The sequence below is a fragment of the Aquarana catesbeiana genome, linkage group LG04 (assembly GCF_042186555.1).
Source record: "Aquarana catesbeiana isolate 2022-GZ linkage group LG04, ASM4218655v1, whole genome shotgun sequence".
In the NCBI taxonomy this organism is placed as follows: Eukaryota; Metazoa; Chordata; class Amphibia; order Anura; family Ranidae; genus Aquarana; species Aquarana catesbeiana.
The window spans coordinates 375,711,571-375,855,749 of record NC_133327.1 but is presented as its reverse complement, the minus strand read 5'-3'; positions in this window follow the sequence as shown (position 1 = coordinate 375,855,749).

Sequence of the window (144,179 nt, the reverse complement as noted above, 5' to 3'; positions counted from 1 at the left end):
GGGCACTGATGAGGCAGATGTGCCTCTTCCACTTGGGGACCGATGTCCCTCACATCCGATCCGGTGATCGGCTTTCTTTTCTACTCGCGCTGGCAGCGTGAGTAAAAAAAAAAAAACGATTACCGATCTTTTGTTTACATCATGTGATCAGCTGTCATTGGCTGACAGCTGATCACATGGTAAGGGGCCGGGACCGGCCCCTTACACAGATCGGTGATCAGCCGAGTCTCAGTGACTCGGTGATCACAACGCGCCCGGCGCGCGCCCTGCAGGGCGCGCGCAGGGAGCGTGCACAGGGGAGGACATCATATGATGGCCTCCCGGGAATGTAGGTCCGCGCTGTAGCCGTCATTCGGCTATAGCGCGGATGCCAGGTAGTTAAGGTGAGTGGGGGTGGATCATGCCATTGTTTCTCACTTTTGCTCCATGGCTAAGGTTCCAGACACCAAAATCCTCATAGCCTCCTACAACGTTCAGGGCCTTAACTCCCCGATTAAGAGGAGAAAGGTACTAAATTACTATAAATCACTAAAACTAGACATACTTATGTTACAAGAAACACATTTCCCTGCCCGATATAGCCCCAAGTTCCTTCACTCACATTACCCGCAATTCTATCTAGCCAGCGCAGATAACAAAACTAAGGGTGTAGTGATCTTATTCTCGAAATCCTGTCACTTTGTGAAATTATCGGACTTGTTGACCTGGAAGGGAGATTTATCCTAGTGAAAGGCATGCTTGGGGACCAACTTATCTCCCTAGTATCATATTACACACCCAACAGAGGACAATCCAAATTTTTCAGCACCCTTTTGTCCACTCCCACACCGAAACTGGAGGGAACAATCATATTCGGGGGAGACTCGAATGTGGCCTTCGATCAAGGTCTAGACAAATCCAAGCCTCCTAAATCCCAACTGATTCACCCTTCAAAAGAGAGCCTCAAAATAGCAAAAACTCTATATGCATACGATCTGACTGATACATGGAGAGAACTAAACCCCTCCAAGAGGGATTACACCCATTACTCCCACCCCCACAATACTTACGCACAGATAGACCATATCCTTACGCCTTCCACCCTTCTCCCAGCTGTACTCACAGCCCGTATTAAGGACACAGCACTATCCGACCACTCATTAGTGATTATTTCTATCCTGGCAGGGATCCCAGGAGGGTCAAACAGACAATGGAGACTGAATGAGTCCTTGCTCTCTGACCCTGTCAGAGTAATAGAATTGAGAAAAGCCCTTAAAGAGTATTTTATACTAAACAGCATTGAAGGTACCTCAGCAGAAATGCTCTGGGCAGCACACAAAGCCTTCATCAGGGCAAGGTCATTCAGATCTCTACCCGAGTCAAAAAAGAAATGAGGGCTGATATAGCACGACTAGAGCAGGATTTTGCTGTATTAAAAGCACTACACAAAAAGGACCCATCCAAGGTGCCCATAAACCAATTAGATAAAGCTAGATTAGACCTAAACCTCGCCCTCACAGCAAAAGCAGACAAATCGATCAGACAGAACGGACATAAATTCTACGCCCAGGCAAACAAAACGGGCCTACTATTGGCTACAAAACTCTCCCCTCGGCTTAGAATCCACAATATGCCCAAAATCAGGATAGGGGGTCAACCCCCCACGTCCAATCCAGTCAAAATTCTTGAAGCCTTCCGAGGATTCTACATGAAATTATACAGTCCAGACTCGCAGACCCACGCAGATTCAATCTCATGGTACCTAGCGGGTATATCCATCCCCTCCCTAATAGATGTCCACAAAGACATGATGGACTCTCCCATCACAGAGGAGGAGGTTAGGGAGGTAATCGAGAACCTCAAAATGGGGACAGCCCCAGGCCCAGATGGCCTATCCACACCCTACTACAAAACTTTCAATGACACCCTAACGCCACACCTGACCAAATTCTTTAACTCTAAAAGCCAAGGTGACCCCTAGATATTCACCTTAATATGGCTTATATCACAGTCATCCACAAACCAGAAAAAAACCATGAAGACATCAGCAATTATCACCCAATATCCCTCATTAATAATGACCTTAAAATTCTCACCAAAATATTAGTAAACAGATTGGCTTCTTTCATAAGCCAGTACATACATAAAGACCAGGCTTCATTCCTGGTAGACAAGGCCCCGACCAAATCAGACGTGCAATAGACCTGATATCAATCCTGCAATCGAACTGGGAGGGGGGACCAAACAACAGGGATTCATTCTGTCATTGGACCTACAGAAGGCCTTTGACACTGTATCCTGGCCCTACATCTTTTTCCTATTAGAGCGCTGGGGCTTTGGGGCCAGATTTATGGGTATCCTACAGGCCCTCTATTCACAACCAAAGGCTCTCATTAGGTTACAAGGACACTACTCCAAACCTATAGACATCGCCAGAGGGCCGAGACAGGGGTGCCCTCTATCCCCACTAATTTTTGCAATAGCGATTGAAACCCTAGCGATTGTGATACGTCAGAACCCTGACATTAAAAGAGTCATCTGTGGAGATCAGACGCACAAATGTGGTCTTTTTGCCGACGACATCCTATTGTTCTTGACTTCCCCCCTCACCTCTCTCCCCAACCTCTATCACTCATTAGAAAACTTTGCTAGAGTCAATTACTCTAAATCACAAGCCCTTAACATCTCTCTTACTCCACAGACGGTATCTCAACTGAAACAATCTTTTAAACTTGATTGGCACGACTGTACGATTCGTTACTTAGGAATTTCGCTGACGGCTAAAATAGAAACCTTATACACATACAACTACCCCCCACTATACAAGAAATTAGAGGCAGATCTCAAACTTTGGTCCAAACACGGACTTTCTTGGTTAGGTAGGATCAGTTCAATTAAAATGACTTTACTCCCAAGAATCCTCTACTTCTTCCGATCCCTCCCCATCCCCATCAAAAGAGAACATCTGCGCTCACTGCAAAGTAAAATATTGAAATTCACATGGGGAAACTCGGGGTATCGCGTTCCCCAGAGCACCCTCTTTATACATAAACACAGGGGCGGGCTGGGCCTTCCCGACTTATACAAATACTTTATTGCTGCCAGACTGACCCAACTTTCCATACTTTACTCCAGGTATGAAAAACCAGATTGGGTAAAAATCGAAAGACAGGCTGCCCCAGGCTACACATTAGATTATCTCCTTTGGTGCCCTCAGAACACCAGACCACCCATATTATCTCCAGTCCTCTCACACTCTTACACCCTCTGGGACAGTATTAGGAAAAACCCTTCATTGGTCTCCTCTGGACGCCCCCTCACACACCTTTTCCACAACCCTGATTTCCCGCCTGGATTAGACATCACAGACTTTAGATGGTGATTGGACAAGGGGCTATATCGGATAGGTCATTACTTTACCTCTAGAGGCCCCATTACCCTAAGTTATTGTGTTAACAACTTAGAGCTTCCAGAATCAGAACAGTTTTGCTTCAGACTAATTTACGGTTTACAGTATACGATTTTCAAATTATAGTTGGAAAGGGTCTGTCCAACGGATGATGGGCTTACCGTTATGGCCCAGTCATCACTACCCAGCTGTCTTGACATAACGGAAGCGGGCGCCTGGTGAGGGTGGGGGGAATCAATCCCGTGCACAGCTTGATCCCGACAGGGGTGCTGGGGGTGGGTGGATCCCCACTAGTCTAGGGGCCCAGCCATTATCTTGTTGTTGTGTCGACATTTTCAAGAGAGACATAAAGATGAGCCACCCATACTTTTTATTTCAGTTGTTTATTCTTTCATTTACTATCTTATATTGTTTGTATGTTTTTATATCACTTCGGAGGACTTCCCCCCGGAGAAGTTTAATATGCCACAACTGTACCTTGTATACATTTGTTAAAATCAATAAACATCTATTGAAAGAAAAAAGATATTGATTTTGATTACCTATAATAATGAGTGGTACTCCCAGTAACTAGTTTTAAACCACAATACATCTATGTCTTGATTGTCAGCTTTATCCATGGACTGGGACGTCCAACGAGTTTCACATTTCTCAACTTCTTTAGAGATACAGTACCACTGCAAGTACAAATGGCTTTAGAAACTTATCTACAGTTGATACATCTTTATCATACTGCATTTTCAGATCAATGCATACGTATTCAAAAAAGTAATCCTCAACATTACACTTACAGCAAACATCATAGGACCAGGTGTCTTTTGATATATAAAAACAGGCAGACAGTTATCCCCAGGGATGGAACCACTGACACACAAGGACCTCCTTGACCACTATCTCTCACTGCCACCATATAGAAAAAAGAAAAATAAGCAATAAAAATTATAATAAAACCAAAAAAAAAGTGGTCTATAATAACGTAGATAAATTAGAGTGGAGCTTCATCCAATCCAACTCATTGGAAACCACAATCGAACATACAGTGGGGACGGAAAGTATTCAGACCCCCTTAAATTTTTCCCTCTTTGTTATATTGCAGCCATTTGCTAAAATCATTTAAGTTCCTTTTTTTCCCTCATTAATGTACAGTATACCTATAAATTCATATAGGGGTGGTTACCACTTTTTGTACAGTTGGTTGAATTTGATGTAGTGATGCACCGAATGCCTTCAGCTGCCATTGTGCTCTTGCTGGGTGTCCTGTGCATCCCTGTGCCTTTAAGAGGCAGTGACCTGCTTTCAGGCAAATCTGCCCTTAATCTATACACTGCTATATGTACTCCAATTTGGGAGACTCCAAAAATTTTAGATTTAGGATCGCATTACACAGAGGAGCCTTGACGTAGGCATTGCGGCTTGTGCATATATTTGCAAATGTGTGTAAATGTGTTTTTTTTTTTTTGCTTTGCTTTGTTTTGTTTTGTTTTTTTTTTGGGGGGGGGGGGGGGCGGGGTTTGCAGGCTCATGTCCTTATCAATAAAAAACAGTCATTAAAAATGTTGCATCAATATTATTGTTATAACTCATATTTGTGACAACTTGAAAATGTCCTCTAAAATAAAATATTCTATGTAGCTCCCTTTTAAAGTGGTTGTAATGGCAGAGGGTTTTCTATCTTAATGCATTCTATGCATTAAGATAAAAACCTTCTGTATGTAGCAGCCCCCTAATACTTACCTGAACCCCATCTCTATCCAGTGATGTACACAATTGCCTCTGTCGTCTGGGATTCTCCCTCCTGATTGGCTGAGACACAGCAGTGGCGCAATGGCTACAGCTGCTGTCAATCAAAGTCAGTTAGCCAATCAAGAGAGAAAGGGCAGGGCTGAACCGCAGATTCGTGTCTGAATGGACACAGGGTGCTGTGGATCGGCTCGGGTGCCCCCATAGCAAGCTGCTTGCTGTGGGGGCACTCAACAGGAGGGAGGGGTCAGAAGCACTGAAGAGGAACCCGAGAAGAGGAGGATCGGGGCTGCTCTGTGAAAAACCAACTGCACAGAGCAGGTAAGTATAACATGTTTGTTATTTTTAAAGAAAAAAGCAAGACTTTAGTATCACTTTAACATTTTCAGTATTATACATCCTTTCACAATTTATATTTCCATCAAAACAATATTAATACTATTAACATACATAAATATGGAAGTGATTTATCACATGTTTTTAGTGGCACTGGTATTGTTGTCGATGTTTTAGGAATGTGCTGACTGATGAACTGTTTATCATTTTTTAAAAAGTTAATTAATGTTAAATGTAACAGTGAGTTATTAGTGTTTCACAATAAACTAAATAATGAGATGCACATTATTGGCAGTAAATTGGTAGGCTACACAAAAAAGCAACTATAAAATAATATGTGTTGTTAATGGGAGGGTGTTATAGTACTGGAGTAGGGTAAACTGTATCATTTTGAAACAGAGATGGTTGTGCTTGAAATCTGCAGAAAATAATTTGCACTATATATCACAACTAACAGTACAGTATTCTCTACTAAATCAGTAGTCTCCTTTCATTGGAAATTTCATTTCTGGCAGACCAATTCTTAACAAGAGGCAAGACCAAAATCTTGTAATGGTTACACAAGGTCTTTTCTCTTGACCCTCAGCTGTTCCCGCTACTGTAGAGAGACTGAATCGTAGCACTTTGTTTACAGTGATGATTACAATATGGAGGGACCAGAATTTAAAGAAAAATTCCAGCTTTAATATTACTTTAAATACATTAGTTCATTTGGGCCAAACTGGCCCAAACAAGCTATTTCCGTTACATAATGATTAGGCTGCTGTGTGTGCTGGAATATACAGTAGTAGCATTAGTTACTGTACATACGGTAAGAGGTGATGTGCTTTGCCAGCAGTAGAGGTGACTTTCCACTAAGTGCTTCTTTGTCATTCAGAAGAAGCCTTGTATTTTATCAAGATATACAAGGCTTCCCTTGATTGGCTGAGGTAGAAATTGTGATGACATCTGCATGCCTCTCCACCTCAGCCAATCAAGGGAAGCTTTGTATTTATTGTTTAACATACAATGGAGGAGATACACTTAGCCTAACTCTCTTTAATTCCAAGAACAGGTGGGAAGTTGCCCCTTCTGCTGCTGGAACACAGCACAGCTTACTGTGTGTAGCCAATGTGTCACATACCTGTTAGTTAAACGGGAGATGACGAAGGTGGCCTTTTGCACAATTCCCATCCAAGCATCTCTTGAGGTGGAGACAGGAACTGTGAGGGCAGTGGAAGGGTGTAGGTGCCAGGAAGTTGGTGCAGCGAACTTTGACTTGAGATGCTGCGGTGGGATGGGCTGGCTGGCTGAGTTCAGTAACAGCCAGGCAGATCACAATCAGAATCCAGGTCAGAGACACGCAGGGGTCAACAATTTGCTGGCAGCGAGGTACAAAATCAGCAGGCAGAATCTTAGTCAAAAGTCCAGTCCAGGATTGATAACATGAATCAGTAGCAGACATGAGCAGCCAAGAAGAATGTAAAAAAAGAGTCAGGTGGAGCCTGGTTAGTAACATGATCAAGCAGGCTTTCAGGAATGCAGGTCACAAGGTAAAGCTGAAGATCAGGCCTCTAGTTTACATAAGCCACTGTCACCTCAATGATATATATATATTACTGTGCAAAAGTTTTAGGCAGGTGTGAAAAAAATGCTGTAAATTAAGATTTTTTTCAGAAATAGAAGTGTTGATAGTTTATTTTAATCAGTTAACAAAATGGAAAGTAAATGAATGGAGGAGAAATCCAAATTAAGTCAATATTTGGTCTCACCACCCTTTGCCATGAAAACAGTATCAATTCTTCTAGGTACACTTGCACACGCTTTTTGAAGGGACATGACAGGTATGTTTTTCCAAACATCTTGGAGAACTAACCACAGATCTGCTTTGGATGTAGGCTGCCTTAAATCCTTCTGTCTCTTCATGTAATCCCAGATAGACTCGATGGAGTTGAAATCAGGGCTCTGTAGGGGCCAAACCATCACTTCAAAGACTCCTTGTTCTTCTTCAGACTAAAGTTAGTTCTTAATGGCTATGTGTTTGGGGTCATTGACTTGTGGCAGAATAAATTTGGGGCCAATCACATGCTTTCCTGATGGAATGGCATGATGGATAAGTATCTGCCTATATATATTGCCTCATCAGTCCAGAGCACCTGCTACAATTTGTCTGCACCCCAGTTCCTATGTTTTCATATATAATTGAGTCGCTTAGCCTAGGACAGTATATGGGTATTCCTGGGTCCCACTGGTTTACACCAATTCTGTGCTGATGGCACTACTGGACATCTTTTTTTTAATTCCATATTTTTATTAGATTTTGCAAGTAAATACATTGTACAATTAGAACTGTACGTCGTGCAACGACGTCAAAGTGTTTTAACAGGATGTATCTATACTTTAACAGGTTGAGAGTATCTGTTCGCGGTAAACATATGCAACAGTTTATGAATAAGTTTTAAATTTCCTGAAAAGGTAAAAGAGACATTTCTTACATTATTACTGTTAACAGCCCCCTGCCCTGGCGTGGCACCCCAATTGGGATCCTTAGTGCCACTCCAGCGCAGAGCGCCGGTGTACAACTTTTATAAACCTAAAATGTCTAAAGGATATTAAGCAGAACCTTTGTGAGAGAACGTAGGGAGGGGATACAGTATTGCTCGGTCAAGAAAAAGTATTGATTCATCATGTGATCATGTGGGGGATGCAGTGTCAGTCCAGTCTTTCCAGGGTTGCCAGTAGGTGCGCGTTTTTGTTGCGTGGCCCTTGTGGGCTACTAATGTGATCTCGTAGCTGAAGTGTAGGGCAACTATGTCCATTACTTGGGTTAGTGTCGGGTGACCATCCGACTTCCATTGTCTAGTTAGGTTGAGTCTCGCTGCCAGGAGAATGTGTGTAGTGACATGCCTGAAGGGAAATGGAATAACCTCAATAGTCAGGTTTAGGATTGCTAGTGCAGGTGAGGGTGTGATCTCAATGTGGGTTATTGTTGATATTAATCGGAAGACCTTTTCCCAATAGGTACGGAGGGAGGGGCATGACCAGAAAACATGGAACATGTCACCTATGGATGATTTACATCTCCAACAAGTATTGGGGTTTTTGGGGTTAAAGGATGACAGTCTGGCAGGGGTTAGGTACCAACGTAAGGAAATTTTTTGCATGAGCTCCCAGAGGGCCGCACATTTAGTGGCTTTATAGACTGTTTTAAGTGCTTGCTGCCATTGGGATTCTGTGTATATGCAGGCTAAATCTTTTTCCCATTTATGATGTTCAGTTGTTTTGGAGAAGGTCTGTTTTTGGTGTAATGTATTGTAAAAATATGAGATGCCCTTGGTTTTTGTGTCAGTATTAGTGAGGTATTCCCAGGTCTTTGGGTGGATGGTATAGTTGGGGAGGATGATGGTACTTAGGCGATGACGTATGCATAGATAAGTAAAGTAGTCGGTTGTGGCGAGGTTGAATTCAGATTGTAATTGGGGAAATGGTTTAATGCTGTTGTCATGAAGTATATCTTGCAGTGATTGTATACCCTTCTTAGTCCAAGATGTTAGTGAGAGGTCTAGTATTAAATGATGAAGAACATTCAAGGGTATGTGGGATTGTGGGGTGACAGACGTATATGTGTGGGAGGCTTTTAGTTTCGACCATGCTTGTGCCGAGGCCTTCATGGTAGGGGATAAATATGTCGGTACTACGGAGCCCAACGGGATACTAAGTAACCAAGTTTTTAGGTTAGGGCGGATGAGCGATGTTTCTTCTATTTGTCCCCATAGAGTTGTTGGATTGGGATGGAACCACCCTGGTAATTGGGCTAGAATAGCTGCCAAGTGGTAATCTTCTAAATCTATGGAGCCCATACCCCCGGCTAGTTTGTGTTTAGTTAGTTTGGAGTGGGCACACCTGGGTCGCTTGCCATTCCACAGGAATCTGTTAAACAGTGTTTGTAGGGATCTGAAGAATCTAGTTGGTAATGGGATTGGGATAGTTCTGAAGTAGTAAAGCAGTTGGGGAAGGCAGATCATCTTGAAGGCCGCTAGTCTGCCTGTCCAAGACAATTCATGTTTTGCTATTTGTTGGTTGGCCGCTTGGATAGTCTGGAGAAGAGGTGGGAAGTTGCATGAGTAAAGGTTTTTAGTTGTTCTTGGTAAGTGAATTCCCAAGTATGTTATATCTGTAGTTGCCCAAGCAAATGGATATTGCGTTTGTAATAAGTTTTTCAAAGTGGCATCTATATTGACATCTAGTATAAAAGATTTGGAGGTGTTAACCTTGTAGTACGATACCGAGCTAAACCAGTTCAATAATTTTTGCACCTCAGCCAGGGAGCCAGACGGGTTGGTAAGGATAAGAATAACGTCATCAGCGAATAGGCTGATTTTGTGATGTACATTGCCGGTTATTAGGCCGGATATGCTAGGGTGGGAACGGATGTGTTCCGCCAGGGGTTCCATGAGTAAGTTGAATATGATCGGTGATAATGGGCAGCCCTGGCGTGTACCGTTGGTGATGGGAAATGAGCGAGACAGCATGCCTTCCGTATACACTTGGGCTTCTGGATTTGAATATAGTGCCATAATGGCGTTCAAGATGGTGCCCTGAAATCCAAATTTCCTGAGGACCGTGTGTAGGTAAGTCCAATGGACTCTATCGAACGCCTTCTCTGCGTCCAGGGATAGGAGCAGAGAAGGCGTTCCTGTGGTTTCAGCTTGGTGTATGATATTGATCATTCTCCTGGTGGCGTCAGAAGATTGTCTGCCCTTAGTGAATCCTGACTGGTCAGGGTGGATTAACATTGGCATGATTTTGATTAGTCTTGTTGCAATCGTTTTAGCATATATTTTGAGGTCGAGATTGAGTAGGGATATCGGGCGGAAATTTTGGGGGACATTTGATGCTTTCCCTGGCTTCGGTAATGTTATAACCAATGCTGATAGATATTCTTTTGAAAAGGAGGAAGAGGAGGCAGCGTGGTTGAATAGTTCGGTAAGGTGGGGTATCAGTTGAGGGGCGTATTGCTTATAATATTCCCCTGTCATACCATCGGGTCCCGGTGCTTTACCGTTAGGTAGTGATTCTATGGTGGTTTTAATCTCCTGGGATGTAAAGGGGGCATTTAAGTCCGTTAGTTGGTCGCCAGTCAGAGTGGGAAGTTTGAGGTTGTTTAGGAAATTGTCTATGTCAGTTTGCGAAGGTTGCAGGGTGTGGGGGTCCCTGTGTAAGTTGTAGAGGTCCCCGTAGTAGGCACTAAAAGCGTCAGCTATGTCTTGGGGGTTACTTAGTGGGATTGATGTGTGTGGGTGGATTAGAAGGGGTATTTTAGTTTTCACTCGTCTGCCCTTAAGTCGTTGTGCAAGTTTTTTCCCCGCTTTGTTGGAAGTGGAATAGGTAGTCGCTTTGAATTTCCTTTGAAGGAATTCGTATGAGTGGAGCAATAGAACCTTTAGTTCCTGTCTTAGGGAGAGTAATTGGTTTGTCGTTGGGTTATGTGGGGCAGTTTTATGTTTTAGTTCTAGGGTCTCTATTTGGGCCATGAGTTCATCCACACGCTGCGTCCTCTTTCTTTTGTGGTAAGCACCCATTTTAAGTAACATACCTCTCATGTACGTCTTGTGCGCACTCCACACCACGGCAGGGTCGGAGACCGATCCTTTGTTTAACATGAAGAAGTCGTTAATGTGATCTTTTATTTCTGTGGTGTATTTGTCGTTTTGAATAATGGAGTTGTTGGCTCTCCATATAAATGCGTTTTGTCCTAGGTTAGAATCTTGTATGGTTATTGATATAGGGGCATGGTCCGACCATACCGTGGTGTGGATCACAGAATTTGATATTTTTTGGAGAATGTATTTGTCGGTTAGGAACAAATCTATTCTCGAATACGAGCTGTGTCTTGAGGAGAAAAAAGTGAAGTCTCGTTCTGAACCGTGATGGCAGCGCCATACGTCATAAAGATCTTGGGAAGAGATGAATTTTTTCAGGGGTGAGTCTCTCCTTTTGGTTGGTGATGTGGAATCCATGTGTATGTCCGGTACGAGATTGAAGTCTCCGCATATTATTACGTGACCCTTTTGAATGGGTTTGGCGGAACGCATGACTCTGCGTATGAATTTCAATTGATGGGAATTTGGTGCGTATAGGTTTATTATAGAATATGTCACTCTATTGATGTTGCAAATTAAGATAATAAAGCGACCTTCGGGGTCTGATGTGGCATTTAGTAACTGGAAGTCCACTGAATTCTTGACCGCTATCATGACTCCTCTAGCTTTGGTGGAGTGCGTTGCGTGGAAGATATGAGGAAAGTGGTGGTTTTTGCAAAGGGAAGAGTTTGATGCTAGCAAATGGGTTTCCTGGACACACAGAATGTCACTTTGGAGAGCCGAGGCGGTTTTCCATAGTGAGTGCCGTTTGGCGGGGTGGTTGAGTCCGTTGGCGTTTATCGAAAGTATGTTGATCGGCATCTTGTGAATGTGTTGTTGGTGAGTGGAGTGTATAACACTTACAGTTCGTCGGTGGGTTCGGTGTCTCAAGATACCTGACAGCTGTGTTCAAAGGCAGGAAGACGGAAGGTCACTATCTGGAAGTGAAGTGCCCAAAAGACTGCAAATAGAGCAATACGTTAGATATAACAAACAATAAAAAGAAATAAAAAGATAAGATCAAAGGTCACTGCTCAGTGTGTAAGGTTAGGAAGTTCGTTAACTGCTTGGACAGTAGTAGAGACGCTTATCCTATAAGAGCAACAAAAAAAAAAAAAAAAAAAAAAATGCAAAGGATATAGAGGAGGTGCGTAGCACCTTGAAAGCCTCTGTAGTGGGGTTCAAAAAGTTAGTAACTCGGGAGAGTGAGAACAGGGGTTCGCATGGTGTCAGAGCTCAGGGGAGCTGTATTATCGTTGTTCGGCCTTTAAACTGGTAGTCGTGTGCCGTTCAGGTGTAGTTGCGGTTTGTGTCACCTTGAGGTGATTTGGGTCCTCTGCCGGGTGGAGCTGTGGGAGGAGGTTCTGGAATTGTGCCCCATGATTGCAGGAGCTTGAGGCCTCTGTCGAGGTTCACAATCGAATGAGATTGACCATTCCTCACAACAATGATAGTGGCTGGGTAGCGCCATTTGTAGGGCACCTTGTGGTTCTGGAGGCTCTTGGTGACCGGGTTCATCTGGCGTCTCAGTTGGAGGGTAAACTTGGAGAGATCTGGGAAAAATTGAATTCCTGTGTATGGAGCAGGAAGAGGTGATTTAGCCTTGACTCCCATGAGGAGTTTTTCTTTAATGTGATAGAAATGTACCCTCATGAGGACATCTCTTGGGACAGAGGCTGCCAAATGGGATGGTTTAGCAATTCTATGAATTCTGTCTATTATAATGTCCCTCGGAGATGCTTCAGGTATAATGGTGTGCATCAGCTCTTTTGCGTACCTTGGAAGGTCCGCAGGTGGTATGGACTCAGGGATGCCTCTTAGCTTAATATTGTTCCTGCGTGATCTGTCTTCCAAATCGGCCAGCTTGGCACGCACCCATACTTGTTCCTCTTTCACCGCTTCATATGAGTCAATGACTGCATTTATTGTGGTGGTACATTCAGTGAGGCCTCTTTCAGTATTGTGCACTCTGTCATCTAGTGAGTGTAATTCAGAGGTGACTTTCTGAAACATAGAGGATAGGTCAGTCATCAGCGAGGACTGTAAGGATATTAGCATGTCCTTTAGGGTGGTATCTATGATCGGCTGGCCTGAGGTGGGGAAAGAGGCCATGGATGAGTGTAAGGCCTGGTGCATAGTGAGGGGATTTGGAGCCTGGGCCTCAATTAGCTGACGCTGCGGCCGCAGCGGCGGCGCATCCAGCCTCATTTTAGCTTTTGCTGGGCTACCTGGCAGGGGGTCACCTCCTGGGAAGCAAGGGGTCTCAGCTTGGGTACCTGTGTCTTGGTGGTGTTCCGGAATCTCGTCCGGCAGGTCCGTGTATGAGTCCCGCGGTCCGTCCGGGCCGGCGCCATCTTGCTGCTCACTGAACGCCGGTTTGTAGGCAAATCAGTCAGTTTTTGATGCTGATAGTCCGTGAATCTCTTCCTGGAGGTCTGCATTATGTTCTCCTGTGTCGCAGGAGTAAGGATGGCTGTGGATGGGATCTCTGGTGCGGCCTGTGTCGGTTATCTTTTCCCCTGGCTGACGAGCTATGTGATTAGGCGTCCATCACAGTCTCCGGCCGGCCACGCCCCCCCACTGGACATCTTTTGATGTCAAAGGGAAGTAAGTACGATGTGTCTTTCATCTACTGCATTAAGTTTCTTTGGCCAACCACTGCAACTATGGTGCTTAGTGTTGACTGTTTCTTTGTGCTCTTTCAAAAGAGCTTGAACTGCACATCTTGAAACCCTGTCTGCTTTGAAATCTTTGCCTGGGAGAGACCTTGCTGATGCAGTTTAACTTGTATGCTTAGTCTTGCATGATGTAAAACTTGTGACATGAAGCTGTCTTCCACAACCTCACCTTAATAGCAGAGTTTGATTGTTCCTCACTCAGTTTTAAGCCTCCCACATGGCTTTTTCTGTTTCAGTTTCAGTTAATGACTGTGTTTCAACCTTTATATGGAATTGATGATCATTGACACCTGCTTGGTATAATTGGTTAATCATACACCTGACTCGAATCCTTCAAAATCCATGAAGAACTAATGCTGGTTTGAAGCCAAAGGATAGTCACACCAAATATTAATTTGATTTAGATTTTTCTTTTGTTCGCTCACTTTGTATTTTGTAAATTGATAAAAATAAACAATTCAAATATATATTTTTTCTTTGAAGTATTCTTACTTTACTGCATTTCTTCACACCTGCCTAAAACTTACATTACTACATTATATAACAGTATATTAAGATTTATCCTCGAAGTGAGAGATTTCAAGGATCTCAGTTCATTCTCAGGCCCATGCCCATTTTTATTTGTCAACAGATGTACCCTTACACAAGGTTTGCCCTTGCAGGGGTTCTCAGCATCACAGAAATACAAATTAAGTATTCAGCCTCCTAGCTTTTTGATCTGCTTTGATCCTTAGCCTGATTCAGCACAGTCCGAACCATCCCCTCATGCACTGACCTGACCAAAATGTCTGTCTGTAAGGCCAGACAGGCCTCAACACTTGCTCCTTGTGTGTTCGTCTACACACACTCTGATCCTGCAGCAGCCTGCCTCTTTGGGAGAAAGTCCTGATTAAGTGAAGCTTACACAATTTTCTGAGTAACATCCAATTGTCTCCAATGAGCCTCATACTTGATCTGATACTTTTTCACTGCTTAAACAGAAATTGCATCTTTTGATAGTGACAGACTGTCCATATGTCCCTACAGCCATTATTGCAATACAAACACAACTGTGTCCTGTCCCGAATGAGCTTAAAGTAAACAAACAAGTATTTATATATTCTTACAAGCAGTAAAAGCACCTGAAACAATCCTTCATTTACCTCTTAAGTTATAGGCATTTTGGAGAAATTAATCTTAAAACTTTATAACATAGGCACCGAAATCAAATCTTTATATTCTATGGAAGCTGAATCTTGGCAGCCTGCTAGTTATCTAATGTAAAGAAAAAAAAGGATGTTTCTAAGGTGCTAGAAACCAATTGAAACTGATTTTAGAGTGTTTTTTGTGATCTTTAATAGATTTTAAGGATGAATTACTTCAAAGGGCATGCAGCTACAGAGGTCAATGATGGCTTGTTTTAAAGCCCTTTTACTGCTTTTAAAAATATGTAAAAGCTTCAGTCTCTATAAAATGGACACAAGTGCACTTTAAGTTAGGCCAGATAAAGAAAATATATAACAAAAGGAAGGTCCCAGATTCAGACAACAGAATCCCATTCAATAAGGTTAGATTAAACATTTTGCTCCTGACTTTTTGTTTATAGTATTTGATTAATGAGTTTGTAAAATATAGCCATGTACTAAAAGGAGACTGAAATCAACACATATAGAAAACATTTTAGGAACAGCTGTATCACCAGATTATGCACAATCCTTGCCAACATGGTGTAAAAACTGAAGGAATTTAATGAATTATACCACAAACATTTGGCTCATTTGATTTTAAATAGTCACATATGAGTCCTTTGAGGTTGTAGTTAATAATCTGTTACTTGGAAACCTAATCCAGTTATCTCTGTTATATACTGTAAATTAGCAGCCACTTAAGCAAGTGGGAAATTATGTTGAGTTTTGCTTTTGTCCCATCTGCATCTCATTATGGAATGGGAGGCTTTGAAGCTGCTTCCTGCCATCAAACGCACCAACCATATACTTGTGCTATTGCACAACAGAGTAGCTTCCATTAAAGTACATTTCAACACTTATTTGTTGGATCATATAAACAAATAACAGCATTTATTTTAATGTTGTGAAGCAAATGGGCATAGCAAGTGTTATTAAATGTATACAATAGATATCTAAATGCTATTTAAACATAAACAGTGTGCAAAAAAATTGCTGTACTGAACTTAATAATATATGAATAATGTGCATAAGGGCTACTATCCAGTTACTTTGCAGTTTCAGGCACTGACTACAGCTCAAGTAGATCACAGAAAGCAAATTTCATTGATGCAAATGAACACTTTCTCCCTCAAAGAGACAATTTGGTTAGCATGGCATGACCTAGCTCCTTGTGAAGTCACTCTGAAAATTACTTATAATTATATTTCCTAAGATGTGTTTCAAGACCAAAGACTTTGATCTGGATTCAAATAGTATTCTTTCATTCTTTTACAAGCTTGCTGATAAGCGCTAGATTTAACCAAAATCAATCTAGCTCCTATATATTAAGGGAGGAACTAAAAAAGTTGTGTAATTGCAGAATTAATCCCATATTTAGTGATTACTTATTTTTCCGTGGCTCTTCCCATCTTAATTGTATCTATTACTCCTGTAGGAGGTTCCTTTTCTGCCTAGAATGTCCTAAGTTTGGAAGTTTGGAGATAATTTACTTTTTTTCAATTATAAAATAAACTGGATACATTTATTTTATAAGCTGATCCAGTATTCAGACAATTCATTTCCTAAAAGTTAGCAGCCTTACTTGCTCTTCTAAGACCTGTTTTATATCTATGTAGCACTGATCTCTACTCTAGTAAGCAGACAGGCCATGTTCTCTTGATTGACTATGTCACATCATGGTGCAGTATAGTTGTCTTTTCACCACCCCAGGCCTTTTGTCCCTAAACACTCCATCCCAGAGTTTTTTCTTTTTTTTTTTCAGTGAACCCTTGATTTTAGGGTCAGGTACAACTTTTACTGCCTTGTTTTTTGGAAATAAATATTAACCTCTTCACGATCACGCTATAGCCTAATGACCTCTATAGCACGGTCACACATTGCTGAGAAGGCGTCATATAATGTATATATATATATCATTGCCTCCTTTCAGTTCCCATCAGTGCTGCATATCAGTGCAGCCTCATCAGTGCCTCCTCATCAGTGCCCATCGGTGCCACCTCACCAGTGCTCATCAGTGCCACCTTATCAGTGTCCATCAGTGCAGCCTATCAGTGCCCATCAGTGTAGCATATCAATGTCCTTCAGCACACATGAGTGAAGAAGAAAAATTACTAATTTCTAAAATTTTATAACAGAAACTAAGAAAAACTTTTTACATTTGTTAAGCAAAAAATAAAAAACCCAGTGGCGACTAAATATCACCAAAAAAAGCTCCATCTGTCTAAAAAAAATTATAAAAATTGTGTTTTAGTGCAGTGTTGCATGACTGCGCAATTGTAATTCAAAGTGCGACAGCACTGAAAGCTGAATATTGACCTGGGCAGGAAGGGGGTGAGAGTGCCCAGAAGGCAAGTGGTTAAACAATTTAGAGAAAAATGCATTTTCCTTTAATTTTACCAACACAACTTTTACATCATTTTCACACCCCTATATATTTATTCCAAATTATAATTAACAAAGTTGCCTAATTAAAAATGATATCACATTGCTACCTTTTATGTAACAAAGGAAAATGGTAAAGCTCAAACTGGGTTTATGGATTTTACTTTAAAAACCTTTTTTTCCCTTTCACGGCAACATTATGATGTATAGGACACAGATTAGCATGTTGATAAGTTGTTCACAGGTTTGCAATTGCTAAAAATTCAAATGACATTGTGTTCACGGATGGGAGCATTTGATGTTTCTGCAGTGAATGCAAATGTCATCCAGGTCATCCAACATTATTGTTGGGACCTAGCAATTCTTTTTGTAAATGAATATTTTTATTTTTAGGATGAAAATTTTTGTCAGAGCTGCAACAGATCTGTATGAGCCTCTGTGCTGACAAGGAGCATAATGCTTACATTTGTTTCCACGGCATGTTCCTATGGAGTGATCTGCACCAGAAGCCCAGGAGCTCATCATTTCAGTTCCAAGCTTAGTGCTGGATGTCTGAGACAACTGGAAGTTCCAGCCTAAATTCCAGCAGGTAGACCTGCAGGTGCTGCCAACTGCTGGTGCCTTTTAAAAATTGTTCTGGGACAAATAGCAGCTATCATGCACTGTTTTAAAATGGTAGCTGGGAAATGTAGACTGCACAAATAAAATTTTTGTTTACTGATAAAGCTTGACCTCTCAGTTGAGTATGGATTTTTGGTTATGCCATTCTTGTTACCAAGCCAAGTTACCAGTCTATGTGGCTTGGCTCCAGTCCAGGCTTTTTTCTCCGTTGCCACCTCTCTATTCTCCTCTCTTTCCTCTGTCACCATGTTTACCATGTTTCTTCACAACCTTTCTTAAATGAGAGCACCAGTATTACTCAGCTCAGACATCGTGTTTTGATACACCCATAATAAGTCATATAGCTGGTGTTTGCAAATAATTACCTATATGTATTCTACAATTCTGTTGCTGAGATGGAACTCTTACCCATTTGTTTACTTCCTTTTTTCCTGTTGACCACCTATTGTATGGATGTCTAAAAATTGACAATAGAAATACAGTATCTCACAAAAGTGAGTACACTCCTGACATTTTTTGTAAATATTTTATTATATCTTTTCATGTGACAAAACTGAAGAAATGACACTTAAATGTAAATGAAATGAAATGAATGAAATGTAAAGTAGTGAGTGTACAGCTTGTATAACAGTGTAAATTTGCTGTCCCCTCAAAATAACTCAACACACAGCCATTAATGTTCCCTTCTAGATTGTAAGCTCTAACGAGCAGGGCCCTCTGATCCCTCCTGCATTGATTTGTATTGTAAGTGTACTGTCTGCCCTCATGTTGTTAAGCACTGTGCAAACTGTTGGCGCTATATAAATCCTGTATAATTATAATAATAATAATTCATGTCTAAACCGCTGGCAACAAAAGTGAGTACACCCCTAAGTGAAAATGTCCAAATTGAGCCCAAAGTGTTAATATTTTGTGTGGCCACCATTATTTTCCAGCACTGCCTTAACCCTCTTGGGCATGGAGTTCACCAGAGCGTCGCAGGTTGCCACTAGGGATGAGCTGAACGCTCCCTGGTTCGGTTAGCACCTGGTGACATTAACGGGTGACCCCGTCCCTTCTGATGTCACGTGACTCCACGTAACACCAGAGGGGGCGGGGTCACCCATTTACCTCACAGGGTGGCCCCACCCTCAGCTATATAACAGCTGTGATTGGAAAAAGCCTGCAGTCAGCGGGAGCCTCCCATCGAGGCAGAGTTTATCCGGTTTATTTTTTTTTTCCTCAGGTCGTCGGACACTGTGATTGAAGATGGAGTTACATCGCGTGGCACTTTTTTTTTTTAATAAAGGACTTGTCCCATACTGTCTCCTGTCATTTTTACCATTTTGACACTTTTTTGGGTGAATGTGTAGGGGTACAATGTACCCGATACCCATTCACATGGGGGGGCTGGGATCTGGGGGTACCATTGTTAAAGGGGGCTTCTAGATTCTGATAAGCCCCCCGCCCGCAGACCCCCACAACCACCGGGCAAGGGATGTGGGGATGAGACCCTTGTCCCCATCAACATGGGGACTAGGTGCTTTGGGGGGACCCCGAAGCACCCTCCTCATGTTGAGGGCAAGTGGCCTGGTACGGTTCAGGAGGGGAGGTGCTCTCACGTCCCCCCTTTTCCTGCGTAAAAGGTTGCATGCTCGGATAAGTGTCTGGTATGGATTTTGGGGGGGCCCCTACGGCATTTTTTTTATGGATTTTGGGGGGGAATCCCTACGCCATTTTTTTTTTAAAAATTGGTGCAGCATTCCCCTTAATATCCATACCAGAACTGAAGGGCCTGGTATGGATTTTGGGGGGACCCCTGCGCAATTTTTTTAAAATTTTGGCGCAGGGTTCCGCTTAACAGACCTCAATGAACTGTAGCTTCCCAGAGCCGGCAGCACTCATGCAGCCCCACACCATGACACCCCCATCACCATGCTTGACTGTAGGCAAGACACACTTGTCTTTGTACTCCTCGTCTGGTTGCCGCCACACACGCTTGACACCATCTGAACCAAATAATTTATCTTGGTCTTATCAGACCACAGGACATGGTTCCAGTAATCCATGTCCTTAGTTTGCTTGTCTTCAGCAAACTGTTTGCGGGTTTTCTTGTGCATCATCTTTAGAAGAGGCTTCCTTCCTTTGATGCAGTGTGTGGCGTATGATCTGAGCATTGACAGGCTGAGCCCCGCCCCTTCAACCTCTGCAGCAATGCTGGCAGCACTCATGCGTTTATTTCCCTAAGACAACCTCTGGATATGACCTTGAGCATGTGCACTCAACTTCTTTGGTCGACCATGGTGAGGCCTGTTCTGAGTGGAACCTGTCCTGTTAAACCACTGTATGGTCTTGGCCACTGTGCTGAAGCTCAGTTTTAGGGTCTTGGCAATCTTCTTATAGCCTAGGCCATCGTTATGTAGAGCAACAATTTTTTTTTTAGATCCTCAGAGAGTTCTTTGCCATGAGGTGCCATGTTGAACTTCCAGTGAGCAGTATGAGAGAGTGACAGTGATAACACCAGATTTAACACACCTACTCCCCATTCACACCTGAGACCTTGTAACACCAACGAGTCACATGACACGGGGAGGGAAAATGGCTCATTGGGCACAATTTGGCCATTTTCACTTAGAGGTGTACTTACTTTTGTTGCCAGCGGTTTAGACGTTAATGGCTGTGTGTTGAGTTATTTTGAGGGGACAGCAAATTTACACTGTTATACAAACTGTACACTCACTACTTTACATTGTAGCAAAGTGTAATTTCTTCAGTTTTGTCACATGAAAAGATATAATAAAATATTTACAAAAATGTGAGGGGTGTACTCACTTTTGTGGGATGCTGAATGTTTGAAACTAAAATGGTGGCTGGGACTCAGTTAGTTGTGGAAAATGACTAAAAAGTTACTGTCAACTTATGCACATCCAAAGGTCAGTGAAACTCTCCTGAGGAATGAGGCCCTTGCAACTACACATGTCCTAGCAGTGTGAGCACATCACCCGGCATGTCTTCTGTGTCCCACAGCAGCGGTTCTTCCCCTGTCTATAGTGCCTGGCTGCAGCGGCTGCAGCCAACGAGGGAACTGCGTTCTGATTAGGGATGAGTCGAACACCCCCCTGTTCGGTTCGCACCAGAACATGCGAACAGGAAAAAAGTTTGTTCGAACACGCGAACACCGTTAAAGTCTATGGGACACGAACATGAATAATCAAAAGTGCTAATTTTAAAGGCTTATATGCAAGTTATTGTCATAAAAAGTGTTTGGGGACCTGGGTCCTGCCCCAGGGGACATGGATCAATGCAAAAAAAAGTTTTAAAAACGGCCGTTTTTTCAGGAGCAGTGATTTTAATAATGCTTAAAGTCAAACAATAAAAGTGTAATATTCCTTTAAATTTCATAGCTGGGGGGTGTCTATAGTATACCTGTAAAGGGGCGCATGTTTCCTGTGTTTAGAACAGTCTGACAGCAAAATGACATTTCGAAGGAAAAAACCCATTTAAAACTACTCATGGCTATTGCATTGCCGGTCCGACAATACACATAGAAGTTCATTGATAAAAACGGCATGGGAATTCCCCACAGGGGAACCCCGAACCAAAATTTTAAAAAAAAATGACGTGGGGGTCCCCCTAAATTCCATACCTGGCCCTTCAGGTCTGGTGTGGATATTAAGGGGAACCCCGGCCAAAATTTAAAAAAAAATGACATGGGGGTCCCCCTAAATTCCATACCAGACCCTTCAGGTCTGGTACGGATTTTAAGGGGAACCCCGCACCAAAAAAAAACAAAAAACGAAGTGGGGTCCCCCCAACAATCCATACCAGACCCTTATCCGAGCACGCAACCTGGAAGGTCGCAGGAAAAGAGGGGGGGACGAGAGAGCGCCCCCCCTCCTGAACCGTACCAGGCCACATGCCCTCAACATTGGGAGGGTGCTTTGGGGTAGCCCCCCAAAACACCTTGTCCCCATGTTGATGAGGACAAGGGCCTCATCCCCACAACCCTGGCCGGTGGTTGTGGGGGTCTGCGGGCGGGGGGCTTATCGGAATCTGGAAGCCCCCTTTAACAAGGGGACCCCCAGATCCCGGCCCTCCCCCCTGTGTGAAATGGTAAGGGGGTACTTACCCCTACCATTTCACAAAAAAACTGTCAAAAATGTTAAAAATGACAAGAGACAGTTTTTGACAACTCCTTTATTTAAATGCTTCTTCTTTCTTCTATCTTCCTTCATCTTCTTCTTCTGGTTCTTCTGGCTCTTCTGGTTCTTCCTCCGGTGTTCTCGCCCAGCATCTCCTCCGCGGGGTCTTCTATCTTCTTCTCTTCGGGCTGCTCCGCACCCTTGGCATAGGGGGAGGCTCCCGTTCTTCTCTTCATCTTCTTCTCTTCTTTTTTTCTTCTCTTCTTCTCGTCTTCATTTTCTTCTCCAGGCCGCTCCGCATCCATGCTGGCATGGAGGGAGGCTCCCGCTGTGTGACGGCGTCGCCTTGTCTGACGGCTCTTAAATAACGGGGGGCGGGGGCGGGCCCGGTGACCCCGCCCCCTCTGACGCACGGTGACTTGACGGGACTTCCCTGTGACGTCATGGGGAATGCCACAGGGAAGTCCCGTCATGTCCCGTGCGTCAGAGGGGGCGGGGTCACCGGGTGGCCCTGCCCCCTGTTATTTAAGAACCGTCAGACGAGGAGACGCCGTCACACAGCGGGAGCCTCCCTCCATGCCAGCATGAATGCGGAACGGCCCAGAGAAGAAAATGAAGAAGAGAAGAAGAGAAGAAAAGAAGAAGAGAAGATGAAGAAGAAGATGAAGAAGATGAAGAGAAGAGCGGGAGCCTCCCCCCATGCCATGGGTGTGGAGCGGCCCGAGGAGAAGAAGATAGAAGACGCCGCGGAGGAGATGCTGGACGAGAACGCCGGAGGAAGAACCAGAAGAACCAGAAGAAGAAGAAGATGAAGGAAGATAGAAGAAAGAAGAAAGAAGAAGCATTTAAATAAAGGAATTGTCAAAAACTGTCTCTTGTCATTTTTAACATTTTTGACAGTTTTTTAGTGAAATGGTAGGGGTAAGTAACCCCTTACCATTTTACACAGGGGGGGCCGGGATCTGGGGGTCCCCTTGTAAAAGGGGGCTTCCAGATTTTGATAAGCCCCCCGCCCGCAGACCCCCACAACCACCGGCCAGGGTTGTGGGGATGAGGCCCTTGTCCTCATCAACATGGGGACAAGGTGTTTTGGGGGGCTACCCCAAAGCACCCTCCCAATGTTGAGGGCATGTGGCCTGGTACGGTTCAGGAGGGGGGGGCCGCACTCTCGTCCCCCCCTCTTTTCCTGCGGCCTGCCAGGTTGCGTGCTTGGATAAGGGTCTGGTATGGAATTTAGGGAGACCCCCACGTCATTTTTTTTTTTTAATTTTGGTTCGGGGTTCCCCTGTGGGGAATTCCCATGCCGTTTTTATCAATGAACTTCTATGTTTATTGTCGGACCGGCAATGCAATAGCCGCGAGTAGTTTTAAATGGGTTTTTTCCTTCGAAATGTCATTTTGCTGTCAGACTGTTCTAAACACAGGAAACATGCGCCCCTTTACAGGTATACTATAGACACCTCCCAGCTATGAAATTTAAAGGGATATTACACTTTTATTGTTTGACTTTAAGCATTATTAAAATCACTGCTCCTGAAAAAACGTCCGTTTTTAAAACTTTTTTTTGCATTGATCCATGTCCCCTGGGGCAGGACCCAGGTCCCCAAACACTTTTTATGACAATAACTTGCATATAAGCCTTTAAAATTAGCACTTTTGATTTCTCCCATAGACTTTTAAAGGGTGTTCAGCGGCATTCGAATTTGCCGCGAACACCCCAAATTGTTCGCTGTTCGGCGAACTTGCGAACAGCCAATGTTCGAGTCAAACATGAGTTCGACTCGAACTCGAAGCTCATCCCTAGTTCTGATCTTCCATCTCCACAGATGTCTGGACTGCACACTGATTTAAGAGACACACTTTTATCTCTTTTTGTTTGTGAGTGCAACTTTTATTCTTTTTTTTAATCTCTACAATAAACTCTCTTAAAGCAGTTCAATATGGCTGTTTTATGACAGAATAAATGGACTTTACATTTTGTAAATGCAGCATTAAAAAGATAACAATCAAAAAGTAAAAGTGCTTAATCACAGGATGTAAATATCACCATGTTCCCTTATTGGTAATGTTGAATGACGCTCACATTCCTGGTGTCAAAATTCAGCACATTCAACACCAACTAAAAACACATAAAAAAAAAAAAAAAATGTTATAGCTGACAATCTTAAAATAGTTTAGAAAAAAACGCTGACACTGCTTTTTCCCTTTCATCTGCAATAGATTTTAAAGCTTGCTGGATTATTAAATTGTTAACAAAATTAATAACTGGGATACAAAGGGAAGATCGTTTCAAAGTAACATTCAATGCTACTAAGTTTTAAAAGAGAAGTATGGCCAAAGATTTTTTGGCCATACTTTTTTACTGAGTCACAGGAGTATACTTCCTTTTGTTTTAACCAGCTCCCGAGCGGCGCAGGCCGATGTACGTCGGCAGAATGGCACGGCTGGGCAAATGGGCGTACCTGTAAGTCCATTTGAATTCCCCGTCGTGCCATTGTGCGCGCCGGCCGGGAGCTCCGTGAGTCGGGTGGCGGGTCCCACGGACTCGATCGCCGTGGGGATACCTGCGATCGCCTCATGGAGAGGACGAACTAGTGACAAGTGTCACTGATCACAGCTCCCTGTCATCGGGAGCTGTGATCAGAGTAATGACACTGGTAGCCCATCCCCCTACAGTTAGTAATCACTCCCCTAGGACACACTTAACCCCTCCCCGCCCCCTAGTGGTTAACCCCTTCACTGACAGTGTCATTTACACAGTAATCAGTGCATTTTTAATCGCATGATGTCAGTAGACTCCCCGCCCACCTCTACACTCCTTGTCAATATGCATTTTCTCTTGTTTATTTCTAACACTGAACTTCTGCTGAACTTCTGCTATGATCTCTAACATCCAGTGAAAAGACAGGAAAGTAACCACATGACTTCAGCATGCCAAATCATGCTGAGGTGTGGAACAGCCAATCCTTGCAGAGCTGCTGAAGAAAGGAGTGGGGGAGGGAATTAAAAAATAATGCCTGTGTCTTAGGCTGTCACTCACAGCAAGGGGGAGTATTTGACAAAGATTTTCTCTGTCAAGATTTTTCTCACTGAACAATAAAAGAGGATTGCACAGAGATGGATAAACTCTGTGTGGCAAGACTGGGTTTAAATGATAGGAAATCTTATACTCTACAGTATGATATAAAAAAAATAATAAATAATTCGGGTTTACATCCCCTTTAAGGACATCAGATGGAAGTAGAGATTGCTTTGGAAGAAAAAGGGGGGGGGGGGGGGACAGGTTAAAGTACGTCCCTTTAAATGGAAACCAGAACTTGAGAAGATAATTTTCTTACTTGGATAGCTTGAGCCTGAAATGAAGTGTGTGCAGAATTACTGCCTAGCAGGGGAGGCGAATTGGGTGATCCCTGGAATCCTGCAGGCAGTGTTGATATAGGTAGTAAGGGTGGTAGACTGCAGCACTGGATGGGCTATAGCTTCTGTGCCTAAAGGTAGAGTCCTGTACTGTAAATTGCTCTGAACTTAAAGAGAAGGTCCACCTAAAAAAAAAAATATTAAAAGCCAGCAGCTACAAATACTGCAGCTGCTGACTTTTAATAAATGGACACTTACCTCCCCAGGGAGCCCGCAATGTCGGCAGCCGAAGCCGATCAATCGATCGGCTCTCGGCTGCTGCCGCCACCATCCTTGGTGAGGGAATCAGGAAGTGAAGCATTGCAGCTTCACTTCCCGATTCCCTACTGCGCAAGCGCGAGTCGCGCTGCGCATCCTAACTGGTCCCCGCTATCTCCTGGGACCTGTGTGCTTCCCAGGAGTCAGCGGGGGGGATGGGAAGGGGCGTGACTCCCGCGGGAGTCTATTCCCGGAAGTAGGTGTATTATACAGGTATCTGCACCCCCTCCCCCCTGAAAGGTGCCAAATGTGACACCAGAGGGGGGGGGTTCCGAAAAGCGGAGGTTCCATATTTGTGTGGAACTCCGCTTTAAGCAACTGAGACAACAAACAGGCTTGAAGACAAGCGCAGCATGGCAAAGCGATGACCTTTTGGTTGGAGGGGGTCCCCCTTTGTCCTCATTTGGTATGGCTGTGAAAATGGCAATGACCCCGTCTGTCTACCCACATGCTTCCTCAGGATGATCAGCTCTCTGGCAACTTTCCGGCTCAGCCCTATCCATCCATCTATCTATCCCCATGTTCCAGGTTTTCTACTTTAACCGCTTCAGCCCCGGAAGAATTTACCCTCTTCCTCACCAGAGCACCTTTGCGATTCGGCACTGCGTTGCTTTAACTGACAATTGCGCAGTCGTGCGACATTGTACCCAAGCTAAATTTCCCACAAATAGAGCTTTCTTTTGGTGGTATTTGATCACCTCTGCGGTTTTTATTATTTGAGCTATAAACAAAAAAAGAGCAACAATTTTGAAAAAAACGCATTATTTTTTACTTTTTGCTATAATAAATATCCCCCAAAAATATATAGAAAAACAATATTTTTTCTCAGTTTAGGCCGATATGTATTCGTCTACATATTTTTGGTAAAAAAAAATCGCAATAAGCGTATATTGATTGGTTTGCGCAAAAGTTATAGCGTCTACAAAATAGGGGATAGTTTTATGGCATTTTTATTTTTTATTTTTTTTTATTAGTAATGGCAGCAATCTGCAATCAGGACTGCGACATTATGGCGGACACAACGGACATTTTTGACACTATTTTAGGACCATTGCCATACAGCGATCAGTGCTATAAAAATACATTGATTATTGTGTAAATGACACTGGCAGTGAAGGGGTTAACCACTAGGGGGTGGTGAAGGGGTTAAGTGTGTCCTAGGGAGTGATTCTAACTGTGGGGGGAGGGGCTACACCTCACATGACAGCGATCACTGCTCTCAATGACAGAGAGCAGTGATCTCTGTCCTGTCACTAGGCAGAACGGGCAAATGTTTTTTTTACAAAAGCATCTCCCCGTTCTACCTCTCCGTGACATGATCGCGGGCACACGGCGGACATTGAGTCCGCGGGACCCGCGGTCATGGAGACCGCAGCGCGCATGCCACCGGTGGCGCACACGCACCCGCAGCACTGCTTCTTAAAGGGGACGTACAGTGTTACATTAGTTAGGGTAAAACTACCAATCATTTGCTTACCACATGCATGTGAAGACACATCAATGATGTCTTGTTGTGGGCTAGAAGAGTGTGCAGCCACCTTAAGTGGTCATACCTAATGAGTGTTCACCCAACAGAAATGCATTGGCAACAGAAGCTACCTGCCAACCGCCTGATATACGATATACCCACACACTGAACTTGACGTTGGCCACCTTGCCATCAACAGGTATCTGTGTAATTACACACAGAGAACAGGCTCTGGGGAGCTAGGGTTCTTTCCACATCACTGGCTCCTGATTCTGGATACATGCATCATCTTGTCTCCATTTCAAGAGGCAGCCAAAGGGGTAAGCAATAACAAGGTGGGGATTATTGACACCATCCTTCTGGTATTCCTGCTAGAGCACACTGTTTGCTTTTGTCACGTATCTGGTAGGGAACTGAATTGACAAGGTTGGCCTCTCTTGTATCTCCAGCCCAGGTCCCACTGAAGGTGAAACAGATGGTGCCAAAGGACAGGAAGAACATGAATGTCAGCAGGTGTTGATAGCAGAACTTGCAGCAGGAGATGTAGACTTGGAGGGTCAGGCAGGGCATCAGGTCAGGAACAGTAGGCGATGCAGGGTGGACCAGCTGAGGTTAAAAGGATACTCCACAGGAACTGCAGGTTCAGGATGTATAGCTTGTCGGAGCTCCCAGCAGGCTTGAAGTAGGAACACACCTCGACAACTGGAGCTGGGATAAGGGACAGCCAGGGCAAGCACTCAGGAATAGCATAGAGCCAAACCAGGGACAGAAGCATAGTTAGAAGAGCAACCAGGGTCAGCAACGAGCAGGTAATGAGGTACAGAATCATCAGACAGGAATATAGTCAAGAGTAAGCTGAGGCCAGGAACACATGAGCAGGAGCATAAATATGATCCCAGATCGGGTCAATAACAAACTGGGTCAGCAATGGTTATAATACAGGATACAAGCAGGGCACACAGGAGCAGCTGAAGACCAGTCAGCACTGAGCATGGATCTGAGCATCCCTTAAATAGGCCGCCGCCTGGTGCCATGTGCCTCCACGTACATGCACATTCCTGTGCATTCTGTGCTCCTTGATACCATTCCATTATCACTACCATGCGACCACCTGATGTGTCACAGTAGTTTCCTGGCAGATGTAATAAATTGGGCAGTAGAAGCCTAGCAGCAAGAGGAAGAGATAGACTTTCTGTTGCGTCACAGCTGAGTGCTGTTCCCCCGGCACGGCTGCATCCGGCGTCACCGCTTCAAAAGGCACAATGACGTCAAACGTCGGAGTGCCGCCGACACGAGAAGAGAGGGCACAGCAGGAGCCGGCATAGAAGACGGCCGAATCGTGCATGCGTGAGGGTCGGTCAGAGCCGGACCTCAAGAAGACCATAGTGAGGCTCAAAACCTGAAGGTGCGGGGCCTACCCGTGCTGGGGGATACCAGAAAGTGCCAGACATCTATCCAACAGGGTCCCAGATGCTCAATGCCCATTAGCAGGGAAGCTAAAATATGGCCTGATATAGGAGATCGGAAGTAGGGGTGGAACTGAAAACATGAAACATTAATTAATTATATACATATCACAATGCATTGATATATTAAATAACAAACAAATGAATTGTACGATATAAATAACATAGGTTAAACTAATATGACATACATGATGTATCCTGATAACTTCAAAGTAAATAATAGAAAGAAAGTGCAAGACGGCAGGCTAATGATCATTGATAGGAATATGAAGTGTACATAGCTACAAGTCACCTTCATAACCCCCCGATGTGAAGCTCTGCAGGAAAGGTTTAAAGCTTAGTATTTCGTTAAGGCCTGGGGATGAGGTGGCATTGAGATTTGAAATCCACCTCATTTCCCGTTGGAGGAGTAATTTATTGAGGTTACCTCCTCTGTGAGTTTGGTGGAGTCGATACAGTACCAAAACTGATACCTTTGGGAAACGTTCATGTCGCTACATGGCGTCCCAAAGAAAAATCTGGGTCTCTGGTTTTCATGGCTGCTATGTGGCGATATAATTGCTTGCACAATTTTTGGATGGTTTTCCCCACATAATAACAACCACATTCACATTGTAGTAAATATACCACAAATGTGGTCTGACAGCATAGTGTTTGGGGGAGAAAATCCGTCCATTGGGAAGACCTGGATTTTTATCTGTGTTAATGTACCGGAAATAGCCACAAGAACCACAGTCAAAGCTGCCAAGAGTGTTACAGGGGTCACCACAAGTGAGTCCCTTAAATTCGCTTTTAACTAAACAGTCGCCTACTGACGTATTGCGTCTGAAGGTGACCAAAGGATTTGGGGAGACAAAAGGGCCCACTGTTGGGTTGTTGGTTAGAACATGCCAATACTTAGTCAAAATTTGTCTTAGCTGTGTATGTTCATTTGAAAAGGTAGTAATTATCCTAGTATAGGAGTTTGTATTAGGGATAGATTTGTTCTGTGATCATAACAGATCTTGTCTATCACGATTGTTTGCTTTGTTAAAGGCTCTTTTTAAACATCTATGACTGTAGCCTCTGTCCAGAAGGCGATTTTTAGGGGCCCTGGCTTCTCAAAGAAAATCATCATTGTTAGAGCAGTTACATTTAATCCTTAAAAATTGACTGAAAGGGATGGAATTAATTAGTGGTCTTGGGGGGAAACTATTGGAATGCAGAATAGTATTGCCTGATGTGGGTTTGCGATGAAGTTTATAAGCTGATGAGTTATTGGAGTCCTTGAATATCTCAACATCTAAAAATGTTATAGATGTGTAATCATATAGCATCGTAAAATTTAAATTGAATTCATTACAATTCAAAATGGTTAAGAAGGTATAAAGTAAATAAATCGGTCCCTCCCATAAGACGAAGATGTCATCGATGTACCTGTGCCACATTATGATGTGGCGCAGGTACATAGAGAGGTCCTCGTCATCAAATAGGGTTCTCTCCCATTCCCCCAGGTACAGATTGGTGTAGTCAGGAGCACAGCAGGTGCCCATGGCTACGCCCTGTACCTGGAGGAAGTATTGCCCATTGAAGCTGAAGACATTATGTTGAAGTATAAAGTCTAATGCCAGCAATATAAATTCATTGAACGATTTCTCTGAAGAGGTAGTTTGAGATAGAGTTTTTTGAATGCAAGTTAACCCCTTGTTGTGCGGTATGGAACTGTAAAGTGTTTCTCCATCGATGGAGACCAAGATAGTGTGGTCAATCACCTGGACTCCATTGTTGATTTGAAGCAGGTGAATCGTGTCTCTTACATATGAAGGTAAGGAAGACACTAGTGGTCTGAGATGTTCACCTACTACTTTCAAGAGGTTTTCGGTAATGGATCCATTACCCGACACAATAGGTCTGCCTGGAGGATCCATCTTGTTTTTATGGATCTTGGGGAGAGAATAAAATGTGGGGATAACTGGGAATGAAGTACGAATACATTTCCAATAATGTAAAACTCCTCGTTGAACAAAGTGATTGTTTCAAGTTTGATGGGTCTGTACAAATTGGTGTTATTAAGTATTTTCATACACATCGATATATAATTGGCATTATTCATCAATACAATATTTTAAACTTTATCTGAAGGTTTAATAACCAGATTCCGGTTATTTGATAATTTGTTAAGGGCTACTTTTTTATTGGTTGTTAAATTATCAGGTAAACTTGTAGTTGTATTCATACTTTTTATATCCTGAGTAATTCGTTTTAGAAAGGTGGCTATGCCATGATTGGAACTCAGGGAGGGATAAAGATCAGATTTTTTCTTTAATTTTGAGGATGTTTTACAGGTCGTAGTAGGATTGGTAGATTGGTTGAAGAGAGATTCCAAATCGATGACATCGATAAGGTCTTGAGTGTCACTCTCTTCCAGGAGTGCATTTAAATTAGCTAGTGCTTGGCGCTCATTAAGAGATTGAAAGGTAATTGAGTCTACATCGACTTTATTAAACATGCTCTGTAATTGAAGCTTCTGTGTAAATAGATGTAAATCCTTTATTGTTTCGAATTTATCAATTTTACGATTTGGGCAAAACGTGAGTCCCCTAGAGAGTACGGAAATTTCGTCCGCTGTAAGCAGGTAAGAGGAAAGATTGATAATGTTATAATGAGGTATTGTTTGGGATATAGTATGTTCTACACTGGAGGGGCCAGAGGGGAGCCCGAGTTTTTTGGCTGAAACAAATTAGGAATTCTAACATTGGTAGGTGGACCAGTTTCTTTTATGCTGGATCCAGAGTGAGTTGGAGCAGAAGTGCTACCATGTGTTTGTGGAGTTGCAGTCGGTGTTTTATTGGGGGTTTTGCGTATACGATTCCCCTGACTACGTTTAGGTCCCCCTCAGAGCTATCTCCATCCCTACATCTTTTTGGTTTCCTTGTGCGTTTAATTGGTTTAGAAGAAGATTGCGATATGCTAGAAGCAATGGATGAAGTGTCAGAAAAATCTGATTGATGACCATTTTGTACGTTATAGCGTTGGTAAGTTCTATCATTGGCCCGTTGATGCCATCTATAGGCTCGGCCCTCCTGGAAGGCTTGTTTATCCCGTAGGAATTTATTTTCCTTTTTAGCAAGGATAGTTTTGTTAAAGGACTCAATATGCATTTTCAACTTCTCGTTAACCTCAGAGAAGGAAGAATGAGTGTTCAATGCATTAATCTGTGAATATAATCTTTCAACGTTTCTGTCGATATAGATAAGCCACTTTCTGTATTCTTCAATAAGTAAACTCATCATTTGGCTAGAACATGATTTCAAAATATAAGGGTTCAGATCCTCCCTAATGTATTCCTCGAAAGTCTTGATATGCCAATATAGTGAAGATTTCTTTTCTAGCCTTTTGGTGAGATTGAAGAACAAAAATGATAATTCGGACTCCTTTGATTCGTTTTGTCCATATTCTTTCTGAAGATTATTTGCAAAAGCAACCCAAGCTTGACCTATAAACTCTGCCATATCTAGGCTAGAGACCCACACTAGATATGAATAATTATTGGTAGTACAGGAGGGGACTTGTGGGTATCTACTACCCGAATTTAGAAATTATGAAAATATCAGACTACCAAATCGAGAAAAATATACATGTGTATGAAGCCCCTTACCTCATCCCAAATATATTATAGAAGAAGTAGAAGAAGATTGCCCCGGGGATTGTATGGGTGGGGGGGGGAGAGCACTTAATATATGATATAGTGTAACATGGGTAGCAAGAGTAGTAAAACAATATATATAGCTTTATTCAAAAAAATTACACGAAATATATAGTTAAAAGACAATAATGAACAACTCAGTTAATTCCAAATATCATGTTGGAGGGGGCTCTAGAGTAAGAGAACACGAACAAACATGATGTTCAAGAAGCCCAACATGTTTCGGATTAATAATAGTACAATTCCTTCTTCAGGGGTTTCCTGTAAGGATATATTGTAGAATCTAAAAAGAAAATACATGGGTAGAGCATAGTAATCATTTTTCAAAAATACATGAAATAGAATATAAATAGTGGGGATAGGAGTTTGGGGGATGACAGAAGGGGAAATCAGCCATAATAAAAGAACTTACTAGTTCACAAAACAGTAACCGTATCCTAGACAGGTGGTAGTTTGATGGCTGTCAGCTGTTTGAGATGTGTCGCTGAATTTGGTCCGGCCCCCAATATACTATTATGGTCAGCATTCTTCGCCCCTTGAGGCGGGGTTCTCCCTGATTTGTAAATGCAGCCCTCAGCTGTATTGTGGATCCCATTGTACCAGCTTTTTTCTTTATATAGCAGTCTATCCAAGTTACTTGCTACTTTATTCTTCTGGCATTTTTTATTTTTGTTTATCTCATTACCTTATGACCTTTATATGGTCTTTTCAGGCAAATCTGTGACATTTTTTGTAATCACAGTGTTTAATGGCCGCGTTACTATTCATATGGCCACCTCCCCTCCTTTTATGATTATATACTGTCACCATTACTAATTGCATACATCGATTTTATACTCATATTATATCACATATTTACATTTAGGGACCTGCACCTCTCCTTTTTGCTGTTCCTTGTGGACTCCTTGGCCTGGCATGTCCGACGTGTCCCTGGTGTGATGCTAATCTCTATAGCCCCCAGTATATGGGCCCGCACACTGCTTTACTTCTTCAAAGGCATTTCTGACTGATGTTATGGAGATTGGAACTCGGAGTGTCATTCGTAAAGCCACCAAACTACCACCTGTCTACGATGCGGTTACTGTTTTTTGAACCAATATGTTCTTTTATTATGGCTGATTTCCCCTTCTGTCATCCCTCAAGCTCCTATCCCCACTATTTATATTCTATTTCATGTATTTTTGAAAAATGATTACTATGCTCTACCCAAGTATTTTCTTTTTAGATCCTACAATATATCCTTACAGGAAAAACCCTGAAGAAGGAATTGTACTATTAATAATCCAAAACATGTTGGGTTTCTTGTACATCATGTTTGTTCGTGTTCTCTTACTCTAGAGCCCCCTCCAACATGATATAGGGAATTAACTGTATGAGTTGATCATTATTGTCTTTTAACTATATATTTCATGTAATTTTTTGAATAAAGATATATATTTTTTTTACTACTCTTGCTACCCTTGTTACACTATATCATATATTAAGTGCTCTACCCCCCACCCCCACCCATACAATCCCCGGGGCAATCTTCTTCTACTTCTTCTGGATACGAAGGAGAGGTATGATTAAGGATGGGCCGAACACCCCCGGTTTGGTTCGCATCCAGAACATGCGAACGAACCGAAAGTTTGCGTGAACATTCAAACACTGTTAAAGTCTATGGGACTCAAACATGAGAAAACAAAAGTGTGAATTTTAAAGGCTATTATGCAAGTTATTGTCCTAAAAAGGGTTTGGGGACCCGGGTGCTGCCCCAGGGGACATGTATCAATGGAAAAATTTTTTTTAAAAACGGACGTTTTTTCGGGAGCAGTGATTTTAATGATGCTTGAAGTGAAAAAACAAAAGTGAAATATTCCTTTAAATATTGTACCTGGGGGGTGTCAATTGAATGCCTGTATAGTGGCGCATGTTTCCCGTACTTAGTACAGTCCATGCACAAAATGACATTTCTAAGGGAATAAAAGTCATTTAAAACTACTTGAGGCTTTAATGTAATTTCGGGTCATGGCAATATGGATGAAAATCAGTGAGACAAACGGCATGGGTACCCCCCAGTCCATTACCAGGCCCTTTAGGTCTTGTATGGATATTAAGGGGAAACCCGAACCCAAATTAAAAAAGAAAAGGTGTTGGGCCCCCGGGCCCTATATACTCTGAACAGCAGTATACTGGCGGTCCAAACAAGACAGGGACTGTAGGTTTGTTCTTATGTAGAATCTGTTTGTAATTTGGAACAGGTACATTTTGTAAGTGTAGCTCCAGCCAAAAAATCTATTTTAAAGCTTTTTGGAAAACATAGGGAAGGGTTATCACCCCTGTAACATTTGCTTTGCTGTCTGTGCCCCTGTTCAGAAGATTTCACCTCACTTTCTGTCCCAATGACAATTGGTTTTTGAAAATTTTAGGTTTTTAAGGGAAAGAAGGATTGGTGATAAATCAGTGGAGGAGACACCTTTTTCCCATATTAACTCTTACAGGAAAGAATTTCCCTTATTAGGGGTAGATTTCCTCTCACTTCCTGTTGTCTCCCTCCGTTTGTAAGTAGGAGTCGTTTGTAAGTCGAATTTTTGAAAATAGGGGACCACCTGTATATACTATACGGCCTGCCCTATACACTCTGTGGAAAATTGGACCTTAGGTGTTGGTGGTACGAGAACACTGTAAGCCCTCACAGTTACTCTTGGTGGGTGCTGGAATGGGCCCTGCTGTGAAATATTATATCAAGAATTGTAATTACAAAAAAGACTGATTCATTTTTATGAAGGTGAGCCGATCAACCGAGTCGGTGGACAGGCATACTCTGTGATCGGTTACAAAGCCTCCAGCAGCACTGAATGTGCATTCTGAAAGAACCCTGGATGCAGGACAGGCCAGTAGCTCAATTGCATACCGTGCAAGCTCTGGCCAGTGATCCATCCTCAAGACCCAGTAACCCAGTGGATTTTCGGTTGGAAAGGTCTCCAAGTCTGATCTTGCCCCTAGGTATTCCTGCACCATGTAAAACAGACGCTGGTGATGGTTGCTGGAACCGATCATACCTTGGGGCAGCGGACTAAAAAATTGTCTGAACGCATCGGTCAGACGGCCACCTTCTCCACCGCTCCTTCTATGACTGACCGAAGCCTCAGCAACACATTGTCCATGAGTACCAGGAAATTGTAACCTCCCAGGCTCTGGAAACGCATTGCACAAACCTTTCTGCAAGGCCTCTCGAAGATGTTTCATCCTCTGCTCCCTCTGCGACGGCTGGATAAGTTCCGCCACCTTACCCTTGTAATGTGGATCAAGAAGGGTTGCCAGCCAGTACTGATCCCTCTCCTTGATACCACGAATCCGAGGGTCCTTTCGCAGGCTTTTCATAATCAGAGAGGCCATGCAGCATTGTTTTGCTGAGGCATTCGGTCCGGAGTCCTCTGGGTCACTAAGGACAACCTGATCCGCAGCCACCTCCTCCCAGGCACGTACAAGTCCATGGGTTTCTGAGGACTGAAAACAATCCCTTGAAGACTACTGCTGATGCTGAGTGCCAGGCTCCACCTCCATGCTGACACAATCCTCCTCCTCCTCCTCTTCCTGTGTGATAGGCGGGCCTGCAGGAATACTGTAGAAGGAGCAGCAATGGTGATGACTGCCTCAGCAACACGTTTAGGTCATTTTTCAACCACAACAGGTCTAGCTGCAGGTGGAAGCTACAGACAGTGTCTAAAACATATTATTTTAGTTTATTTAGGGCCAAGGACCGATGTGGACACTCATTGAAGTGAGGACTACATGGACTATTGGATGTCCAGGCTGAAGCACAGTATGTGCTGGAGATTCTGACTTGCCCTGTGGGCATTGTGCTGTCTCAGAGGGCATTCAGTGGGGTAGACAGTTTTACGACAGAGAGACTAATCCACCAGACCCATTAAGCAGTCCTGGATTAGCAATGATTAAAAAACCTTTGTGGCTGATTCTGACAACTACATTTTACCTTGCAATCTGACCCCAAACAATACCTTACACCATTACCAGCTCCTGCTACCACCCTTGTTCTGCCATTTTTACCAGCTCTTGCTACCTCTGTTGGACTGTCACCATAACCAGCTCATATCGCTAATGTCAGCTCCATCCACCTCTGCTGGCCTGTCACCATTAGTAGCTTCTGCCACCTCTGCTGGCTTGCCATCATTACCAGCCGCTGTCACCTCTGCTGGGCTGCAGATTTGAGAATATTATATAAGTTCACCTACATAAAATAGGAAAAAACAATAAACATGTTATAGGGCATTTGCCCCAATAGGGGTAGCATGTGGGTTAAGATAGAGAGCCCAGATTGAGAAACAGCAAATTAATAACTAGAAAAGCTACAATTTCTGGGGAAATTGTGTGAAGTGTTCTTGCCTCCACCTACAGTAGTCTACAACTGGAGTGGGCAGAGTAACTGGGAGAAGTGACTTGAGTAACTGTTGTGTGGTTGGAGTGGCTGGAGTAACTGTGAAAAGTGTTTAAAAGCTTAATATTTTAAAAAGTATAAATAGTAGTAAAAAAGTTGAAGAAGTCCCATCATTAGCTGAAAGAACTGAACATTTTTTTTTTTAAATGATTTTTTTTTTTTAATTATTTTTTTTTTCAAAAATTATTTTTTTTCCAAAAAGTATTTTTTTTTCAAAATTGATTTTTTTTTCAATTTTTTTTTTTTAATTATTTTAATTATTTTTCTTTTCATGGGGTGGTCATAATCTTTTGGCTGATCATGTTGTGGTCATAATGTTTTGGCTGATAATGGGGTGGTCATAAATTATTTGGCTGATCATGGGGTGGTCATAATGTTTTAACCGATCATGGGGTAGTCAGCTTTTGTCACCTCCCACTCTAGTTTTGAACATTTCGCCATTCATTCCTATGGGACCAATTTCGCTGCAAAAACGACGATATTCCATGAACCATTTGGCGAAACACTCCACATAGTAATAGCACACCAATCGGAAACAATCCACACGTTTTGGTATATTACTGTCTATGTATTGAAAAAGCTGTGGGTGGAGTTAGGGTGGTAAATTTGGCTATAATAAGAATAATATACAGTGGGGACAGAAAGTATTCAGACCCCCTTAAATTTTTCACTCTTTGTTATATTGCAGCCATTTGCTAAAATCATTTAAGTTCATTTTTTTTCCTCATTAATGTACACACAGCACCCCATATTGACAGAAAAACACAGAACTGTTGACATTTTTGCAGATTTATTAAAAAAGAAAAACTCAAATATCACATGGTCCTAAGTATTCAGACCCTTTGCTCAGTATTTAGTAGAAGCACCCTTTTGATCTAATACAGCCATGAGTCTTTTTGGGAAAGATGCAACAAGTTTTTCACACCTGGATTTGGGGATCCTCTGCAATTCCTCCTTGCAGATCCTCTCCAGTTCTGTCAGGTTGGATGGTAAACGTTGGTGGACAGCCATTGTTAGGTCTCTCCAGAGATGCTCAATTGGGTTTAAGTCAGGGCTCTGGCTGGGCCATTCAAGAACAGTCACGGAGTTGTTGTGAAGCCACTCCTTCGTTATTTCAGCTGTGTGCTTAGGGTCAATGTCTTGTTGGAAGGTAAACTTTCAGCCCAGTCTGAGGTCCTGAGCACTCTGGAGAAGGTTTTTGTCCAGGATATCCCTGTACTTGGCCGCATTCATGAGCAGTGCCTGGTTTTCTCCACACATACCGCTTAGAATTAAGGCCAAAAAGTTCTATCTTGGTCTCATCAGACCAAATAATCTTATTTCTCACCATCTTGGTGTCCTTCAGGTGTTTTTTTAGCAAACTCCATGTGGGCTTTCATGTGTCTTGCACTGAGGAGAAGCTTCAGTCGGGCCACTCTGCCATAAAGCCCCGACTTGTGGAGGGCTGCAGTGATGGTTGACTTTCTACAACTTTCTCTCATCTCCTGGCTGCATCTCTGGAGCTCAGCCACAGTGATCTTTGGGTTCTTCTTTACCTCTCTCACCAAGGCTCTTCTCCCTCGATAGCTCAGTATGGCTGGATGGCCAGCTCTGGGAAGGGTTCTGGTCGTCCCAAACGTCTTCCATTTAAGGATTATGGAGGCCACTGTGCTCTTAGGAACCTTAAGTGCAGCAGAATTTCTTTGTAACCTTGGCCAGATCTGTGCCTTGCCACAATTTTGTCTCTGAGCTCTTCAGGCAGTTCCTTTGACCTCATGATTCTCATTTGCTCTGACATGCACTGTGAGCTGTAAGGTCTTATATAGACAGGTGTGTGGCTTTCCTAATCAAGTCCAATCAGTATAATCAAACACAGCTTGACTAAAATGAAGATGTAGAACCATCTCAAGGATGATCAGAAGAAATGCACAGCATCTGAGTTAAATATATGAGTATCACAGCAAAGGGTCTGAATACTTAGGACCATGTGATATTTCAGTATTTCTTTTTTAATAAATCTGCAAAAATGTCAACAATTCTGTGTTTTTCTGTCAATATGGGGTGCTGTGTGTACATTAATGAGGAAAAAAATGAACTTAAATGATTTTAGCAAATGGCTGCAATATAACAAAGAGTGAAAAATTTAAGGGGGTCTGAATACTTTCCGTCCCCACTGTACATGTGAGATAACAGTAAGTGGTCTTGCTATGCAAGACCACTTAATATGAGGGAGAAAAAGATAATAGTAGAGAGAAAAAATGTGGGAGGTGGAAAGATAATAATAGTGTAATGAGGATGGGGCGGGGGTCAGGGAGAAGGGAAAACAGGGGTAGGGGTGAAATATGCTCTCAAAAGAGAATGTGCAAACCTAAATCAGTTTGTTATGAAAACAAGGCTCGATTAGGCTAACCATACTTTTTTTTTACAATGTCAAAAGTAGGTGCTGCCAAACAGAGACTGCAGTATTGGTTGCAGTCACTGTTCAGCCGATAATTATCCACCCAGCTCCTTACATTTTTGGATCAAAAGTTGTTGGGCAGCAGGGTTCCAACACGGCTACCCACTTTTCCAGTTTTATCCAGTTAATTAGAAAATAGCTGCAATGCAATCCTTATATGGCCAGCTTTACTCAGGAAATATAATGCCTTGGTCATCCTGTGAAACCAGGATGACCAAGTGTACCTATAATGGTATATTTTGAAGAATGTGTGTGCCACATGTTTGGCTGTTGTCTCTGAAACATGGCACTGTAACCTTTTTAGTTTGTCTTAACCACTGTCTCTTCTATAGAGTATGAGTTTGTTGTTTTGAGGTGTTTTGGTGCCCTCTGGATTGACATTTTGTCCACAATTGGAATAAAAAGCACATACTGTAGCTGTCATTTACCTTCAAAAGACCGCAGGGAATTACTTGAAAGAAGAGAGGTACTGTTGCATACCTTACTAATTTAAATCCAGAAGCCACAATTTAATGGGACTTTCCAAGTACACACAAATTTGCCACTGTGTAAATTGAAACATCCTTTTATTAAAACACAAGCCTTTAAGACAAACTTTAAAAGAGCATGGCTAATTGCATAGTTCATTTTGGATATTGTCACACATGACATCATGTTCAGTCATTACTGTATTGTCAATTCATGGATTTTCTTAGTAGTTAGCTATACTCCACCAAGCATGTGTTTTATGAACCAAAGTCTGTGTAGTATATACAATTATACAAGCAGAATGGTTTGAGCCATACAGAAAATTTTGATACTGGTATGTCTAGTTTTACAGATACAGAAAATTCTTACATACAGTGGGGGCGGAAAGTATTCAGACCCCCTTAAATTTTTCACTCTTTGTTATATTGCAGCCATTTGCTAAAATCATTTAAGTTCATTTTTTTTCGTCATTAATGTACACACAGCACCCCATATTGACAGAAAAACACAGAATTGTTGACATTTTTGCAGATTTATTAAAAAAGAAAAACTCAAATATCACATGGTCCTAAGTATTCAGACCCTTTGCTCAGTATTTAGTAGAAGCACCCTTTTGATCTAATACAGCCATGAGTCTTTTTGGAAACATGCAACAAGTTTCTCACACCTGGATTTGGGGAACCTCTGCCATTCCTCCTTGCAGATCTTCTTCAGTTCTGTCAGGCTGGATGGTAAACGTTGGTGGACAGCCATTTTTAGGTCTCTCCAGAGATGCTTAATTGGGTTTAAGTCAGGGCTCTGGCTGGGCCATTCAAGAACAGTCACGGAGTTGTTGTGAAGCCACTCCTTCGTTATTTTAGCTGTGTGCTTAGGGTCATTGTCTTGTTGGAAGGTAAACCTTCGGCCCAGTCTGTGGTCCTGAGCACTCTGGAGAAGGTTTTCATCCAGGATATCCCTGTACTTGGCTGCATTCATCTTTCCCTCGATTGCAACCAGTCGTCCTGTCCCTGCAGCTGAAAAACACCTCCTGCCACCACCATGCTTCACTGTTGGGACTGTATTGGACAGGTAATGAGCAGTGCCTGGTTTTCTCCACACATACCGCTTAGAATTAAGGCCAAAGAGTCCTATCTTGGTCTCATCAGATCAGAGAATCTTATTTCTCATCATCTTGGAGTCCTTCAGGTGTTTTTTTTAGCAAACTCCATGCGGGCTTTCATGTGTCTTGCACTGCCACAGTGATCTTTGGATTCTTCTTTACCTCTCTCACCAAGGCTCTTCTCCCCCCGCTAGCTCAGTTTGGCCAGACGGCCAGCTCTAGGAAGGGTTCTGGTCGTCCCAAACATCTTACATTTAAGGATTATGGAGGCCACTGTGCTCTTAGGAACCTTAAGTGCAGCAGAAATGTTTTTGTATCCTTGGACAGATCTGTGCCTTGCCACAATTCTGTCTCTGAGCTCTTCAGGCAGTTCCTTTGACCTCATTATTCTCATTTGCGCTGACATGCACTGTGAGCTGTAAGGTCTTATATAGACAGGTGTGTGGCTTTCCTAATCAAGTCCAATCAGTATAATCAAACACAGCTGGACTCAAATGAAGGTGTAGAACCATCTCAAGGATGATCAGAAGAAATAAACAGCACCTGAGTTAAATATATGAGTGTCACAGCAAAGGGTCTGAATACTTAGGACCATGTGATATTTCAGTTTTTCTTTTTTAATAAATCTGCAAAAATTTCAACAATTCTGTGCTTTTCTGTCAATATGGGGTGCTGTGTGTACATTAATGAGGAAAAAAATTAACTTAAATTATTTTAGCAAATGGCTGCAATATAACAAAGAGTGAAAAATTTAAGGGTGTCTGAATACTATCCGTCCCCATTGTATACTGTATCTATGCATTATCATTTACAAAGCAGCCATTAGTTATTAAAAACTCATACTGTCCAACAGTGACAATTGCCAGACGTCTGACCTGGGAACAGTGAGAAGGATAAAGGTCTTGGGAGCAACAGACTGACCACACATCTCAAACGTGCTTTCCAAATTCCCTCAAATATACACAGGATTATCCTTTTTTATATCATGACCATTAATACCATAGTTTTACCAGCATTGGAAATGAAACTGCATACCTTCAAGATTCTAGAGTGGCTCCACACTGGATTAGATAATTCTTATAAATGGATTTTATATTTGATTGATCTCCCCCTAAAGAGGTATAGTTGGTATTTGACAAGATTTTAATTGATGTTCCCCTTTATAGTTCAACTGTTTTCCCTTTCACATTTCCCTAGGTAAAATTTTTATTAGAGTATAGCCAGAGTATATAGCCATTGTGCACCAGTTTTAGTAAATCTCCCCCATTATGTTGGCTGAAAATGGGTCCCAGGTCCCACAGAACGAACTGTACTCCTGTGATCCACAGGAGAAGTACAGCCAAATGGGGTTTGGCTGCACTTCTCCTTTAAAGAGTAACTCCACTTTTGTTGAGAAAAAAAATTCCCCTCTGGGTGATCTATATACACTGCAAGGATTATAACAACCTTTGTTGCAGATTCCTACCTTTTGTTATTCTGAAGTAATACCTCTATGTTCCTCTTAGCCTCGGTGATGAGTGGGTCTAATAGGAGTGGTTTTATTATTATCTATCAGCTGTGCACCTGCAGGGCTCTAATGAGGAAATCTGCTGGGCCTGCATTCCTTTAGACGTGTTCCTACAGGGAGTGTCTCACCAAAAATAACATTTTTGTTGCAAGGGATGCCTGAAATCTGACTTATATCTTAGGCAAACTTCTGGGAAAATTGGTGAGCCAATCATACAAGCAGGAAATGATGTTTCTGTGGAGTGGTCAGTACACACTCTGTGTACAGAACAACTCCAGGTAGCCATATTGCAATGCATTCTCAATTACAGTGGCTGCAGATTGAAAAGCAAAGGTAATTTTTATTAACATTCAATCACAATATGACTTGTGTCACAATTGTATATGCTATATTATTTTTTCTTGAGTTGCTATTTTTTTTGCCCCCCGAAAGTGAAGTTACCCTTTAACCAAATTTTTCATGTATTTTTTATTATGTAGTTTCCCATTTCTATGCTTGTCCACAGTGGCCAGATCTTTTCTAGATAAGAAATCTCAATCAGCTGTTGCAGTAGCAATGTTGAAAAGGAAGGCACAGGAGGTGAAAATAATATTAAGGTACACACCTGTTTACCACTTCAATACAGGGCACTTTTACACCCTTCGCGTCCAGACCATTTTTAGCTTTCAGTGCTCTCACACTTTGAATGACAATTATTCAGCCATGCACTGTACCCAAACAAAACTTTTATAATTTTTTTTCACATAAATAGAGCTTTCTTTTTGAGGTATTTAATCACCACTGTTTTTTTTTATTTTTTTTGCGATAAAAGTGAAAAAACAGCGAACATTTTGAAAAAAAAAAAATTTTTTTTTTTTAGTTTCTATTATAAAACTTTGCAAATAAGTAATTTTTGTTCATAAAACGGGGCCAGAATTTATACTGCTACATATCTTTGGTGAAAATTACCCAAATTAGTGTATATTATTTAGTCTGTGTGAAAGTTATATAGTCTACACGCTATGGCGCCATTCATTAAAAATTGATCACACCTGATGTACTGACAGCCTCATCTCATTTCTTGAGGCCCTGAAATGTCAAGACAGAACAAATTCCTCCCAAATGACCCCTTTTTGGAAAGTAGATAGTTCAAGGTGTTTAGTAAGAGGCATGGTGAGTTTTTTTTAAGTAGTTATTTCCCACAATTCTTGGAAAAATTAAGAAATTGTTTTTTTGTTTTTTTTTTACACAAAAGTGTCATATTAACAAGTTATTTCTCACACACGGCATAGGCATACTTGCAATTACAACCCAAAACACATTTTGCTACTCTTCCTGAGTATGGCAACACCACGTGTGAGACTTTTTCACAGCCTGGCCACATACAGAGGCCCAACATCCAAGTAGCACCTCCAGGCATTCTAGGGACATAAATTACACATCCAATTTCCTGACTACCTATCACATTTTTGAAGGGCCTAGAGCACCAGGGCAGTGGAAATACAAAATGACCCCATTTTGGAAAGCAAACACCCCAACATATATTCTATGAGACACGACAGGTACTGATGGGCTGCATGTCAGGTACTAATGAGCTGCATGACAGGTACTAATGGGATGCATGAAAGGTACTAATGGGTTGCACAACTGACAGGCACCGATGGACTGCACAACTGACAGATACTGATGGCTGCACAACTGACAGGTACTGATGGGCTACATGACAGGTACTTCTGGGCTGCACGACAAGTACTAATACGCTACACTACAGGTACTAATGGGCTGAACTACATGTACTATTAGGCTGCACTACAGGTACTAACAGGCTGCACAACAGGTACTCCGATGGGCGACAGACAGGTAATCTGATGGGCTGCATGACAGGTACTCTTATGGACTGAACGACAGGTACTAACGGGCTACATGACCGGTACTCTGATGGGCTGCATGACAGGTACTCTGATGGGCTGCAGACAGGAACTCTGATGGGCTGCAGGCAGGTACTCTGATGGGCTACAGACAGGTACACTTTATTACTGGGGCAATCAGGGCACAGTACTGTAAAGGGTTAACTGGTAACTCACTGTATTATGTCCTGCTATTAAGAATGTGACATGCTTTCTCAGATGTATCACATTTCATCAGCTTCTTAATAAACACATCCACACCCAGGCAAGAATGATTATTAGATCCAAACACACTCCTTAAGGCTAAGAAGCAATTCATGAAAATGGCATATTAGATTACTGTCTCAACCAGATGTGTTAATTTCTTCCAGAATGTAATACAGAAAGATAATCCAATCAAGGTCTTTATCTGACATTGTCCAAGGAAGCAAACACATAGTAATTAGAATTCAACTGAGTTAGCCAGAAGAAGGTCTGAAATGCTTGTGTCTGAACAGCAAGAATAGCCACACAACTTAACTAAACTATTAAATGTTTAATTATATTATCATGGCTATAAATCTTTGTAGGGATTGTAAAATTAAATGTTAATGAAGTCTTTTTTAAACTATATTTAGCCTTTCTGGCACGCAGATACAAATGCAAGAATCATGTGGTATGTCTGCTTCCCCTGCTGAACTACCCATAATGCAGATGTAATTTACAGTTTGCCTGTTTATTCTGATTAGGGATGAAGTTCTGGTTTGCTGTTAAAATTAGTTTGCAGCAAATCCTGCATATTTGTGGATCCAGCAAATTATTGCAGGAAATTGCCATAGTAACCTTAATATATTGCCTGTCTTTTAGGTAAGCTGTGTTAAGACGGCCATAAACTGTACAACCTGATTGTGCAATCCCTGTACAATCTCCTTTAGATTTACAAAAACAATAGGTGAGGACAATAGGAGGACACACCTGATCATTCCAATCAATTTGTATCCAATCATACAGGCTTTTGCACTACATAGGTGATGGTAGGTGTAAAGGAGATTGTAGAATTGCCATGTATAATGTATGGCCAGCTTTGAAAGGGCCAGATTGGGGGCTTTTGGATAAGCCAGCCCCCTCACTTTAAAAAGGGGGTTCCTGGAAGCTATATTGACAAATGTGCCTGACTCTAAATGGAAAAGCATAGGGAGTGCTGCTGAAAAGGTGTATAGGGAGAGATTAATGTAGGGCTTTTAGGCACTGGCAGATTTGTCTTAGTAGACTGAAACCCTTGTTGACATGTTCTGTATGTAGTAAAATGCTACTTTTTGGGGAATATGGGAAGCAGTGCCAGGCCAAGGTCATCCAGCGCCCAGGGCAAAGAGTCCAAACTGTGCTTCCCCCTCCCAAGGGTTAGCAGTGATGTCGCTGTCACAACTCCTGTCAGCCTTGTAACAGAAGCAACTGGCACAGGGCACCTGAGACATCCCAACCTGCAAAAAATAATTTCAGGGAGGTGGCAAGCTCATTTCAGGGAGGTCACGCTCCGTGCCGACAACCCCCCCCCCCCCCCCCGTTCATGATAAAATACTATTTTAAAGATAATTAATAATATAATTCCATAATAAAATAATGCTTTAAAAGATAATGTTGTGTCACACTCACCAACAATGCACCCTCACTGTGCCCATTTGCAGCCTCATCAGTGTCAACAATGCAGCCTCACTGTGCCAATCTGCACCCTCACTGTACCAATCTGCACCCTCACTGTGCCCATCTGCAGCCTCATCAGTGCCCATCAATGCAGCCTCACTGTGCCTATCAATGCAGCCTCACTGAGCCATCAATGTAGCCTTGCTGTGCCCATGTGCAGCCTCATCAGTGCCAACAATGCAGCCTCACTGTGCCCATCTGCAGTATGCAGGCAGGGGGTTATCAGAATCTGCAAGCCCCCTTTAACAAGGGGACCCCCAGATCCCGGTCCCCCCTCTATGTGAATTGGAAACGGGTACATTGAACCCCTGCGAATTCACAAAAAAAGTGACAAAAATAGTAAAAATGACAAGAGACACTTTGACACTTTGAGAATAATCCTTTATTAAAAAATAAAAAAATAAAAATGTCCCGCTATGTAAATCCATCTCACGCCGCCTGATGGACCGAAAAAAGGATTAAAAAAACCACAACAGCTCTGCATCAATGGGAGGCTCCGGCCGAGTGACGCTTCTCGTTGACAGCTGTTATATAGCTGAGGGCGGGGCCACTCGGTGACATAAACGGGTGACCCCACCTTCCTCTGATGCCACGTGATGTCAGATGAAGGCGGGGTCACCTGTTTACATCACCAAGTGGCCCCACCCTCAGCTATATAACAGCTGTCATCGAGAAGAAGCTTCACTCTGCGGGAGCCTCCCATGGAGGCAGAGCTGTTGCATTTTTTTTTCGGTCCGTCGGGCGGTGTGAGATGGATTTACATTGCGAGACATTTAATTTTTTATTTTTTAATAAAGGACTTGGAGTGTCTCTTCTAATTTTTACTATTTTTGACACTTTTTTTGTGAATTGGCAGGGCTACAATGTACCTGTTTCTAATTCACCTAGGGTGGGGGGCCAGGATCTGAGAGTCCCCTTGTTAAAGGGGGCTTCCAGATTCTGGTAAGCCCCCTGCCCGCAGACCCCCACTACCGGGCAAGGGTTGTGGGGATGAGGCCCTTGTCCCCATCAACATGGGGAAAAGGTGCTTTGGGGGGCTACTCCAAAGCATCCTCCCCATTTTGAGGGCATGTGGCCTGGTATGATTCAGGAAGGGGGCTGCTCTCTCGCCCCCCCCCCCCCCTTTTCCTGCTGCCTACCAGGTTGCGTGCTCGGATAAGGGTCCAGTATGGATTTTGGGGGCACCCCAACACCACTTTTTTTAAATTTTGGTGCAGGGTTCCCCTTAAAATTTTGAGGGGACCAAAATTTATTTAAAAAAAAAATGGCGCAGGGTTCCCCTTAATATACATACCAGACCTGAAGGGCCTGGTATGGATTTTGGAGGGACCCCCCCGCAATTTGTTTTTTTAATTTTGGTTCAAGGTTGAACCCACAGGTCATTACCAGGGTCTGGTATGAATAATAAGGGGAACCCTGAACCAAAATTTAAAAAACAAATTGCGTGGGGGTCCCCCAAAAATCCATACCAGGCCCTTCAGGTCTGGTATGTATATTAAGGGGAACCCTGCGCCAATTTTTTTTCACTGAGTTTTATCTATATTGCTATATTGCTGAGACCCGACAATTCATTACATCCGCGATCAGTTTTAAATAACTTTTTTTCCCTTTAGAAATGTAATTTTGCTGTGGTATTGTTCTAAACATGGGAAAACTGTACCACTTTACAGGCATACTATAGACACCCCCCAGGCACGATATTTAAGGGTATATTTCATTTTTATTGTTTTACCTTAAGCATTATTAAAATCACTGCTCCCGAAAAAACTGACGTTTTTAAAACTTTTTTTTGCATTAATATATGTACCCTGGGGCAGGACCCAGGTCCCCAAACACGTTTTATGACAATAACTTGCATATAAACCTTTAAAATTAGTACTTTTGACTTTTCATGTTCGTGTCCCATTAATGGTGTTCGCGTGTTCGTCCGAATGTTTTGCCTGTTTGCAAGTTCTGGTGCGAACTGAACCTGGGGGGTGTTTGGCTCATCCTTAGATACCATAATACACACCATGTTTGGAGGTCAAATGGCACTGCACATCACCCCAAAAACACCATACCCACAGTGAAGTTTGGAGGTGGATACATCATGATGTGGGGCTATTTTTCAGCAAATGGTACTGGCAAACTTCATGTCATTGAAGGACGGATGAATGTAAAAATGTACCAAGACATTCTTGATAAAAAACTTCTGCCATCTACCAGGATGATGATGATGAAACGAGGATGGACATTTCAGCAAGACAATGATACCAAACACAAAGCCAAGAAAACTCTCAACCTGTCTTGAATCCAATAGAAAACCTAAAGATCAGAGTTCATAGAACAGGTCCACGGAACCTTCAAGACTTGAAGACTGTTTGTGTGGAAGAATGGGCCAAAATCACACCTGAGCAATGCATGCAACTAGTTACTCTAAACAGGAAAAGTCTTGAAGCTGTCATTGCCAACAAAGGATTTTGTACCAAGTATTAAATTAATTAGTTAATCAGTTAGCGTGTTCAATACTTTTTCACAGTTTCATTTAATTTTATTTCACATAACTTCAGTTCTGAACTTATTTACCTAGAAAAATGGTGACATGTTCAATACTTAGATAAATGTGTAAAAAATACTTATGCACTACTCTGTGTAGATTACAAAGGTTCCAAAAAATAAATAAATAACTAAAGTACAATAATGAATATATGGCTGCTGGACTCCTATAGCGTGACCGACTAGCACTAAAAGAAAGTAAAAATGTATACAATGGAGCAGCGCTATATAAATACACTCTAAATAATAAAATAACTGTGCTATATCACAATAAGTAATCAATAAAAATACAATGAAAACATCATAACAGTAAAAAACAGAGAGGTCATACAGGAAAGGAGCCTCCAGTGTCTGCAGCCACAGCCGTGTCACTTCCAAACAAAGGGGAAAGGAGAGGAGTTTGCCACTGAGGATTGTATAGATGCTTGACTAGACTCATTGGGGTCTTCCTTAGAGGTGAGAGGCTGGGTACACTGTGTGTGGATTGAAAAGAGAAAAAAGAAGGAGGCTACAAGTGTGATGACGTCACTTTGAATTTCTTTGCACTGGACCACCTTATCTTCCCTTCTTTTCTGCACATTTGCACATCTGAAGAGACAATTTATTTAACAACACTTTTTTGCACTGGACTGTTTTTTTATTGAATACTGATTCATTGTTGCACCTTTGATGTTTATTTTTACAGTTTCATAACATTTTACTGAAGTTTTGCACACTTATAGTGGATATAAAAAGTCTACACACCCCTGTTAAAATGTCAGGATTTTGTGATGTAAAGAAATGAGACAAAGATAAATCATTTCAGAACTTTTTACACCTTTATTGTGACCTATAAACTGTACAACTCAATCAAAAAACAAACAGAAATATTTTAGGTGGGGAAGTAAAAATAAAATAATGTGGTTGCATACGTGTGCACACCCTTTTTTAACTGGGGATGTAGCTATATTCAGAATTAAGCCATCACATTTAAACACATATTAAATAGGAGTCAGCACACACCTGCCATAATTTAAAGTGCCTCTCATTAACCTCAAATAAAGTTCAGCTGTTGTAGTAGGTCTTTCTTGACATTTTCTTAGTTGCATCCTACAGCAAAAGCCATGGTCCGCAGAGAGCTTCCAAAGCATCAAAGGGATCTCATTGTTAAAAGGTATCACTCAGGAGAAGGGTACAAAAGAATTTCCAAGGCATTAGATATAACATGGAACACAGTGAAGACAGTCATCATTAAGTGGAGAAAATATGGCACAACAGTGACATTACCAAGAACCGGACGTCCCTCCAAAATTGATGAAAAGATGAGAAGAAAACTGGTCGGGGAGGCTGCCAAGAGGCCTACAGCAACATTAAAGGAGCTGCAGGAATATCTGGCAAGTACTGGCTGTGTGGTACATGTGACAACAATCTCCCGTATTCTTCATATGTCTGGGCTATGGGGTAGAGTGGCAAGACAGAAGCCTTTTCTTGCAAAGAAAAACATCCAAGCCTGGCTAAATTTTGCAAAAACACATCTGAAGTCTCCCAAAAGCATGTGGGAAAATGTGTTATGGTCTGATGAAACCAAAGTTGAACTTTTTGGCCATAATTCCAAAAGATATATTTGGTGCAAAAACAACACTGCACATCACCAAAATTAATACCATGCCCACAGTGAAGCATGGTGGTGGCAGCTCCATGCTTTGGGGCTGTTTTTTTCAGCTGGAACAGGGTCCTTAGTCAAGGTAAAGGGAATTATGAACAGTTCCAAATACTTGACTGGTATACTGGCACAAAACCTTCAGGCTTCTGCTAGCAATCTGAACATAAAGAGGAATTTCATCTTTCAGCATGACAACTAGGGATGAGCTTCGTGTTCGAATCAAACGCATGTCCTAATTCCAAAGGATATGGGCCGTTCACGCCAAATTTAAGTGGCGCGTCACGGGCCATAATTCACTGCGGCATCGTAGTGCATTGCTGGCTGATGATTGGCCAAGCATGCACTATGACCCGCATGCTTGGCCAATCACAGCGCCGTCTGTACAGAGAGCCGTAATTGGCCAAAGTCAGGGTGGATTTGGCCAATTATGGCTCAGGTGGTTTAGTACACACCCCACACTATATAAGGCCGCCTGCACGGCGGCCCTGTGTAGTGTGTTCCGGCGTTGAGAGAGAGATAGATAGACAGAGAGACAGTGTCATTTGATTTAAGTTAGATAGAGTAGGCAGGCGAGTCAGTTAGCTGCACTTACAGTGTATTGTGTATATATATATATATATATATATATATATATATATATATATATATATATATATACATCCTAGGTGTTGTATATATATATATATATATATATATATATATATATATATATATATATATATACACTGTATTCAGTTTAGCTAGATCCATTCCTGTTATTCTCTTCCTACTACTGACAGGCAGGCAGGTGTTTTTACAGTATTTACAGCTACCTGAAGAAAATTGCTGGTGTTCTTCTGATCCTATTAGTCCTTTTAGCTACAGTATTTACAGTTAGTGTAGTGCATCCTCTGCACAGTGTGCACCTAAAGCTGCCTGAAGAAAATTACTGTTCTTCTGATCCTATTAGTACAGTACTGCAGGCAGCTGCAGTATTTACATGTTAGTTTAGTGCGTCCTCTGCACGGTGTGCACCTAAAGCTACCTGAAGAAAATTAGTGGTGTTCTTCTGATCCCACTAATACCACAGGCAGGAAGCTACAGTATTTATAGTTAGTGTACTGCGTCCTCTGCAGTGTGCACCTAAAGCTACCTGAAGAAAATTGCTGTTGTTCTGCTCATATTAATACCACAGGCAGGCAGCTACAGAATTTACAGTTAGTGTACTGTGTCCTATGCACAGTGTGCACCTAAAGCTACCTGAAGAAAATTGGTGGTTTTCTTCTGATCCTATTAATACCACAGACAGGCAGCTACAGTATTTACAGTTAGTGTACTGCGTCCTCTGCAGAGTGTGTACCTAAAGCTACCTGAAGAAATTGCTGTTGTTCTGATCCTATTAATACCACAGGCAGGCAGCTACAGTATTTACAGTTAGTGTACTGTGTCCTCTGCACAGTGTGCACCTAAAGCTACCTGAATAAAATTGGTGGTGTTCTTCTGATTCTATTAATATCACAGACAGGCAGCTACAGTATTTACAGTTAGTGTACTGCATCCTCTGCACAGTGTGCACCTAAAACTACCTGAAGAAAATTAGTGGTGTTCTTCTGATCCTATTAGTACAGTACCGCAGGCAGCTGCAGTATTTACAAGTTAGTGTAGTGCGTCCTCTGCACATTGTGCACCTAAAGCTACCTGAAGAAAATTAGTGGTGTTCTTCTGATCCTATTAGTACAGTACCGCAGGCAGCTGGAGTATTTACAAGTTAGTGTAGTGCGTCCTCTGCACAGTGTGCACCTAAAGCTACCTGAAGAAAATTTGTGGTGTTCTTCTGATCCTATTAGTACAGTACCGCAGGCAGCTGCAGTATTTACAAGTTAGTGTAGTGCGTCCTCTGCACAGTGTGCACTTAAAGCTACCTGGAGACAATTGCTGTTATTCTGCTCCTATTAATACCACAGGCAGGAAGCTACAGTATTTACAGTTAGTGTACTGTGTCCTCTGCACAGTGTGCACCTAAAGCTACCTGAATAAAATTGGTGGTGTTCTTCTGATCCTATTAATACCACAGACAGGCAGCTACAGTATTTACAGTTAGTGTACTGCGTCCTCTGCACAGTGTGCACCTAAAGCTACCTGAAGACAATTGATGTTGTTCTGATCCTATTAATAACACAGGCAGGCAGTTACAGTATTTAAAGTTAATGTATTTCGTCCTCTGCACAGTGTGCACCTAAAGCTACCTGAAGACAATTGCTGGTGTTCTCATACTAATAATACTACAGGCAGGCAGTTGATTCTGCTAGCTGCAGTATCAGTATATATATACATCCCAGCTTTGTGCAGCTACATCTCACTGCAGGCCATTAGTATGTCTAGAAGGCCAACAAGGAGAGACAGACAGTCACAAGCCAATAAAAGAGGGCAAGCAGGCTCTGTGTCTAGAGGCAACAGTGCTGGTCGTGGAGACGGTGCATCCTCATCAGCACGTGGCCGTGGGACACGCTTGTCTTTTTTATCGGCAGCTGGCCGTGTTGAGCCGCAACATGCGAAAGACTTGGTAGAGTGGATGACCAAGCTGTCCTCATCCTCCTCATCCTCTCTCACCCAGGCTCAGGGTACTTTGTCTGGCAAAGCAGCTGCCAACGCAGCCTCTTCCCTTGGCTCAATGGCATCAGTCACTCCTTCCCTAGCCCCACCATGTCCTCCTGAGGAGTCCCCCAAACTGTTTGACCACAGTGTTGGGTACATGCTCCAGGAGGATGCCCAGCGTTTTGAAGGCTCCGATGATGGTACCCAGCTGGAGGAAGGCAGTAACGTGAGCCCAGAGAGAGGGGGTGCCCAAGAAGGACAGCAATCTGGCAGTCATGTTCCTTCAGCTGCAGCATACTACCAGCTTTGCTCCAGTGATGAGGAGGGAGGGGATGATGAGGTCACTGACTCCATGTGGGTGCCTGATAGGAGAGAGGAGAAGGAGGAGGCACATCACCAATGAGGCAGGATGCCCTCCAGGGGCCAGCTTAAGGGTAGCACACTGACTGCATCACACCGCAGAGCTCCGTATGTGCAGGGCGCTGCTGTCTCCGCACGTTATTCCAAAAGTTCTTTGGTGTGGGCCTTTTTTGAGACGAGTGCATCAGATCCCACCGCTGCTAATTGCAACATATGTCTCAAGCGTATCTCTCTCTCGTGACCAAAACATCTCCCGCTTGGGCACCACATGCTTGACCAGACATATGTTGACCTGCCATGCAGTTCGTTGGCAAGCGTACCTAAAAGACCCACACCAAAAAACAAATAGGGCCTCTCCTTGTTCCTCATCAGCTGGGATCTCTAACCCCACTATACCTTGAGTCCTCTCTGAGACCTGCACTGAGAGGAATGAAGGTGTAGAATTAGATGTGTCACAGCCATGTACTTGGGGGCAATCTGCTATCGGTACACCAATGTCAGATTGTACTAGGAAAATTTCCCTGCCCCAGCTGCTGCACCGCCGAAAGAAGTTCGCTCCCAGCCATCCACATGCCCAGCGGTTGAATGCTAGCTTGGCTAAATTGCTAGCACTTCAACTGCTGCCTTTTCAGTTGGTAGACTCTGCCTCCTTCCGTGAGTTTGTGGAATGTGCGGTTCCTCAGTGGCAGGTTCCGAGCCACACTGGGGCAGAGATTCTGTCAGCTCTGCAGGGGCAGGTTCAGAGGTGGTTGACGCCACTCCAGCTTAAGGCAGGTATGGTGGTTTGCGACAATGGCACAAACCTCCTCTCCGCCCTCCGACAGGGACAACTGATCCATGTGCCCTGTTTGGCTCATGTGCTTAACTTGGTGGTGCAGCGGTTCCCAGGCTTACAGGATGTCCTGAGGCAGGCCAGGAAAGTCTGTGTGCATTTCCGCAGGTCATTTAATGCCAGTTCTTGGCTGGCTGACCTCCAAAAGGAATTTAGCCTGCCCAAGAACCGCCTAACCTGTGACATGCCCACCAGGTGGAACTCAACTCTGGCCATGCTGCAGCGGCTGCACATGCAGCAGAGGGCCATCAATGAGTACCTGTGCGACTATGGCACCAGGACAGGGTCAGAGGAGCTTGTTTTTTTCCCCACGCCAGTGGGCCATGATCAGGGATGCATGCACTGTCCTGTCACCATTTGAGGAGGCCACGAGGATGGTGAGCAGTGACAGTGTCCCCCTTGTCCACTTGTTGGAGCACACACTGTGTGGAATAATGAACAGGGCACTTGAGGCAGAACAGAGGCAGGAAGAGGAGGACTTCCTTAGCTCTCAAGGCCCCCTTTATCCAGACAGTGTTCCTGCGTGCCCGCCGATCACACAGGAAGAGGGGGAGGAGGAGGAGGAGGAGGAAGAGGAGGATTGTGTCAGCATGGAGGTGGAGCTTGGCACTCAGCATCAGCAGCAGTCTTTAAGGGATCACAGTCCCAAGAAACCCATGGACTTGTACGTGGCTGGGAGGAGGTGGCTGCGGATCATGTCAGCCTTAGTGATCCAGAGGACTCCGGTCCGATTGCCTCAGCAAACCTATGCTGCATGGCCTCCCCGGTCTTGCAAAGCCTGCGGAAGGATCCTCATATTCGTGGTATCAAGGAGAAGGAACAATATTGGACGGCAACCTTCCTTGATCCACGTTGCAAGGGTAAGGTTGCGGACCTTATCTTGCCGTCACAGAGGGCGCAGAAGATGAAACATCTTCGGGAGGCCTTGCAGAAAGGTCTGTGCAACGCGTTCCTAGAGACTGGGAGGTTACAAACTCCTGTTCCTGGGCAACGTGTTGCTGAGGCTTTGGTCAGTCAAAGAAGGAGCGGTTGAGAAGGTGGCCGTCTGACCGATGCATTCAATTTTTTAGTCCCAAGGTATGATCGGTTCCAGCAACCATTGCCAGCGTCTGTTTTACAAGGTGCAGGAATACCTAGGGACATGATCTGACTTGGACGCCTTTCCCACCGAAAATCCTCTGGGTTACTGGGTCTTGAGGATAGATCACTGGCCAGAGCTTGCACAGTATGCAATTGAGCTACTGGCCTGTCCTGCATCCAGCATTCTTTCGGAACGCACATTCGGTGCTGCTGGAGGTTTTGGAACCAATCACAGAGTGTGCCTGTCCACCGACTCGGTCAATCGACTGACCTTCATAAAAATGAATCAGTCTTGGATCACCACCAGCTACCAAGCACCTGATGCTGATGTAACTGAATAATTTTTTTGAAATGTCAGATGCCTTCAAGACTGCCTATGCTGATGCTGAGTGACTATCCTGTTATGCTGAGTGACTATCCTCTTCCTCCTCAATGATCATGCTGATAGCTTGTAAGAATATTTTTGGTTCTGGGCGCCGCCACCAGTGGCTAAGGCCCAATTATTCAGCCCCTGTTTAACAGGGGCGTGTAATTTCAATTTTTGATGCAATACTTTGCAGCAGGGCTTGTTCCTGCGCTCCAACTAGAGTATCTGTGAGGGGTTGCAGTGTTGTGGCATCAGCACCAGTGCCTAAGGCCCAATTTTTCAGCCCCTGTTTAACAGAGGCGTGTAATTACAAGTTTTGATGCAATACTTTGCAGCAGGGCTCATTCCTGCGCTCCAACTAGAGTATCTGTGAGGGGTTGCAGTGTTGTGGCACCAGCACCAGTGTCTAAGGCCCAATTTTTTAGCCCCTGTTTAACAGGGGTGTGTACTTACAATTTTTGATGCAATATTTTACAGGAGGGCTCATTCCTGCGCTCCAACTAGAGTATCTGTGAGGGGTTTCAGTGTTGTGGCACCAGTGCCTAAGGCCCAATTTTTCTGCCCCTGTTCAACAGGGACATGTAATTACAATTCTTGATCTAATATTTCACAGCAGGGCCCGTTCCAGCTCCCACCAAGAGTAACTGTGAGGACTTACAGTGTTGTGGCAACACCACCACCACCACCAAAGGCCCAATTTTTCTGCCCCTGTTCAACAGGTGCATGTAATTACAATTCTTGATCTAATATGTCACAGCAGGGCCCGTTTCTGCAGCCACCAAGAGTAACTGTGAGGATTTACATTGTTGTGGCACCACCACCACAGGCCCAATTTTTCGGACCCTGTTCAACAGGGGCATGTAATTACAATTCTTCATCTAATATTTCACAGCAGAGCCTGTTCCTGCGCCCACCAAGAGTAACTGTGAGGGCTTACAGTGTTGTGGCAACACCAACACCTAAGGCCGCAATTTCTGCCCCTACTTTCAAACATCCAACTTACAAATGACTCCTAATGGAAGGAGACAACAGGAAGTGAAATGAAATCTACCCCTAGGAAGGGAAATTCTCTCCTGTAAGAGTTAATATGGGAAAAACGTGTCTCCTCTCCACTGATGCTTTATCACCAATCCTTGTTTCACTAAAAACCCCAAATTGTCAAAAAACATTTGTCATTGGGACAGAAAGTGAGGTAAAATATTCTGAAGAGGTGCACAGACAGCAAAACAAATGTCACAGGGGTGATAACCCTTCCCTATGTTTTCCAAAAAGCTTAAAAATAGATTTTTTGGCTGGAGCAACACTTTAAAAATGTACCAGTTCAAAATTACAAACAGATTCTACTTAACAACAAACCTACAGTCCCTGTCTTGTTTGCACCCTCTGTATACTGCTGTTCAGAGTGGCTGGGGTCCCACGCCTTTCCTTTTTTTAATTTATGTGCGGGGTTCTCCTTAATATCCATACAAGACCCAAAGGGCCTGGTAATGGACTGGGGGGGGGTACCCATGCCGTTTGTCTCACTGATTTTCATCCATATTACTGGGACCGGACATTATATTAAAGCCGTAAGCAGTTCTAAATGACTTTTATTACTTTAAAAATGTAATTTTGTGCAGGGACTGTTCTAAGCACGGGAAACAAGTGCCACTTTACAGGCATACTATAGACACCCCCCAGGTACGATATTTAAAGGAATATTTCACTTTTTTTTCACTTCAAGCATCATTAAAATCACTGCTCCCGAAGAAAACGGCCGTTTCTAAAACTTTTTTTTGCATTGATATATGTCCCCTGGGGCAGGACCCTGGTCCCTAAACCCTTTTTAGGACAATACCATGCAAATTAGCCTTTAAAATTAGCACTTTTGATTTTGAATGTTCGAGTCCCATAGACTTCAATGAGGTTCTAACGTTCGTGCAAATTTTCGGTCCGTCCGCAGGTTCTGGTGCGAACCGAACCGGGGGATGTTCGGCTCATCCCTAATGACAACGACCCAAAGCATACATTCAAATCAACAAAGGAATGGCTTCACCAGAAGAAGATTGAAGTTTTGGAATGGCCCAGCCAGAGCCCAGACCTGAATCCAACTGAAAATTTGTGGGGTGATCTGAAGAGGGCTGTGCACAGGAGATGCCCTGGCAATCTGACAGATTTGGAGTGTTTTTGCAAAGAAGAGTGGGCAAATATTGCCAAGTCAAAATGTTCCATGCTGATAGACTCATACCCAAAAAGCAAAGTTCAAATTCGAAATAGAGTGAAGTGGGACTTTGAATGTGCCTCGGTGGGGTGTAAATAGGGTGTAATAGTTTATAACACCATTTTAAAAAAGTATAGAAAAACTTTATTTGCCATCCGTAGATGGGGACTTTAAAACATATTACAGTCTGAGAAAAGATACAGTTTACTGTTTCTTTTGGTGTAAGATGGTGTAAGATGTCAAGAATATGGCCTATGCGTTTTGCGGGAAACCCTTTAAAACAGCACAAAAAACATTTAAGTATTGAAAATGTCTTGTAAATAAACTTCTGAAAGAACACTATGGGGTTGATTTACTAAAGGCAAATCCACTTTGTACTACAAGTGCACTGCAAGTGCACTTGGAAGTGCACTCCAAGTGTACTTGGAAGTGCAGTCACTGTAGATCTGATGCCGCGTACACATGATCGGAAATTCGGCCAGCAAAAGACCGATGAGAGCTTTTTGTCGGAAAATGCGACCGTGTGTATGCTCCATCAGAGTTTTGCTTGCCGAATTTCCACCAGCAAAAGATTGAGAGCGCGTTCTCAATTTTCCCGACGGAAAAAGTTTTATCGGAAATTCCGTTCGTGTGTATGCAATCCCGACGCGCAAACAACTATGCATGCTCAGAAACAAGTACGAGATGGAGCCGCTCAGTCTGGTAAAATGCCGGTAGTAATGGAGATGGCACATTCTTCACACTGCAAATTTTTAAATCTTTCAAGGCAGCACATTCTCTTCTTCTTTATAATGCTAGAAGAATGAAGTTGTTTTGCTACTCATATTCACACAGACTTCTCATAAACTTATTTCTTTATTATTTCTCGTGATCTCCTGAATAATCTTTTTGTTTTTTAAAGCCAGATATCCCTAATAATATTTATAATTCATTTTTATAGTAATTTTTTATTTTTTTTTGGAATCAAGATCTCCTGTTGTTTTTTGTTTTTTAATTATCTTATAGTGATCTCCATGAGGTTGGTTGGAGTCCCATGTTAATTTGACATGGTATTTTTTAAATGTACCTGCCTACTCAAAAAAAACCTGTCCTTTTTGAAGTAAAAGACATAGGCAAGTATTTATGAAAAAAAATATCCATTTATTCTGGGTCATAACAAAATAAAGACGAAGGCAGCACTGGAGAATCTGGTGAGATTTGTAAAGCCTTTGTACCCCAGGGCAGACATCAATAATTTTACAGTCAAAATTGGTGGCCTGAGGAGTCCTTATAATAGTGAGCACAATCCGATCCAGGACTACAAGAGATCAGGAACAGCAGCAGATGACATATCTGGCCCCAGGCTGTGGTCATACCACAGCCTGCATCTTTTGCCAGACCAGACTGAACCCAGGCCATCACTCTCTGGTCTTCCTTAGATGCTTCCTTCCAAGCTGTGGCTGTGGTGTTGGAGGTGTGGCAGGAGGTGGAGGAGGAGGAGGACCATGGTTCAACTCACAAATGTGGCTTTGAGTTTTGAGTTGGCCCCTCAAGGCCTTGTTTAGGGCTTGTAACATCACTTCCTCACATAACAGGCATTGGCCCTCCTCTATTTCCAGCATTTTGCAGGCTGTAATGTATGCAAAGTCCTCTTGAACACTGTGGGGGGTTCTGAGGGCTGCAGTAGCCTTCATGAATAGGCCAATTGCTGCCTCTTCACGTTACTCCTCTTCCTGCTACTTTTTGGTGGAAGGCCAAGGGGAGGGACCTGCGATTATGGCAGGCTACTTGGCCCGGCCACCTCCTGGCTGCCACTTTCCACGGCCTGGCTGAGTCTTTCCTGTGTATGAAAAAGGGACATCGTTTTAGTTTTTGGTCCATCAATCACACACAATTTTCAACTCATGACTGTTGCAAATTGAATGTTAATAAATAGAAAAGACTATCATTCTGACCCCAGCATTTTTCATTTTTGTCCCAATCATTTGGGGTCACTACTGTCTATTGATATGTAAAACACTTTGTGAAATCAGAAATTAGTGATCAAAATTAGCATATATTTAACATCATTAATTTGACAACCATAAATATTTTGAAGAATGCTATACCTGGCTCAAGCTGGGCTCCTCCACATGTTGTTGCCTGGAAGGCCCAGATTGGCCGTCAGAAGCCTCAGCTGGGGGGGAAGGAAGAGTGGAAGGAAGGCTGGAGAGTGCTGGTCTGAGTTCATTCTGACCTGCCAGAAAATGCAGTCTGTCATAGTACCACAGCCTGGGGACATAAATGTAATTTGCTGCAGCTCCTGATCTCAGGGAATCCCGGACCTTCTTGAGCTTCCTATTATAAGTTCTCCTCATGCCACCAATTAGGGCCTTCAAATAGGGGATGTCTGCCGTGGGGATCCCCGGCTTCACAAATTCCACCAATTGATCCAGTGCTGCCTTCCTCTTTGTTTGATTGTTATAATAGGGGTGGTTTACCTGCCACAGACAGGGCAGCTCCCTGTACATATCAATGAATATGGGCATAAAGTACTCGTCATTGAATAGATCCATTTTCTCTGCAAGACACAATACAAGACAAACCCTAATGTCAGGGGAAACTCTCCTAATCTTTACCCAATATAGGCCTCAATCTATAAGCAGTATAGGCCACTGATGCATCAACTTAAAATTGTACCTTCGTTATAATGATCGGCGCTTCTGCTACACCTTCCTCCTCTCACAGATCATACATACGACGCACGCGTGTTACACTTTATATACACTGCGCATGCGTGAAACTACACTCGCATTGCCCACCCCTGATGTTCTTTCTAGAATATTCCCTGCCCCATCTCTTTCATCGCAGTGGGAGAGGAACATGACGGAGACACAGCAGGTGCTTAATAGCAGTAAAGAGGAGGAAAGCCCGGAGCAAGAAACGTCCCGACCCAGGAGGAGAAGATTTAAGGCCTCAAATATGTCCTTTGAAGAGATGGTGAAGATGGTCGACATATTGAAGAAGGCTGACTATGATGGGAAGTATGGACCGTACATAAACCCAAATGTGAGAAAGGCCAAGATCATGACTAAAGTTGTGAAGAGTCTGCGCTGGAATTTTGAGGAATGAAGATCCTAGGAGCAATTGAGGAAACGCTGGATCAGGAAACGCGGGAGCAGGATCAGTACAGAAGGATCAAGAAAGTGCTTAAAAAAGTAAGTAGTTGTCGTGTGTTCCTATTCTTATTATAACTTGCATGCTGCACCATGTGCTTGTCTTTACTGTTTAAAATGGACAGTTTAAAATGGCTACTTTCATGTTCGTGGGCACAGTAATCGGTCGTAGTAAACATTGTTCATTTGCAAATAAATACGCTGTTTTTGCCAGATACAGGGTTAACTACATTTGGTCATGATAATTTGTATTCAAAGAAGTTTAGGACATTGTTGTCTAGATGTGTTTCAAACTAGAATGAATTGCAAACTTGATTAAGTGTAATGTAAGGAGAGGACACTCAGCAGCTGTTTACACATCTGGAGCACTAGTGTGGCACACAAGAACAAACTTTTTAGGGTGTCCCACACAGGTACTCCAGTGGATACTTGGGGTGTCTACATGTGTGAAAATTGTCCAAAAAAGGGAAGTATTCCAGCTTTGGTAAGGGAAAAAATTAATGTCTTCAGCTTTGAACTCTGCTAAAACAGACAATTGTACCCCACTTCCCAGCATTGTATCATATTCCTATTTCTGGACTCAAATATCTGTGTGCTAAGTATACCTTTTGTTTCATTCTCATAGGGGAGCAAAGACTCGGAAAATATGAGTACACCAGGGACCCCCCCCCCCCCCCACCTCCTGAAGAAGGGGAACAAAGCTCACAACCTGAGGATGTGGAGGTGAGGAGATGTGGTGGTCAAGGAGATGTGGTGGAAATTGTCACCACAACATGTCAGTGTCAGACACCACAAATTCAGGTAATAGATGTATGCCTGCATATTTATAACACATGGTGTGTATTTTTATTTTAGGTGATGTTCAGATTGTTGTACCAAAATCCAGTGATTTCACCAGTGACAGTGCACAAGGGATGATCCAGAAAAGCATGTTTTGTAGTCAGGATTTGGATATTATCAAAGAAAAAAACCAAGGAGATTGAACAAAGACTGAAGAACATGATTGATGTACTAGGAGGAATTTAAATCCTAAAAAGATTCCTTTTTTTTTTACAATAATTTTATCTAAAGTTTGAATACAGTTTAAAAGCCAAATTTGGAAGATGCACACAGTGTGTCAACAGGTGCTATCTACCAACAGGGGATTTCAATGTACGCGTTTTGTGGGTGCAAACCCTTCCACCCAAAACTCTAGTAGGTGAGAGGAAAACACGTCCATTGATCCCCCATGATGGGAGATGTCGACATTAGGTATGGATCAAAAAGGAAATCCCCATTTTGTGTGCATCTTCTAAATTTGGCTTTTACAGGGGTGACTTCATCCCATCTGATGAGGCAGACCTTTTTCACACTATAAAATGTCTGATATTGCCTTCTTTTTTGCAATGTTGAACTTTGTAAGTTCCAGAGTTGTGTATGTTATGTATGGAAACATGCCTGTTTGTATTTTTTAAGAAATTTCAAGGTAAAACTTTGAAAAAAAATAAAAGTGTTTTTTTTTTACTGCTAAATGTTTTATAAAACGCACATGTGAATGTGCATGGAGTAAAAGGTTTTATACTCAACAATGTGTGGCTTCTTTTTTTGTATTAATTTTGTGTTTACAGTGACAATGGGTGCTATTTAATAATGGAAAAACCACTTGGCACTACAAGTGCACTAGGAGAACCTAGGAGACAACAAAAATAAACCCAAGCAGTAAATTAAAATCAAGATCTGATAAAAGAGAAAATGTATTCAAAATGTGCTGGCATAGCAATGGCCCCCCTACCCGTAAAATATTCTACATATTTTTCTCGCACTTCACGGGTGCTTTGGGAGGGCAAGCCAGGACGGCCCGCTTCCAGGGCCGTCATTGGAGTTTCTGAAAGTCCGGCCTCAGGCCCAACTGAGGCAACATGATTAGGATTATTACACCAAGCCCCCACACAGCACGAACTCTACGACGAGCAGGTACCCGCAACATGGCTTCAAAATGGTCGGCTGGTCAGAACGAACAAAATCAGCAGAGCTTCCCCTAATTTTAGAGCTTCCCCTCAGATCTACAGCAATCTACAGCGACTGCACTTACATGTGCACTTTCAAGTGCACTTGCAGTGCACTTGTAGCGCAGAGTGCATTTGCCTTTAGTAAATCAACCCCTATGTCATTGTAGGGCATTTGTGATTGCTCATTAATAAAATCCAAATACATCAACATAGAATTTTGCCAAAAAAGTGCAGTTACATATCATACTGTTTCATGTGCAGCGTTGCCTCACAAACGCAAGATTGATCTAAAAAGGAGAAGGGGAAGGAGGGTAATCTAGTTGTACGTCTAGATATTAAATAGATTTCAATATCTATCTAAAAAGGAGAAGGGGAAGGAGGGTAATCTAGTTGTATGCCTAGATATTAAATAGATTTAATATCTATCAAAAAAGGAGAAGGGGAAGGAGGGTAATCTAGTTGTGTGTCTAGATATTAAATATATTTAATATCTATCTAAAAAAGAGAAGGGGAAGGAAGGTAATCTAGTTGTATGTCTAGATAATAAATAGATTTAATATCTAGACGTACAACTAGATTACCCTCCTTCCCCTTCTCCTTTTTAGACCAATCTTGCGTTTGTGAGACACCGCTGCACATGAAACAGTATGATATGTAACTGTAATTTTTGGCAAAATTCTTTGTTGATGTATTTGGATTTTACTAATGGGCAATCACAAATGCCCTACAATGACATGGTGTTCTTGTAGAAGTTTATTTACATGTTGCATATGTAATATCAATGTTTACCCAACATTACGCTGTGAACTTTGTATTTTTAAGGCATTTTCAATACTTACATGTTTTTTGTGCTGCTTTAAAGGCCCTGACGAATCGGGGTTTCCTGCAAAATGAATAGGCCATATTCTTGACATCTTACACCAGGACCTGCACACCCTGGATCAAAGAAACAGTAAACTGTACCTTTTCTCACACTGTAATATGTTTTAAACTCCCCATTTATGGATGGCAAATAAAGTTTTTCTATACTCTTTTAAAATGGTGTTATAAACTATTATTTACACCCCACTGAGGCACATTCAAAGTCCCACTTCACTCTACTTTGAATTTGAACTTTGGAATTTTTAGGGACGATGCCTCTGTGGAGTTATACTTTTTCCATGTCTACTCCCACCCTTACATAATATCATACTCCAAAAGACTGTGTTCTGTAATAAAATCACAAGGTGCTTCAACAAAGTATTAGTTTAAGGGTGTGCACACTTATGCAACCATATTATTTTCGTAATTTTTACTTCCCTCCACCTAAAAGATTTCAGTTTGTTGTTCAACTGAGTTGTACAGTTTATAGGTCACATTAAAGGTGGAAAAAGTTCTGAAATTAATTATCTTTGTCTCGTTTTTTTACAAGACAGAAACCTGACATTTTAACAGGGATGTGTAGACTTTTTATATCCACTGTATATATACATTTTTTACTGTCATGATATTTTCATTGTATTTTTATTGATTATTTATTGCGATATTGCACAGATTATTTCATTATTTAGAGCAGTGGTTCTCAACTTCTGTCCTCGGGACCCACTAACAGGCCAGGTTTGCAAGATAACTGAAATACATCACAGGTGATCTCATTTGCTGCTCAGTGATTGCAGAATACTAGTCTGCATCTCCCCAAGGTAATACTTAAAATCTGGCCTGTTAGTGGGTACTGAGGACAGGAGTTGAGAACCATTGATTTAGAGTGTAATTATAAAGAGCTGCTCCATTGTGTTCAATACTTATTTTACCCGCTGAATTTGTGATGAATTCATGCAAAATAGTTCATATAGTACATTTGTCTAGATACAAGGTTTTGTTGATCCTGACAGTAATCCAGTGAAAGTCTGTGCAATCTTCAGTGTTATCTCAAGCAGCATTATCAGCCCTAAGAGAAGAGAGTGATTGACATCGGCTAATAGAGCCTGGAACAGCGACATCACACTGAAGTCATGCTGGCTGATACAGGGGAGCCAGATCACATGACTGGAACAGAGTGATCTGAAAATAGGTAAGTATATACATCTTTCCTAGATCTTTCTTAAGTTAGTAATCATAGGTGTTAGGAGGGGGTGGGGGGCAGTTTTAAGACTAGTTCGGTGTACGTTGGAATTCCATATTAACTATAAGTCATTCTTGGTTGGACTTCAACTTGTTCAAGGGCAATTTACAGATCAACACTGGGAATCTAGAAAATCACCCGAAAAGAGAGAGGTCAGTGCAATAATCTATAATCTATACAGTATAACACCTAAAACATGTCCAGTGCATCTTGCATGTTATAGCTCTGAAAGCTGGGAGGCATCTGGCAGAGTTTTTTTTTTTTTAAAGGAACCTGCAAATATATTCCCTATAATACTGTTTTATATATATATATATATATATATATATATATATATATATATATATATATATATAATTAAGGTCGTGGCCCTAAGACCGAGACTGATATGGATCACATAAACACGCGACAATACATACAACATAAATAGACCTGAGGTGTGTCTTGGTGGTCTGGTCAGTATGTCAAAAAAGGGGGAAAAAGACTTAGATAGGGTAGTAATTCTTTATTGGTTCAGTGGTTTATTGAGCCAGCTTGGTGAAGGCCTGTGCCTTTTCCAGTGGAGGATTTGGGATGTACGTAGCAGAGCAGGTAGACTTCCAATTGCTTAAGTTCTTGATCACGTGGTCAGGTACCCCATGCTGAAGCTGCTCCAATCCGGAAGGAGTGTCTGGGGTCAAGGCTCAAGTTGATTAGAAGGATCCTGACATGTCTGATGAACTAGCTGCCACTCAGGGGGCTGTTTGGAAAGGGTAGCAGCAGGCTATTATGAGATTGGCTGGGTAGCTGGGACAGTAGTCAGTCGAGTACCGCTACTGGGCACCAGGCATTGTTGGTTTGAAACAGGTTGATGTCAACCCTGGGATCGGTTTGTTGTTGAGTTTTGGAGACTGTAAGATGCAGAGAGTAGCAGTCCTGAAAGTGAGTTAGGTGACGTCTGAGCAGTGTTTGACTGCCAGTGCTGTTAATGGTAAATTCACTAGGTCTCAGAAAACCATAGAAGGCCACGTAGATGGTTGCTTGGATGACCAGGCCGGGCAATGCCCAGATGGACAACGGGTAAGGATTTCAGACATGCCTCCGAATATGGCACTCATGACAGGTAGGCGTTTGCCGCTGGCTAAGGGCTGGTGTCTCTAGATGCCCTGTAAGAGAGTTCTGACAGCATGGGCCGTAAATACTGATGGTTTACTGGGGTCCTGAAAGGACAGAAAGTGCTGTATGCCGGCTAGGTATAGAATGATGGTATTGTAAGGAAAGGCCAGCTGGGTGTGGCAATATGAAATGAAGGCTAAGATGTGTCTAACGTCACCTATCACTGCTCTAGGGCAAGAGACCAAAAACTTGCGGTAAGAGTTCCAAGCTGTACGATAGGCCTTCAGTGTGTTGCGTGCTAAGGAGTGGTTGATGAACTGTATTGCATTGGCGAGATGCGACTTCAGTCCATCATCAGCAAGGACCAGAGTGGGACAGAAGTAGTCGTAGGGTTGGCGCCATGCTCCTGCTGAAAAAACAAGGTAAAGTTGAAACGGGACAGCGCCTCTGCTGCAATATTGCATTTGCCTGGAACAAGCTTGCAGTGAACATTAAACTGGTGATGGAGTGACAGCTACACAAGCCTGCGCAGGAAGGACATGATGGGAAGTGCCTTGGATCTGCCTTTATTGATGATTTCGGACGTGGCCTGGTTATCCGTGGTGAAGACCACAGTTTGTCCTGTCCAGGTACATCCCCAGGCCTGGGCAGCTGCCACGATAGGATACAGCTCGAACAGAGATGAAGACTGTGTGAAACCAGGAATTAAGAGGATTTCAGGGGGCCAAGGTCCGGCGAACCAGTGGCTGCCAAAAAGAGCCACAAAGCCCATAGAGGCTGCTGCATCGGTCACCACCTGTGGAGACTGAGCTGAAGCTGCCAGGATAAACATAGAAATGCCATTCCAGTTAGTGAGGAACTTGTCCCACATAGCTAGCTCTGCTATTGCTGCTGGATCTAATCTGAGAACTGATCTAGGTCTTGCACTGGTGTGAGAAAGATTAAAGCCGTGATATAAAGGACTTCCCTTGAGGAATAATCCTCATGGTGAAATTGAGCATCCCTAACAAGGATTGCAACTGCCTTCTGATACATCCTTGTGACAGGGTGAAGTCATGGATAACTGTCCTAATACGAGCTAGTTTTTCAGGAGGCAGGCTAGCCTGCATGGCACGCGTGTCCAGAGTGACACCCAGGAAGATGATAGAGTGTGCCGGGCCTTCCACTTTGTGCTCAGCTATGGGTACGTTGAGATTGTTGAACACTATTCTCAACCTGTCTAGATCTTCCGGGGGATGTGCCTGGTTGTTGGACGAACAGCAAGTCATCGAGGTAGTGGGTGATCGTCTGACAATGGGCCTGGTGTGACAGAATCCATGAGAAGGCCTGAGCGAAGACATCAAATAGCCACAGACTATTCGATGTCTTGGCTATGGGTACGTTGAGATTGTTGAACACTATTCTCAACTTGTCTAGATCTGCCTGGTTGTTCGACGAGCAGCAAGTCATCGAGGTAGTGGGTGACCGTCTGACAATGGGCCTGGTGTGACAGAATCCATGAGAAGGTCTAAGTGAAGACATCGAATAGCCAGGGGCTGCTCTTGGACCTGAAGGTCAACTTGGTCGCAAAATAATAGGACTCCCTCCACTTGATACCATGCTACCGCTGGAGGGATGGCTCGATAGGGAGGAGTTTGAAAGTGTCTGAGATGTCTGCTTTGGACAGCCAGGCGCCGGAACCTATCCTAATGATGGTCTGAATGGTCATGTCTACTGAGGCATATTTGAGGGAAAATTCCTCGGAAGGAATCAGGGAGTTCAGGCTCGGTATGTGAGATGAATGAGGCGCAGACAAATCATACACTAAGTGGAGTTTATTGGAGAACTTGCCCTTGACAAGCCCAATAGGGCAGACTCTCCAGACTGGAGAAGGTGACTGAGCGAAGGGGCAGATGATGGAGCCTCTGTCTAGTTCTGTCTGTAGTAACGAGTCTATGACCTGTTCGTCAATAGTTGCCAACTGGAAGTTCCTGCATTTGTGGGTTGCATGGGGTAAGGTGATGAGGCTGCTGGGGGTGGCTGAGCAGATGAAATCTATAAACGTTCCAAATGCCAAGACAACTCAGTGACCCTTAGTTTACGATTGAGCCTGGGGTCTTTTGACTTGATGACCACTGAGACGTCCCCCAAGGCATATGAACTGTTATCAGCCAAATCGTGCACTGAAATCAGCAGAGATGCTAGATTAACATCCTTTCCCTCCAAGATGTCCTTCCTGAGGCTGGCAGGGATGAGGTGAGCATGGAGGACGATAGACGTGGACTCTGGCATACCTGCAGAAGGGGATGCCAGCACCGTGACCGTGACTGGTTTAGGAATCGTTGTGGGAGTGCTGGGACCAATCCTGTTTAATTTGTTCATAAACAACCTGGAGGATGGGGTAAACAGTCCAATCTCGGTAATTGTGGATGATACTAAGCTAAGCAGGGCAATAACTTCTCCGCAGGATGTGGGAAACTTTGCAAAAAGATCTGAACAAATTAATGGGGTGGGCAACTACATACAAATGAGGTTCAATGTAGAAAAATTTAAAATGCATTTGGGTGGCAAAAATATGAATGCAATCTATGCACTCGGGGGAGAACCTCTGGGGGAATCTAGGATGGAAAAGGACCTGGGGGTCCTAGTAGATGATAGGCTCAGCAATGGCATGCAATGGCATGCAATGCCAAGCTGCTGCTAACAAAGCAAACAGAATATTGGCATGCATTAAAAAGGGGATTAATTCCAGAGATAAAGCGATTATTCTCCCACTCTACAAGGCTCTGGTCCGGCCTCACCTAGAGTATGCTGTCCAGTTCTGGACACCAGTCCTCAGGAAGGATGTACTGGAAATGGAGCGAGTACAAAGAAGGGCAACAAAGCTAATAAAGGGTCTGGAGGATATTGGTTATGAGGAAAGGTTGCAAGCACTGAACTTATTCTATCTGGAGAAGAGACGCTTCAGAGGGGATATGATTTCAATATACAAATACCATACTGGTGACCCCACAATAGGGATAAAACTTTTTCGCGGTAGGGAGTTTAACAAGACTCGTGGCCACTCATTAAAATTAGAAGAAAAGAGGTTTAACCTTAAACTATGTAGAGGGTTCTTTACTGTAAGAGCGGCGAGAATGTGGAATTTCCTTCCACAGGCGGTGGTCTCAGCGGGAGGCATTGAAAGTTTCAAGAAACTATTAGATAAGCACCTGAATGACCACAACATACAGGAATATTCTATGTAATACTGACATATAATCACACACATAGGTTGGACTTGGTGGACTTGATGGACTTTTTTCGACCTCACCTACTATGTAACTATGTAACTATGTAAACTCCAGAGCTGTCACTTTGGGCCCTGCAGTGGCTGTCGGCGGGAAGAGGAGACTGAAGAGCTCTGCCTTCCTGGCCATGGCAGGGTAGGGGATGCCCTTGCGTCTGAGCTCAGCTATGAGCTTAGGGATGGTCCGTGTACGGAGCTCTCTGAGCCCATGGAGGGTGACAGAGGGGCAGGAGTGAGGTCCTCGCCTGTGACATGGCTCCGACTGACTGATGCCCTAATAGAGAGGTCCTGGCACGGATCAAGACTGGGTCAACCGAAAACCTTTGGAAATAATGTCCAACCTGGTGCAGGATCGAGAACCTGAACTCGACTGACCTAAGGGAAAAAGAAAGAGAAAACAATAAGTGGCCCATATGCCACTAGAGATAAATGGCTCACTGGGTGCAGCTATGTGTTTGTGTGGCTGATATTGTGCCACTGAGATGTGTTTGAAAGTTAGTTTGTATACGAGTTTGTACGTATGTGCGTGCCGCAAAGCGTTTCATGCTACTGGAGACGATATTGTGGTTGCAAGGGTCTCGAACAGAGTCAGGTTTGCTGAGATGGTATTGTGTAGTTGCAAGATTCTCGAAGATGTGACAGGTGCTCAGGTGCTCTGGCGCCGCTGCAAGGATCTCTAATGAGTGTCAGGCTGCTGAGACGATATTGCATAACTGCAAAGGTCTCAATGGGTGTCGGGTTTGCAGAGACGATATTGCATTTGCAAGGGTCTCAAAATAGTGTTGGGTTTCTGGGATGACATTGCGTGGTAGCAAGGGTCACGATGAGTGTGAGGTTGCTGAGATAATATGGCATTTGCAAGGGTTTCAACAAGAATGTCAGGCTGCTGAGGCAATTTTGCATGGCTGCAACTGTCTCAACCGGTATCAGGATGCTGGGACAAGATTGCATGGTTGCAAAGGTCTCAACGAGTGAGAGGTTGCTGAGATGATATTGTGTTTTTCCAAGGCTCTCAAGTGAGTGTCAGGCTGCTGAGACAATTTTGCATGGATGCAAGGGTCTCAACGGGTGTCAGGTTACTGAGACGAGAATGCGTGGTCGCAAAGGTCTTGACGAGTGTGAGGTTGCTGAGATGATATTGTGTTTGCAAGGGTCTCAACAAGAGTGTCAGGCTGCTGAAACGGTTTTTGCATGGCTTCAAGGGTCACAAGGGTTGTCAGGTTGCTGAGATGAGATTGTGTGGTTGCAAAGGTCTTGGCGAATGTGAGGTTGCTGGGATGATATTGCGTTTGCAAGGGTCTCAACATGAGTGTCAGGCTGCTGAGATGGTTTTTGCATGGCTTCAAGGGTCCCAACGGGTGTCAGGTTACTGAGATGAGATTGCGTGGTTGCAAAGGTCTTGACGAGTGTGAGGTTGCTGGGACGATATTGCGTTTGCAAGGCTCTCAAGTAAGTGTCAGGCTGCTGAGACGATTTTGCATGGATGCAAGGGTCTCAATGGGTGTCAGGTTACTGAGACGAGATTGCGTGGTCGCAAAGGTCTTGACGAGTGTGAGGTTGCTGAGACGATATTGTGTGTGCAAGGGTCTCAACAAGAGTGGTAGGCTGCTGAGATGGTTTTTGCATGGCTGCAAGGGTCTCAACTGGTGTCAGGTTGCTAAGATGATATAGCGTAGCTGCAAGAGTCTCAAATGAGAGTCGGGTTACTAAGACGGCTTTGCATGGTTGCAAAGGTCTTAGCGGTTTGTGACTTAAAGGTAGCCGTTGAGACGATAAAAGAAAAAGATAGAAACAACTGGTTGTTTGGAGGCTTATTCGTAACGCCTAAGCGGGCAGTGTATGGGATAAGGACAATGTCCGTTTGATTCGTAGGTTCCGTAGGGGGAACTAATGAATGACATGGGAGACAACGAACGGTAACAAATTAATACGTGCGTGTGAGTTCACATCGGACTGTAGCGGGAGTGCAATGTATCGGGAAGGCGTGGCGTGGTGCTGTACAGGAAGCAAAACAACAAAAAATTGGTGTAGTACTGGGTTCTGCGACTGGGTTTGCATCCGACTGTAGTGGGTGTACAATGTATCCAAAGAGTGTGGTGTGGCGCCGTGCATAACGCACACAAAATAACTTGGTTTGGAAAATAACAGGAAAAGAACCATGTATGAGCGATTCGTAAGTTCAGCGGCGGGAACTGAACACACGGGGGATATAATGAATGGCAATGATTAGGACATGATACGAATGCAACGTAACGACTCCTACCTGCGACAGTGAGCAGTGCGGCTAGGTTAGAATCGGACAGTAGAAAGTATGCAGTGTATCAGATATGAATCAGTTATAGAGAGAAATGACTCCGATATGAACTGGTTGTAAAATGTATGAAAAGAATCCAATACAAATTGGTAGTAAGTAGGGATGAGCCGAACACCCCCCCGGTTCGGTTTGCAGCAGAACATGCGAACAGGCAAAAAATGTGTTCAAACACGCGAACACCATTAAAGTCTATGGGACACGAACATGAATAATCAAAAGTGCTAATTTTAAAGGCTTATATGCAAGTTGTTGTCATAAAAAGTGTTTGGGGACCTGGGTCCTGCCCCAGGGGACATGTATCAATGCAAAAAAAGTTTTAAAAATGGCCGTTTTTTCTGGAGCAGTGATTTTAATAATGCTTAAAGTGAAACAATAAAAGTGAAATATTCCTTTAAATTTTCGTACCTGGGGAGATGTCTATAGTATGCCTGTAAAGTGACGCATGTTTCCCGTGTTTAGAACAATCTGAGAGCAAAATTACATTGCTAAAGGAAAAAAAGTCATTTAAAACTACTTGCGGCTATAATGAATTGTCTATGGGAGAAATCAAAAGTGCTAATTTTAAGGTTTATATGCAAGTTCTTGTCATAAAAAGTGTTTGGGGACCCGGGTCCTGCCCCAGGGGACATATATCAATGCAAAAAAAATTGTAAAAACATGGGGCTGCCGTCTCATCCATTTGGAGATCAGTATGTATTGTTTGCACAGGTTCTGTAGCTGATTGAGGTGGTAATTATACCCACCTGGTGCCTTGTCTGCACTTTGATTAGCCTGGGGGGGGCTGGGTGGTTGGCATTTGTTCGGTTGCAGAGTAAGGGGTGGTGTACACTCTACAACCAATTTGTATCGGATTCATTTAATACTCCTTACTACTAGGGATGAGCTTTATGTTCGTGTCGAACATGAGTTCGACTCGAACATTGGCTGTTCGCCCGTTCGCCGAATAGTGAACAATTTGGGGTGTTCGCGGCAAATTCGAAAGCCGCGGAACACCCTTTAAAAGTCTATGGGAGAAATCAAAAGTGCTAATTTTAAAGATTAATATGCAAGTTATTGTCATATAAAGTGTTTGGGGACCTGGGTCCTGCCCCAGGGGACATGTTTCAATGCAAAAAGAAGTTTTAAAAACAGCCGTGATTTTAATAATGCTAAAAGTGAAACAATAAAAGTGAAATATTCCTTTAAATTTCGTACCTGGGGGTGTCTATAGTATGCCTGTAAAGTGGCGCATGTTTCCCGTGTTTAGAACAGTCCGAGAGCAAAATGACATTGCTAAAGGAAAAAAAGTAATTTAAAACTACTTGCGGTTATAATTAATTGTCTATGGGAGAAATCAAAAGTGCCAATTTTAAGGTTAATATGCAAGTTATTGTCATAAAAAGTGTTCGGGGACCTGGGTCCTGCCCCAGGGGGCATGTATCAATGCAAAAAAAAGTTTTAAAAACGGCAGTTTTTTCGGAAGCAGTGATTTTAATAATGCTTAAAGTGAAACAAATAAAAGTGAAATATTCCTTTAAATTTCGTACCTGGAGGGTGTCTATAGTATGCCTGTAAAGTGGCGCATGTTTCCCGTGTTTAGAACAGTCCGAGAGCAAAATGACATTTCTAAAGGAAAAAAGTCATCTAAAAGTGCGGCTATAATAAATTGTTGGTCCCGGCAATACACATAAAAGTCATTAAAAAAATGGCATGGGATTCCCCCACAGTCCATTACCAGGCCCTCTGGGTCTGGTATGAACCCCAAACCAAAATTAAAAAAAAAATTGCGTGGGGGTCCCCCCAAATTCCATACCAGGTCTGGTATGGATATTAAGGGGAACCCCGCACCAAAATTAAAAAAAAAATGGTGTGAGGTTCCCCCTCAAAATCCATACCAGATCCTTCAAGTCTGGTATGGATTTTAAGGGAAACCCTGTGCCAAAATTTAAAAAAAAATGATGTGGAGGTCCCCCCAAGAATCCATACCAGACCCTTATCTGAGCACGCAACCTGGCAGGCCGCAGGAAAAGAGGGGGGATGTGAGAGCGCCCCCCCTCCTGAACCATACCAGGCCACATGCCCTCAACATGGGGAGGGTGCTTTCGGGTAGCCCCCCAAAGCACCGTGTCCCCTTGATGAGGACAAGGGCCTCATCCCCACAACCCTTGCCCGGTGGTTATGGGGGAATCTGGAAGCCCCCTTTAACAAGGGGACCCCCAGATCCTGGCCGTCCCCCTGTGTGAATTAGTAATAGGGTACAAAAAAAGTGTTAAAAATGTTAAAAAAAGACAATAGCTGGTTTTTGACAATTCCTTTATTAATGTCTTCTTCTTTCCCCATTTCTTCTTCCATCTTCTTCTGGTCTTCCTTCAGTTTTCTTCTTCTTCCTCCATCTTGCTCTTCCCCCGCTTCTTCCTTTATCTTCCTCTGCTTCTTCCTCCGGTCCTCTGCTTTTTCCTCCAGTCTTCTCCTCCGGCATCTTCCTCCGGCTTCTCCTTCCCCGCTTCATCGACGATCTGCCTCAATGGGAGTCTCCCACTGTGTGACGCCTCTGTTCTTGTGACAGCTCTTATATAACTGAGGGTGGGGCCACCCAGTGACCCCGCCCCCCTCTGACGCAATTCCTTTATTAATGTCTTCCTCTTTCCCCGCTTATTCTTCCATCTTCTTCTGGTCTTCCTTCAGTTTTCTTATTCTTCCTCCATTTTGTTCTTCCCCTTCTTCTTCCTCTATGTTCCTCTGCTTCTTCCTCTGGTCCTCTGCTTCTTCCTCCTGTCTTCTCCTCCGGCATCTTCCTCCGGCTTCTCCTTCCCCACTTCGTCCTCCGGACGATCCGCCTCAATGGGAGTCTCTCACTGTGTGACGCTTCTGTTCTTGTGACAGCTCTTATATAACTGAGGGTGGGGCCACCCGGTGACCCCTCCCCCCCTCTGATGCATGGGGACTTCTCTATGGCTTTCCCCGTGGTGTCAGAGGGGGCTGACACCATGGGGAAGAGCTGTCACAAGAACAGAAGCGTCACACAGCAGGAGACTCCCATTGAGGTGGATCGTCCCCAGGACAAAGCAGGAAAGGAGAAGCCGGAGGAAGATGCCGGAGGAGAAGACTGGAGGAAGAAGCAGAGGACCAGAGGAAGAAGCAGAGGAAGATAGAGGAAGAAGCGGGAGAAGAAAAAGATGGAGGAAGAAGAAGAAAACCGAAGGAAGACCAGAAGAAGATGGAAGAAGAAGTGGGGAAAGAAGAAGACATTAATAAAGGAATTGTCAAAAACCGGCTATTGGCTTTTTTAAACATTTTTTACACTTTTTTTGTGAAATGGTAGGGGTACATTTGTACCCCATTACCAGTTCACACAGGGGGACGGCCGGGATCTGGAGGTCCCCTTGTTAAAGGGGGCTTCCAGATTCCCCCATAACCACCGGGCAAGGGTTGTGGGGATGAGGCCCTTGTCCCCATCAACATGGGGACACAGTGCTTTGGGGGGCTACCCCAAAGCACCCTCTCCATGTTGAGGGCATGTGGCCTGGTACAGTTCAGGAGTGGAGGCACTCTCTTGTCCCCCCCTCTTTTACTGTGGCCTGCCAGGTTGCGTGCTCGGATAATCGACTGGTATGGTTTTTTGGGGGGACCCCATGCCATTTTTTTTTTAATTTTGGTGCGGGGTCCCCCCTAATATCCATACCAGACCTGAAGGGCCTAGTATGGAATTTAGGGATACACCCACGCAATTTTTTTTAAATTTTGGTTCGGGGTTCCCCTTAATATTCATACCAGACCCAAAGGGCATGGTAATTGACTTTGGGGGAATCTCATGCCTCAATGACTTTTATGTGTATTGCCGGGACCGACAATTCATTATAGCCGCAAGTACTTTTAAATGACTTTTTTTCCTTTAGAAATGTAATTTTGCTCTCGGACTGTTCTAAACACAGGAAACATGCGCCACTTTACAGGCATACTATAGACACCCCCAGGTACGAAATTTAATGGAATATTTCACTGTTATTGTTTCACTTTAAGCATTATTAAAATCACTGCTTCCGAAAAAATGGCTGTTTTAAAAACTTCTTTTTGCATTGAAACATGTCCCCTGGGGCAGGACCCAGGTCCCGGTCCCCAAACACTTTATATGACTATAACTTGCATATTAATCTTTAAAATTAGCACTTTTGATTTCTCCCATAGACTTTTAAAAGGTGTTCCGCGGCTTTCGAATTTGCCGCGAACACCCCAAATTATTCGCTATTCGGCGAACGGGCGAACAGCCAATGTTCGAGTCGAACTCATGTTCAACCCAAACATAAAGCTCATCCCTAGTAGTAAGGAGTATTAAATGAATCTGATACAAATTGGTTGTAGAGTGTATACCACCCCTTGCTCTGCAACCGAACATATGCCAACCACCCAGCCCCCCAGGCTAATCAAAGTGCAGACAAGGCACCAGGTGGGTCTAATTACCACCTCAATCAGCTTCAGAACCTGTGCAAACAATACATACTGATCTTCAAATGGATGAGACGGCAACCCCATGGACAGTAAATTCTATAACCAGTAAAGCCTATGTCGAGTGATATCGGACAACGACAACGGCTTGGAGGCTTGGATCTATGAATGAATCATATGTTTGTAGATGGGATGACAAACAAGGCAGAAGGAAACTACAAATGTACTATGCCTGTGCCAAATGATGTCGGGACATGACCGACAACAACTCGGAGACAGTTTTTTTTACGAAAGGGATGCGGGATAGGAAACATAATGAATCACAACATTGCGAATGATACCAAAAGGTTTGAATCCCACCCGCAACAGTGATTGATGAAGACCACAAACGGAGAAGCCGCAACACACTTGTGATCGAATGTACAGACTCACAAACATGAGGTGAGCTAGTGATGTGTAGTATCGCTCACTGGAACCGACAAAGAGCATTGGTGAGTGGCCTGCTTAAATATCCCTGGGTTCCTCCCATAAATTCAGGCCACCATACTGGCCTTCTTACATATACAGTCATGGACAGAAATATTGGCACCCTTGCATTTCTGTCAAACCACTTCGGCTCTCACACCTGTTTACCCCCCATGGACCAGACCATATTTCACATTTCTGCTATGTGTCTATAACTTTGTAATTACGTATGATAAAAAATTCATACGTATACTGTTTTGGGGGGACAAACGGAGCTTTCACGTGACCCTAAAGTCCTCTGAGAAATTTTTTAATTTATTTGCACTTTAAGGGGAAAAAAAGAGTAAAAATCTGAAGAAAAAAAGTATTTTTTCTAGTTTGATCAGTAATATTTTGAACACAAGTACCATTAATGCAAGGATAACATATACATTTTATTCTACTGCTTGTTCTATTTACTGCAACATTAAAATTACATTTTTGGTACAAAGCATGTTAAAGTTATTTACAAAAGAAATTACATTTTTTTTTGCATACATTTCATTTTTCTCATAATGCATCAGTAATTTATAGTTCCTACTGATTTAAATAAAACAGATATAGCATTAACCACATATTCTTAAAAGCAAATCCTTAAAGATAACAATGTTTATATGTGCTTCATCAAAAAATGTTTCCAGCAAATAATTTAAAATAGAAACATAAAACAGGAGATGAAAGAGTTAAATAGTGATTTTACAGGTTGAAATGAAAGGGTTAAGTAGTAAAAAAGAGCATGTCCTGGTTAATTAAGAGTTAACTCCCTGTGCACACAATAAAACCTTTCCTCTGTCAGCTGCAGCTCTTTCACTCACAAATCTGTCTGACAGGGAATGCAGGAGATAAGATAGCTACTATGTAATTTGTTTGTTGTTGTTTTGGATTAAAATGTTACATTGAATTCTCACTGAGATTGTCTGTCAGAGTGATCATTCAGTGAGGAAGGCTTCTGACTAACTCCCAGTCATTGGATCTCACAGAATGTGCACAGTAGCTTAGCAGAAGGAGATAGGAAAAGATGAGAAAGCGCAAGGCGTGCTGTGTACAGAGGAGGGAGTTTTATGGACGTTTGTAAAACGCCCAAGGTAGGCAACTGGTTAATGCACCACTTTCCCAAGAAAATTGTTGCAATTACAAATCTTAAGGCATTCTCATGTTTATTACTTTTCTTTGTATTGGTATGACACAAAAAGTGGAGAAATAAAAAGCCAAATCTGACACATTCCATGCAAAACTCCAAAAATGGATTGGACAAAATTGGCACCCTCAATTTAATAATGGTAGCACACCCCTTGAAAAAAAATAACTGAAATCAACCGCTTCCTGTAACCATCAACAGGTTTCTTACACCTCTCTACTGGAATTCTGGACAACTCTTCTAGTTCCAGGTCTCTCAGATTGGAAGGGTTCCTTTTCCCAACTGCTGTTTTGACATCTCTCCACAGGTGCCCTATGGGATTTAAATCTGGAATCATTGCTGGCCAGTTCAGTACTCTCCAATGCTTTGTCTTAAACCATTTCTGGGTGCTTTTTGATGTGTGCTTTGGGTCATTGTCCTGCTTTAAGACCCATGACTTCTGATGGAGATCTACATTGCATCCCAAGAATTCTTTGGTAGTCTTCAGATTTTGTAATGCCATGCACACAGTCAAGACATTCAGTGCCTGAAGCAGAAAAGCAACCCCAAAACAAACCTCCACAATGTTTGACTGTAGGGGCTGTATTCTTTTCTTTAACCCCTTGCCAACCGGCTCACGCCAATATTTGTTGGCAGAAGGGCACGTACAGGCATGTAAATGTTGCTCGCCGCAAGCTCCGTGAGTGTGATTGCAGGTCCCGTGGACTCTATGTCCGCGGGGATACCCGCGATCATCTCACGGAGAGGAAGAAAGGGGAAATACTCATGTAAACAAGCATTTCCCCATTTTTCCTAGTGACAGGACACGGATCACAGCTCCCTGTGATCGGGAGTGGTGATTAGTGTCGTGACACACCTAGCCCATCCCCCCCACAGTTAGAACCTATGCTTGGGACACACTTAACCCCTGCAGCGCCCCCTATTGGTTAACCCATTCACTGCCAGTCACATTTACACAGTAATCAGTGCATTTTTAATCGCACTGATTGCTGTATAAATGTGAATGGTCCAAAAATAACGCCAAAAGTGTCCGATCTGTCCGCCATAATGTCGCAGTCATGATAAAAATCACAGATCGCCGCAATTACTAGTTAAGAAAAAATTATTAATAAAAATGCCACAAAACTAGCCCCTATTTTGTAGACGCTATAACTTTTGGGCAAACCAATCAATAAACGCTTATTGCGATTTTTTTTACCAAAAATATGTAGAAGAATAGGTATCAGCCTAAACTGAGGAAAAAAAAAATTTTAATATAATTTTTTGGGGATATTTATTATAGCAAAAAGTAAAAAATATTGCGTTTTTTTCAAAATTGTCGCTCTTTTTTTGTTTATAGTGCAAAAAATAAAAACCTCAGAGGTGATCAAATAGCACTATAAATAGCACTATAAAGCTCTATTTGTGGGGAAAAAAAGACGTCAATTTTGTTTGGGAGTCACGTTGCACGATCACGCAATTGTCAGTTAAAGCGACGCAGTGTCGAATCGCAAAAATCGCTCTGGTCTTTGGCCAGCCAAATGGTCCGGGGCTTAAGTGGTTAAAGGCCTCATTTGTTTTCCTGAAAACAGTATAAGGGTGGGCTTTACCAAAAAACTTTAATTTTGTTTTGTCTGTTCACAGCACATTCTCCCAAAAGGATTTTGGTTTCCTCAAGTATGTTTTGGCAAACTTCAATCTGGCTTTATTATGTGTCTGTGTCAGCAGTGGGGTCCTCCTGGGTCTCCTACCATAGTGTCCAGTGGCAACTTAATAGTGCGAGCTGACACAGTTGGACCTGGAGCCTGAAGGTCGGCTTGAATGTGTCTGGAAGTTGATCGAGGTTCTTTATCCACCGTTCAAACAATCCTTTGATCATTTTTTGATCAGTCTTTCGTCCATATCCAGGGAGATTAGCTACAGTGCCATGGACTGTAAACTTCTTGACAATGTTGTGCACAGTGGACAACAGTGGACACAGGAACATTAGCAACTTTGTAGATGGACTTGTAACCTTGAGATTACCCATGTTTTTCCACAATTTTTGTTCTTAAATCCTCAGACAATTCTGATTGACAATTCAATGTGGCACACAAACCCACAACAGAGAGGTTGAGTAAATTTTTCACCATTTTAACTGGTTGCTGGCACGATTTCTATATTGTCAGCACCTGTTAATTGATACAGGTGAGTTTAGCCACTTCAATACAGGACACTTTCCTTTCCCTTCCTACCCAGGCCAATTTTCAGCTTTCAGCGCTGTCACATTTTAAATGACCATTTAGCGGTCATGCAACACTTGTACCCGAACAACATTTTTATCATTTTGTTCCCACAAATAGAGCTTTCTTTTGGTGGTATTTGATCACCACTGGGGTTTTTATTGTTTGCTAAACAAACAAAAAAAGACTGAAAGTTTGGGAAAAAAAAGTTTTTCTTTGTTTCTGTTATAAAATTTTGTAAATAAGTACATTTTCTCCTTCACTGATGGGCACTGATGAGGCTGCACTGACAGGCACTGATGGGCACTGATGAGGTGGCACTAATGAGGTGGCACTGATGGGCACTGATGATGAGGCACTAATATGCAGCACTGATGGGCACTGGTAGGTGGCACTGATGGGCACTGATAGGTGGCACTGATATGTAGTACTGATGAGCATTGACAGGCGGCAGTGATGGGCACTCATAGGTGGCACTGGTGGGCACTAATAGGCGACACTGATGGGCATTAAAAGGCCACACTGATGGGCACCTATAGGCAGAACTGATGGGCACTGATAGGCAGCACTGATGTGCACTGATGGGTGACACTGATGGGCACTTATAGATGGCACTGATAGGCAGCACCGATGGGGATCTATAATAAGCACTGATTGGCACCTCAAATGGGCACTGATTTGCATTCTTGGTGGTCATGGGTGGGCATACCTGGTGCTCATGGGTGGGCATCCCTGGTGGGCACGGGTAGGCATCCCTGGTGGGTTCTAGTGGGCATCCTTGGTGGGTCTGCACTGATAATTAATGCGCTGATTATCAGTGCAGAACCCCCCTGTCAGGAGAGCAGACAATCGGCTCTCCTTTACCTGCACCTTGTCAGCGCAAATAGAGGAAAAGCTGATAAACGGCACTTCCTGTTTACGATGCAACCAGCTGTAATTGGACACAGCTGATCACATGGTAAAAAAACCTACCTCATAGGCTCTTTACCGAGATCGAAAATGCTGTGTGTCAGACTGACATACCACACCACCGATTGCTGCACTGCACGCCCCGTGGGCACGCGCAAGTGGCTTATCCTGCTGGACGTCATATGATGTCAGGATAATAACCACTTTGCCGCCATCATATTGCTAATACAAGAGCATCACAAGCTTGGAATGCAATTATTTCTTATAATTTTGAGAAGTGAAATGTTTCTTCACTTTTTTTGTGTCATACCAATACCAACAAAAGAAATAAACATAAGAATGCCTAAACACTTGTAATTGTAACAATTTTCTGGGCGCAGTGGTGCATTATCTGACAGAAATGCATTGGAAAGGCGGGGGTGCCAATATTTTTGGCCATGACTGTATATAACTGTAATGTGTATATATATACACATTGGTTTGCCCCAGTCCTGTATAGGTTAGTGCACATGTGGCTTTTTGATTTAGTGATTTAGTTCTTTAATTCTGTTATTACTCAAAAATAATTAGAACCATCTGCCGTTCAGTTAAAACCTACCTACTGCAGTGAAGAATCATTACTGCACTCTCTTCCAGGCAATGTGTGACCCCTGTTACCAAGAAATATAATCCCACTGTATACATATAGATAGTAAATGTATATATTGGTGTGACCTAACATAAGCTGTAAAGGTTTATTGGTACTATGCACAACTCATCAAAAAAAAAAAAAAAAAAACCTCCACATAATTACTGTAATCAAAATATTGTGAATATTAAAACAGATGGTAGGTTGAATGCAATACTTACCTAATGTTCACCTTGTTCTTTTGTTTTCACTGTACAGAAAGCACAGTTTGGTATAAATCCACAATTTAGTGGGGAATTTCCGCACATTATTCCAACAGCCGTTATAACTGAAGGACTACAGTGCAATGGAAAATCATGCTTCATTTTCGGTTTCAAAGGGACAAAGTAGAGTTGAACTTTGAGAGATTTATGCTTTTTCTTTTCTCCATGCTTCTGCTTTGGGAATCTGTAGGACATTACAGACAAGGGAGAGATTTCACGTAGAGATTGTTTAAACATGTGTGCTTCTACTTTACAATCATGCATGGTAAATCTTTACAGAGTTACTGAGCGTCCTGGTGTAATTTTTGGCTCTCCATGTCTTGTGGTCATTTATCAACAGACATTCATCAAAAATGTTTTGGAAAGAATGTGAAGCAGTTGCATCCAAGCTTAGCTATGGAATATTATAATACTTTAAAGCTCAGAGTTATATTAAAATATTATCCTGTTTGGAAGAGCTTTTATTAGAGATCTACAAGCCAGAAGAAAATGTGCAACAGCCTTCAGCCTTCACTGAGCTTTATTAAAATATTCGTCTAGGTGCAGATTTAGCATGCAGGTCACAGTATCATTAAAAGTTCACAACTTTAATTAGAAATTAATGTGACTCTCATATACCTCAATAACTTTTGTATTTGAAGATGATGGGTTAAGCCAGACAAAATACTTTGTATAACGAATTATTATTGTACTATCTCACCTCTATATTAATCAGGTGTTATAAAAAAGCTTTTTGCAATTTTGCATTATACCTTTCTGGTCTTATATTTTGATCCCTATTAATTTTGTATGATGTAAGGCCTGTTGATGTACACCAAAAAATGCAAAACAAAACAATGATCTACGCCAAAATTACAGTGGTATGCCACTATCATAATCTGTCCAAATCCCTATACTCCCAAGCTATTCAGCAACAACAGAACAACGACTAGTCACGTCAATGAAATATAAATAATGATTGATAATTATGGTATATTATGGTATATGACACTATGCATACCACTCTTGCAGTGTGCAACTCTTTCCTCATCCAGCTCATCTCTTCTGTGACCCAAGACTGGAAGCTGCCACATCAAACTGTGCAGTTGGGACAATGCCTGTTCAATCTGTTCATAAATATACCTATATACATTTCAGTTGAGAACAATCTGACACTGCCCAAAAACTGCAGTAAACGGCAGTAGAGGGTTGGTGACGGTGAGGTTACATTGCTTATAAATTGGGGAATCCACGTTAGATTTCCTAGGTATTGCAGATAAGTTATTATTTCAAGTGGAACTTCACTCTCTCAATCAACATTGGTTATTTTCAATCCTTATACTTTAGCATTAATAAAATAGATAGGTAGGTACATTATATTTACATGTTTTAAGCTTTTTTTTACATATCTTCAATTACTTCCTGCTTTCTATGCCTAGGAAAATGATGTCAAACATCCCAGGAGTTTTCAAGAGGGGAGGAAGGGTTTTTTCAGCTAAGCACACCCTTCTGCCTGCATGTCTGAGCTAAGGGCAGATGGATTCTAGGAAGTAAATGCTGCATGAACCATCTGCTCTTACTCAAGATCGCCACAGCCAGGAATGCTAGGAGGTGTGTTTTAAAGTGATTTCTGAACAAAATAAACCATGGAGACGTGGATAGATGGGGGAGTTTGCTTTAAAGTGGTTGTAAAGGCTTGTTTTTTTTCTTTTTGTTTTTTTACATAACAAACATGTTTTACTTACCTCCTCTGTGCAGTTGGTTTTGCACAGAGCAGCCTGGACCCTCCTCTTCTCAGGTCCCTCTTTGCTGCTCCTAGCCCCTCCCTCCTTTGAGTGCCACTCAGCCAGGAGCTTGCTACAGGGGGCACCCACGCCAAGTCAGAACTCTAAGTATCCATTCAGACATGGAGCCCCGACCTGGCCCCGCTCATCTCTCCCTTGATTGGCTGACTGACTTTGATTGACAGCCGCAGGAGTTATTGACGCCACTGCTCTGTCCCAGCCAATCAGGAGGAGTGTCCTGGATGTCTGAGGGGAACGTGGACATCGCTGAAGAGAGAAGGGGCTCAGGTAGGTAATTAGGGGGTGCGTGGGGGCTACTAAACACAGAAGGTTTTTCAACTTAATGCATAGAATGCATTAAGATAAAAAAAAAAACTTACAACTCCTTTAAATATTAAAAATGAATTAAATATTGTTTTGTTTGTGGTGCTCAGATGCAGTATAGTTCCGCTTTAATAAGGAGCTTGTTACCTCCCTTCTAAATGATCCTCATGGTAACAGCATGTTCTTGTGTTGACTGCCTAGTCATACTCAGCAGTTACTTGAAGAGTCTCCTGCCTGTGGTGAGAACACCTACAGTGATAGTAAAATGCCACTTTTGCACTAAAACAGAACCTTTGGATCTGTGTTGCCATTTTGTAATGTTTAAGCTTTTACCATTTGGAAACAAATGTATTGCTTTGACTGTGTATCCAGCATTTCTCTCTCTGATCAGTTTTCCTCTGATGCACCTGCAAGATGCAAAATTATTAGAGTATAATTTTTCTTTCTATGCTCCCATCACATAACCATATAAGTAACTACATTTTGCAGAGGTGCCTTGGCACGGCAGTGTGGCTTTGCATAGGTATGCAACAAAAACCTCTCTTTTTTTATCACAATTTTGTGAAACAGCATAAACTTTGTTGCCATTTTTACTTTGCTTCCTATATTTTGGACAGATGCACTTTTGAGGTCTCAGCTGCCATTAAAGGATAAGTTCACCTTTTATAGCATGTTCCTAAAATGTTACATGTTACAGCCATATTCAGGGTGTAACATGTAACATGTTATGAAAGGACCGGTCCCCACTCCCCCACTTTGACATCTAACGGGGTATCTTCTCCCCCTGCTATCTGTCACAATTGTAAAAAAAAGTGCCCTTGCGGGACTCCGCCTGCCCTGCCGTGTCACTCATTCACAGTGTTCTGTGGATGGAAAACTAAAAGTCCCGACAGCCTTAGCAGCTGTTGGCTTGTAGTTTTCAATGAGGTAGTTCATTGATCCTTCCTGTCAGAATGTATTGGCTTGCTTGTACAAGGTATGAGCAAGCAGATACACTGACAGGTCTGCAGGAGACCTGCATGGCATTAGCGATATGCTGATCCCTGGTGCAAAGCTTTACAGGTTCCTGCAACAAAAAAATAATAAATTCAATTTTTTTTACCTGCGAAAAAATGTGAATTTCTTATTTTTTGTCAAAAGGTGAACTTATCCTTTAGGATAGTATAGGGTGTGGTTGGACACTGGTGCAGAGAAGCAGGTATTCAAGTGCAGAAGGAGACATGGTGGTGGAAGACTAAATGTTAGCAGAAGTGCATGGGATCAAATGAGCTTAGGAACATGAGAATCATGGAAGCTGGCACAGGGACACAGTCTGGAGTACATAAGGCAGGATGCACTAAAGAATCACCAAAGACACAGGGGAATAATGAAATCACTGAGATATGCAGGAGCTTAGTACAGTGCAGTTGCACACATAGTGCTAGAGCATAGGAAAGGTAAGTGTGACAAAAAAGTTACAGACCACACTTTGCAGGAGGGCCTTGGTACAACATTGTGCCTTAAAAACATTTGCAAATGTATACAACAAAATGCTCTATTTTAATACACATTTTTGAAACAGTTTAGACTTTGTATTTGTGCTAATTGGCTGGTAAGTTCTTGTGATTTGTTTTTTATTGTAAAGTTGCTGTTTACCTGCATTTCTCTCTCTGACCATTTGTCCTCTACTACACCTGCATAAATGCAAGATCAGAGTACCCATTTTCTTTTGATACCCTTATTATGTAACCATATCAATGAGGCGGGGTAGTTTTTCCAGGGTTGGGCTTGGCCCCTTAGTTCCAGTGAAGGGAACTCTTAAGGAGTCAGCATACCAAGACATTTTGGACAATTTCATGCTCACAACTTTGTGGGAACAGTTTGGGGATGGCCCCGTTCCAACATGACTGTGCACCAGTGCACAAAGCAAGGTCCATAAAGACATGTATGAGCGAGTTTGGGGTGTAGGAACTTGACTGGCCTGCACAGAGTCCTGACCTCAATCAGATAGAACACCTTTGAGATGAATTAAAGCGGAGACTGCGAGCCAGGCCCTCTCATCCAACAGCAGTGCCTGACCTCACAAATGTGCTTCTGGAAAAATGGTCAAACATTCCCATAGACACACTCCTAAACCTTGTGGACAGCCTTCCCAGAAGAGTTGAAGCTGTTATAGCTTTAAAGGGTGGGCCAACTCAATATTGACCCCTACGGAGTAAGGCTGGTATGACATTAAAGTTCATGTGTGTGTAAAGGTGTCCCAATACTTTTGACAATATAGGGCATACTCAAAACAATACAGTTAAAGAAAGTAAGAGGTGAAATTTATTGGAATTAACTATGCATTTATCACATTGTGTAGAGTAGGGAAAGCAGACAATAAAAAGTGCTTGATATAGAGAATACACTCTTTTATTTACTGAACAAATAAGTGTTGCTTTTTCAAGCAGAAAATTCAGTATTTGTGCAACACAGTTTTGCCATGAATCATTTCATGGTCTAAAGCTTTAGTTATGGTTAAAGATAAATAAGGAGTATTTCCCTTGATACCTTTGCTGTATTGATTGAGAGGAAATTGTTTTTTGTTTTTTTTTAACAAACAGCAGTAGCAGGAGGAAAAGTTGGACATTCTAATGTAGAAAGGTGATTAAAATTAAAAGTAGTTAAGCCAGTATCTGTAAGGCACTTCTTTCTACAGAGGAATTGAGTTCAAAGAACTCAAGGCAACTTCTTTAAGTTCCTTCTTTATTCCCTAGAAGAATAAATAAAAAAAAAAATATTTTTAAAAATAAATTGTTCATAATTAACTGCCATTTTTTAATGTTATATCTACATTTCCCTAAGTATGAATTAAGACAAAATTGTCATCTTTTGCTGTATTTAAGGTGTTTCTTGACTGCAGTAATAATAAAAATATCAGGTATACCTGATTGTTGCTTAGGATTAATCTCTGATTTTTAGTCTCTCATTTAAGCCTTAAGCCACACATGATCGGATTTTCGCCCTTCGGACTTTTGTCCGAAGGGCGTTGACCCACAACTTGTCTTGCATACAAACGACACACAATTGTTGGCCAACAAACACAAACGTAGTGACGTACTAGACGTACTACAAGACGATAAAGAGGAAGTTCAATTGTCATGCGCCACCCTTTGGGTTCCTTCTGCTAATTTCATGTTAGGAGAAATTTGGTGAGTGTTGATTTGCGCTTTTCAGATCTTGCTTTTCAGTTAGTTTCTGAACGGCTGTTAGTCAACCAGCCATGTTGCTGAATCGGAGGAGAGAACGTGCTATTATTGGGCTTGGAGTTATTGCTTTGACCCAAGTCCAGTCCCGGAACAAGAGGAGTTCTTGGACCAAAAATTGGTTGCTTAATTATGACTAATTCTGTCATATGCCTTTGCTGCAGGAGCTCCAGGAGAATAATCCTGATGGTTTTAGGAATTATCTCCGGATGACGGACCCCTGCTTTCCGCGTCTCTTGGCATTGTTGACCCCCTATTTTAAGAAGCAGGACACATGCATGAGGCTTGCCATTACTCCCAAGCAAAGGCTCATAGCCACCTTGCGGTACTTGGCAACGGGAGAAGTCTCCAGAACCTCAAGTTTACGACTGGGATCTCCCCCCCGGGCTCTGGGACTCATTATTCCAGAGACCTGTTCTGCCATTATTCAAGTCCTGCAGAAGGACTATATTCGGGTAAGTTTTAGCCTTTAACATCACATTCTATATATTTAATGCTAATGTATTGTATTAATTTCTTGATTCCATAATGACCATTATTGTAATATGCTGTGAATCCTCTTTGTTCTCATGCATGCTGTAAGCTTTTTATACTCCTTTTTTGTCCTTCATGCATATTTTCCTTCACTAACCTTCCCAGCATGCTATCCTGGGCCCATACACACCTTGCCTAGTAACTTAACAATGTATTTTGTCAGCTACATTTTTGTGCTTACCCTAAACACCCCCTAAAATGTGGCCAAATTTAGTTATTGTTGTCCTCAATTTCAGGCAGAGTGCAAAAGGGCATTTTTTGGGGCACAAACTCATTTGGAACCCCCCAAAATGCTAAGTCAACTGATACAAATACTCTATCCGCTGACTTTGCAAAACCCATACACACTATATCTCTTTTATGGCCATATTTTTGGATGAATTCACCAAAGCATGTAATGCAAGGGCCTGCCTGATTACCTTCAAATTGTAACATGGAAAGTTTTTGTCTCCTATTATCTTGACAGGTAATTTATGAATGCCAAAATGCGCTTCAATTTGGACAGTGTGTATCCATATTTTTAGATTATGACACTTCTTACCTGTCCACTGGGCTGCCAATAGAAAGGAGGGGCCAGCGAAAGTATCACCCATTATTTATGCATTCAGCTCTCATGGAAGTGGAGAGGGTTACCTGTCCAAAACATCTACCCATTACCTCCCCCCACCATAACATTTTTTGAATGGGCCACCAGAGGGTGTGAGGAATCTGATAAGTTGACCTTACACTTTTGTCTTTAAATACGCATTTAAATGTTATACTTATGTTGGCCAAGAATGTTTGTGTCAAATCTGCTTGCAATGTTATGTGCAGAAGTAGTAGTTTCTTATTTCTTTTTTGACTCCACAGTTTCCTTCCAACCCACAGCAATGGCAGGATGTTGCAGCACAGTTCCAGCATCAGTGGGATTTTCCCAACTGTGGTGGTGCTATTGATGGCAAACATGTCAGGATTGTCCCACCACCCAACTCGGGCTCATATTTTTATTTTTTTTTAAATTCCTTTATTTTATTTTCAATAATGCATGTTACAATTTGATGTACATGTTATCAAGATCTATAACATTTAATGGATAATATAAAACAGAAGTAGGGAGAGGACTTTAACAGAAACTGTCGTCGACTAAATAGGTAACACATATACATTCCTCTTGTTTACACAATCTGTATGGTGAAGGCGGAGCCTGAGTGCATGGGAGGGTCTAATGTAATGATTATCTTAGTGTCCATTTGCAAGCAATTCCCTGAGATATGCCTTGTGTAAACTGATGACTCGTGTAATTATCCTTTATCGACAGGTAAAAGGGTAAACCAAAATAACAAAGAGAGAAGCTCTCCACTGACCGGGGGTGGAGATATTCCTTGCCGATCAGTAGAGTCCGGCAAAGGGCAACTAACGTAAAGTAATGTAGACCATGATATTCAATATATCTGATCAGATCTTCCCTTAGCCGGAAGAGTATAGGGGGTTGTGTGAGAACCCAGGAAGAGTGGGGGGGGGGGGAAGAGGTAAAAAGTGGGAAGTAGAAGAGGAAGGGGTGAAGAGAGAGGTAAAGAGAAGAGGGTGGTGGTGCCACCCTCCAGCTAGGCGGGGCCCTCGTATCAGGGAGTGTCCACGCTAAGTCACCTCCCGGAGGTAGGCCTCGGAGTAGATGAAGTGTTGCCAGGGGCGCCAGGTCTCCCGAAAGGTTTTCTCCCTGTCATGCAGGGTGGCCGTAAGATCTTCCATGTCACGCAGTTCGTTAACCCTGGCATACCACTGGATCTTCGTTGGTGGGATTTCCGATCTCCAAAATAGAGGGATGCAGGCCTTAGCCGCATTAAGTAGTTGTATAGTGAGTGAAGCTTTATACTTCTTAATTGGACTTCTAGATAGGTGCAGCAAACAGGCCCCGGGATCTCCCTCCAGTGCGACACCAGTCAAACGCTCGACCGTATCTGTCACCTCTTTCCAAAAAGGTTTAATCTTGGGACAGTCCCAGAAAATGTGCAACATTGTTCCTTCTCCTGCTCCACAACGCCAACATAGACTTGGTACCTGCGGGAGGAACCTGTGAAGAGTGGATGGTACTCTGTACCATCTGGTCACAATCTTGTAGCATGTCTCCTGGACCCTTGTGGCTAGAGAAGATTTTTGGGCGAAATGTAATATCTTTCCCCTTTGTGCTTCATCAAAATGCGCTCCTAATTCTGTCTCCCATTTAGTAAGGAAGGGGGGCACAAAGCCTTCAGCCGGGGCAATCAGAGAGAGGTAGATCAGGGATAAAGAGTGGCGTACGGGCTCTCTGCGGTGGCAGATACGTTCCAATTCCGTAAGTGGGCGTGGGGGACCTAGAGTCCGAGCGCTTCGGCGTAAAAAGTTACGCAGTTGGAGACCGCTCAGGAAATCCAATGGCGTGTCCAGGTCCTCCACTCCCACGGCCGTCCTGAGCCGGCCACCAGAATCCAGGAAGTCGTGGAGGTGTGGCCATCTATCTCCCTCTGATAAGGCTCTATAAATCGGCCCCTGGCAGCCCGGCAAGAAATCAGGGTTGCCCAGGATCGGCACCATAGGAGAAGGAATAGGTGATATCAGGGTTTTACGAAAGGTTTCTCTGGCCACTCTCAATGTGTTTCCCAGAGTTGGGTGTTCGGCGATGAACTTCGGGATCGGAGTGGAGAGCCACGGCCAACTTCTAGCCGTACCATCGGAGTCCTCTATCTCCATAGTGACCCATTGTTTGGCCTCTGAGTGGCAGTACCAGTCTATTAGTCTGGTAAGATGTGTTGCCCTGTAGTAGGCTTTTACGTCTGGTAGTCCCACCCCTCCCCTGCGTTTTGCCATATAAAGTAGTTGTAATTTGATGCGTGGCTGCCTGTGCGACCAGACAAATTCTCGGAAGAGTGCGTCGATTCGCTTGAAGAAGGAGGGCGGGAGATGTATGGGGAGGGCCTGCAGAAGATAGAGTATCCTCGGGAGAGCTGTCATCTTGATGGCATTACAGCGTCCAAACCACGTTAAAGTGAGGGAGTGCCAATGCTGCAGGTCTGTTTTAAGTCTGTGTAGAAGAGTGGCAAAATTTGCTTGGTAAAGGTCGGCGGGGTCCGCAGTGATGGCCACTCCTAGGTACGGAATGGTATCGGTTGCCCAGTGGAACTGGTAGTTCAAGCGCAATTGTCGGATATTTTGCGAGCTCAGTGTGATATTAAGCATGGAGGATTTAGACATGTTTATTTTAAATAGAGACAAAGCCCCGTACTCCCTCAAGGAATGAAGCAAGACGGGGAGTGAGGCAATGGGGTCAGCCAGGAAGAAGATAAGGTCATCTGCGAAGGCGGCGACCTTGTGGGCTCCAGATGTTTTACGGAAGCCCTCTATGTGGGGGTTGGCCCGTATCTTACAGAGCAGGGGTTCCAAGGTAAGAATAAAGATTAGAGGAGACAGGGGACAACCCTGTCTGGTACCATTCCGAATGTTAAAATAACCCGACCTGGTTTCGTTGACCCTAACCGCCGCTGTGGGGTTAGAGTAGAGTGATAAAATCCAGCTGAGCATCGACGTCCGGAGGCCAATGTGTTCGAGAGTAGCTCTAACAAACGTCCAGTCTACACGGTCGAAAGCCTTCTCCGCGTCAGTTGACAGCAGGAGAAGGGGTCGTCGCGTGGTCCTAGCGGCATGTATGAGGTTCAGCACCCTAATTGTTTTGTCACAGGGTTCCCGTTGGGGGACAAAGCCCGCTTGGTCTTTGTGAATTAGGTTTGGTATGTGTGGGAGCAATCTGTTCGCCAAGATCTTGGCAAATAGTTTCAAGTCGGTGTTTAGCAAAGCTATCGGTCGGTAGTTCCCACACCGAAGTAGGTCCTTTCCCTCTTTAGGGATGAGAGAAATGTAAGCCCTAAGGGAGTCTATGGGGAAGGAGTTACCTTTCGTGATTGAGTTAAGTGCATCCACTAGCGGTTTAGAAAGCGTCTCAAAGAAGGTTTTGAAATAGATTGGAGTAAGGCCATCAGGGCCTGGGGCTTTCTTAGGCTTGGAACTCGCCAGTGCTACCCCCAGCTCCTCCACCGTAATGGGGTCTTCCAGTTCTTCCACGGTATCGGCCGATAGAGATGGCATGCCAGAGGAGGCTAAATATTCGTGTGGGGTGGGTCCCCCAGAGGAGTTAGGGGCATCGGGAGAGGGTCTGTCTAGGTTATAGAGACCGCTGTAAAATGAACGGAATTCTTCAGCCATTTCTGTTGAGGTAGAGACCCTCCGACCCGAAGGGGACAGAATGTGGGGGATGAAAGTTTTGGTGCGGGGACCGCATAAAGCTCTGGCTAGAAGAGAGCCAGGTTTGTTAGAGAATTCGTACATTGTACGACGTGACCATGCTAGCCTCTCTTTAGTTTTATGCAACAGAAGCGAGCGAAGCTCCTCACGTGCTTTAAGTAACTCCTGGTATACGGAGCGAGCTAGGCTAGCCTTATGTGTACATTCAAGGGTCTTAATCTGAAGAAGAAGTTCTTCAGTTCTACGGATTCTTTCCCTCTTGAGACGTGCCCCAATGCCTATCAAAATGCCCCTGATAACTGGCTTGTGCACCTCCCACATCACCAAGGGGTTGGGGACCGAGGCTTCATTAAGTGCAAAGTATTCCTGTAGTTTGGCTTGAATCTCAGCGCGGATCTCTGCAGATTGAAGCAGTGACTCGTTCAGTCTCCACGAAGGTGGAGATTTACACATTGGTCCCATTTGGAGCGTCAGGTGTATTGGGGCATGGTCAGAAAAGGAGATGACATCTATGGATGAGTCCACCACCCTCGGCAGGTCCTTATGGGAAAGGAGCAGGTAATCTAGTCTTGAGTACGAATGATGAACTTGTGAGAAGTACGAGTAATCCCTGTCCCAGGGGTCCATCAAACGAAGTGAGTGAAGATCAGATTTAATTCGTTTAAGGCGGGCGTATGAGAGATGGGAGGCACCCCGCAAGGTATCCAACAGGGGGTCCATCGCAAAGTTCATATCACCCCCAAAAATGAGCATCCCCTCCGTAAACTCAAGCAGTTTGGGTATCAGCCCACGCAGGAACTGTGCGTGGTCGGCATTGGGGAAATAGATATTGGCAAGAGTGACCTGAACGTCAAACACCTTTCCCTTAATCAGGAGAAAGCGGCCCTGGGGGTCCGCCTGCTGCGTCCCGAACTCCCAAGGTACAGATTTTGCCACTAAAATGCTAACCCCCTTAGATTTGGAGATAGGTGAGATACCGTGGTATGCCGTCGGGAACAGATTGTTAGTCAGTTTAGGAATATGCTCGCCATGAAAGTGGGTTTCCTGTAGAAAGGCAATTTGGGTTTTAGTTCTGCGTAGGTCAGCTAGGAGCTGAGAACGCCTTTCCGGGATATTGAGACCCCGTACATTAAGGGAGGTCACCTTTAGGAGAGCCATTGTGGCAGCCGGGGCGCTGAGAATCGTTGACAGGATGAGGAGGACAATCACTTTTAGTTCAAGTTCACGCCCCCACCCAACTAGAGAGTAACAGCACCGGGGAAGAGAGGGGGACAAAGAAGGAGATGACAGGATTAGAGAGAGAGGAGAGGAGGGTAAGTAAGGGGGGGAGGAAGGGGAAGGAGGGTGGGAGCAATCTAAGTTAGTCAAGTAACTACTCTATGAGCTCCCGGCTCAGACACAAAAGGAATTGTGCAGCAACCGGGAGGTCGCCCTAAAGGGGGGTGGTCGATGCGGCGAAGTGCGCAACAAAATAGTTATTGCTATCACCTATGTAAGCAAGAAAAGCAATATAAAAAGGTACTTTTGGGGGTGGTAGGGAGATGCACTGAGTGGGGGGCCTTCAGAATCAGAAACATTGAGAAAAACAATACATTAACCATCGTAAATAAAGTGTGATTTACCACAAATCTGGGCATAACATCCATAAACGCACCTGTGTTTAAGGCTAGTAAGTGCAACTAAGTAGACCTCTAACATCCATGACCTACTGGCGTTGACACATTGCAGAGGCGGCCGAGGACAGAGGACCCCTGGGGTCAACTCGCCCTTCTCCTAGACAGGACCAGGAGGGAACCCCCACTGCCCGACTGTCAGTGTGCCAAGGCAGCATGGCCGGATGTGAATCATGAAAAACATGCATGCACCTCCTCTTCAGCGTCAACGTTCACATCAGATATACTCGGATGGAGTGCATGAAGTCTAGCCTGCAGCAAAAATGCAACATTTATAACAATGCGTCCCCCCTCCCCCCGCCCCTGTCCAGAATTAAGAATTAACCCATGGAAAAAAGGAGGCACCTTCAGGAAGACAAAAATAAAAATGGTGTCTGATGAAAAAAAAAAAAAAAAAAAGGGGGGGGGGTCCTGGTGCGTGGGTTTAAATGTTCCTGGGAGGATCGCCATAGAGGGGGGAAGGAGCGGGGCACCTGCCCACATGAGGTACTGAAAGTCTTACCGAAAACCGAAAGGTAGCGTGCGTTTAGTCCTCGGATGATGTTGGATGAGCTCTTCTGACTTCTCGGTTTGGCGGGCGAGATCTTGGGCGTCGAAACCTCTGCTGTCTGGGTGGTGCTGAACCTTGTGGATCCTGGGAAAGCAGATAGTCAAACCAGTTGGGCACCTCAATCACTGGCCTGGAAATGAAATGAAAAAGGGCAGGGAGTTGGTCTGGCGTGCGGAGGTAGAATTCCGCCCCCTGCCTCTTGACAATAAGATGGAAGGGGTGACCCCATCGGTAGGTGGCATCGGGCTCATATTTTTTTAACTACAAGGGCTTTTGCAACATAGTCCTGCTAGCTATAGTGTCTGCAATATATGAGTTCCTGTTTTTAGATGTTGTGAAGAATGGCCACAACTCGGATGGAGGTGTCATTATGTAGACTGAGTTCTACCATCGGCTCCAGAATGACACCTTAAATTTTCCAACTGCTGAGGACAATGTTGAGGGCCTCAATTTTGTTTTTGTGGCAGATGAGGCCCTTGCTCTGGGGAACATCTTTTGAAGCCCTTTCCTATGAGGAACCTCACCCCAGAGCAGAGAATCTTTAATTATAGGCTCTCTCGTGCAAGAATTGTAGTTGACAATGCCTTTGGCATCCTCTCCAGTTGCTTCAGGCTGTTTTTAGCACCTATTAACCTGGCACAATATAAAATAAACCATGTTGTATTGTGCTGTTGTACCCACCACAATTTTTTTTACGGAGGAATGCTAGCAGCTACCTATACAATAGTGAAAACGTACCTTATTTGCTACATGGGGTGACAATCTCTTCTTCAGCTAACTATTATGATGTGCTGTGGGTCTGCTACACACAGACAAAGTTTTTGTTAATAATGTATCTAATGCATTAAGTTCGAAAACATTATGCCTTTTCAACTCCTTTAATTTCTTTGAGGCCATAACATTTCCTGAGTTGGCCACACTTTAGAGCACATTGTCACTGTAACTACACAAACTTAAAGTGGTGTTCCAGCCGCAATTTTTTTTTCAAAATACAGTAGCTACAAAACACTGTAGCTGCTGACTTTTAATAAGGACACTTACCTATCCAGGGAACCCGCGATGTCGGCCCCCCCGAGGCTGGTCTGTCCATCGGATCGGGTGTCGGCACCACCATATTAATGAAGGGAAACAGGCAGTGGAGCCTTGCGGCTTCACTGCCCATTTTCTACTGCGCACGTGCGAGTTGCGCGGTGCTTTGTGAATGGCCCTGTTGTTTTCTGGGACACACACATGTCCCAGAAGACAACGGGGCAGCTCGCCAAAGAGGAGGAAGTGCAGCAGAATAGGAAGAGGCAGATTAGGAAGACTGCCCAACAACAAGGGTTTCTGGTAAGTAAAAATTTTTTTTTTCAAATTTTTTTTATAGGTTTTTTTGAGAATGTTAATGTAATTTTTTTAATTTTAGCGTGGACCTCCGCTTTAAAAAATACACTGGTGTTGAGCATTGTAATAATAAGCCACACATTGTTTAGTAAAAAAGTTTACTCAAAGCACATTCACATGTGCATTTTAAGGTTTTATAACAAACCAACATCTTGGTGTATAAACATGTATGTTTGCCATTATTTTGCCTTTTTTGGGGCTAAACAGCATGTTTAAAAACATAAGATACACATTCCCAACTTACAAAGTTCGAGTTTGGTAAAGTGAAGGCCATATGAGACATTAGTATCCAAAGACTGTGTTGATGTTGCCTTCCACAGATGGGGTGATCTCACCCCTTTAAAAGCCAAAATTTGAAGCCACGTACACGTAGAGGCATAACTGTTAAATGTCCCTTATGATCCCCTGCCTAAAATATGTGCAGGTACAAACAGGTTAGTTTCTAACGCCCCAAAACACACAGTGTGTCAACATCTGCTATCTCCCATCATGGGGTATAAATGTATGCGTTTTGGGGGTGCAACCCCTTCCTCATAACTAAAGTAGGTGAGGAAGGGGTTGCTCCCCAAAACATGTCCATTGCTAACATGTGCTATCTCCCATCACGGGGTATCAATGGACACGTTTTGGGGGTGCAACCCCTTCCTCATAACTAAAGTAGGTAAGAGGAAGGGGTTGCACCCTCGGAACACATCCATTGATACCCCATGATGGGAGCTAGCACATGTTGACCCACTGTGCGTTTTGTAGCTTTAGAAAACTAGATGTAGGGAAATGCACATATTTTCGGCATGGGATCATGAGGGAAATAAGAATCTTTTGGCACAATTTGTGGGCATCTTCAAATTTTGGCTTTGCGATTCTTAAAAACGCATAAAGATTACAATTAACATTACTTAGGGCAGTGTTTACCAACTCTCCTTCTCCAGATGCATTGCCAGGTCATGTTTTCGATATTTTTTGCTTTTGTCACAGGTGATGATGTCATTTTCAAGGTTAGTAATTCACACAGTCGTTTTTATACTGAGGAAAATACTGAGAACAGGAACTGGTGGTGCATCTAGAGAAGTGGAGTGGAGAAACACTGACCTCGGACACTAATCAGGTGCTTAAAAAAAAACCCCAAAAAACACCCACGCTGTCATAGGAGTCCATGCATCTGTCGTCTTGAAAGGGGCCAGGCACATGGATAGGGAGGCAGCAGCAGGGATTAGGGGGGCAGCACCCGTGCGCCCACAATGCACGGGCTGCCCCTGGAAAAATGTATTGAGGGAACAATGGTTAAGTGGCGGAGGCCCTACATAGTGAATTATGGTCAAGTTACTAGTCAAATTGTGTAAATACTTACCCACCCAATCTATTGTTGCTTGCAACCTGCTTTCCCTTCAGACATCTACACTACTAGGAATGTACACACTGCAACTACTATGTAATCTTGGCCCTGGTGCTTGGATCTACAAAACTCGGGTACCTACAGTAGCAACACTACCAGCTCCTTCCACCTCTTCCTTCTCCATGCTAATGTTAAGGCACTACATACTTTGCTAATGTGTGGAGTGGGTGTTTGGTTTGGAAGTCTAAACACTTGACATGTATACACATTTGAACCCAGATTCAATAATACTTACTTGCACAAACAAGAGGCTCACAAATAGTTTCTTCCACTTCTGGGTCTCTTTGGCCCTCTGTTTGACACGTTTCAAAACCAACATCCTGGTTCAGCTGACCACACTCACTTTCCTCTAAAAAGAAACAATACACCATTCATTAAGCCACCCCAAGTCACATCTGTTTCTAGCATCCATTTTTCTGCATTAGTTGACCAACCTTGCACTTGGGACAATGTTTGCTCCTGACTAGTGGACTCCACCATGCTGTTTTTTTTCCAAGAAAAATGCATCAAAAAGGGAAGGTGATGTAATTTTACAGAGGGCAAACACTGGACAAGTGCCAACATTGAAAAACTCATGCAGTTGCCCCCCACCACTCTTGTCTCCTATGGGATAGGGGATATATGAGGATCATTCTAGCAGGCGTGACTCTGTGTGACTGTGACTCCCGAGGCCTCTCCTCTACCCATGTCTACCCTGGCAAGGCTGCATTAATGGGCACCGATGAGCCAGGCGGCAACCAGAAAGTGTTCTTTACCCCTTAAGTACCACACTAAGCCCATGGCCTTTGGCCCACCTAGAATCACCCCTGTCGGTGGCTAAATGAGTGTGTTTGAAGTTGGCACTTACGATTTTGGGGGGAAGATGGCCTTGCTGTCCCCTCTGGTGGCTTGTCTGTAGCCTTATTTTTTTGTGCCTCCCTGTTGAAAGAACAGAAAAAAAATAGTTTCAAAAATAAATAAATGCCAACCCCCCAAAAAAATGGAATGTTCATATCTGCTTTATATTTAACTTCATCTTTCAATAACTAACTCAGACAAAGATTAGAGAAAACATTAACTTGATTTTTCAAGAACTACTTGGAGAAAGCACATATACAGACAGCTAATTTACACATATACATATTGGTTAGATACAAATATTGCTTACTTTTTTTGATTATGTGATGGATGGACTCCATCTGTTCTTGCTTGTGATGCTTTAGATCAGACCATCGCTTTCAGATTTGGTCCTTTGTTCGTTGCACCGAAAATTCTTCCCTCCAAAACGGCGATGACCTTTTCCAAAATAAGGTCCTTTCAGCTGCTGGGCCTTTCGTAGTTGCGCAGCTTGCAGTCGTAGTCGTGGTTCTCGAGGATGCGCACCATCTCCACCTTCTCACCCTTGCTCATGGGGGTTGCTATGTGCCTCCTATAAGCGCCACCACCGCGGCCTGCCTAGAATTCCCAGAATCCCCCATCTTGTCACTCCCAAATGTTCCGCAGTGTGTGTCACATGCAGAAGAGAGATGGTCACACCCCAGCGTCATGACGCACTGAGAGCGGAGTTTCACACATGCGCAGTGTATATAAAGCCATAACGCGTGGTCGATGTAACGGCCATAGGCACTATCTGGGAGTGGAGGAACAATTGACATCACCAACACGTGAAAGGAGCCCTAAAACGAAGGTACAATTGTAAATTGGGGCATTGGTGGTTAATGGCCTATAATGCTTATATTGAGGTCTATATTGGGACCAAATTATGAGTTAAACCTGACATTATGGTTTGTCTTGTCTTGCAGGCATCTGATAATTTATCATGGTGGATAAATGCACTGCGCCCGACTTTTTGCCTCAATTTATAGCCCAGTACCAGGAGCTGCCCTGTCTCTGGAAGGTGAAGAGTAGGGATTACTCTAATAAAATCAAGAGGAAGACAGCGATGGAGAAACTTCTGGAATTGGTGAAGCCTCTCTACCCCAGGGCAGACATCAATTTTGTGAAGAGCAAAATTGGGAACCTGAGGAGAACATTTAATAGGGAGCACAAGAAGGTCCAGGAATCACAGAGATTGGGAGCATCAGCTGATGATATCTATGTCCCCAGGCTGTGGTACTACCAGGAGCTGCCCTGTCTCTGGAAGGTGAAGAGTAGGGATTACTCTAATAAAATCAAGAGGAAGACAGCGATGGAGAAACTTCTGAAATTGGTGAAGCCTCTCTACCCCAGGGCAGACATCAATTTTGTGAAGAGCAAAATTGGGAACCTGAGGAGAACATTTAATAGGGAGCACAAGAAGGTCCAGGAATCACAGAGATCGGGAGCATTAGCTGATGATATCTATGTCCCCAGGCTGTGGTACTACCACAGCCTATGTTTTTTTGTCGGACCAAACTCAACCCAGGCCATCAATCTCAACACTCCCTTCCACATCGGATGAGGCCACAGCTCCTGAGGTTCACCCTGGTCCTTCGACACAGGATGAAGATGTGAAGGAGCCCAGCTTGACCCAGGTATAGGATTGTTGAACATATTTGTATCCAAAAATAGAATGATGAAAGCTAGACGTTATTGTTCAAAAATTTCTGCCTTAACAAAGTGGTTTGCATATCAATAGACAGCACTGGCCTAAAATTATTGGGACAAGAATGAAAAATGCTGGGGTTAGAATGATAGTCTTTTCTATTTCTCCACATTCAATTTGCAACAGTCATGAGCTCAAAATTGTGTGTGATTGATGACCAAAAAAAAACTTAGTATGTCCCATTTACATACACAGGAAAGTGTCAGTCAGGAGGAGCCCATGGCCAACAGCCACACGGAGTCCCAGATCCCTCCCCTACGCCTTCCTGCTAAAAGGGCCTGGAAAAGCAGGAAACTGAACAAGGCCACGCAACAACTGCAATCAGTACGGCATCAGATGCAGCTGAGGCATTTGGTTGTCTGACAGCTAATAAGTTATGAGATATGGATGGGGAGTAGGGATGAGCCGAACACCCCCCGGTTCGGTTCGCACCAGAACCCGCGAACGGACCGAAAGTTTGCACGAACGTTAGAACCCCATTGACGTCTATGGGACTCGAACGTTCGAAATCAAAAGTGCTCATTTTAAAGGCTAATTTGCATGGTATTGTCCTAAAAAGGGTTTGGGGACCCGGGTCCTACCCCAGGGGACATGTATCAATGCAAAAAAAATTTTTAAAAACGGCCGTTTTTTCGGGAGCAGTGATTTTAATGATGCTTAAAGTAAAAAAAAAAAAGTGAAATATTCCTTTAAATATCGTACCTGGGGGGTGTCTATAGTATGCCTGTAAAGTGACGCGTGTTTCCCATGTTTAGAACAGTCCCTGCACCAAATGTCATTTTTAAAGGAAAAAATCTCATTTAAAACTGCTTGCGGGTTTAATGTCATGTCGGGTCATGGCAATATGGATGAAAATCAGTGAGACAAACGGCATGGGTACCCCCCAGTCCATTACCAGGCCCTTTGGGTCTTGTATGGATATTAAGGGGAACCCCGCACCCAAATTAAAATAAGGAAAGGTGTGGGGCCACCAGGCCCTATATACTCTGAACAGCAGTATACAGGCGGTGCAAACAAGACAGGGACTGTAGGTTTGTTGTTAAGTAGAATCTGTTTGTAATTTTGAACATTTTTAACGTGTTTAGCTCCAGCCAAAAAATCTTTTCTAAGCTTTTTGGAAAACATAGGGAAGGGTTATCACCCCTGTGACATTTGTTTTGCTGTCTTTCCTCCTCTTCAGAAGATTTCACCTCACTTTTTTGTCCCAATGAAAAATGTTTTTTGAAAATTTGGGTTTTTTTGTGGAACAAGGATTGGAAAGCATCAGTGGAAAGGAGAAATTGTTTTCCCATATTAACTCTTACAGGAAAGAATTTCCCTTCCTAGGGGTAGATTTCATCTCACTTCCTGTTGTCTCCTTCCGTTTGCAAGTAGGAGTCGTTTGTAAGTTAGATGTTTGAAAGTAGGGTCCTGCCCTATATACTCAGCAGAAATTTGGGCCTTAGGTGTTGCTGTGGCCACAACACTGTAAGCCCTCACAGGGCCCTGCTGTGAAATATTAGATCAAGAATTGTAATTACATGCCCCTGTTGAACAGGAGCTGAAAAATTAGGCCTTAGGCACTGGTGCTGGTGCCACAACACTGCAACCCCTCACAGACACTCTAGTTGGAACGCAGGAACGAGCCCTGCTGCAAAGTATTGCTTCAAAAATTGTAATTACACGCCCCTGTTAGACAGGGGCAGAAAAATTGGGCCTTAGGCACTGGTGCTGGTGCCACAACACTGCAACCCCTCACAGACACTCTAGTTGGAACGCAGGAACGAGCCCTGCTGCAAAGTATTGCATCAAAAATTGTAATTACACGCCCCTGTTAGACAGGGGCAGAAAAATTGGGCCTTAGGCACTGGTGCTGGTGCCACAACACTGCAACCCCTCACAGACACTCTAGTTGGAACGCAGGAACGAGCCCTGCTGCAAAGTATTGCATCAAAAATTGTAATTACACGCCCCTGTTAGACAGGGGCAGAAAAATTGGGCCTTAGGCACTGGTGCTGGTGCCACAACACTGCAACCCCTCACAGACACTCTAGTTGGAACGCAGGAACGAGCCCTGCTGCAAAGTATTGCATCAAAAATTGTAATTACACGCCCCTGTTAGACAGGGGCAGAAAAATTGGGCCTTAGGCACTGGTGCTGGTGCCACAACACTGCCACCCCTCACAGACACTCTAGTTGGAATGCAGGAACGAGCCCTGCTGCAAAGTATTACATCAAAAATTGTAATTACACGCCCCTGTTAAACAGGGGCTGAAAAATTGTGCCTTAGGCACTGGTGGTGGCGCCCAGAACCAAAAATGTTCTTACAAGCTATCAGCGTGATGATTGAGGAGGAAGAGGATAATTACTCAGGGATAGTCACTCAGCATCAGCATAGGCAGTCTTTGAAGGGATCTGAGATTTCAAAAAAAATTATTCGGTTACATCAGCATCAGGTGCTTGGTAGCTGGTGGTGATCCAAGACTCATTCATTTTTATGAAGGTCAGCCGATCGACCGAGTCGGTGGACAGACGCACCCTGTGATCGGTTACCACGCCTCCAGCAGCACTGAATGTGCGTTCCGAAAGAACGCTGGATGCAGGACAGGCCAGTAGCTCAATTGCATACTGTGCAAGCTCTGGCCAGTGATCCATCCTCAAGACCCAGTAACCCAGAGGATTTTCGGTGGGAAAGGTGTCCAAGTCTGATCTTGCCCCTAGGTATTCCTGCACCATGTAAAACAGACGCTGGCGATGGTTGCTGGAACCGATCATACCTTGGGGCTGCGGACCAAAAAATTGTCTGAACGCATTGGTCAGACGGCCACCTTCTCCACCGCTCCTTCTTTGACTGACCGAAGCCTCAGCAACACGTTGTCCAGAAACAGGAGTTTGTAACCTCCCAGTCTCTGGGAACGCGTTGCACAGACCTTTCTGCAAGGCCTCCCGAAGATGTTTCATCCTCTGCTCCCTCTGCGATGGCAAGATAAGGTCCGCAACCTTACCCTTGTAACGTGGATCAAGGAGGGTTGCCAGCCAGTATTGGTCCTTCTCCTTGATACCACGAATACGAGGATCCTTACGCAGGCTTTGCAGGATCAGGGAGGCCATGCAGCGTAGGTTTGCTGAGGCATTCGGTCCGGAGTCCTCTGGGTCACTAAGAACGACATGGTCCGCAGCCACCTCCTCCCAGCCACGTACAAGTCCATGTGTTTCTTGGGACTGATCCCTTAAAGACTGCTGCTGATGCTGAGTACCAGGCTCCACCTCCATACTGACACAATCTTCCTCCTCCTCCTCTTCCTCCTCGTCCTCTTCCTATGTGATCGGCGGGCACGCGGGAACACTGTCTGGATAAAGGGGGCCTTGAGAGCTAAGGAAGTCCTCCTCTTCCTGCCTCTGTTCTGCCTCAAGTGCCCTGTCCATTATTCCACGCAGCGTGTGCTCCAACAGGTGGACAAGGGGGACAGTGTCACTGATGCATGCACTGTCACTGCTCACCATCCTCGTGGCCTCCTCGAATGGTGACAGGACAGTGCATGCATCCCTGATCATGGCCCACTGGCGTGGGGAAAAAAAACCAAGCTCCCCTGACCCTGTCCTGGTGCCATAGTCGCACAGGTACTCATTGATGGCCCTCTGCTGCGTGTGCAGCCGCTGCAGCATGGCCAACGTTGAGTTCCACCTGGTGGGCATGTCACAGATTAGGCGGTTCTTGGGCAGGTTAAACTCCTTTTGGAGGTCCGTCTGCCGAGCACTGGCATTATATGACCGGCGGAAATGCACACAGACTTTCCTGGCCTGCCTCAGGACATCCTGTAAGCCCGGGTACCTGCCCAAGAACCGCTGCACCACCAAGTTAAGGACGTGAGCCAAACAGGGCACATGGGTCATTTGTCCCTGTCGGAGGGCAGAGAGGAGGTTGGTGCCATTGTCGCAAACCACCATTCCTGCCTTAAGTTGGCGTGGCGTCAACCACCTCTGAACCTGCCCCTGCAGAGCTGACAAAACCTCTGCCCCAGTGTGGCTCCTGTCCCCCAAGCACACCAGCTCAAGCACCGCATGGCATCTTTTGGCCTGCGTACTTGCGTAGCCCCTTGAACGCCTACGGAGCACCGCTGGTTCCGAGGAAGAGGCCATGGAGGAAGAAGAAGAGGAGGGGGTGGAGGAGAGAGGTGTGTCACAATCAGCATTTTGGAGGCGTGGTGGCGGAACAACCTCCAACACTACTGCACCTTGTCCTGCATCCTTCCCAGCTGCCAGCAGAGTCACCCAATGCGCCGTGAAACTTAGGTAACGTCCCTGTCCATGCCTGCTGGACCATGAGTCAGCGGTAATATGCACCTTACCGCTGACCGCCCTGTCCAGCGAGGCATGGACATTGCCTTCCACATGCCGGTAGAGAGCCGGAATCGCCTTCCGTGAGAAAAAGTGGCGTTTGGGTACCTGCCACTGAGGAACCGCACATTCCACAAACTCACGGAAGGGGGCAGAGTCTACCAACTGAAAAGGCAGCAGTTGAAGTGCTAGCAATTTTGCCAAGCTAGCATTCAACCGCTGGGCATGTGGATGGCTGGGAGCAAACTTCTTTCGGCGGTGCAGCAGCTGGGGCAGGGAAATTTGCCTGGTACAATCTGACGTCGGTGTACCAAAAGCAGATTGCCCACAAGTACTTGGCTGTGACACACCTAATTCTACACCTTCATTCCTCTCACTGCAGGTCTCAGAGAGGACTGAAGGTCTAGTGGGGTTGGAAATCTCAGCTGATGAGGAGCAAGGAGAGATCCTCTTTGTTCTTTGGTGTGGGTCTTTTAGATACGCTTGCCAACGAACTGCATGGCAGGTCAACATATGTCTGGTCAAGCATGTGGTACCCAAGCGGGAGATGTTTTGGCCACGCGAGATACGCTTGAGACATATGTTGCAAATAGCAGCGGTACGATCTGATGCACTCGTCTCAAAAAAGGCCCACACCAAAGAACTTTTTGAATAACGCGCAGAGACTGCAGCGCCCTGCACATGTGGAGCTTTGGGGTGTGATGCAGTCAATGTGCTGCCCTTAGGCTGGCCCCTGGAAGGCATCCTGCCTCGTTGGTGATGTGCCGCCGCCTCTTCCTCCTCCTCCTCCTCCTCCTCCTCCTCCTCCTCCTCCTCTCTCCTATCAGGCACCCACGTTGAGTCAGTGACCTCATCATCCCCTCCCTCCTCATCACTGGAGCAAACCTGGCAGTATGCTGCAGCAGGGGGAGCATGACTGCCAGATTGCTGTCCTTCTTGGGCACCCCCTCTGTCCGTGCTCATGTTACTGCCTTCATCGAGCTCAGTATCGTCATCAGAGCCTTCCAAACGCTGGGCATCCTCCTGGAGCATGTACCCAACACTGTGGTCAAACAGTTCGAGGGAATCCTCATGAGGACATGGTGGAGCTAGGGAAGGAGTCACTGATGACATTGAGCTGAGGGAAGAGGCCGCTGCTTTGCCAGACAAAGCACCCTGGGCATGGGTGAGAGAGGATGAGGAGGATGAGGACGGCTTGGTCATCCACTCGACCAAGTCTTCCGCATGTTGCGGCTCAACACGGCCAGCTGCCGAAAAAAAGGCCAAGCGTGTCCCATGGCCACGTGCTGATGAGGATGCACCGTCTCCACGACCAGCACTAGACACAGAGCCTGCTTGCCCTCTCTTATTGGCTTGTGACTGTCTGCCTCTCCTTCTTGGCCTTCCAGACATACTAATGGCCTGTAGCTGCACTAAGCTGGGATAGAACACCTGTAATTTTCTTCAAGTAGCTTTATATACTGTAACCAGACAAGCCTGCCTGTCAGTAGGAAGATAACAGGAACGGATCTAGCTGAACACTGTGAGCAGGACGCACTGTACTAAATGTAAATAGTCTAGCTGCCTGACCGTGGTACTAATAGGATCAAATAGAACACCTGTAATTTTCTTCAGGTAGCTTTATATACTGTAACCAGACAAGCCTGCCTGTCAGTAGGAAGATAACAGGAACGGATCTAGCTGTACACTGTGAGCAGGACGCACTGTACTAAATGTAAATAGTCTAGCTGCCTGACCGTGGTACTAATAGGATCAAATAGAACACCTGTAATTTTCTTCAGGTAGCTTTATATACTGTAACCAGACAAGCCTGCCTGTCAGTAGGAAGATAACAGGAACGGATCTAGCTGAACACTGTGAGCAGGACGCACTGTACTAAATGTAAATAGTCTAGCTGCCTGACCGTGGTACTAATAGGATCAAATAGAACACCTGTAATTTTCTTCAGGTAGCTTTATATACTGTAACCAGACAAGCCTGCCTGTCAGTAGGAAGATAACAGGAACGGATCTAGCTGAACACTGTGAGCAGGACGCACTGCACTAAATGTAAATAGCAGGAACGGATCTAGCTGAACACTGTGAGCAGGATGCACTGCACTAAATGTAAATAGCAGGAACGGATCTAGCTGAACACTGTGAGCAGGACGCACTGCACTAAATGTAAATAGCAGGAACGGATCTAGCTGAACACTGTGAGCAGGACGCACTGCACTAAATGTAAATAACAGGAACGGATCTAGCTGAACACTGTGAGCAGGACGCACTGCACTAAATGTAAATAGCAGGAACGGATCTAGCTGAACACTGTGAGCAGGACGCACTGCACTAAATGTAAATAGCAGGAACGGATCTAGCTGAACACTGTGAGCAGGACGCACTGCACTAAATGTAAATTGCAGGAACGGATCTAGCTGAACACTGTGAGCAGGACGCACTGCACTAAATGTAAATAGTCTAGAAGATAACAGGAACGGATCTAGCTGAACACTGTGAGCAGGACGCACTGCACTAAATGTAAATAGCAGGAACGGATCTAGCTGAACACTGTGAGCAGGACGCACTGCATTAAATGTAAATAGTCTAGATAGAAGATAACAGGAACGGATCTAGCTAAACTGAATACAGTGTATATATATATATATGCAACACCTGGGATGCATATATATACACAATACACTGTAAGTGCAGCTAACTGACTGACTGTTCTGCCTAATCTATCTAACTCAAATCAAATGACACTGTCTCTCTCTCTCTCTATCTCTCAGCACACCGGAACACACACTACACAGGGCCGCCGTGCAGGCGGCCTTATATAGTGTGGGGTGTGTACTAAATCCCCTGAGCCATAATTGGCCAAAGCCACCCTGGCTTTGGCCAATTACAGCTCTCTCTACTGACGGCGCTGTGATTGGCCAAGCATGCGGGTCATAGTGCATGCTTGGCCAATCATCAGCCAGCAATGCACTGCGATGCCGCAGTGAATTATGGGCCGTGACGCACCACACGAATTTAGCGCGAACGGCCCATATCGTTCGCAATTCGGCGAACGGGCGAACAGCCGATGTTCGAGTCGAACATGGGTTCGACTCGAACACGAAGCTCATCCCTAATGGGGAGCAAAGGAGGATGTGCGAAGAACTAATCCTGCAGCTCCTCAACAGGGGGTGGGGCAAATTTCTTCCCAAACCCATATCTCGGATTTGGATGCCCCACCTCATCAGCCACCACAGCAACCCCACCCACCACAGCAGCCCCACTCACCACAGCAGCATAACGGACATTGGCAATCCCAGCCCCAAGACCCCCAACAAGCCTGCTGGGCTGGGGATTTTCAGCCATACAATTACTAATTTGCTTTTTTTTGTTTTAAATTATGATTTTAGTTGTTATACTTTATTTCTTTTTCTATGTTGAGAATGTACTTTTTGCTTAAGTTATTTAATTTTGATTTGGATGGAAGATAACATGTTTAATTTATTTTATTTTATTTTTTGAATGCACAAGAAAAAAATGGCCTCAGCCGATGTGGAAGGGAGCGTTGACAGCGATGGCCTGGGTTTGGTCTGGTCTGTCAAAAACCGCAGGCTGTTGTAATACAACAGCCTGGGAACATACCAGTTATCTGCTGCTGCTCCCGCTCTCTCAGAGTCCAGGACATTCTTGTGCTCCCTATTGAATGTACTCTTCAGGTTCTCAATTTTGCTCTTCACATAATTGAGGTCTGCCCTGGGGTACAAAGGCTTCACCAATACCAACAGTTTCTCCATCGCTGCCTTCCTCTTGATTCTTATAGGACCTTCTTGTGCTCCCTATTAAATAATAAAAAATAATAATTTGAAAAATACTTGGCTATGTGTTTTACTTAAAGTGGTGTTCCGGCCGAAATTATACATTTTAAATAAAAATAGGCCTATAATACACAAGCTTAATGTATTCTAGTAAAGATAGTCTGTAAACTAAGGTCTGTTTTGTTAGTTTATAGCAGTAGTTTGTTAATTTATAAACTTACAGCAGGCCGTGGCCATCTTAAGTGTGGGCATCTGAAGCCAGACTGTATTTCTTCCTGGATCTCATCCTTGCAGATCTCGCACATGCTCAGTGCAGCACAAGCAGTGTAATAGGTTTCAGGTCAGGTTTCCATAGCAACGGCAGTTTCAGACGAAGTTGCCGCCCCTTCCCAGAAGGCATTGCAAACAGGAAATGATGCGATGGGCCGCGGCCAGGGAGGAGGAAGTGAAAAATGAATACAGCAGATATACAGTAGGTGCTGAGAAAAAAAAATATCCAATTTGTTTACAGTTGTAAGGTACCTGGTAGGAGAGCCTGACTGTAGGAGAAGACCTCTCATACAACACTGGTTCAGGAGCCACTGGAGTGGGGACAGTGGTCTCCTGAGCGCAGTGGGGTAGGAGTGCCTGTATAGTCTCTGATGTGGAGGCAGAGATCCCTCCTGGGATGGCAGAGCTGCAGGTGAGTGGAGACTGGAACAGCAGTAACTTGACTCACTGGGTTGCAGGTGAGAGGAGACTGGAACGGCAGCAGGCTTGACACACTGGATGGCTGAGTTGCAGGTGAGAGCAGACTGGAACGGCAGCAGGCTTGACACGCTGGAGGGAGAGATCACTGAAGCTGAAGCTGAAGGTGCAACAGCAAGTGAACAGTAGGCACAAGCAGAGTCAGACAGTCCGGGTCGGCAGGTAGCTGGCACAGGTAATAACGGCAGGCGAGGCAGAGTCGGTGAACAGGCAGGGTTCGGCAACGGTAGCAAATACAGACAGAAGAGTAGTCAGACAAGCCGGATCGGGATTGGAGCAGGTCGGATGGTCAAACAAGCCGGGTCAAGATCAGGTAGCAGACAATCAGGATACGGGTCAACAGATTCACAGAGCTGAGACGAAGCAGCGATGTTCTCATGGAACAGGGGAACTTTTATGTGCTAAAATGGCGCCAAACCGGCGCTAACGCGAACGCGCGCGTGCACCCACGCCGCGCACCCGCGCGCGCCCGAGCGCCACGCTGATGCACAGCAGTTTGATGCCGTGTCCGAATGGAAGCGCGCCGGCGCATAGGCGAATGCAAGTGCCCTGGACTGGTGCTGGTAGATCCCTGACATTGCCCCCCCCCAAGGGGCAGCCTCCGGATGCCCAACAACCTCTTCTTCTCAGGATGAGTAGAAAAATAAGCGCGCACTAAACGCCTGGCTTGCACATTACTGTCCGGTTCCCATGAGTTACTTTCTGGGCCGTAGCCTTTCCACTTGATTAAGAATTGTTTTTGCCCTTGCCTTCTTCTACAATCAAGGATAGCCTCGACCTCAAATTCCTCGCTGCCATTAACTACAACAGGTTCAGGGGGTCTTGTGCCCCTAGCAGGAAAGGGATCAGGTACAGCAGGTTTAAGCAGAGATACATGGAATACTGGGTGAATTTTAAATGAATCAGGTAACGTCAACTCATAAGATACTTCATTGATTTTCCTTCTGACTGGAAAAGGTCCCATGAATCTAGGTGCCAACTTCTTGGAAGGACATGCTAATTTGATATTAACAGTAGAAAGCCATACCTGGTCGCCAATTTGCAAGTTCAGCTCCCCCCTTCTTTTCCGGTCGAAGATTCTCTTACCATCAGCCTGAGCCTTGGATACCGTTTCCTGTAACAACCGGCTGTTGTGACTGAGGAACTCCACCGTACTTTGTACTGCTGGAACCGAAGATTCTGAAAGGAAATCAGGTAGAAAGGTTAGGTGAAAGCCATAATTGGCGAAAAAGGGAGATTGACCGGTGGCAGAATGTTTGGCATTGTTATAGGCAAATTCTGCTAAGGGTAATAGAGATACCCAATCATCTTGTGTGAATGATGTGAAGCATCTGATGTATTGTTCCAGGGTCTGATTAGTCCTTTCTGTCTGACCGTTTGTCTGAGGATGGTATGCCGAGGACAAGGCCAATTCAATCTTTAGGGTTTCACACAGGGATCTCCAGAAACGTGAAGTGAATTGAACCCCTCTGTCAGAAACTATGTTTGCAGGTACTCCATGAAGTCTGATGATCTCCTTGATAAATATGCGAGCAGTTTCGGAGGCAGACGGGGTTCCCCTTAAAGGTAGAAAATGAGCCATTTTGGTTAGACGGTCCACACAAAGATAGCTGAACATCCTTCAGAACATGGAAGTTCCACAATAAAGTCCATAGAAATCATTTTCCATGGTCTGTCGGGTACGGGCAATGGTTTCAATAGGCCCCAAGCTCGATTCCTAGACGACTTATTCTGGATGCAGATGGGACAGGAACTAACATACTTTTCACAAAAGTCTTTCAGATTGGGCCACCAGAAAGTACGCTGCACTAGTTCCAGGGTCTTGCGGACTCCAAAGTGGCCTGCCAATGGGTGGTCGTGGAGAAGTGTTAAAACCTTGACTCGAATGTCTTCAGGAACAAAAATTTGGCTTCCTTTCCAGAACAGACCATCTCTACTTACTAAAGAAATTCCAGTAGGCCTGGCTGATTCAGAGGATGCTTCCTTAATCAGAGAAAGTAAATCTTTTTGCAGCAGTAAAAAACTGTTTGAGGGTAAGATGGTGTCCGGAGTGGATAAGTCCTTAGGATTGTCATGCATACGTGATAATGCGTCTGGTTTGATATTTTTAGAGCCTGGACGGTACGTGATGTGGAAGGAGAAACGTGAGAAAAACAGAGCCCAGCGGGCTTGTCGAGGCTTCAGACGTTTGGCAGATCGTAAGTACTCTAGGTTTTTATGGTCAGTATAAATTAGTACTGGATGCATAGCCCCCTCCAACAGGTACCTCCATTCTTCTAGAGCAGCTTTAATAGCGAGAAGTTCTCGGTCACCAACGTCATAATTCTTCTCCGTAGGGGAGAGTTTACGGGAGAAGAACCCTACAGGATGCATTATCTCTTTGCTACCTTTGCGCTGTGAAAGAATCGCACCTACCGCAATCTCGGAGGCATCAACCTCTAAAATAAACGGTAGGGATGGTTCAGGGTGACTGAGGATAGGTGCTGAAGTAAACAGTTTCTTGAGATTTTCGAAGGCATCTTGGGCAAGTTGGTTCCAGGAGAAACGGATATTTTGTTTGGTTAACTGCGTGATGGGTGCAATTATGGCTGAGAACCCCCTGATGAATTTTCTGTAGAAGTTTGCAAACCCCACAAACCGTTGAACTCCTTTCTTGTCCAAGGGTACCGGCCAGTCCAGCACAGCGGACACTTTTTGTGGGTCCATCTTGATGCCTGTTGCGGAGATGATTAACCCCAAGAATTGGATGCTCTGTTGTTCAAACTCACATTTCTCCGCTTTTGCGTACAGACTGTGTAAGCGGAGACGACCCAACACCCTGCGGACATGTTCCTGATGCAATTCACGGGATTCAGAAAAAATCAAGATATCGTCCAGGTATGCAATTACAAACACATCTAGAAAGTCCCTGAGGACGTCGTTAATCAGGTGTTGAAAAGTTGCAGGGGCGTTGCAGAGTCCAAAGGGCATGACCAGGTATTCATAATGCCCGAATCGGGTTCGGAATGCTGTCTTCCACTCATGTCCAGCCCGGATGTGGACTAGATTATATGCCCCTCTTAGGTCAAGCTTGGTGAAGATGACGGCAGTCCTTAATTTTTGAAAAAGTTCAGGTATCAAGGGTAGGGGATACCGATTTTTGACCGTGATCTTGTTTAGCTCACGATAATCGATACACGGCCGGAGCGACTTGTCCTTTTTGGTCACAAAAAATATTCCGGCACCAGCTGGAGAGGTAGAGTGACGTATAAAACCTTTGGCCAGATTCTCATTTATATATGTTTTTAGTACTTCCTGTTCCTTCTCGGATAAAGGAAAAATGCGTCCGAATGGTATCTCGGATCCAGGCAGCAAATCAATGGGGCAATCGTAGGGCCGATGAGGTGGAAGAGAGTCTGCCCCCTTTTTACTAAAAACATCGATGAATTCATGATATTGTTTAGGTATGACCTGGCAGAGTTTCTGGTCGGTGTCTAGACAAAGTAGAGTAGAATCCGAATCTTCCTTTAAACAGTGTTCAAGACAGTAAGAAGATGAGAATTTCACTTCTCCAGATGTCCAATGAATGTAAGGGTTGTGGGCCTGCAGCCAAGGAATGCCCAGGATGATGGGAAACATAGGGGAGGAGATGACATCAAGAACCAGCAGTTCCTTGTGTTGGGAGGAAGTAGAAGCAGGCAGAGGCAGGGTTTCTTGGGTTACTTGTCCTGATCTGATGCGGGAACCATCAGCTAGAAACACAGCGAGTCCATGGGTCTTGGTTTGTAATGGAATGTTATGCTGGCTGGCAAAGTTTGAGTCAATAAAGCAACTGCATGCTCCGGAATCAATGATGGCGTTGATCGTTATTGTCCCTTCTTGCAGCTGTAAAGACAGAGGAATGGCAATGTGGGTAGAGTTCGCAGACAGAGCAGAAAGACTGGTATACACAGAGGATGGGCACTTACTTAATTTGACTGGACAGTTCAGGACATAGTGCCCAGTCCCACCGCAGTAGAGGCACAGATTGATTTGCCGGCGCCGGGCCCATTCTTCAGGCGATAAGGCAGGTCGAATCAGTCCCAATTGCATAGGCTCCGCAGAGTCAGGCATAGCATTAGCTGGATTTGAACTGGATGGGGGTAAGTAGCGTGCTGCCGGGAGTGGTGCTCTGGCTGTCATCCACATCGGGCGGGATTGTAAAGTGGACCGTTCAGAACGACGTTCCCGGATTCGCCGGTCAATTTGGATAGTCAGATTAATTAATGCTTCAAGAGTGTCTGGTACACCCACTCGGGCAAGTTCGTCCTTTAAACCTTCAGACAGACCTAAGCGGAACTGATGATGCAGGGCCGCGTCATTCCACTGAGTGTCCGCACTCCAACGTCTAAAGTTCATGACATAATCTTCCGCAGGTCTGCGACCTTGCTGGAGCGTGAGCAGTGCTGATTCAGCTGTTGCAGTCTGTTGAGGGTCCTCATAAATTTGTGCCATGGCTTCAAAGAAAGAGGATAAAGACTGGGTTAGGACTGAGTCCTCCTCAAGTAGCCGATGAGCCCAGATCTGAGGTTCCCCTTGTAGGAGGGAGATCACAAACCCCACTTTGGTGGCCTCCAGTGAAAAAGTTCGGGGCTGTAACGCAAAGAAGAGCTTGCAGGCGTTGCGAAAGGCCCGGAACTTGGACCGGTCTCCAGAGAATCTATCAGGAGTGGGAACCTTTGGTTCAGGTGGAAGCATTACAACAGAAGGTCCAGGAGCCGTCTGTGCTGGGGTTGTGGCTGAAGAGGAGGCCAAGGGGTTAGGCCCTGCTAGGTTCTGGACTTGTCCCTCCAATCTGTTGTAGTTATCCTGAAGGGATTGTACGGCTTGAGTGAGGGCCGCAAGGTGGGTGCATATTTCTTTCAAAGGGGAGGTATCTCCTGCAGGCTCAGTCATGGCTGCTTCGTACTGTAAGGTACCTGGTAGGAGAGCCTGACTGTAGGAGAAGACCTCTCATACAACGCTGGTTCAGGAGCCACTGGAGTGGGGACAGTGGTCTCCTGAGCGCAGTGGGGTAGGAGTGCCTGTATAGTCTCTGATGTGGAGGCAGAGATCCCTCCTGGGATGGCAGAGCTGCAGGTGAGTGGAGACTGGAACAGCAGTAATTTGACTCACTGGGTTGCAGGTGAGAGGAGACTGGAACGGCAGCAGGCTTGACACACTGGATGGCTGAGTTGCAGGTGAGAGCAGACTGGAACGGCAGCAGGCTTGACACGCTGGAGGGAGAGATCACTGAAGCTGAAGCTGAAGGTGCAACAGCAAGTGAACAGTAGGCACAAGCAGAGTCAGACAGTCCGGGTCGGCAGGTAGCTGGCACAGGTAATAACGGCAGGCGAGGCAGAGTCGGTGAACAGGCAGGGTTCGGCAACGGTAGCAAATACAGACAGAAGAGTAGTCAGACAAGCCGGATCGGGATTGGAGCAGGTCGGATGGTCAAACAAGCCGGGTCAAGATCAGGTAGCAGACAATCAGGATACGGGTCAACAGATTCACAGAGCTGAGACGAAGCAGCGATGTTCTCATGGAACAGGGGAACTTTTATGTGCTAAAATGGCGCCAAATCGGCGCTAACGCGAACGCGCGCGCACCCGCGCGCCCGAGCGCCGCGCTGATGCACAGCAGTTTGATGCCGTGTCCGAATGGAAGCGCGCCGGCGCATAGGCGAATGCAAGTGCCCTGGACTGGTGCTGGTAGATCCCTGACAACAGTGCACAGTTTAGTGAGGGATGCTGAAGAGTTGTAAAAGTGGGTGGAACTCCACTTTAAAAAGACAGTTTGGGTGTAGGGTGCATTTAAAAAATAAATTGTAAAATGAACAAGGGACACCAACATAGTTGTATCTTTGATCTTTAAAACTATGGGATAATGGTGTTGTGGTAACTTGACCCAAAAAATAAAATAAAATAAAAAAATAATCTTGATATCACTAGAAAAAAAAGCCTTTTTAAATACGTTTGGCAGAACTCCGTCAGTATCACCAGCAAAGCAGCCTTTTATTATTATCCCATTATAAAGAAGAAGAGAATGTGCGCTGCATTTCGAGATTTCATAATTTGCTGCGTTACGAATATGAATTCTTTATTACGAACGCTAGTTTTACAAGACTGACTGCTTCTGGCTCGTCCTTGCTTCCGAGCATGCGTGTTTGTACTTTGGACTTTTGTCTGACTGACTTGTGTACACACGCTCAGAAAATCTGACTACAGACCATTGTCCGTGGAAAATTTTAAAGCCTGCCATCCAACATTTGTCAGCGGAAAATCTGACAACAATTGTCCGATGGAGCGTATAAACGGTTGGATATTCTGCCAACAGCCTGTCATCACACAATACCCATCGGAAAATCCGATCGTGTGTATGAGGCTTAAGATTCAAGCACTAACAACCCCATATCTCCTTTGAGCACCCCTTCTTTATGCATGACACAACTAAAGTGCTTGGGCATTTTCACATGACTTTTCTCACATGTTATTTTGTGGTCTACGACATCAGACTGGCAGCACTCCAATACATCCTTAACTCTGCTGCTTAAAACACAACTGGTACAATTGTCCTTTAGAGTGTATTTAAAAACCCCAACCTATAGACACAGAATGCTGGACTCGACCCCGTGCCCCGATGCCCATGTCATTGGATTTAATTGACAGCAGCGGAAGCAAATGTCTGTGCTGCTATCAATCTATCCAATCAAGAGCCGGGAGCCTGTGGAGAAAAAGACAGCGAGTCCCCATCGACTGAATGAAGGGGTTCAGGTAAGTAAAACGGGGGGGGGCCTAGAGGGCCAGTGACTGCCAGGTGTTTTTTCACCTTAATGCATAGGATGCATTAAGGTGAAAAAACACAAACCTTTACAGCCCCTTTAACTCTATTACATAGAGGTATGTTGTTTTATACTTCACAGAAATGGTTAGCAAATAACATTGTTTGAGATTTCAGTTCAGTGCACAGGAAATTAGAAGGACAATAGAATTCTCGTAATATAACAGGATTTTTCTGTAGATTGCAGAAAATGTACTTAGCTGACAAAAGAAAACTAAAGCAGCCACCAAATCCAAGGACTGGTAAGGTGCAATATACTATTTTTTTGTTTGTTTGTAAACTGGCCTAAAATGCTGTTATATTTTTAGTTTTATTGAACTTGGAGCAGACACATAAAAAGAAGGGGACATACTGCAAATACTCAGAAAGCAGAAAACAGACATTAGTGCTGAAAGGAGCCTTTTTTGTATTAGGCAAACACCTCAGTTGCTAGCAAATGGTTTCAATGGTACAGGGCTTACAAAAGAAACTATTTCCTTATAAAATAGTTACAATACAGTAAGGCTGAATTTGGCAGATTTCATAGACAGATTTAAAATGAGTCCAGAGTTTTGATACAATAAAACCTAGGTAACATGGTTTGGCAGGAGAAATTGCAGTGCGAGAGTTGACAAGGAACTTTAGTCACCAGCTCACCTTCCTTTCAGGAAAGCTTCACCAGAAAAGCACTTTACTGAGCCTGGGGCCAAGTGCTCTGCTGCTTTGGTTTAATTTTTTTTCCAAGGTCTTGTTCTATTCTCCCCCTCCAGGGTACTAAGAACCTGTCCCTGCCTAACTTGTCAGACTAGGCTCCACCCTGATCAGATACTGTACATTTTATAGCATAGATCTTTGCAGTAAAGAAAAAGAAAATAAGAAAGTCTTATGAGTTCTTCCACCATGGCTAGTGTTTTTGTCTGTGTCATACTCCAGCCTCTTTCCCCTTAACACTAGGACTTTATGAAAGCAATGACATTGGAGGTCGCCTGACTTCTGTGTCATGCCCACCAACATGAAAATGTGCCTTTCAGCAGTTCCAGCAACTACCATGATCCTGGTTACCATTCAATGGCATCTTCTATTTGAAAATACACCAGGCAGTGGTGTATTTTGGTTTTGTTCTGCACTAGACAAGACTAAAATTGGGCGCTCTCCCTCCTATGTAAATGTGTCCCACCTCTTCCTGTTTAATGGATGTGACTCCCTCCGAAATTTAGGGACTACAAGTCCCAGTAAGAATCCCTGATATTTCACGAGAGGGGGTGGGAGAGAGGGGGTAGAGAGGGGGGTGAGAGAGAGGAGGAGGGGGGTGAGAGAGAGGGTGAGAGAGAGGTGGGAGAGAGGGAGAGAGAAGGGTGGGTGGGAAAGAGAGGGGTGAGAAAGAGGGGCGGTGGGTGAGTGTGACAGACCTAGCCGGGACAGAGGCTTTTGGAGGGTACCGAATGCCAGCCTCTTGCCGGACAATTATGGGCCCTGGCATTTGGGGGAATGGTGCTCGTTTTGAGCTGTATGCCAGGGGACCCTGGAAGTAATGTTACTTTGGATTCAAGTCCATGTCCCCCCAAAACACAAAACTCTGGGAAACCCGTATGTGCCATATTATAGATAGTGACTGCTTCCCAATGTTGTGTGTATATATTGTGTGTTGTCTCATGCTGTTGTGTACTATTTGCTGTGCTAGTTTGGGGTGGGGCTGTATTCCAATGTTCTATTGTGTCTGTCTGCCTTGGATCACAGGATGTGTATCTCTATGGAGGGAGGGGGGATTCCTCCAGCAGCCCCCTGTTGATAAGACTGTGTACTGATGAGAAGTTTGAACACACCTGACCTGTGTGTCTATTGTCATTGGATGGTTTAACCCGCCCTATTTTCCATGGGTGGGGGGGGGAGAGTTTCTGAGTTATTTTATCTGTTGTGTCCATGTGTGAAAATAAATGAGTTTAATCCTGCTTGAACCTCAAGACAGAGCATCTTGTCTCATATTTGGGGGATAATTATTTGTGTGAGTTCCTAGTTCGGCTGATGGAAGTGTTCTGTAGCTGCCTTTGTGTTTGGGTATGGAATGTCCTAAACGACTTTAACCTCTTTCATACTTTGGGTGTTGTTACAGTGAGAGAGAGGGGGAGGGGGTGAGAGAGAGGGAGGGGTGAGAGGGAGAGAGAGAGGGGTGTTGTGGGAGGGAGAGAGAGAGGGGGAGAGAGAGGGGGTGGGTGAGAGAGAGAGAGGTGGGTGGGAGAGAGAGGGTGGGTGAGGGAGAGGGGGAGGGGGTGAGAGAGAGGGGGGTGAAAGGGAGAGAGGGGTGAGCGAGAGAGGGTGGGGTGAGAGAGAGAGGGGTGGGTGAGAGAGAGAGAGAGGGGTGGATGAGAGAGAGGGGGGTGAAAGGGAGAAAGGGGTGGGTGAAAGAGGGTGGGGTGGGAGGGAGAAAGAGAGGGGGGAGAGGGGGAGAGAGGGAGAGAGAGGGGGTGGGTAAGGGAGGGTAAGAGAGAGAGGGGTGGAAGAGAGGGGGATGGGTGATGGGGGTGCGAGAGGGAGAGAGAGGGGTGGCTGAGAGAGAGGGGAATGGGAGAGAGAGGGGATGGGAGAGCGAGGGGGGGTGGGAGAGAGAGAACATGCTAAATAATTGATAACTTATCGGTGCAATGTTTCTTCGTTATCAGCAGGTTTAGGAAGAGGGTAAATAACACTGCTGTATTACTTAACTGTAATAGAAATGGTGATGCACCATTCTGACTGTACTGTCTGGCAGAGGAATATGAATCACAAAAATGGCTGCACAGAATTATAGATCTTTTGGTAGATAAAACATTTCACATACTGTATGTGTGTGAATAGCTGTTTGCCTGGCGTTCATTTTGGAAGCAGAACTGCAGCAGGATAAATAAAAAATCCCATTAAAAATAAAATAAGCCTTCCAGTTTGAACGGCAGCCAGCCTCATTCAACGGCCTTCCTCGAAGTCCATGCTGGAAAGTACATGCCCCCAACAAGTAAGGAGAAGCGGCACAATGATACCATTTCTCTGCCGCTTTGCTTTCTCACTGTCACACACTATCTGTTCACTGTCTGCACACGATTTGCTACTGATGCTGCCTCTTTCATTCCCATTTTAGGCTTTGCTGTAGAGGAACTGCAAGAGGCTGAATGCCAAATAAAGTTTAGATACTTAAGCTACTTGTATAAAAATCTACATGAATGATGTTTTAAAACATACAGAAATTCATGAATGTTGTGTATTTTTGTATCTGCATAGTGCTTAGATTTGGGTTCTCATGACATGTCATCAGCTGTAATGCAATAGCCATGGCCTGCAGGCACATGCAGCAAGTAACTATCCTTTCTGCTTTAAAACTGTATACCAACAACACCTACAAAATGTCAGTAAGCTTGGCACATGCACATTACTTGAATCTAATTTACGTGATGTCCTGGCTGCCACCTGGCGGTTCCCCTCATGCTCCTCTCTCTCTCCTCCTATCGTCAAAACCAGACCCCGCCCTGACCCGGGGAGAAGATGCAGTGTAAGAAAGCTATGGAGGGGGAGGGTAGGCGGAGTCAAATTACAAGCTTGCCAATCACTGTCCGCTTATGGTGGTGCCAGTTCAGCCCCCGGCCAAGCATGCCCATAATATTTACATGTGCCAGGCTACATACAGCAAGCCGGTTGTCCGCCCGGGGCTTTATTTGTGCAGGAGGCGGCTGCAGGAGCCGGGACTCAGGAGGATGGGTCAGGGGGGCTATTTTTCGTGCGGGGGCTGCTTTTTTGCCGCACCCCCACAAAGTGCCGCCCTAGGCCTGGGCCTTGTTGTGTAGAGAGAAGTGCAGCGCTAAGAAGTAAAAAAATAGTGGATGACATTAATTCATATCATACAATGAATAATATATATTAGTACATAGATTCCATAGGTATATAATGTCATGCGGTGAACATTCTAAGTTGTGTACATTGTGTCCATGACTCAAAAAGATGTTTTGTGACACACTAGTAATTGGTGTTCTAAATAAAATAAGTCTGTGAAAAAATCTTGAGAAATATATAACACCAGGAAGTGTAAAGAAATTATGTAGTGTTGATAGAAGAATCCGCCACCGTTCTTTATGGGGGCCTACTGGCGTGGCTCCAATCCGCAGCGCCGTTAGGTAAGAACGGCTTCCGGGTATACGAAAATGGCGCTGGTCGCATGCGCTGCAAGCCTCCCTTGGGTGAGTGTATTGCAACGCATGGATGTACAGCGTCATGGCAACATCCTGCGTTCCAAGCCTCACTCACAAGGCGCAAGTCCAAACCACATCAGTGTAGGCTAACGACGTGTGAGTAAAGGAAACAGCGTTGTGACGTCACGACACTGTTCTCCAAACCTCACTGTGAACGGGAGACAAATGGAACGCACAAAAGAGACGACTTGATGTTTAAAACGAGACGCTGTCCAAAGGGTTTACATAAATTAATAATACGGAGGGTCTTACTGGAAAATGTATATATGAAATTAATATATGAAATATATGTGCAAGGTCGTATATCAAAGGTGGGCATATAATAAAAATTAAGCATGACTCACCCGTTCATACAGATAGATAGTATGAACGTATGTATTCATAAACCATATATATCTAATTTGCATGGCCAAAACAGAGAATGTATATGCTGGTATATCTAGTATCCGAAATAAGTAACTTTAGAAAAATATTTAGAAGATATTTGTCCAAAAAAATATGAAAAGTATACAAAAGTATTGTAAAAAAGGTATATAAAAAATAAAAATAAAAATATAGAGCCACGGTCTAACATAGAGATCTAGAATAACAGATACAAATTATATAGACCAAAATAACAAGTACATATTCTAAGACAATTTTATGAATAATGTGGATCATAAGTATTGTCCAGAACAGACAAAGGAATCTATGGTTTAAGAGAAGGGACAGACAAGAGAAGGCATACTAATTTAAGATTGGTTAATAAAGGCGTTAATGTCACACTCGACATTAAGCCCCAGTGGCGAGTGGGACTGGAGTTCGTATTTCCAGTAGGTCTCTAATTGTGATACACCATGGGTTAGAGCCCCTCCGCGCCAAGGGGGAACATATCTGTCCCTGATGAGAAATTGTGATCCGGACGGATCTCGATTGTGGTACTGTCTGTAGTGTCTGGGGACAGTATGTTTGGTATCTCCCCCAATTAGGCCTTATTAGCCTAGGCCAGGAGACAGCACTGGAGCCAGGTAGTCATGGGGGTCCTGCCATGAACACTGCCAGTGGCAGCCAGCATGACCTGGGTCACATACATACTTGGGGTCTTTAGCTTTCTATAGTGGGTCTGTGCTGGTGTGTTTTTTATTTTTTGCTATAATAAATATCCAAACAAATCATTTAAAAAAAACAAATTTCTTCATCAGTTTAGGCCGATATATATTCTTCTACATATTTTTGGTAATAAAATCGCAATAAGCATATATTGATTGGTTTGCGCAAAAGTTATAGTGTCTATAAAATAGGGGATAGATTTATGGCATTTTTATTATTATTTTTTTTTACTAGCAATTGCGGCGATCAACGATTTTTAGCAGGACTGCGACGTTGCCGCGGACAGATCTGACACTAAAAATAGCCACTGATTACTGTATAAATGTCACTGACATCGAAGAGGTTAACACTAGGGGGCGATCAAGGGGTTAAATGTGTTCCCTCATGAGTGTTTCTAACTGTGCGGGGATGGGACTGACTGGAGGAGGAGACATATCGCTGTTCCTAATTACTAGGAACAGCAGACCTGTCACTCCTCCCCTGTCAGAATGGGGATTTATGTGTTTACATAAACAGATCCCCGTCCTGGCTCTGGTACCCATGATAGCGGGTGGCTGGCGGACATTGCGGCCACCGGCCATGCGCATCGGGACCCCCACCGTGCAGCGGGTGCGCTCCTACTATTGCTCTTAAAGGAGCCGACGTACAGGGAAGGAGCCAACTTGCAGACGTAAATGAGCTGGTCGGCAAGTGGTGAACAGATTCTGGAATGCCCCTAAATTTAATGTTATTCCTGTGAGACCTATCCTCCAGGTCTACGGCTTTGGCACCTAACTATTGGATTACGCCAGAGTGCTAAGTAAAACCATCCACCATTTCATTACGAGCTACTGTATGATTGATCTTTTGCAGCTCTAAGTAATCTGTGCATTTCTCCATTTGGCCGACCCTGGCATGTAAGTGAAAGATGGATGAGCATAGCTCTTTATGAAGCTGCAGTAAGAGTAGCATAATTTTTAAGTTATGTTCAGAGGCAGGACTTTCACTTGCAGGGAGGGCAGCCAGGGAATCAAGGCAGTCATCCTCAGAGTGTGTGCGTACCTAGGCAGCCCAGTGTTTTTTTTTGTGTATAGGGAGTCTTGTCAGGAGAGTGAGCTGGAGATATAGCTACTCTCTTACCTCTGTCTGATGTTGCTATAGCAGAGCCTGGGGCTGTGCTGTCCATGTTATCTACACTGTTAGATCCTTCATGTGTTTTGCTCGGTCTCTGTGCATGAGTATCCTTGGCTGCTCTAGCGCCATCTTGTGAACGCTGCATTGCTAAAGAGGAGAAAAAGTTAGTGAGGTGGCACTGCTGTGGAGGTTTGTTCTTCTTTTTAGACATCCCATCCGAGTGGCCCATCCAAAAGCGCCCCTTTGGCAGTAGTGAGAAGGAAGGTTGTGTGATACCAGTGTTAATTTCGCCAAAAAGAACATTTTCGACAAAGTTTTTGTCAGCGCCATTTTTACAGTGATAAAAACTAAAAGTACAGCACATTTTCATCCACTGACGAAAACTAAGATGAAAATCAAATCCATTTTCGTAAATGAATGAAAACGGGTTGAAAATGTGAGGCAGGGACGTTTACCCTCGTGAACTAACTTCCAGTTTTCACGGAGCTCCACTTGCTTCTGCTCCCAGCAAGCAAGCTACTGTGTGCACCGCAACTGCCAGAGACCAGAGCAGAACTGTGCATTACAGACAGCCAGGCCTCTGAAGTCCCAACAAGACTATCCCACTCCCGAGTCCTGACTCACGTGATGACCACCAGCCAGGCGCCCATATTCAGAGAAGAGAGCAGAGCAGACTGTGAGTGTGTAGTACATTACAATTACAGCAGGCCTGAGGCCTCCCATCAGACCACTATCCAGCACTGTGTGTGCACTACACAGGCCTCCTCTGACCAATGGCAGTGGCATCCAAGGCACTATGCATTGCAGGCCATTCCTCAGACCACCATCCAGCACTGTGCAGCATTACAGGCCTCCTCTGACCACTGGCAGTGGCATCCCGGACACTGTGCATTACTGGCTATCCCTCAGACAACCACCATCCAGCACTGTGCAGCATTACAGGCCTCCTCTGACCACTGGCAGTTGCATCCAGGGCACTGTGCATTACAGGCCACCCCTCAGATCTGCCTGAGACCACTGTCCAGAGCACTCTGTAGCATTACAGGCCTCCTCAGACTACCATCCAAAGCACTCTGCAGCATTACAGGCCTCCTCAGACCACCGTCCAGAGCACTATGCATAATTACAGGACTCCTCAGACCACCGTCCAGAGCACTGTGCAGCATTATAGGCCTCCTCAGACCACTGTCCAGAGCACTATGCAGCATTACAGGTCTCCTCAGACCACCGCGCAGAGCACTCTGCAGCATTACAGGCCTCCTCACTGTCCCCAGACCATCCAGAGCTGGGATGTTAAGGACAACAAGACCCTTTGCAAACCATGTGGAGTGACACTCGCTGGTAAAAATACAACAAACTTGAAGCATCATTTGCGGACATTCCGGACAACTCATCCCGAAATTCATACAAAGGTAAGCACAGTACACTTCACTCCACTTTTGTTGAGAACAGTCTTATCTATGTACATTACATGGATTTTTTTTAACAAACTTTCTTGCAGTCAGATCGCATACCTATTTGTTATTCTGAGGTAATAGCTGTTTGTCATGTTTTGCACTGTTACTGAATCTTAATGAGAGTGATTTCATGATATCTCTCAGCTGCTGCTTTCCCAGAATTTAAGTATCTCACCAAAATATATATAGAGGGATGTGGTCACTGGGAGGGGCACTGTCAATAATTTTTGCACTGCACAGGGCCATACATGTAATATATTATAGAGAGTCAACTTAGAGCTGACTGTGTGGGGTGAGAGAGAAAATAAAATCAGAATAACTTGATTTTTCAATTCAACCAAACAGATACATAAAACTTCCAATGACAAGCCAAGTCAAGCCAGTGCACCACCACAGTAAACTATTTGCACGCTCTTTTAAGTGTTTCAAAATGCAAAATTAACTCTAAGGAACAACATGCCACTGAGGCCACAAATTGATTGTGTGCACCGGATTACCAGTTAGACTAATCTGCTGCTCTATGCTGCCTTTTTGGAGAGATGCTCTGCCCGCCTGGGTCTTCTGCGGCATTTTGAAAAAAACTGAAAGACTGGCTGCTTTGATGTGGATGTGTCAGAAACCATGAATCAGACTGAGACAGAGGTACAGTTAAATCACACTTGTTTAATAGTAATAAAAAAAGGTAAACAAAGTAAACGTAGTCAAAACATAGCCAGAGTTCGGGAACTGAAACGGATAGTCTGACAAGCCAAAACGTCAGGGAGCCAGAAGGAATGTCAGCCAAGCAAGTCTTTAAGAGGAACACAGGAGAGTGTCTCTGGAGATGTGACCAAGGCGAAGGCAGAGATCATCTGGACTGGATGGCTTAAGTAGGCAGGACCGATGAGCAGGATAATCAACAGGTGAGTCACTGTGGAGAGATAGGAGCTGGCAATTAGCAGACAGCTGAGCGGCAAGCTCAGAGAAGGAAGGGCTCAGCCCAGCCCTGACAGTATCCCCTCCTAAATGACCCCTCCCCCTTTGGAGGACCACCAGGCTTGAGGGGAAAACGTCTATGGAATTCACGGAGGAGGACAGGGGCATGTACATCCGAGGATGGGACCCAAGAGCGTTCTGTCCGGACTGTACCTTTTCCAATGCACCAGGTACTGTATGCACCCACGGAACTTATGGGAGTCAGCAATGGACTGCACTTCATACTCCTCATGGTTCTTAACCTGAACAGGGTGAGGACGTGGCACCGAGGGGGTAAAGCGGTTGCAGACCAAAGGTTTTAATAAGGATATCGTTGAAATAAACCATCACACATAACTGCAACAAATCTCGGAGGACATCATTAATAAATTCCTGAAAAACTGCCAGGGCGTTACAAAGGCCAAAAGGCATTACGAGATACTCATAATGGCCTGTTCTGGTATGAAACGCAGTTTTCCATTCATCGCCCTCCTTAATCCTTACGAGATTGTATGCCCCTCTCAAATCAAGCTTCGTGAAAACTGTTGCTCCCAGTAAAATAACTCCATAATCAAAGGAATTGGATAGGCATTCTTAATCGTGAAATGATTGAGAACCCTATAATCAATACAAGGTCTCAGTTCACCACTCTTCTTCTTCACAAAGAAGAAACCAGCACCAGCAGGAGACGAGGATTTGCGGATGAAACCTCGAGAAAGTGCATCTGCAACATACTCCTCCATGGCCTTATCTTCCAAGACTTACAAAGGGTAAACCTGGCCATGAGGGGGTAGGGCACCAGGTTGAAGGTCATTTGTGCAATTATACGACTGGTGTGGAGACAAACTACCGGCTTGACCTTTGTCAAAGACATCGCTAAAAACACGGTACTCCTCCGGCAAGGAGGAGAGTGAAGAGGTGCACAGGACTTTGGCTACCTTCTGGAAGCATGTCTTACTGCATTGTGGCGACTAGGAGAGAACCTCAGCATGGAGTCCATCAAAAGAGGGGCTGTGCCTCTGTAACCAAGGATAACTAATAACCAGTGGAAACTTAGGTGAGGAAATAACTTGCAATTGGATTATCCCATGGTGAAGAGCCCCTATGGCAATGGACAACGGAACAGTCTTAATAGTCACATGGGCAGGCTGTAGAGGTCTCCCATAAAGAGCCTCAATGGCAAGTGGAGTGTCATGCAGCTGCAGCGGAATTGAGTGCTTCGATACAAAGGCAGCATCAATGAACAGGCCTGCAGCCCCAGAGTCGATTAGAGCCTGTATCTTGACAGATGACTCAGCCCAAGAAAGGGTAACCAAAACCAGGGGCTTATCCTTCTGGATAACTGGGGATGAATCAACGCCACCTAATGTCTGACCATGACAGGATCTCAAGGTTCGGGCATTCCCTGGACAGGAAGGACAAGACTTCAAAAAGTGACCTGCCTGGCCACAATAAAGGCACAATCTCTCCCTCCTCCTAAAGGTTCTCTCATCCGCAGAGAGACATGTGAAACCCAAGTGCATGGGTTCACATTCACTGACCTACCCGGTACCAGGAGGCATGGGAGGTGAGGGAGGCAACGGTGGGACTGCAAAGCTCGGAGACAAATGTACAGGAGGCTTCTGCAAGCGCTCCTTAAAAGAGAGTCTTTTTCTGAGTCTGGAGTCAATGAGGATGGCAAACATAATCAACTTCTCCAGCTCATCGGGTCTATTTCGGGCTGCTATCTCATCCTTGATGGTATCCGAGAGACCATGAGAAAAATCAACCACGAGGGCCTCATTGTTCCAAGCAACCTCTGCTCCCAGAGTACGGAATTCAATGGCGTAATTGGCAACAGTTCTCATACTCTGTTTGATGGACATGAGGCACTTGGCAGCAAAATCAGAGCATGCGGGAATGTCAAATACCCTTTTAAAAGAAGCCACAAACTCAGGGTAACTCAAGACAACAGGTTTTTACGTCTCCCATAGAGAGTTTGCCCAGGCCAAGGCTCTCTCAGAAAGCAAAGATATCACAAAACCTACTTTGCTTCTGTCCGTGGGAAACGCCTGGGGCAGCATCTCAAAGTATATCTCAATCTGGTTGGGAAACCCTCTGCATTGGACTGGATCACCCCCAAATCGCTGGGGAAGTGGAGCGGAGCCAGAAATACCTCTTATAGAGGTAATACTCAAGGCGGATGCCTGCACAGAGACTGGAGCAGCAGCAGGGACAGCCTGCAACACAGGTTGTACCAGAGCAGCCACAGTTAGAGATTCCAGGTGAGCCGTGCAACTCAGGAGCATTTGTAATGCCATGGCAAACTGATCCATGCGTTGATCCTGCTCATCCAAACTGGAAAAAAGTGGATTGACTGCATCTTCTGAATTCATGGCCTTCACCTACTGTCAGAAACCATGAATCAGACTGAGACAGAGGTACAGTTAAATCACACTTGTTTAATAATAATAAAAAAAAGGTAAACAGAGTAAACGTAATCAAAACATAGCCAGAGTTCAGGAACCGGAACGAATAGTCAGACAAGCCAAAATGTCAGGGAGCCAGAAGGAATGTCAGCCAAGCAAGTCTTTAACAGGAACGCAGGAGAGCGTCTCTAGGGATGTGACCAAGGTGAAGGCAGATATTATTTGGACTGGACAGCTTAAGTAGGCAGGACCGACAAGCAGGATCATGAACAGGTGAGTCACTGTGGAGAGATAGGAGCTGGCAATTAGCAGACAGCTGAGCGGCCAGCTAAGAGAAGGTAGGGCTGGACCCAGCCCTGACAGGATGGTGCTTTTTCCACTTCCTGTGATTTTTCAATATTCTCCTCCTTTCACATCATCTTCAGAGTCAGACAGATCCTCATCTTGTAAGTGGGGCAATGTGGATTTTCTTACGGCCCGGGCATACTCCTTTTCCTTCTTAACAGTTCCTGAATATTGTATACATTCACCACATCAACAAGGGTTTTCACAGACTGCAGAATTGACAAAAAAAACCAAGCAGCTGCTGCAAGCACTTGCGAGAACATTTCATCAGTTACTTGGATCTAAGAAAGAATGAAGCAAAATGCTAGTTCACATTCTCTTTCATTATTTGTGCAATTGTGTCACGGTCTTGGTAGCTAGTGTTCTGTTTAAAGTCCTCAAGGTGGCTGAGTAGAGGGTAGATCAAAGAGGGCAGGGACATGGAAATGGAGAGTTTTAATATGTTCCGCTCCACAAAAGGCAGCAGTAGGTCATGTAATGATGTGAGCTTTTTCCATTTAACTAGGGAGCAATCTGTGTCCCATCCCATGTTATTTGCGATTTGGTAGACCGACTTTTTCAGTTTGAGGAGTCTTTCCTTCATGTTAAATGTACCAGTAGTATTACTTGACCAGCATGTGGGGCAGTTAGTGGGGCAGTTATTTAATGATTTGCTCACCGCAGATCATTAATTTTGGACTTAGTCTCACAGTCACTTTTTGTCATGGGGGAGTCTTCCTCCCTAGAGCTGGGTGTTTCTTCTGCTGTTGCTGTGGTTTGTTTAACCACTTAAGGACTGGAATGATTCGCCCCCTTAATGATCAGGCCATTTTTTGCGATACGGCACTGCATCGCTTTAACTGACAATTGCGTGGTCATGCGACACTGTACCCAAACAAAATTAATGTCCCTTTTCCCCACAAATAGAGCTTTCTTTTGGTGATATTTAGGGGTGCAACGGATCCTCACCGATCCATGATCCAAACGGTTCAACCTGTTCGGATCGGCACACATACGCTCCGTGGAGCGCGCCGCTGCCTTGGCCTTAGGAAAGGCCGTGGCTTCGGCCTAGCTCCGGAGCAGTGGCCACCTTGGTACACCCGGCGGCCGTTTACCACGTGATCGCTCCATCAAATGATGGAGCGATCACTTGTAAACAAACCGGCGTCATTTCATGACTCTGGTTCCTCTCTCCCCTCTGTGTATTGATCTGTACAGTGGAGGGGAGAGATCAGATGGCAGCAGTGCCAATGCCCTGCCAATACTCTGCCATACCCTGCCAATACTCTGCAATACCCTGCCAATACTCTGCCATACCCTGCCAATACTCTGCCATACTCTGCTAATACTCTGCAATACCCTGCCAATACTCTGCAATACCCTGCCAATACTCTGCCAATACTCTGCAGTACTCTGCAATACTCTGCCAATACTCTGCAGTACTCTGCAATACTCTGCCAATACTCTGCCAATACCCTGCAATACTCTGCAATACCCTTCAATACCCTGCAATACTCTGCCAATACTCTGCCAATACCCTGCAATACCCTGCAATACTCTGCAATGCTCTGCCAATAATCTGCAATACCCACCAATACCCTGCCAATACTCTGCCATACCCTGCCATACTCTGCCATACTCGCAATACCCTGCCAATACTCTGCAATAATCTGCAATACTCTGCCAATACTCTGCAATACCTGCCAATACCCTGCCAATACTCTGCCTTACCCTGCCATACTCTGCCATACTCTGCTAATACTTTGCATTACTCTGCAATACCCTGCCAATACTCTGCAATACTCTGCCAATATTCTGCCAATACTCTGCCAATACTCTGCAATACTCTGCAATACTTTGCAATACCCGCCAATACCCTGCCAATACTCTACCATACCCTGCCATACCCTGCCAATACTCTGCCAATACTCTGCCAATACTCTGCTAATACTCTGCAATACCCTGCCAATACTCTGCAATACCCTGCCAATACTCTGCCAATACTCTGCCAATACCCTGCAATACTCTGCAATACTCTTCAATACCCTGCAATACTCTGCAATACTCTGCCAATACTCTGCAATACCCGCCAATACCCTGCCAATACTCTGCCATACCCTGCCAATACTCTGCCATACCCTGCCAATACTCTGCCATACTCTGCTAATACTCTGCAATACCCTGCCAATACTCTGCAATACCCTGCCAATACCCTGCCAATACTCTGCCTTACCCTGCCATACTCTGCCATACTCTGCAATACCCTGCCAATACTCTGCAATACTCTGCCAATATTCTGCCAATACTCTGCCAATACCCTGCAATACTCTGCCAATACTCTGCAATACTCTGACAATACTTTGCAATACCCGCCAATACCCTGCCAATACTCTGCCATACCCTGCCATACCCTGCCAATACTCTGCCAATACTCTGCCAATACTCTGCCAATACCCTGCCAATACTCTGCAATACTCTGCCATACCCTGCCAATAATCTGCCAATACCCTGCCAATACCCTGCAATACTCTGCCACACCCTGCTAATATTTTTTTACAGTGGGGGAGATTGTGGATATTATTACAGTGGGGGAGATTGTGGATATTACAGTGGGGGGAGATTGTGAATATTACAGTGGGGGAGATGACGTGGATATTACAGTGGGGGAGATTTTTTTTTTGTTGATCCAAAATGATCCGTGACTCCGGATCTGAGGAACGATCCGAACCGTCAGTTTTTTGATCCATTGCACCCCTAGTGGTATTTGATCACCTCTGCATTTTTTTGCGCCATAAACAAACAAATAGCGACAATTTTGAAAGAAAAAAAACACTTTTTTTACTTTTTGCTATAATACATATCCAAAAAAATATATAAAAAAACAAATTTCTTCATCAGTTTAGCCTGATATATATTCTTCTACATATTTTTGGTAAAAAAAAAAATTGCATTAGGCGTATATTGATTGATTTGCGCAAAGTTATTGCGTCTACAAACTATGGGATAGATTTAGGGACTTTTATTTATTTTTATTGTTTTTACTAGTAATGGCGGCGATCTGCATTTTTTTAGCGGGACTGCGCCATTGAAGCTGACAAATTTGACCCCAAATGACACTTTTTGGGGACCAGTGACATTATTACATTGATCAGTGCTGTAAAAATGCACTGATCAATGTAAAAATGACACTGGCAGGGAAGGGGTTAACACTAGGGGGTGATCAAGGGGTTAAGTGTGTTCCATAGGTATGTTCTAACTGTAGGGGGGATAGGCTGCCAGGGACATGACAGAGATTACTGTTCCCGAAGACTGGGAACAGTAGATCTCTGTCATGTCCTCTGTCAGAACGGGGATCCGCCTTGTTTACAAAGGCAGATCCCCATTCTGCCTCTGTACTAGGTGATCGCGGGTCGCCGGCGGACATGGAGTCTGCCCGACCCATGAGCCGCCATACAGCTATGGAAATTTGTGCAGGAAAGCCAGCCTGCCGCTGTACAATGACGGTAGCTAGTCGGCAAGTAGTTAAATGCTGCCACCATATTACTCTTATTGTCTGTTGTAATGCTTAGGATCTTCCTCTTTGGTATGTTCCACAGTGATTCGTCCACACAGTGATTTAATTGACTGTTCAGTGTGTGGGTGGGCTTTGGGCAACTTGTTCTCAACAACAGAAAAGTAGAATGCACGTATAGCAAGGAATGAAGTTGTGACTCAAAAAAGCAATATTTTTGTAACGAAACTTGGTTTTACAGAGTAAATACGTTATATAACAGCTAAATCTGTGTCTGTGTAGTTTTTTCAAACCATAAATAATAACATGATAATAGGTGTTTTTTTTTTACTCCAGGAGTGTATAATGAGTTTTGAAATTCTAGAGAAATGCTTAAATAATGCATTATTTAACTAAACACATTCGATTTTAGTTGACTAAAATATACTGGAGATTTAGTCGACTAAATACAACTAAAACTAAAACAATTGCAGAAGACTAAAATGAGACTAAAGCTAAAATGCCATTTTAGTCCTAAGTCTAAGACTAAAACTAAATTGAAATTTGCTGCCAAAATGAGCAGAAGCAACCATGATAGTCCACGGCTGGCCATGCCCCCATAAAAAAAAAAAAACACTTTTTTTGTTTCCAACAGTAAAAAAAGATAAACATATAAACAAACCCACTACATATTCACTTTAAGTACTAGGACTGCAGTAAATTAAACTTGGATGCTTACTGTGGCTTCTGCACTTTCCATTGGAATGCCCTACAATATCACAAACAGTCTGAATACTATGAATGGGGAATTTATCTAGAATGAATAAACATGAGCTCATATTCTTTCCTTTGTGATGTGGGCTCCAACATCTTCATATTTATATTCATATTCCGTATGCCTATTCACACTGTTTACTTACATCGGGGAGACACCCCAAGTAAGAATAGTGAGAACATGGCAAGAAAGTTCTTGTTAGTGATTATCCAAGCAACAATCAAAATGTTTATATGGCACTTAGTCAGATTTCTGTCTTTTTGTTTTTGTGGATACTAGTAAAAGAACTATTTAATTTTCAAATAATATAAATATCTACGTCAATAGCATTGCTGTTAATAGAGTACCAGAGGCCATCTTAGAGTAAACAGCAAAAATCTGGGAAAAACTGCACTGCCTGGCAGTTTGTATAAATAAAAAGTTATCAAAGAAATGTGGTCTAGGGAGACATGGCTGGTTTAAATTAAAAACTGTAATGCATTCTTGGAGAGTTGCTAAAGGAAACCAGCACCCATTAAGCAATCCACATATCTCATTATTTTATTAAAGCCACAAAAACACACACTTCCAGCACCTATAATGAATTAAATAAGAAGTAAAGCACACACTTCTGCTATGATAGTGTATATTATCATAATTTTTCTTCTACCTTCCAATAATTACCTTTCAGCAGCTGGTATGTATTAGACTGAAATATTATCCAAAACTCTGTGTCAAATTTAATAGTCCCACCCATAACCATCTGCTTCTAAGGAAATCACTTGACTTTATACATCAGATAATGCTGATTGTTTCCATTATCAGCATACTTCAGAACATGCAGCCAATGTTAAAAAATAAAAATAAAAAAAGTTTCTGCTTATAATTTTGAGGTTGTTAAAATGTAGTGTTCTGAAAAAGAATTTAAGTTTAACTACTACAATAAATAGTAGGCATCATGTAAAATGTACTTTTATGTAAAGTAAAATGATGATGCTGTCTTTCTAAGACTAAAAAGATGCACTCCCTTATACAATGCATGACCTGAAGCCTAGGTAGCTAATTTTATGTGATCTCTGGCTACAGGGTATTTGTGGGTATTTCATGTCATTAGAGACAATGGAGAGCATTGTTTTCTGGCCCTGTCTGGCACACTTGCAGTGAGATAAAAAGTTCAGCAAAACAAAACATTATGCAGCACTAACATTCAGGAAGCAGAGCCTGTACATTTAACAAGTTAATATGTCTGATCTATGCCTTTTAGACACACTATATTACCAAAAGTATTGGAACACCTGCCTTTACACGCACATGAACTTTAATGGTATCCCAGTCTTAGTCCGTAGGGTTCAGTATTGATTTGGCCCACCCTTTGCAGCTATACCAGCTTCAACTCTTCTGGGAAGGCTGTCCACAAGGCATAGGCTTAGTTCCCTTCACTGGAACTAAGGGGCCAAGCCCAACCCCTGAAAGACAACCCCACCCCATATTTCCCCCTCCACCAAATGATTTGGACCAGTGCGAAAAGCAAGGTCCATAAAGACATCATGGGTAAGCGAGTTTGGGGTGGAGGAACTTGACTGGCCTGCTAAGAGTCCTGACCTCAACCCGATAGAGCATCTTTGGGATGAATTAGAGCAGAGATGACGAGCCAGGCCTTCTCATCCACATCAGTGCCTGACCTCACAAATGCGCTTCTGGAAGAATGGTCAAACATTCCCAAAGACACACTCCTAAACCTTGTGCACAGCCTTCCCAGAAGAGTTGAAGCTGTTATAGGTGCAAAGGGTGGGCCAACTCAATATTGAACCCTGTAAACTAAGACTGGGATGCCATTAAAGTTCATGTGTGTGTAAAGGCAGGTGTCCCAATATTTTTGGTAATACCGTGTATAAAATAACATGGAAACAAGGTCTTAACCACTTCAATACGGAAATGTTTCACCCCTTTCTGCCCAGGCAACTTTTCAGATTTAGTGCTCTCACACTTTGAATGACAATTACTCAGTCATGCAACACTGTACCCATATTCATTTTATATATTTTTTGAGATAGAGCTTTCTTTTTTAAAATTTTGAAAAAAAATATTTGTTTTGTTATAAAGTTTTGCAAATAAATTTGCTTTCTTCATACATTTATGCCAAAATGTATTCTGCTTTGGAAAATATAACCCAAATCAGTGTATATTATTTAGTGTGAAAGTTATAGAGTCTACTGTGAGGGATCTTGTACAGCAAATGGCAGGAACACACTGCGATGACTGGAGCGATTATGAAGGACAGCCGAAGCAGGCACTCATAAGTGGTATGAAGCCAAGTTGGAAGCAGGAGCAGGCTCACAGAGGTAGCCAAGGTCAGTAGCAGGCGGGCAACGAGGTACAGAGGTGTAGGCAAAAGCACAGGAACAGAGGCAAAGTCAGGAACAGGTAGGCTGAGGTACAAGCAGAAGCCAGGATCAGGACAATAACAAACTGGATCATCAACAGAAATCAGATACAGGATACAGTCAGGACACAAGGAAAGCTGAAGACCAGTCAGCACTGACAATGAGCAAGATTATTCCTTAAATTGCCCATCTGGACTATGTAGTGTGGTGATTCAGGTTATTATTTACTGCTTGTAAGGGGGGTTTAGTTATTTACAGCATTATTTATGTTCAGAGGAGTTGCGCAGGTACATATTTTGTTTCTTTAGTTATACAGCCTGGATTATTTTTGTTAGCCAAATAGCAGCACATTAAAAAAAATTAAAATCTTGGGTAAAAGCTTTGATGAATTGACCCTCGTTTTTTATTTTTATATTTATTAAATAATATGTTATTTGGCAGTGCTGCACATACTGCTACAACATTTTTTTTTTACAGTTGAAAGCTATAGATGTTGATTAGCTTGTGTACCTTCATATTCTCAAAAAAAAAATACACAACATTGTCTAAATTTGTTGACCAACAACAGTAAAATATAGGACAAAAGCAGTAATGAATACTATGACATGGGGTGACCTAGACTAACTATACAACAACTGTATATTTCTCATATACATTAGAATGATTGTAACATGCTGGGTGAAATACGGGAAAAAAATGTTTTATGGACAATTAAAAAAAAAACTTTTCTGAAATAACATACAATATAGGCTGTCTTTGTTAACTTCTTATTCAGACGACAGTTGCCTGTCTCCAGGCTAATCCATTGGCTCTAATTCTTTTTGTATAAACCAACCTATTTTTTGCTGACTAAGTGACCAAAATCGTGGCAAAAATAGATCAAAATCACTGATGTGCCATTCTCAAGGCATTTTTGATTAATTTTTACAACAGTTTGGTTACTCAAAACCAAAGAAAAACATGAAATTGTGGTTGGCAGATTGCTTTGGCTGAAAGTTAATGGAAAGCTCAAAAATTGCCAAGACAATTGCCAGGTATGTGGCCAGCATCACATTTCTTCAGAAAACAACTTGTCAGTTGCCTATTTAACCCATCCTGCCCAGATATGTATTTCAATCACTTGAGTACCAACTTGTAATACCCCTTCATTACAGTCTTATTATTATTATTATACAGGATTTATATAGAGCTGACAGTTTATGCAGCGCTTTACAACTTGAGGGTAGACAGTACAAATACAATACACTTTAATACAGTATGAATCAGAGGGCCCTGCTCGTTGGACCTTACAACATTGTTTAGTTTCCAGCGCTGTGATACTTTGACAATTAAGGTCACCAACATTGTGCCCAAATACATTTTGTATAATTTTTGAGAAAGATAGAGCTTTCTTTTGGTAATATTTATTAACCTCTTGATTTATTACTAAATATAGAAAAAAAAGCTTAAAAAAAAACGAAAAAACAAAACAAAAACAGTTTACCTTACTTTATGGTTAAATAAAAACGTCAGGACAGTGCAAACACCCCCAAAATGTCCTTGCTTTCTGAAAGTAGACACCCTGGGGTGATATCATTTTTTACTGCAATTTTTAGCAAATGAAAGGAACTTGCTAGATTGAAGGATTTATGCAGTGCACAATGTGCCGCATGTATACAACAATGGAGCAACAGCCCCAGGAGGGATACCACTGCGACAGATGTGAGCGGGTTGCCCTTCTGGAAGCTCACATTAGAGATCTGGAGGAGCAATTTGCAACACTAGGCAGACTGACAATCTTGAAAGGGGTCCTCTGTTCACTGAGCAGGTGGTTAGTAGTATTGATGTGGAGGGGTTATCAGGTATAAAGATGGGTTACTCTAGTAAGAGGGAGTGGTAGGTGCTCACAGAAATGAAAGGCCGGCCCTGGGTTTGAGCACCCAAACAGATTTACCAAGTTGGGTACAGTTGTGGGGGTGGCAAGCTCAGAGGTGGCAGCCCTAAATTTTACTGCTACTTCTAACAGCCGGGAGAGCAGCCCATCTAGTAGGGGTGGTGAGGGTAGTGCAGGAAGGCCTAGACAAATGGTGGTAATAGGGGATTCTATAATCAGAAGGACTGATAAAATAATTTGTTGCCACGATCGCCTCAACTGAATGGTTTGCTGTCTCCCTGGTGTCAGGGTTCGGCATGTGGTTGATAAATTACTGGGAGGGGCTGGGCATGACCCAGCTGTCTTGGTCCATGTTGGAACCGATGACAGAATACAGGGAAGGTGGAGGCTCCTTAATAATTAATTTAAAGAACTAGGCTGCAAGTTGAAGGGATGGACCGCCAAGATGATATTCTTTGAAATATTGCCTGTGCCATGCGCAACACAGGAAAGACGGGGAGATTAGAGAACTGAATACATGGCTAAAGACCTGGTGTAAGAAGGAGGGCAAAACAATAGATATTGCTCCTCTCAGACAAAAGGCTCCCTGAAGCACACGCCCCAACAAGACTCACAGGTGTAAGAAGGAGGGATTTGGGTTTCTAGAGCATTGGGCTGACTTTTTATTCGGGGTATAACCTATATGCTAAAGATGATTTGCACCTAAATGAAAGGGGGTCTGCTGCGCTTGGGGAGAGGTTTATGGGAAGGCTAGAGGAGTATTTAAACTGGGATTGAGGGGGGTGATTAATGGGGCAGACAGGTCAGACAGGGGTCAGTCCCTATTGGTGGGTGGAATGGGGAAAGATGGGGGGAGGGTTAAGTTAGGTGATGAGAAGGTTCCCATGTTGCAAACAACCATTGGAAATTGTACTATTTGTACTAAAATAAAAATTATGCAAAATATGTGTGCAAAATGTGACAATGATTTAAAATGTTTGTTTACCTATATCAGAAGTCTGCCAAACAAAATAGGTGAGTTAGAAGCTTTGGTGCATGAAGAGAACTATGATTTAATTGGTATTGCTGAATCTTGGCTTCATTCTTCTCATGACTAGGCTATTAATATTCCTGGCTATACTCTCTTTCAGAGAGGCAGGGTAAAATGGAAAGGTGGTGGTGTCTGTCTCTATGTGAGAAGTGATTTCAAAGCCAGTGTGATATTGGGCCTAGTTGATGGAGAGTGTGATGAGGATGAAGCATTATGGGTGTGACGTAACCGGGTGACCCCACCCCCCTCTGACGCTACAGGGAAGCCATAGGGATGTCCTCGTGCATCAGAGGGGGGCAGGGTCACCCGGGGACATAACCGTGTGGCCCCGCCCTCAGTTATAAAAGAACTGTCACCTGAGAGGATGATCATTACGGCGGGTGCCTCCCATGGAGGCGGATCGGTGGCAGCGTACGTTTTTTTTTTTCCGTCCATCGGTGGAGCAAGAGAAGAAGAAGAAGACTTTGTGGGACATTTTTATTTTTTTATTTTTTAATAAAGGACTTGTCCCAAGCCGTGTCATGTCATTTTTACCATTTTCACACTTTTTTTTGTGAAATGGTAGGGGTACATTTGTACCCTGTTACCATTTCACACAGGGGGGTGGCCAGGATCTGGGGGTCCCCTTGTTAAAAGGGGCTTCCAGATTATGATAAGCCCCCACCCGCAGACCCCCACAACCACCAGGCAAGGGTTGTGGGGATGAGGCCCTTGTCCCCATTAACATGGGGACAAGGTGCTTTGGGGGCTACCCCAAAGTACCCTCCCCATGTTGAGGGCATGTGGCCTGGTACGGTTCAGGAGGGGGGGCACTCTCTCGTCCCCCCCTCGTTTCCTGCGGCCTGCCAGGTTGCGTGCTTGGATAAGGGTCTGGTATGGATTTTGAGGGGGGACCCCACGCCATTTTTAAAAAAAAATTTGGCCTGGGGTTCCCCTTAATATTCATACCAGACCCAAAGGGCCTGGTAATGGACTGTGGGGGAATGTCATGCTGTTTTTTTTCAATTACTTTTATATACATACTATAGACACCCCCCCAGGTAGGAAATTTAAAGGAATATTTCACTTTTATTGTTTTACTTTAAGCATTATTAACCACTAGCCTACCGCCCACTGTCATATGACGGCGGGACGGTAAGGCTCTAGTTCTGGGTGAATGTCATATGACGTGAGCCCGTTTAAACAGGGCATGTGCACGATCGTGTGCGTGCAGCCCTGTACTGTCGGTGGGGGAGTGTCACCGAGACACCGTTCGTCACCGACAGGGGTGAACAGCCACTGGGCATGGCCGTAATTAAGTCACAGCCGTTCATGAATGGTAACTCCCCAAATTTCACGGCGCATGCGCGTGATCGTGAGCGCGCTGCACGTGCACGTGGGTGGCGGCGCGTTCCCGGGAACACTGCTCGTCACCGGCGATAGTAAACAGCCATTGGCCAGGGCTGTGTACCACATGATCGGCTGTGAATAGATCACTAAATGTAAACATAGAGCTGTCACTAGCTGTTACCAGCGCTTCTCTCCTCACACACCGTTTCCAGTGTGAGGAGAGAAGAGCCAGGAGCAGTGAGTTACAGATCTATGTTTAGTAGTGTCTGCACCAACACCACACCAGTCCCATCGCCCCCCCAATTGTCATCTGTCACCTAACAGTCACCCCAAAAAAGTGCACCTGTCACATAAGAGACTGCCATCAGTGACCATCAGCGGTGCAACCGTCACCCATCAATGACCGTGCCCTGTCACCCGTCACCCATCAGTGACCGTGCCCTGTCACCCATCACCCATCAGTGACTGTGCCCTGTCACCCATCACCCGTCACCCATCAGTGACCGTGTCCTGTCACCTGTCACCCATCAGTGACCATCAGCGGTGCACCCATCACCCATCAGTGACCTGCCCTGTCACCCATCACCCATCAGTGACCGTCAGCGGTGCACCCATCACCCATCAGTGACTGTGGCCTGTCACCCATCAGTGACTGTCACCTGTCACCCATCTGTGACCATCACCCGTCACCATCCGTGGCCTGTCACCCATCAGTGACCATCGCCTGTCACCCATCAGTGACCATCGCCCATCACACCATCATCCCCTATCATTGAACATCACCTGCCACCCATCGCACAGCCCATCAGTGGCCGTCACCTGCCACCCATCTGTCACCCGTCGCACAGCTACCCACCACACAGCCATGTCCAAAAGAGTATATACCAGTGAGGAGGCATTCCAGATCCTCTCCATGACTGATGAGAGCACCGGGGAGTTCTCATCAGATTCCAATTCTGATTCCGAATCAAATTCGGCTTTTGAACCAATCGAAAGTAGTAATGATTTGGATGAAGAATGGGTCCCTCCTAAAAGGGCACGACACTCTGGATACCAGGTAGCCACCAGCAACCAGGATTATATTCCCAGGCCCAGTACCAGTGCTGCCGCCAGCAATAGGCCCCAGGAACAAAGGCCCAGTACCAGCGCTGCCACCAGCAATAGGCCCCAGGAACAAAGACCCAGTACCAGTGCTGCCACCAGCAAATGCCCAGGCCCAGTACCAGTGCTGCCACATCACACCTGAGTACCAGCACAGGAAATTTAACTCCCCCAACTACTGGAGTGTCACATCCCCCAAGAGCCAGGGCCGCTACATACCAACCCAACATGGCTGCCTTCCAACTCGGGATCACCAATTATTCCCCCTTTCACAGCACAGCCAGGTGTGCAGGCCAACACCCAAAATTTCACAGAAATGGATTGCTTTCATCTGTTTTTGCCCGACACTTTGCTGCAATTCATTGTGGACCAGACAAATTTGTATGCCCAGCAGTATATTGCCAACAACCCCCAATCATCTTATGCCCGTCCGTTTGAGTGGAGAGATCTGAATTTGGAGGAGTTCAAATTGTTTTTGGGCCTCACCCTAAACATGGGGCTATTGCCCATGGTCCACCAACCCCATCCACCATACGCCCTTGTATTCTGCCGCAATGCCCAGGTCCCGATATGAGATGATTATGAGATTCTTTCATTTTAACGTCAACACCCAGTGCCTTCCCCGCAATCATACAAATTCCGATAAGCTATATAAAATTCGCCCACTGATAAATTTATTTTCCCAATGATTTGCAGAGCCCAAGAAGCATATATGTGTGGATGAGTCCCTGGTACCATTTTCAGGCCGGCTAGGAATGAAACAATATATTCCTAGCAAAAAGGCCAAATACAGAGTAAAATTTTACAAGTTCTGTGAGAGAGCCACGGGATACCTTTATGCGTTCCGCATATATGAAGGAAGAGATTCCCAGCTTCAGCCCCCTGAGTGCCCAGCCTACATAGGCACAACTGGAAAAATCGTATGGGACCTGGCTTACCCACTTCTGAAAAAAGGATATCATATATACCTTGACAACTTTTATACCAGCCTGCCTCTTTTCAGACACCTATACATTCAAAAAACCCTGGCCTGTGGAACCTCAAGAAAAAATAGGAAGGGCTTCCCACAATGCATAGTAAACAAAAAGCTGCAAAGGGAGGAAAGAGCAACACTGAGATGCAATGAAGTGCTGGTCTTGAGGTGGAAGAATAACAGGAACGTGCACATGATGTCCACCATTCACGATGACACTACAGTTGTAGTTCAGCGAATATGAGGTCCCATTGAAAAACCAACATGTGTCCAAGATTATAATCTCTACATGGGGGGAGGGGGGTGGATTTCAATGATCAAATGATTCAGCCCTATTTGTCAATAAGAAGGTCCCGATTCTGGTACAAGAAGGTAGCAATTTATCTCATCCATTTGGTCGTTTACAATTCCTACATAGTCTACACCAAATCCACAGAAAGCCCCGCCCCCTTCCTAAAATTCATAGAAGAAGTAGTCACGTCCCTCATCTATCAACAAAGACCCCCCCCCAGAAGACCTTCGCTCTGATGCTGTTAGCCAACTTCATGAACGCCACTTCCCGTACAACATTCCACCATCTGAAGCAGGCGGAAGACAGCAAAAAAGATGTCGCATGTGCAGCAGAAGAGGATTATTGTCCTTGTGCTCTGACCTGCAGCCTGTTTGTCTGTGTTCCTGATCCTGGACCTGAACCCTGATTCCTGTATCCTGTATCCTGAACCCTGAACCTGTTTGTTTCTGTTCCTGTATCCCTGATCCTTGCCCTGCAGCCTGATTCCTTCCATCTTGTTCCCTGTCTGTTTACCCTGGCCCCCCATCTGCTGATCTCCTGTTTATGACCCTGGCCTGGCTTGACTACAATTCTGGTTCTCCCTTTTGCTATATATATATATATATATATATATATATATATATATATATATATATATATATATATATATATATATACTGGTTGGATTATGATCATATGATCACTGTTTGGTTGTTCAGTTTGTTCACTCTGTTTGTTTAACAAACGTATTTACTTTCACCTGTTTATGTCTGGTTCACTCTGTCGCAGTCACACAGTTCTGGTCACACCTGGTTTATGACAGAATACCAGGGCCATCCCTGACCAGAAGTGGCTGCACAGGGGAACCATTTTGATTCAGTTTGGTTGCAAACACGAATGCAGATGAGGTTATTTATTTTTCTCTGCTGGCATCTGAAAGTAATGATTATTGCCGCCAGGCTTTGAAAGGATGATCTAGTGACCAGTTGTTTGCAGCTATCCATTTGGCTCACTCACTGGTCCATCATGGTTATATTTTGTTTGGGGAGGTGCAGCCTTTGATCAAGATCTGTACTGAGCTGGCCCTGCCCTGTATTGCAGAGGGCCATGATGATTTCTCTCCTCCTTTTAGTATGAATCAGGTTGTATCCCTAGTGTGGCTTTTTGAGAATGATCCCGCTGATTTTTGTGAGCACTACTCAGCCTGTTCCCCTCAGGTGATTGCTGAGTGCATTGTGTTTGCTCAGTCTTTTGTTAGACAGGGAGATTTAAAACTACAGTTTGTACAACCTATACTTTCGGCATGGTCTGACATGGTGCAATCAGCCCCAGCCAAATAAACCACCTCTGCCATCAGACACCAGCCTACCCAAATGTATGTTTCCCCATCAGCCATGTCAATCCCAGTTGCAGCCCAGTATACGCTGCTCCCAACCAAATACTCATATCCGGTCTCTGCTTCCCGTACTTATCCTGCATTCAACCAACCTGCCTCTTCTCTGCTGCCTACAAACCCACAAGATCTTCCCCCAGCTACTGTTACCTCTTCTTTGCCATATCCCAATCCTCCTTTCCAGTCTGCTGCACCCCTTACTTACAGTCCTGCAGTCACCTACAGAGCTTCAGTGGCTAAGTCAAAGAAAAAACTAAAGTTTTTCCCAACCAAAACGATCCTGCCATTAACCCAACCTGCCTACACACCCACCAATCTGTCCCAGCTTGAAGTTCTGGTGCCAGTATCCCAGCCCGAAGTGCCAGAGTTCCAGCCTGAAGTGCCAGAGTTCCAGCCTGAAGTGCCAGAGTTCCAGCCGGAGATGCCAGAGTTCCAGCCAGAGGTGCCAGAGTTCCAGCCAGAGGTGCCTGTGTTCCAGCCTGAAGAGCCAGCGTTCCTGCCTGAAGAGCCAGAGCTAGCGTCCCTGCCTGAAGAGCCAGAACCAGCGTTCCAGCCTGAAGAGCCAGAGCCAGCGTTCCAGCCTGAAGAGCCAGAGCCAGCGTTCCAGCCCGAAGAATCAGAGTCAGCATCCCTGCCTGAAGAGCCAGAGCCAGCGTTCCAGCCTGAAGAGTCAGAGCCAGCATTCCAGCCTGAAGAGCCAGTGTTCAAGTCTGAAGAGCCAGAGCCAGCGTTCCAGCCTGAAGAACCAGAGCCAGCGTTCCAGCCTGAAAAGCCAGCGTTCCAGCCCGAAGAACTAGAGCCAGCGTTCCAACCCGAAGAACCAGAGCCAGCATTCCAGCCTGAAGTCCCGGTGTCTGTTTCCTGGTCTGAGGGTGCGTTGCCCATTTCTTAGCCTGCGGAGCCTGCTGCCCAGCCTGATGTGTTCCTGTCTGCTGCCCAGCCTGATGTGTTCCTGTCTGCTGCCCAGTCTGATGAGTCTCTGTCTGCTGCCCAGCCTGATGTGTCCCTATCTGCTGCCCAGCCTGATGAGCCTCTGCCTGCTGCCCAGCCTGATGAGCCTCTGTCTGCTGCCCAGCCTGATGAGCCTCTGTCTGCTGCCCAGTCTGATGAGCCTCTGCCTGCTGCCCAGTCTGATGAGCCTCTGTCTGCTGCCCAGCCTGATGTGTCCCTATCTGCTGCCCAGCCTGATGTGCCTCTGTCTGCTGCCCAGCCTGACGAGCCTCTGTCTGCTGCCCAGCCTGATGTGTTCCTGTCCACTGCCCAGCCTGATGTGTTCCTGTCTGCTGCCCAGCCTGATGTGCCTCTGTCTGCTGCCCAGCCTGATGTGTCACTGTCTGCTGCCCAGCCTGATGTGCCACTGTCTGCTACCCATCTTGAAGTGCCTGTGCCTGCTGCCCAGCTTGAAGTGCCCGTGCTTGCTGCCCAGCTTGAAGTGCCCGTGCCTGTTGCCCAGCTTGAAGTGCCCGTGCCTGTTGCCCAGTTTGAAGTGCCCATGCCTGCTGCCCAGCTTGATGTGCCCATGCCTGCTGCCCAGCTTGATGTGCCCGTGCCTGCTGCCCAGCTTGATGTGCCTGTGCCTGCTGCCCTTCTTGATCCACAAAAGCGGCCTCTCAAAACATTGTAGCTTTGGAGACGAATGATAAAGTCCTCATGCACTAGTACCCTGTCAATGCCCGGATTTCCAAATACTTGAACACATCCCCCACTGCTTTTGCAGCTGTACAGAGGCAGGCACCCATCACCACATTTGGTGGACATGTCCCCTGGTCAAAACATTTTGGACTGAAATTTTCCATATCCTCTCCATGCTGTTTAACAGCTCACTAGACCCAAAAACCCGTTACGGCCCTGCTCAACAAAAAAACCCTTGGAAGTGACTCGCCTACAATTTAAACTTCTCCTGCAGGTTACCACTGCTGGAAAACTCCTCACCTTAACACTATTGAGACCAAAAACAGAATCACCAGAGCCATGATCCATGCCAAAATAGAAGCAGTTTTTTTGGACAGAATCCCAAAATACAAACGTTTGTGGCAGCCGTGGATAGATCACTTCCTCTCCTCAGAATTTGACAAATCTCTATTGTCCCCTTGAGCTCTCCAAATATATAATCTCAGAGCCACTCTGATATGGATCTTTAATCCCATCCTAAACCCCCTGGGACCGTCCTCTCCCCTCCGACCTTCCCACTATATTTCTATATTTCATGTTTAACCTTTCATCACTACCCCCGTCCCCTGACATTTCAGACTTATTTTTCTCTCTCTCCCCCTCTTTCCATCTAGCTTCCTAACCATGTTTTTACCTACCTTCTCTTTTTACCCGTTGGATCTCTTATTTACTTGTTCCCCCGATTCGGGATAACCCATTCCAAGAAAGGAGATCTGTTCTGATCCGAACTACATCTGATGCTCCAGGAGTCAGAACATTAAGATATGCATAATATCCCCTTTACCGCCAACCTCCTTTACCCCATGGTTCACCAACTCCCTCTCTTTACTCCATATATTGTTAGATGCCCCTTGCATACTTAGTTTCATGTTAGCACACTGATATCACCTCTCTGAGGATTCTCTCTTCCTTAAACTCAGTAGGTGCCTGTGGCATCCCTAAACCTCAGGTACCATGATACTATGCAATTATTATGCACTTAAATGTTTTATCATTATTTTTCCTTACACATCTTTGTGGACTACAACCCAGCCAACTAACTGTTGTATCTTTGTTTATATGGTTCTGACTTCCTTGCCTGGGGGCTAAATTGTACATATTCATACCCATGTACATCTTCTTTACATCCTGTCAAAAAAATATTTGAACAAGAAAAGGAATTGAGTTCTGTCATTTCAAAGCCATTGTTTCTAATTTTTAGGGACTCTTTAATGACTGGCATAGTACCCCTTGATTGGAGTAAGGCCAATATGGTGCCTATATTTAAAAAGGGTTCAACATCTTTACCAAGTAGCTATAGACCTGTTAGTTTAACTTCTATAGTTGGGTAGATACTGGAGAGTTTAAAAAAGGCCACATAGATAAAAGACCACATGGAGCTCAGCTGTGAGGAAATATTAGAGGAACTGTGTTTATTCTCTCTTGAGAAGAGGGGATTATGGGGAGATATTATCAACATGTATAAATCAGTGGCGGCTGGTGAAGCTTTAGGATGGGGGGACGCCACACCACGCACTTCCTTTTTGACCCCTCCCACTCGGTGAAAATGGGCGTGGTTTCAGCTAAATAGTGGGTGTGGCTCTAAGGTGGTGTGGTTAACGTCTGAGAT